The sequence below is a fragment of the Rosa rugosa genome, chromosome 6, assembly GCF_958449725.1.
Source record: "Rosa rugosa chromosome 6, drRosRugo1.1, whole genome shotgun sequence".
Lineage (NCBI taxonomy): Eukaryota > Viridiplantae > Streptophyta > Magnoliopsida > Rosales > Rosaceae > Rosa > Rosa rugosa.
In genome coordinates, this window is record NC_084825.1 from 17,144,994 (window position 1) to 17,288,739 (window position 143,746).

General features: G+C 38.4%; 9 protein-coding genes and 2 long non-coding RNA genes across 19 annotated transcripts; 8 read left to right on the forward strand and 3 right to left on the reverse strand.

Moving 5' to 3' along the window:
- Window positions 1-18,389: 18,389 nt before the first annotated feature.
- On the forward strand, window positions 18,390-18,893 carry LOC133716301 (uncharacterized protein At2g29880-like). The gene is made up of 2 exons (XM_062143007.1): window positions 18,390-18,452; window positions 18,573-18,893. Exons 1-2 carry the CDS (start codon window positions 18,390-18,392, stop codon window positions 18,891-18,893), a joined length of 384 nt encoding a protein of 127 aa, XP_061998991.1.
- Window positions 18,894-27,095: 8,202 nt separating this feature from the next.
- Window positions 27,096-32,027, reverse strand: LOC133717178 (uncharacterized). Of its 3 annotated transcripts, XR_009849453.1 has the most exons (8): window positions 31,593-32,027; window positions 30,990-31,394; window positions 30,285-30,374; window positions 30,134-30,181; window positions 29,667-29,735; window positions 29,355-29,507; window positions 28,637-28,752; window positions 27,096-27,564 (listed from the first exon to the last, which is right to left on the reverse strand). It is a non-coding gene; the product is annotated as an uncharacterized LOC133717178 (long non-coding RNA). The 3 variants fall into 3 exon arrangements; XR_009849452.1 differs by lacking the exons at window positions 30,990-31,394; window positions 31,593-32,027 and having other exon boundaries at window positions 30,285-30,605; XR_009849454.1 differs by lacking the exons at window positions 28,637-28,752; window positions 30,990-31,394; window positions 31,593-32,027 and having other exon boundaries at window positions 30,285-30,605.
- Window positions 32,028-42,482: 10,455 nt separating this feature from the next.
- LOC133716302 (uncharacterized) lies at window positions 42,483-45,673 on the forward strand. The gene is made up of 6 exons (XM_062143008.1): window positions 42,483-43,706; window positions 43,802-44,427; window positions 44,513-44,797; window positions 44,887-44,992; window positions 45,093-45,239; window positions 45,362-45,673. Exons 1-6 carry the CDS (start codon window positions 42,579-42,581, stop codon window positions 45,671-45,673), a joined length of 2,604 nt encoding a protein of 867 aa, XP_061998992.1. The 5' UTR covers window positions 42,483-42,578.
- A 7,602-nt stretch (window positions 45,674-53,275) lies between these two features.
- On the forward strand, window positions 53,276-56,057 carry LOC133718651 (uncharacterized). Its single transcript, XM_062145517.1, has 2 exons — window positions 53,276-53,545; window positions 53,635-56,057. The coding sequence occupies exons 1-2, from the start codon at window positions 53,317-53,319 to the stop codon at window positions 53,850-53,852; spliced, it is 447 nt and encodes a 148-aa protein (XP_062001501.1). The 5' UTR covers window positions 53,276-53,316; the 3' UTR covers window positions 53,853-56,057.
- A 13,920-nt stretch (window positions 56,058-69,977) lies between these two features.
- LOC133714799 (dnaJ protein homolog) lies at window positions 69,978-73,065 on the forward strand. Its single transcript, XM_062141055.1, has 7 exons — window positions 69,978-70,115; window positions 70,195-70,358; window positions 70,485-70,650; window positions 70,739-70,880; window positions 70,980-71,256; window positions 71,410-71,608; window positions 72,534-73,065. Exons 2-7 carry the CDS (start codon window positions 70,209-70,211, stop codon window positions 72,851-72,853), a joined length of 1,254 nt encoding a protein of 417 aa, XP_061997039.1. The 5' UTR covers window positions 69,978-70,115; window positions 70,195-70,208; the 3' UTR covers window positions 72,854-73,065.
- Window positions 73,066-81,082: 8,017 nt separating this feature from the next.
- Window positions 81,083-82,653, forward strand: LOC133717892 (uncharacterized protein At3g28850). The gene has a single exon (XM_062144645.1). It carries the CDS (start codon window positions 81,382-81,384, stop codon window positions 82,453-82,455), a length of 1,074 nt encoding a protein of 357 aa, XP_062000629.1. The 5' UTR covers window positions 81,083-81,381; the 3' UTR covers window positions 82,456-82,653.
- A 1,020-nt stretch (window positions 82,654-83,673) lies between these two features.
- On the forward strand, window positions 83,674-88,228 carry LOC133716303 (U-box domain-containing protein 52-like). The gene is made up of 10 exons (XM_062143009.1): window positions 83,674-83,851; window positions 84,205-84,326; window positions 84,409-84,530; window positions 84,817-85,040; window positions 85,148-85,214; window positions 85,371-85,650; window positions 85,842-85,943; window positions 86,260-86,679; window positions 86,953-87,702; window positions 87,827-88,228. The coding sequence occupies exons 1-10, from the start codon at window positions 83,674-83,676 to the stop codon at window positions 87,908-87,910; spliced, it is 2,349 nt and encodes a 782-aa protein (XP_061998993.1). The 3' UTR covers window positions 87,911-88,228.
- A 2,529-nt stretch (window positions 88,229-90,757) lies between these two features.
- Window positions 90,758-91,813, forward strand: LOC133716304 (uncharacterized). Its single transcript, XM_062143011.1, has one exon. The coding sequence runs from the start codon at window positions 90,758-90,760 to the stop codon at window positions 91,811-91,813; it is 1,056 nt and encodes a 351-aa protein (XP_061998995.1).
- Window positions 91,814-99,562: 7,749 nt separating this feature from the next.
- LOC133713492 (uncharacterized) lies at window positions 99,563-101,717 on the reverse strand. The gene is made up of 2 exons (XR_009848039.1): window positions 101,460-101,717; window positions 99,563-99,746 (listed from the first exon to the last, which is right to left on the reverse strand). It is a non-coding gene; the product is annotated as an uncharacterized LOC133713492 (long non-coding RNA).
- Window positions 101,718-105,579: 3,862 nt separating this feature from the next.
- LOC133718327 (uncharacterized) lies at window positions 105,580-111,224 on the forward strand. Of its 3 annotated transcripts, XR_009850245.1 has the most exons (12): window positions 105,580-105,763; window positions 105,846-105,978; window positions 106,069-106,129; window positions 106,203-106,335; window positions 106,409-106,532; window positions 106,664-106,720; window positions 106,807-106,903; window positions 107,587-107,794; window positions 108,610-108,933; window positions 109,028-109,201; window positions 110,501-110,561; window positions 110,831-111,224. XR_009850245.1 is itself a non-coding variant. In XM_062145150.1 (10 exons), exons 1-10 carry the CDS (start codon window positions 105,687-105,689, stop codon window positions 110,891-110,893), a joined length of 1,014 nt encoding a protein of 337 aa, XP_062001134.1. In that variant the 5' UTR covers window positions 105,585-105,686; the 3' UTR covers window positions 110,894-111,224. The 3 variants fall into 3 exon arrangements, 1 of the variants encoding a protein (XP_062001134.1); XR_009850244.1 differs by having other exon boundaries at window positions 108,610-109,201; XM_062145150.1 differs by lacking the exons at window positions 108,610-108,933; window positions 109,028-109,201 and having other exon boundaries at window positions 105,585-105,763.
- Window positions 111,225-134,158: 22,934 nt separating this feature from the next.
- Window positions 134,159-139,674, reverse strand: LOC133715700 (probable methionine--tRNA ligase). 5 transcript variants are annotated; one of them, XR_009849185.1, is made up of 14 exons: window positions 139,157-139,674; window positions 138,885-139,040; window positions 138,353-138,583; window positions 138,113-138,256; window positions 137,530-137,620; window positions 137,313-137,419; window positions 137,083-137,197; window positions 136,323-136,441; window positions 136,171-136,236; window positions 135,937-136,065; window positions 135,676-135,819; window positions 135,429-135,549; window positions 135,275-135,351; window positions 134,159-134,517 (listed from the first exon to the last, which is right to left on the reverse strand). XR_009849185.1 is itself a non-coding variant. In XM_062142318.1 (13 exons), exons 1-13 carry the CDS (start codon window positions 139,580-139,582, stop codon window positions 134,513-134,515), a joined length of 1,854 nt encoding a protein of 617 aa, XP_061998302.1. In that variant the 5' UTR covers window positions 139,583-139,674; the 3' UTR covers window positions 134,159-134,512. The 5 variants fall into 5 exon arrangements, 4 of the variants coding, with proteins under 4 accessions (XP_061998302.1, XP_061998299.1, XP_061998301.1 ...); XM_062142318.1 differs by lacking the exon at window positions 135,275-135,351; XM_062142315.1 differs by lacking the exon at window positions 134,159-134,517 and having other exon boundaries at window positions 134,949-135,283.
- Between the last annotated feature and the right edge of the window lie 4,072 nt (window positions 139,675-143,746).

Below are 143,746 nucleotides of genomic sequence, written 5' to 3' on the forward strand. Positions count from 1 at the left end.
AATATTCGGAGTTCGTATGATTAAGTTATGAATATTTTAAAATTGGGTTTTTTCTATAAATAGAGAAATTTTCCAAATTCTTTCATTAAGGACGAAACTTTTCCCTTTTTGCTAAATAGTCCCTCCGGTTCTCTCTCTCTCTCGATCGAAAACCCTCAGACCCGGAACTATTCGACTGACCCGACCCGGACCCATCTCCGGCCTCCGGCGTCCTCCGGCCACGACCCGGCCCTCCTTGTGATCGCCGCAAGCCGCCCAGTCGCCTGGTGCCACTTTCTTGCACCGCCGTTGCCCCCAAACCTGGATCGAAGCGACCCCAGGCGAAGTAACCGACCCGACCGGATCTCATCGACGCCGGCGTTGCACGGGCCGATCCTCCCCATTTTCGTGATCTCCTCCTTCCCCTGATCATCCTCATATCCTCCTTGCTTGACGATTTGGAGTGTGGAGTGAAAGATCACGAGTTGAAGATTTCGACGTCCCTGATTCAATCTGGAATCTGATCAGACGCACGAGATTAATCCAACTTCAACGCTTGATCTAGGACGATCTAGGCCGAACCAGGCTTAGCTCCAGGTATGAAAGTCGACCACCCTTTCATTTTGAACCAGTTTGTAGTTGGTCACTTTGCCATCTGAGGTGGTTGACCTGCGTTGACCGCCGCGTTGACCGCCCACTGACCACCGTTTGTGGCGGCGCATCAGACCATATTTCGAGTTTTCATTATCTAGGCGATGATCTATGCATCCATACGAGCGTTTTGATATATAACATGGTCATGTTAGAAAAAGTTGATAAATAGTGGATTTACGTTTTGACGTTACTATTTAACGTTTTTACATTTATCTTCGGGTTACGATCTGTGAAGATCTGACCATCGGTTTTGCTTCAATTTTGGATATGTTGATCGTATGACTGTCCCGGTGACCTTGTAAGGTCACGGGCGAAGATCCGACCGTTGGATCTTCGTATAATTGAGAAATAGTGATTCGGAAGGCGATTCGTGAGAATCTGACCGTCGGATTTTCATATAATTTTGTGGAGATGTTAGTAAAGGCGATTCAGGAAGATCTGACCGTTGGATCTTCGTGATAATTTTGGAGGATGATCCTAAAGGCGATCCGTGAGGATCCGACCGTTGGATCATCATTAAATTCAGATCCGACCGTTGGATCATCGTTTAATTTGAATCTGAGCGTTGGATCGTCGTTTAATTACATATTTGAGTTGTTGGCTAAGTCAAGATCATTATTGGACTAGGTGATTGACGGTTTGAGTTGGTGGACGATTGTAGATCGTATTTTGAGCTGAATTGAAGACGCAGCGGGATTATCGAGGTGAGTAAACCTCACGTGGTTCATATTACGAACCCAATACAATTAATTGCTTTATTTTGTTGCAATCATATGAACTATTGTTGGTGTTACTAGACATTCCTGTGTGAATGTCTGTATATATATTATTACGTGAAATAATATGTATTGTTGGAGTTGTGTTGAGTTATTGTTGAGAAACAATATATTGTGAGAGATATTGAGTTTATTGTTGAGAAACAATATATTGTGAGAGGTGTTGAGTTTTATTGTTGAGGAACAATAAATTGTTGTGATCTGTGGAGATCACTAGGTCACGAGGTGACCATGGCATCTATTAGTGAATCACGCTCTCGTACCGGGCTGGTGGTTATTAATAGTATTAAATCGTAATCACGTCTGTGGCCGGACGAGTGGTTACGTTCAGTTAGAGCTCTAGTCTGTCTGCCAAATGTGGAGTGAACTTATGAGTGAAATTGAGAGTAACTCATAAGTGTCAATATATATATGGTAACCTTATGAGGGAAATTGAGAGTAACTCATAAGGGTCTATATATATATATGAGTCTGTCTACCAAATGTTGGGAAATCTTATGAGCGAATTTGAGAGTAACTCATAAGTGTCTATATATATATATGAGAGTGAGTGATCTTATGAGCTAAATTGAGAGTAACTCATAAGTGTCTATATATATATATGAGAGTGAGAAAGTAACGTGGGTTTGTGGTAGTCTTGAAATCTAATAAATCAACAGTTCTTTCTTGTTTACTCATACTGGCTGTAAAAAGCTTACCGGGTTTTGTGTTGTTGCAACTCCCGGTACACTATTCAAATTGTGTAGCGGGTAATCCTACAGGACAGGAGAACCAGGACGGTGATCGTGCGGTTAGAGCAATTGTTAGAGTTTTACAACAATTGTAAGTTGTGAGGTGTGTTATGCTCATTTGAGCTTTATAATATATTGTGAGAGTGAATTGTAATAATGAACTCGAAGTTTCGAGATTTGGTTTTTTGTAATTGTAATTATTCAGGTTTCGGATTTGAATTTATTATTCAAAATTCGGGGCGTGACAAATTAGTTTTGAAAAGTAAAATATGGGGAATTGTTTGCTTTCTAACGTTTCACATGATCAACTCCTTTTGCATGACTAAGATGAACAATATTAGGGTTGAATCGAATTTGATTGTAATTTCGGTTTTGATCTTTGTTCTTTCATTCCATTTGTGTAATTATGTTTTTGTGTTTTATTTGTTTTCTTAACTTAGTTTATTTTCGAAAACCAAAATCAAAACCCCCCCCCTTTTTCGTAAATATGTATATACTTTGTTTTATTTTTGTAAATATTATACTTAGTGTTTTTATTAATTGTTTAATTGTCCTACATTGACAGGTGTACCCTCAATCCCCGGAATAGAACGATCCATATTTATTTATACTACTAATGACATTTCAGGGTTAAATTATGCGCTTGCTTTAAGCGTATCACTTGTCTCACCTACACATTTAAAGACCAATTAAAGAATAAATAACCAGTAAATATGTCTTGCTGAAAATAAAAAAATAGAAGCAATGAACCAAAAACATTGCACCTGTTCCCCATAGTCATTTCCAGAATCACTATCAGCTTCATCTTCACTGTTTCCCATCCAATCTGGTCGTTCTTCCCTAATGATTCTCCTTTCTTCAGCTAGCTGCATTTCACGCTGAGCCTCTTGCATCCTTGATTTTGCTAAACTCCAATCTTTCAAGCAAATCAACGCCTCTATTGTATTTGGACTCAAGCTAGCCCTTCTCTCAGATACAATTCTACCTCATGCACTAAAACATGACTCCGAAACTATAGTAGAAGCTGAAATTGTTAGCAAATTTCTAGCCATGAGAGAAACTACCGGACATAATGGTTCATTTGATTTCCACCAAGCCAAGACACTAAGGGCGCGTTTGTTACATAGGATTGTCATTGCCCACCTTAATTTCTATAAGTGTCCAGGACTCCTCTAGCCTGGCTTATGCTATTCTAGTACTTAGACTCATGTTTGGTGATGACAGGACTATCATTGAAGAAAACCTCTCCGACTCCATCGAAACCCTTCCCCAGGATCGCAATCATCCCAGATTTGGTCTGAATCTGAGCTTCATCTTCGTCTTCGTCTGTGCTTCCAGCCCATAATCTGAGACCCATCGATTATGGACACAGTTCTTGAACACAACCTCAATGATCAGGTCCGTCAGATCAACCTGCCTCAAAACCAAGGTGGTCAGAGATACCAGAGCCTTCAAATTAAATAGCATATGGATCACCGAATAATAGAGCTTAAGCTCTTTTAGCTTGGCCTCTTCAGCATTAGTAGGGACGCAAAACGGCACCGTCGCCTGAAAGATGTCGAGATCGAGCTCCTCGACTCCTTTCTTGACCGATTTCCGAACCCACTTCTCAAGAAGAAACTCAACATCGGACGGATCGAAACATAACTGGAGGGTTTTGATCTTTCCCTCTTTGTGGTGGGATTCAATGGCATGATCCACGGCAGCGCTGTAAGCCAACCGGTGGGGTTGGGTGGCTGCGAATTCTCTCCCGAAGTCGAGATTTCGGCATTTTCGCCATGTTCCCCTAAACTCCTTGGCCACCATCCCTATCTGCAAGCACTGCCGTGGGTCTTGGCCGGCGTTGAGCCGTTGAGGATTTGAATTCGACGCCTGGAAATGTAGAGGCAATAGAGGGAGGAGGAAGAAGAGGCCTCTGGTTTTGGGGGTTAAGGTCTGGTGAGGAAAGTGAGAGAGAGAGAGAAAGAGAAAGAGAGAGAGAGAGAGCGGGGTCGTGAGAATGATGAATAGTGGAGTAGAAGGAGGCTTGCACAATCCCATGGTTTTTGGTGGGTTTGTGGTAGAAGGTGTTGGAGCTGCTGTTGGGGCTGTGGAGTCTCATCAAAAATAGTCCTCCTTGCTGCCAAACATGGGATAACTGGGATTAGACTAGATAAGGATGTCCAATCCCATCCAATCTCATGTAACAAACACCACCTAAATTGATTATCATCATCAACTTCAATAGTTGGTAAATCATAATACATTTGTAAATCATTAGAAGTCGCAGAGGAAGTATATGAAGATGATACATTTGCCCTTTTCAAACTTTGCATGGAGAAACTACCAACAATAGACAATGCTATAGAACCAGGAGATAAACTCGAGGTTGAAGTTAAATTTTTAGATTGCCTAGGTGCTACATCAGACAAAATATTATTCTTATATGTTTCATAAAGAGCTTGCAATTCAGTTCTTCACTCTAACAATTTTCTATCAACATCAAGTTGATCAATACCCATGCATTTTATCCATTCTCTAATAGCAAATAACTTAAATCTAGGATCCATAATTGTAGCAAAGTAAAAAGCTTTGGGAAATGTACCCCAATACTTATCAAATTTCTCCTTCATTGCAGCCAATGCATCCTTAAAGACAACAAAATCAGAATATGCCACAAATGCAAAATGGATATCTATCAAGCAATTAATAACACGACATGATATAGGGTAATAGACACCCGAAAATATCTTAGTTGAGGATGCAAAAATCCCTAAAAAACCATTAACTAGTTAAGCAATTTCCGAATCTTGTTCCGATGGAACATCTAAATTGCAAGACCATGATTCATTCACTTTTAGAGCATACCTATTCAAAAGCCCTTTATACCTTATAGCTATTCTAAAAGTTCATAAGTGGAATTCCACCTATGAAGCACATCATTGTCAATATTTTTTTTGGCAATTGCAAATCATTACAACAACACACCCACAATTCATGTCTCTTATTAGAAGAATTCATGCTTCGAACAACATTGATTATTTTATTAATAGATAGACCTAAAATATGTAAACCATCTTGTACAATCAAATTCAAAATATGAGCACAACAACGTACATGAAACAACCTTTTAGGCGCTGCCTCAAGCATAAGATAAGTGGGAAGAAAAAATGCCATCACATCATTATTCGTAGCATTGTCTAAAGAGATGGAAAATATTTTCTTATGAATGCGTCAAGACAACAATTCTTCAAATATATGATTTGCAAGTGACTCTCCAGTGTGAGGGTACTCAATCATCTTAAAGCATATTATTCTTTTATTTAAAGACTAATCTTTATCAATAAAATGTGTAGTAAGTGACATGTAACCCATTTTTTGACGCGATGACCACACATCCGAAGTCAAACATATTTTTCCTTCAAACTTTTCAAAAAGACTCAAAAACTCATTTTTTTCTTTAATAAATTTCTTCATCACATCTCTTTTACATGTTGAGGCTGAAATTCCTACATATTGAGGACAAAATCATCGACGAATCATTACTCTGAAATCATGTTTTCCAACAAAAGTAAAAGACAGTTCAGCTCTAATAACATAATCAACAAGTTCTCTACGTGCAACATTCTTATCGTAAGCAAAAGTTCACTTGATGGGTTATTCGCACAAAACCAACAATCATGCATAACAATATTGAAATCGCAACTTTCACTTTGAAAACCTAAAACCTAAAACATGCTTCGTAGTATTCAAAAACTACATATCTAAAATCAACACTTCATCCAATCATGAAATCGCAAATCATATTCATTAAAATCAAAATCAAATCCAAAATTAGTTTTACAAAGAAACCAAAACCGAAAACAAAATAAGGTGTTCATGGTTACACTTTTGAATCCTTCAAGAACGCAAGAAGCTTCAAAAGTGGTGGAATGGATGAGGATCACAGCAAGGATGCTTGAATGGAGATGAAGATGCTTCATGGTCTTGAACTTTGAAGAATGATGAATTGTCGAAATATTGAGAGGATCAGAAGGGGACGAGTTTGTGTGTTTATGATTCTGAATTTTGTGGTGTGTCAAATGTCTTCACAAACCTCCCTATATATAGTGCACGGCTACTCCAAGTATCAAGATTGAAATCTACTTCCATGACATCATTCAACCAATCAAAATATTCCTTGAGAAGTAGAGAACAATCTTGAATCTTCTTTATAATCTTCATTGCTGAATTCTTCATATATCTTCCCTCAATTTGGTCTTCATTCAACTCGTATGCAATCAGGAAACCTAAATCATTCTTTATTTTCTTTTCCATAATTCACACGAAGTAGATTATCTCCTAAACTCTCTTTTTTTGATGCATTGCCAAAATCTTCTTTAATATTCCATTTATTTCTCACAGCAAAAAAAACCAATATTTATGGGACACAAACTCCTTTTGACATCAAGATCATTCTAGAAACTCACATGCTTCAATTTTTGGGCCAGACTTCTTCAATTGGACATTTCGAAGCCCATCTTCATTTGTGACGCAAACTTTGACATTCTAGAACAATCTTGAGTTATCTTGAAGCCACAGCATCTCCTAGCCTTCCCAGGTATCCTAGTATCATCAGGACTCCTAATGCAAACAAGTTTCCTAGTCCAATTAGGATTCTTCATTTTCGAGATGTTCTGAAACCTTCCTGAGCTCTCCTAGTATAACAGGGACTCCTAATCATGTTAGGCTTCCTTTTCCTGGCAGGAATGAGTTTCCTTGTGTAATACCCCGAAAAATCCAAATTAATTTCCGTGGATTTTTAGAAATGATTTCACGATAGTAGGAGCGAGTACGAAGCTTGGAGAAGTTGTGGAATTAGTTCGAACGATTTTATTTTCGAAAACGAACGTTTTTAGGGGGTCAACAAAGTTGACTTTTTATACGTTCAAAATTTGGGAAAACTTCCTTCATGAAAGTTGTAGAGCTCGTCGATACGAGTTCGTGGACATGTGGAACGCAATATTCGGAGTTCGTATGAATAAGTTATGAATTTTTGAAAATTGGGAATTTTCTATAAATAGGAAATTTTCTGATTTTTATTTTCATTTAAGGACGAAAAAAAGTTCTTTTTGCGGAAAAGCCCCCGGTTTCCTCCGTTCTCTCTCTTCCTTCGACCTTCAGAACCCTCGGGTTCCGACCGACCCGACCCGGCCAAACGGTGGTCCTCCGGCATCCTCTGGCCACGGACCCGGCCTTCCCCGAGCTCGCCGTCGCACGCCCAGCCGCTCCCTGCCACCGTCTTGCCCCGCCGCTGCCCCCAGATGGAGATCGAAGCCCCCCCCCGAAGCTAGAACCCGACCCGACCGGAAAACCACTTTTCCGGCGTTGCACGGGCCGATCCTCCCCATTTTCGTGATCTCCTCCTCCCCCTGATTATCCCCATGTAAGCCTTTCATCACGATTTTGTGTATAGAACGCTAGATCATGGTTTGACTTTTTCGACGTCCCTGATTTAATCTGAATCTGATCAGACGCACGAGATTAATCCAACTTCAACGCTTGATCTAGGACGATCTAGGCCAAACCAGACTTAGCTCCAGGTATGGAAGTCGATCACCCTTTCATTTTGAACCAGTTTGTAGTTGGTCACTTTGCCATCTGAGGTGGTTGACCGGCGTTGACCGCCGCGTTGACCGCCCACTGACCACCGCTTGTGGCGGCGCATCAGACCATATTTCGAGTTTTCATTATCTAGGCGATGATCTATGCATCCATACGAGCGTTTTGATATATAACATGGTCATGTTAGAAAAAGTTGATAAATAGTGGATTTACGTTTTGACGTTACTATTTAACGTTTTTACGTTTATCTTCGGTTTACGATCTGTGAAGATCTGACCATCGGTTTTGCTTCAATTTTGGATATGTTGATCGTATGACTGTCCCGGTGACCTTGTGAGGTCACGGGCGAAGATCCGACCGTTGGATCTTCGTATAATTGAGAAATAGTGATTCGGAAGGCGATTCGTGAGAATCTGACCGTCGGATTTTCATATAATTTTGTGGAGATGTTAGTAAAGGCGATTCAGGAAGATCTGACCGTTGGATCTTCGTGATAATTTTGGAGGATGATCCTAAAGGCGATCCGTGAGGATCCGACCGTTGGATCATCATTAAATTCAGATCCGACCGTTGGATCATCGTTTAATTTGAATCTGAGCGTTGGATCGTCGTTTAATTACATATTTGAGTTGTTGGCTAAGTCAAGATCATTATTGGACTAGGTGATTGACGGTTTGAGTTGGTGGACGATTGTGGATCGTATTTTGAGCTGAATTGAAGACGCAGCGGGATTATCGAGGTGAGTAAACCTCACGTGGTTCATATTACGAACCCAATACAATTAATTGCTTTATTTTGTTGCAATCATATGAACTATTGTTGGTGTTACTAGACATTCCTGTGTGAATGTCTGTATATATATTATTACGTGAAATAATATGTATTGTTGGAGTTGTGTTGAGTTATTGTTGAGAAACAATATATTGTGAGAGATATTGAGTTTATTGTTGAGAAACAATATATTGTGAGAGGTGTTGAGTTTTATTGTTGAGGAACAATAAATTGTTGTGATCTGTGGAGATCACTAGGTCACGAGGTGACCATGGCATCTATTAGTGAATCACGCTCTCGTACCGGGCTGGTGGTTATTAATAGTATTAAATCGTAATCACGTCTGTGGCCGGACGAGTGGTTACGTTCAGTTAGAGCTCTAGTCTGTCTGCCAAATGTGGAGTGACCTTATGAGTGAAATTGAGAGTAACTCATAAGTGTCAATATATATATGGTAACCTTATGAGGGAAATTGAGAGTAACTCATAAGGGTCTATATATATATATATGAGTCTGTCTACCAAATGTTGGGAAATCTTATGAGCGAATTTGAGAGTAACTCATAAGTGTCTATATATATATATGAGAGTGAGTGATCTTATGAGCTAAATTGAGAGTAACTCATAAGTGTCTACATATATATATGAGAGTGAGTGATCTTATGAGCTAAATTGAGAGTAACTCATAAGTGTCTATATATATATATGAGAGTGAGAAAGTAACGTGGGTTTGTGGTAGTCTTGAAATCTAATAAATCAACAGTTCTTTCTTGTTTACTCATACTGGCTGTAAAAAGCTTACCGGGTTTTGTGTTGTTGCAACTCCCGGTACACTATTCAAATTGTGTAGCGGGTAATCCTACAGGACAGGAGAACCAGGACGGTGATCGTGCGGTTAGAGCAATTGTTAGAGTTTTACAACAATTGTAAGTTGTGAGGTGTGTTATGCTCATTTGAGCTTTATAATATATTGTGAGAGTGAATTGTAATAATGAACTCGAAGTTTCGAGATTTGTTTTTTTTGTAATTGTAATTATTCAGGTTTCGGATTTGAATTTATCATTCAAAATCCGGGGCGTGACAGTTTGGTATCAGAGCGTAAGGTGCATATTTGGTGATGTGTCAATACCTTCCGAGTGATGGCCCGTCTGCAGCGGATCCCCATCGTGTGCTCTTCGGTATTGGCTAAGTCATTGGGTATGCGTGAGTGTTGGGAGTTGTTTAGGCCGCTAGGTCGTTTAGGGAACGTGAATACCTTCCCTATAGTATTGACTTGGTTAATATGAATTTGTATTTGACTTATACTGTGTTTTAAGTGTTATACATGTCTTAGCCAAGCATACTATACTCCTTAGGTGATGGAGATTCGAAGGGGTTGTACTTAGAACCTTACAGTTGTCTTGTAGGTTCGTATTGGAATAAGTTCAGTGGCCGCGAGTTACAATCCTTGAGGAATAGGAACCTCTTGATTCAACTCTGTTAAGTCAACGAGGATTGTTTTATGGAAATGAGGTTCTTTTGATTGTTGAAGTGTTTGGTTGAAGGCATGATGTGGATCTATGCACGTACCTAGTGTGGATACGAGTATTGATTGATAGAAGTTTACCTTCTTAAGTTAGACGTACATATGTTTTTGGATGAGATGTACATGTCAAATAATAGATATCTTGTTTTGTAATGAGATGTCCTTGTGGAGTTTGTTAGTAGGGTTGAGGTTAGGGAAGAAATTATTGTGGTTACTTCTTCCTTGTGCTTGTAAGTTGTTAAGCAGGGTTTAAGGTGCGAGACAAGAATTTTATTTTGTGCTCGATGGTTAGAGATGAGAGACCATTGTTTTGGGTTGTCGTTGAGTACTATAATTCCTTCAGAATCAAGATTGTTGGTAGAATTGGAATTAGTAGTAGTTTTGGTGATTCGGAATTTGAATTGAGTTCGCGAGATGTGTCTTATATACGTGGTTGATGTTGCTTGCATCATTTTGGAACGATACGTTACGATTCACAAGGAAAACTGGATCTGAAATTTATTCATTTGAACACCATGGGTTGATGACCTGACCGTGACTTGTGAATATAGTTTTGTTCAAGTGAATGAAATTGAATTTTGAGGCCTATGTATGGTGCAAGAAGAAGCATGGAGGACATGTTAGAGTCAGGCAAGGGTTTGCCTTTGGTGATTGATTTTAGGTGATATAGTTAAACGCAATTTCAGATATTGATTTTAGTGACTTTGTTAGGTATCCATAGTGGTTCAAGTGAATTACTATGTGATATGGAGTTTGATTCGATTTCTGAATCGCTAAATGTTAGGGATTGAATTGTGGTGAGTTTTTGTTGAAGCAATTGATAGATCGAATTATCGAGATTCTATAAGAGTTGTAAGAGTAACTCTAAAAACGTGGGTTTTCCTAGCTAACTCAGGATGTGTTTAGCTTTATAAATCCCTAATCCTATCGATGAAATTGTTGTGTTTGGTTTGACTCAGAGGATACTAGCTAGACCTCGATGCGACTTAATTGATTGTTGGATTCTTTTTGAGTGATTGTTTTTATTGCATCATTATGAAAGATGTGTGCAGTAGAGTTGTTTATGGTTTTGAAAATAGTATTGGGTGACCAAGGTTCGATCCTTGGTGTTGTTGTTGGTTAAACAAACAGGAAAGAAAACATGCACACCATCTTATTGAGTTTATATTACAAAAAAAAAAAAAAGAAAAAAAAAAAAAGAAGAAAAAGGAAAACGAGGACTATGCTGTACTAAGCCTAGTCAGCAGCTCCGGATGGGTTGAGGCTGAGCTCAAGAGAAACTGGAGATCCACGGTTGTAACCGCCTGAGCCACCGAAATAGTAATCATGTGCACTACCTTCCTCGGAAGTAGTCTTCAGGTTACCAAAGACGTCCTCGCCGTGCACGGGGAACAGAGGAAGAGTTTGAACCTCCTGGTGATCTCCTCCTCGTTGTTGCAGGGATGTTTGTCCTCCTGTTGTGCCAAAAGAGTTGTACTAGTATTAGTGTTGAAGTGTGAGGAAGAATATGAAACAGAATTTAAATCAAGAAATCCTTCATTACCAGTAGAATAGGTGGAACCAAAGTTGAGATCAATGGATCTACCATCATCAGTAGAACTAGTGGACCCAAAATTGATGTCAATGGATCCACCAGCTGGCCCAAAATTGATGTCGATGGATCCACCAGCACCAGTAGAACCAGTGGACCCAAAATTGAGATCAATGGATCTACCAGTACCAAGAGAACTAGTTCTCATGGGCACTGGAGCAGCCTGATTACACCTATTCATCTGCTTCTCTCGAGCCCTGACGTTCTGGAACCAAAAGTAAATGTTCTTACCCTCAACATGCCCATACTGGTTCAGCTGGAGACAGATCTCGTGAATCTGCTCTGTAGTTGGGCACTTAAATCCCTTGACATAGTAAAGATCCTTGAGGATTCTTATTTGTTCTGGAGTAGGAATCCACCTGGTACGGCTTCGCCAGAAATCCATGTTGGCACTACTTCCAGCTGCTTGGGTGTTTCCTCCCTCCTCTGTTGGTTGCTGTTGTTGTGGTTCCATTTGTTGCGGGGTTTGGAGCTCCATTAGTTGCAGAGTTCGTGGCTCTTGGGTCATGGGGTGAGAGGATGTGGAAATCGAGGAATACATGGTTTAGTGTTTGAGGGAGATTTTGTTAGAAGGATTGGAGTTGTTGAACTGGTGATTGGAGATCTGAGATTCTCAGAGGAAAGATGAGATCGAATCTTCAAATGGAAGAAAAGATCTGAGAAAGAAGGATTGAAGATTTGGAGGAAAATATTGAAGATCTGAAAGTTCAGAGGAAAGATGGGATTGAATCAACTAGATGGGAGAGAAGATCAGAAGAGAAGGATTGAAATTGATGAAGAAAGGATTTGAGAAGAGAAAGGCTGAAGAGTTGAGAGAGAAAGACTTGAGCTCGGAAGAAAAATTTCTTTTCTTTTGGAGTGAACAGTTTTTCTCCAGAATGCACCTATTTATAGAACAAGGTGAGCAGATCTCCACCGTTGGATGAACGATCTCAGAATTTGAATCCACGCGTTGGATTAAAGTCGCCCCGAAACCCGGAAAAGCTGTTGGCGCGTGTTGAGCGTGTAAGGGGACAGGCCGAACCTCGAGACGCTGTGGCAGACAGCTTTAGCCGAAAGTGATTTGCTTTCCGTAAATCACGGAAGAGACGTGTCGTGGCACGTGGAGTGTACCGACAGTTTGTTGTTATTCTATCGCTTATGATAGAATAAATAAAAGAAGTTGCATGGATAGTAACGAGAGCAGCTGGTGCTCTAGTGGTTGAAGAGCAAGGCTCATGTACAAGAGGTCAGAGGTTCGAACCTTGCCTCTCGTTTATTTTTATTATGTTCGCTTATGACATAATAAGTAAAACATTTGTACACATTATATTAAGCACAGCTTGTGCTCCAGTGGTTGGTGGGCAAAGCCCTTGTGCAGCAGGTTAAGGTTTCGAACCTTGCCTCCCCCGTTATTTTATTTATGTCGCTTATGACATAATAAATATAACACGTGAGCATATATTAATGAAGGCAGCTCTTGCTTCAGTGGTTGAGAGCAAAACCTTCGTGTTTGAGGTCGGGAGTTCGAACCTTACCTCTTACAAATATTTTTGGATCTCGTATATGCTTGATATACGGACGTATATACGGTATGTACGGTATACATATGTATATACGGTCTGTATGGTATGTATACTTATATCCAGTTGTACAGTATGCATACGTATATACGGTCTGTACGGTATGCATACGAATATACAGTTGTACGGTATGCATACGTATATACGATCTGTACGGTATGCATACGTATATATGGTATGTACAATTTCATACCGTAGCCGAGCTGGAAGTTGGTGGGCCGATTGGTAGGCCCAAATAGTAAGCCCAAATAGTAAGCCCAAATGGTAGGCCCAAATGGTAAGCCCAATTGTTCGGCCCGAATAGTAGGCCCAAATGTTAAACCCAAAGTGGTTTGGGCCGGTTCGAAATGTGGATGGTCCGATTTCTTCAGGCCCAATTGGCCAGCCCTAATGCTTAGCCCAAGGATTGAACAAGCCCAAGTCATCGTCACTGGGTGACATATTTTATTGGCGTGCTTTTGGGGATGATTTGTTTTGAGTGATGCATCTCTATTGTTGTGAAGAAAGGTGCATGCTTGAGTTTTACTATAGAGATTTACCGTGATGCTAATTGAGTAGCGAAACACTTTGTGGGAGTGTTTACTGTGCTTGTATGCCAGTACAGAGTGATGATCTATGTGAAGATCTATGTGAAGATCTATGTGAGGATCTATGAGATGATCCATGTGACGATTTTGTGTATGTGATGTGGAGTGTTGTTGAGCAGTTGTTTTGTGAATTTACATTGTGATGAAAGGATTTAGTGGCCCTAGGAATGTATTTTTATACAAAGGATTGTGGCTTTGTAGATTACTACAGATTTGGAAAAGATGGAGATTCTATGATTAGGTCAACCTTAATCGAGAGGAATTGACTTACGCTCAAATTTCGGGACGAAATTTCTTTAAGGAGGGTAGATTGTAATACCCCGAAAAATCCAAATTAATTTCCGTGGATTTTTAGAAATGATTTCACGATAGTAGGAGCGAGTACGAAGCTTGGAGAAGTTGTGGAATTAGTTCGAACGATTTTATTTTCGAAAACGAACGTTTTTAGGGGGTCAACAAAGTTGACTTTTTATACGTTCAAAATTTGGGAAAACTTCCTTCATGAAAGTTGTAGAGCTCGTCGATACGAGTTCGTGGACATGTGGAACGCAATATTCGGAGTTCGTATGAATAAGTTATGAATTTTTGAAAATTGGGAATTTTCTATAAATAGGAAATTTTCTGATTTTTATTTTCATTTAAGGACGAAAAAAAGTTCTTTTTGCGGAAAAGCCCCCGGTTTCCTCCGTTCTCTCTCTTCCTTCGACCTTCAGAACCCTCGGGTTCCGACCGACCCGACCCGGCCAAACGGTGGTCCTCCGGCATCCTCTGGCCACGGACCCGGCCTTCCCCGAGCTCGCCGTCGCACGCCCAGCCGCTCCCTGCCACCGTCTTGCCCCGCCGCTGCCCCCAGATGGAGATCGAAGCCCCCCCCCGAAGCTAGAACCCGACCCGACCGGAAAACCACTTTTCCGGCGTTGCACGGGCCGATCCTCCCCATTTTCGTGATCTCCTCCTCCCCCTGATTATCCCCATGTAAGCCTTTCATCACGATTTTGTGTATAGAACGCTAGATCATGGTTTGACTTTTTCGACGTCCCTGATTTAATCTGAATCTGATCAGACGCACGAGATTAATCCAACTTCAACGCTTGATCTAGGACGATCTAGGCCAAACCAGACTTAGCTCCAGGTATGGAAGTCGATCACCCTTTCATTTTGAACCAGTTTGTAGTTGGTCACTTTGCCATCTGAGGTGGTTGACCGGCGTTGACCGCCGCGTTGACCGCCCACTGACCACCGCTTGTGGCGGCGCATCAGACCATATTTCGAGTTTTCATTATCTAGGCGATGATCTATGCATCCATACGAGCGTTTTGATATATAACATGGTCATGTTAGAAAAAGTTGATAAATAGTGGATTTACGTTTTGACGTTACTATTTAACGTTTTTACGTTTATCTTCGGTTTACGATCTGTGAAGATCTGACCATCGGTTTTGCTTCAATTTTGGATATGTTGATCGTATGACTGTCCCGGTGACCTTGTGAGGTCACGGGCGAAGATCCGACCGTTGGATCTTCGTATAATTGAGAAATAGTGATTCGGAAGGCGATTCGTGAGAATCTGACCGTCGGATTTTCATATAATTTTGTGGAGATGTTAGTAAAGGCGATTCAGGAAGATCTGACCGTTGGATCTTCGTGATAATTTTGGAGGATGATCCTAAAGGCGATCCGTGAGGATCCGACCGTTGGATCATCATTAAATTCAGATCCGACCGTTGGATCATCGTTTAATTTGAATCTGAGCGTTGGATCGTCGTTTAATTACATATTTGAGTTGTTGGCTAAGTCAAGATCATTATTGGACTAGGTGATTGACGGTTTGAGTTGGTGGACGATTGTGGATCGTATTTTGAGCTGAATTGAAGACGCAGCGGGATTATCGAGGTGAGTAAACCTCACGTGGTTCATATTACGAACCCAATACAATTAATTGCTTTATTTTGTTGCAATCATATGAACTATTGTTGGTGTTACTAGACATTCCTGTGTGAATGTCTGTATATATATTATTACGTGAAATAATATGTATTGTTGGAGTTGTGTTGAGTTATTGTTGAGAAACAATATATTGTGAGAGATATTGAGTTTATTGTTGAGAAACAATATATTGTGAGAGGTGTTGAGTTTTATTGTTGAGGAACAATAAATTGTTGTGATCTGTGGAGATCACTAGGTCACGAGGTGACCATGGCATCTATTAGTGAATCACGCTCTCGTACCGGGCTGGTGGTTATTAATAGTATTAAATCGTAATCACGTCTGTGGCCGGACGAGTGGTTACGTTCAGTTAGAGCTCTAGTCTGTCTGCCAAATGTGGAGTGACCTTATGAGTGAAATTGAGAGTAACTCATAAGTGTCAATATATATATGGTAACCTTATGAGGGAAATTGAGAGTAACTCATAAGGGTCTATATATATATATATGAGTCTGTCTACCAAATGTTGGGAAATCTTATGAGCGAATTTGAGAGTAACTCATAAGTGTCTATATATATATATGAGAGTGAGTGATCTTATGAGCTAAATTGAGAGTAACTCATAAGTGTCTACATATATATATGAGAGTGAGTGATCTTATGAGCTAAATTGAGAGTAACTCATAAGTGTCTATATATATATATGAGAGTGAGAAAGTAACGTGGGTTTGTGGTAGTCTTGAAATCTAATAAATCAACAGTTCTTTCTTGTTTACTCATACTGGCTGTAAAAAGCTTACCGGGTTTTGTGTTGTTGCAACTCCCGGTACACTATTCAAATTGTGTAGCGGGTAATCCTACAGGACAGGAGAACCAGGACGGTGATCGTGCGGTTAGAGCAATTGTTAGAGTTTTACAACAATTGTAAGTTGTGAGGTGTGTTATGCTCATTTGAGCTTTATAATATATTGTGAGAGTGAATTGTAATAATGAACTCGAAGTTTCGAGATTTGTTTTTTTTGTAATTGTAATTATTCAGGTTTCGGATTTGAATTTATCATTCAAAATCCGGGGCGTGACACCTTGTCTAACTAGGATTCTGTCATTTCTCATTTCTGCATTTCATTTCCACGAGCTCACTCCTAATTGACTCAGGATTCCTTCTCCTAGTCGAATTGGGAAAACTTCATTTCTTGTCATTTCTGCACATATAACTCATTGCCTTCCATTTCTAGACTTAAAAGTACCTAAAAACAAAAACTAAGTCAGAAATGATAATATTAAGGAAATAACTAAGTAAAATGTAGAGAGAATAACATTAAAAACATAGCAAATATTGCTCTCATCATTGGTTTTCCAGAATAAAATGAAACTCTTTTATATGTGTGTGTGATGTTGCTACTGTAATTGTCATTCAAACTTTGTTACGAATATTCAATTTATAATTTAGTTACTATTTGTTTGAGGTAAAACTGGAACCAGTTTAGATTTCATGGTGGAAACTTTCGATAATGTTGGCGATGAATTTTATAGAGTCACCACCAAATAATGTTTATGTTTTAATACCCTTGTTGTACTTTGTATTTGATTTGAGAAATCATGTAAGGTCTGATATCAAGATCTCATACTTTAACGTGGATTAATATCCACTTATCCTTAGTTGAGTCTTGCTATTTTAATTTGTTTCTCCGGTTATGTTTTAACACTCTTCTTTTGGATAAAAATTGTTTGAAAAAATTAGCAGCTGTTTCTGCACATATTTGCATGATTTTTCATTTTTCCCTGCGTTTAAGTAATTTTTTATTTTGTTGTGATTCATGTGATGAAAGATTGCTTGCACAATGAGTCAATTGTATGTGGAACACGTGACTAAATTACTGGAAATTATGGCTTGTGAGTGGAACTATAAGATAAACAAAAAGAGTATGCAATCCATCATCTAGGAATTATGCACTGAATGTATAACTGATTATGATTACAACACCCTAAATCATGAATACCATCGACAGTAATCGCTGTACAAAACTTTCCTAGATTTGTCAAGGTGGTGGTGTTGTGGCTCCTCTTGTGTACTAGCTTTTTCCTTGAACTTCTTCTTCAAATCTTCTTTATTTTATTCTTTTGTTGGGTCAGAAAGCAAGGAGAGTCTGAACATAAGACATTGGTGCATGTTTATATTGATATACATACATGATAGTTGTACGTCCTGATTACAAAAGAGGTGTCATTTGGGGTTTAATATTTTTCTTGTTTGTTTGTGGAGCCATGTACCTTGGTCTTGTGATTTTTTTTCCGGTACGGTCTATTCTTGCCTTAGGTTTATATTATTATGAAGACTCATTTTCTCATGGCTTCTAGTATTTCAAAGTTGTACTTACACTATTTTGAATTATAATGTTTTGATTGATAAAAGTTGCATGTATGATTACTTTTAAACAATCGTATAGCTGGGAGATTCACAAAAGAATGGTAAAAGAAAGGATTACAAAACTTGGAAAGCAGAAGAGAGCAATATTTTGCTTCAACTCATGCTTGAAGGCGCCAAACTTGGATTGCGTGATATTAATGGTGTGATAAGCAAACAAACAGTAGAGGCGAAGCTACTTCCTAAACTTAAGGAAAAACTTGGTTATGAAATAATTTTTAGTCATTATCAAAGCAAAATGAAATGGTTTAAGAAACAATACACCAATTACTCTTAGCTTATGCGTCATAGTTCTGGATTTGGGTGGGACCCGATCACAAAGAGATTCACTGTTGATGATGAAGTATGAGCAGATTATTTGAAGGTGAGCTTATTGCCTTCTCATTTTATTCTAATTTTGGATTTATAATTATTTTGAATGGTTATCATCATATTGACAATTGTGTAATTTTTTTTATACTAGTCACATCCAATGCATGTGCATTTTCGAACAGAAACTTTTCCAGACTATGAGGACTTGAAAATTGCAGTTGGAAATGGAACTGCAACTGAAATGGGCTCAATCAGTCTAGGTGATGATCCAAATGTCATAACATATGCAACGGAAGAAAACGGACATTGGGAAATTGATGGATTTGTTTTTAATCGAACTACTAACATGTTTGTACAAGTTGAAAATGAGTCATCACACCAAGAAAACTCACAATCTCTTTCACAACAACTCTCCCAAGGTACCAATGCAGATGCTCCACCAAACAGCAGGACTCAAGGGAAAACGGAGTAAAACTAACTATGAAAATAATAGCGGCTCAAATGGGGCAACTGGTTAGGCTGAGGTTCTAGAAAACTTATCAAGTGGCATTGGTAAAATTGTCACAAGCTTTGATAAAATTTGTGGCTTTATGGAGAAGAGAAAATCAAGAGAGAGTGACCTTTTAGATGCTATGAAGGAAACCCCAGGATTAACTGATGAGACTTGTTTTATGGCTCTTGATTTGCTTAATATTAAAGCAAAGCAAAATTTCTTCTTGAAAATGACTCATGAACAGCGACATAATTGGATTACCTATAAACAAATGCAACAGGTGTGCATGAATCTCCACTAGCGACACCTAATAAGCAATAGGTTACGTTCTGTTATTAATTTTAAGTTATGGAGTTTGATTTTATTTTGTTTGAATTGAAGCTTGTTTTAAATGATTTTAAACTTATGTGTTGTGGATTACAACTTGATTTTTTGTTTGAATATTTATGATTTTTGATTTCATTTGAATGAATGTTAATATGAATAGTGACTTTAAAAAAAAAATATATGTATATGTGCTTTCTTTGTTAAGAATGTCTGAAATTGACATGTATGGAGCTGATGAAGAGGAAGAACAATTTATGAGGCTGTTAATATATTATTAACGGCAATATAAGCAGTGGTTTATGTGTTATACGACTTGTGTTCAGCATATGTGGTGAACGTATTAGACATTCACTGACTCGTCGACCAGTGACATCAAGTGGATATATATATATATATATATATATATATATATATATATATATATATATATATATGCACAAAATATTGGACAGATACCCTCAAATCTTTATAGAAGTATATAGAATGTATGCTGACGTGTTTCAAAAATTATGTAGCATTCTAAAAGTGAAAACACTTTTATGGGATACATGACACCTTTGTGTTGAAGAAATGCTTGTAACGTTTTCATTAGTTGTTGGCCAAAACAATCGATACAGTGAACCTCGATTGACTGATATTTGAGCGATCTCGTTTCACTGTAAGCAGAATTTTCAACAAAGTCATGAAGGCCTTGAATACAATAGCACCAAATTTTATGGCTAAACCTAAGTCCATACCACCTAACATAAGAGAAAATATAAGGTTATATCCTTACTTTAAGGTAAAAATGCACTTTTATTGATGATTATTTATTTCATTGTACAATAATGAAGATATTATTTCATTTTTTATTTTCAGCTATTATATATCTTTTTTCATTATTTCATGATTGCATCGGAGCTATAGATGGCACGCATATTTCAGCAACGGTAGTTGGACGTGAGGTAAGCAGATATCGAATTCGCCATGGGAAGATATCACAAAATGTATTAGCAGCTTCCAGCTTTGATTTATAGTTCATATATGTGATTAGTGGATGGGAGGGTTCCGCTCATGATTCAAAAGTGTTGAATGATGCGATTTCTAGATGAAATGGACTCAAAGTGCCACCAAGTATAGTTTTAAGTGCATAAATTTTTTTTAGAATATTTATTACAATTTATGTCATATAACATATATATAACATACTAATTGCATATGTTTTTTTTATTATTAGGTAAATATTACTTAGGGGACTGTGGATTTCCAAATCGATGCCGGTTTTTAGCTCCATGTCGAGGTACTCGATATTATCTCAAAGATTTTGCTGATGAAGGAAACCATCTTGTCAATGCAATTGAGTTATTCAATTTTCGCCATGCTACCTTGAGGAATGTAATTGAGAGAATATTTAAAATATTTAAGTCGCGTTTCACAATCTTTAAATCAACACCACCATTTCCATGTAAGACACAAGCAGAGCTAGTTTTGGCTTGTGCAGGACTGCACAATTTTCTTAGATAGGAATGTCATTCAGATGAATTTCCTCCTGAACCAGAAGAAGATCCGATAGACAATCACGAAGATAATTTTGAATGGAATGATTTTCAAACCCAAGATCAGCAAAGAGAGAATGCTAATGAATGGAGAATGAGTATTGCTACTCATATATAGACAGATGCCCAACCAAAAGCCAACAATGAAAACAATGACAATGAAGAAAGTGAAAATGAAGGAGAAGAATAAATCATATCATTGTTTCAGAGACATCTGCTTCTTTAGCATGAAACTTCATCAATGTTTTTTTTTTTTTTTTTCTTTCTCTTTTTTGGATACCTTTTGGTTTGGTTGATTATATTTGGAGATTTTTCCTTTATTTTCTTATATGTTTGTTTCATGACATTATTTGAGCTTCTTTGACTTCTACGCTAATGAACATTAGTTAACATCGCTATCGCATCGTATTTTATTCTCTGAGTAATAAACTAGTTTGGTTTTTTTTTTTTAAGTATTGTGAAATCTATGGAAGTCATTCATATGAAGTCTGAAGATTTTTATAAATCAGTAAAAAGTCTGTGGTAAAAATCAATGATTTTAAGAAATCAATAGAAGTCTGAACTTTTTAAAGAGTCCATGGATTTTTGAAAAAGTCTGTCATTTAAAAAAAGTCAACACAAATCCAAATACAATACACCCCCTTTTGATAGTTTTTATTTATTTTCTTCTTCTATTCAAGGAAAATAAGAATGTAATTTCTTTCGGGCGCATTGGTGGATGACGCGAAATACGAAGAAGGGACTACTGGGTGGAGCATGAATAAGGTAGGCGCATTTGCGCTTATGAGGAAAGGTTTTTGATTCCAATGATAGTATTTATTGTATCTATGAATTTTTGTATGACTATATTGTGTTAAATAGGTGGGTGATATTGCTAGAGGGGCCAACGGTGATGTTGGAGGTGTTGATGGTCTGATGGATGATGAGGAGAGAGGAGAAAGTGGGAGAATAGATTGAGAAGAAGAGTAAAATTTCAAGATCTCTGACAGCGCTTCATGTGTAGTAGCAGCAATAGTCTCACGAAAAGGGAAAGAATTTTCGTTAAAAATAACATGTCTTGACAAATAGACTTTACCAGTAGACAATTCTCTAGACATCTATATCCATGATAATTGAGAGAGCAACCTATAAACACATTGATTTGACCGAAGGGCTAACTTATGATCACTATATGGACATAAGCAAGGAAAACAGGCACAAGCAAATGTGTGTAGATAATCATAAGCAGGTACACGTTGAAATAATTTTTCATATGGAGAGGAAAGATTTAAAACACGAGTGGCCAACCTATTTATGAGATAAAGAGCAGTGTTTAAAGTCTCAAGCCAATATTGAGAAGGCATGGATGCATGAGCAAGTAAGGTGAGTCCAATATCAAGAAGATGATGATGTTTTCTTTCTGCATGCCTTTTTTTTTTTACGATGGTGTACCATTAGATTCGATAGTTGATGCATTTAGAAAGTAAAAACTGTTTAAAGTTTGCATTAACATATTCACCCCCATCGTCGGTTTAAATTGATTTAATGGTGCAATTGAATTGATTTTGAATATAGGCTTAGAAATTAACAAAAATGGAATAGACTTCATGCAATTTCATTGGAAAGATCCATGAGAATATCTAGAAAAGTCATCCACAAACAAAGCATAATATTTGAATCCTAGAATTGATAGTTTTGAAGAGGACCACACTTCAGAATGAACTATTTCGAAAGGAAAATGAGAAACAGACTCAGACAAAGAAAAGAATAATTTTGTAGACTTGCCCAACGGACGTGATGAACAGAAAGACATATAACTTGATCCTACCAGAGGTAAAACCTCTTTATTTAAAAGTTACTTCAAAATAGGCTGAGACGGATGACCAAGCCTTGAGTGCCACACTTGAGCATTGACTCGAATACCTAGAAAAGTAAGAGGATGTCCACGAGAAAAATGAATAGGATAGAGACCATTGCTACATTTTTCCTATAAATTTTTTCCTATAAAAGCATCTTCCCCGTCACGAGATCCGTCACACAAAAATGATCCAGATAAATCAGTAAAAAACAATTATTATCTTTAGTAAATCGATGAGCAGAAAGAAGATTAGATGAGGCATCTGGGCAATAAAGAATATCATGTAGTTTAAATGAAGAAGAGGTGGAGGAGAAAGTAGAGGAATCAAAGTGTTTAATGTTCAAACCTGACCCATCAACCACTCCACCAACACTGTCAGAACCATTGTATGCATGAGGAGTTCCCAGGTTGTCAACATCTGATGTGATATGAGAATTTGCACCAGTGTCTAGTAGCCAGGTGCTATTATCAAAATGAAAGGTGAGCTTAAGCAGCCATGGTAGAAAGACGCTTAGTAGGTACACGTCCTTGAAACACCAAATTCATGCGGTTGTAGCAATCTAAGGTAGAATGATCTGCCTTACCACATATCTGACAAGAAGGCCGATTCATTGGAAAGAAGCCAGGAGGACTAGAGAAGAGCACAACATTAGAAGGGCCTAGACCAAGGATTGAGGGAGTGCGAGAACCACTTTGTCCACCAGAAAAGGAGGAATATGCATTACGACCACGGCTAGACATTCCACGTCCACTTCCAGAGAAAGAACCACCACGACCACGGCTACCACCAATACGAGATTGAGAGGCATGAAGGGCTGTAACCACTAGTGTCAACTCTAATAACATTTTGATTTTGTAACTTACGTTCGACACTTAACAAAAGGGCCTAAAGTGCATCAAAAGTGATAGGAGTGTCTCTAGCTTGAGCAGAACTGATAGCAGTCTCATAAACAAAACCAACATTATTCATGACAATAGAAACCGAATCAGTTTCAGAAACGGGATTACCGGTAAGAGCAAGATTATCAGCAATACCATTGATTTTGTCCAAGAAGTTTGAGAGAGAGATCACCATGCATAGTGCGGAGAAGTTCACTTCTGAGTTGGAGAGTACGGTTTTGGCATGGAGAGGCATAACATTTCCCAAGGGAATGCCATGTTCCTACTAAAGAAGTAGAGCGAGACACTGTAGCGAGAACTGAGGGTATGAGTGATCCATTGATCCAACTCAGGACCATCTAGTCTTGGAGAATCCAAGCTTCATACTCTGGTTTGACCATATCAGTGATCTTCCTGTCTTTTTCCTTGAGGAAACACGGAGGACATTTGTTCGTTCCATCAACGAACCCCATCAGGTTGCGACCACGCAACATATGAGTGATTTGAGCAAGCCAAAGAGAGTAGTTGGTGCGATCCAACTTGATTGAGAGCAAGCTGGTGACAGTCACAATAACATTTCAATTGGAAGAGGAAGAGGCCATGATAGTAATAGAATGGGATTGAAGCAGGAGAAATGCATCACACACACCAATACAAGGTTGTTAAGGACCAACTTGTAGTGTTACATAGTTTCTTATCAAAAGATGAATAAAAGATGGCTACAAATCATACCAATACTTCCATCACTATGTTATCCTCTCCTTTGAGTGAATCAAGATACTGGAAATTCTGATCTACCTTATTTATGACTGCCAAGCACCAATGATCTTCTTTGTGGATAGAGGTGAATATCTGAGAAAAATCAATTTAGGCATGAATGTAACTCCAGCTAAAATGTATCTATAAGAGACTCCAAAATGAAATACTTTGTCATAATCGATGAGGCTATATCCCAGATTATGTTTACTAGTCAATGTTCAAACAGAGTTATAACCCTTCCCCCATTGATTAATTGCAATATAAAGTTCACAAGAAGATATGGTAAAATGTTTATGCATAGAGCCATTGGAGAGAGAACCATTTGTGGTATATAAATAGGCTACTGAATTGAGTGATAAATTAGATTACATGATGAAAAAGAAGGAAAAAAAAAAGGGGGGGGTGGAGTGTCCCAAACCTTGTTGAAGAAAAACGTGGAAAAGAAATATCATTTCAAAAACTTAGTCGGATCTCTTTTCTCTCTCTCTTTCAGCAACTGAAAGTAGACGTTTATGACCTAGAGAAAAGAAGTGTACATGGATCAATTAATAACACCAGCTATTAAAGTACCTATCCACAAGAACAAAATGTACTGAAGAAAGACACAACTTTGTCGTTATTAATAATAATAATCCATAGTAATTTGATAGATTGTTATCTAAAATCACCTTATCATCCAACCATTGGCGTGGTTTAAGGCACTACAAATCTTTACCAGTGATTTCTACGTTTAAGTACTTATCAGTTACCAGGACCTCGCTGCATGGAGGAATCCAGAGAATATTCGAGTTTCAAATACACTAACATAGGCATTACTACGTATTCATCCACTGAAGAAAAATACTTTCTCAACCGCATTATGTTCCTCCTCATTAAGAAGACTTGGGTCCCCGCTTCCACCATCACTAGAGTAAACGGAAAACCCTGTCCCATAGGAAGGAACTCATTCTTGGTGAAAAGTAGAAGACCTTAGCCTAAGCATCTTCATCATCATGAATACTCAAGGTTAGTATCTTATTTTGATATTTTTGACATTCAAGATAGCATATACTGGTATCTAAATGTTCTGTGATTGATCCTTGTGTTCTTAGTTTTACATCTAACATAAGCTAGCTACAAAAACAATGAATATGGACAGCTAAATAATATAGAAAGCTATAGTTGACTAACGTAAATTAAAGATGAACATTAGGTGGTTTATCAACTAATGATGTTTCAAACAACGAACTATTCCCATGAAAACACAAAATACACAAATACAATACTGCCTTGTGGCAATTAACGCAAGGAATTTGATTTTACATTGTGTTTGATGTCATCCTCGCTTTTTATTACCATAGTTAGGTCAGACTCCTTGTTTTGCCAAATAAATGCCTTGTTAATTGAAGTAAAATGTCTAACTGTAACGTTTTTAGAAGGGTGACACTAACAATTACAGAAAATAAATCGATAAATTGTCTATGTTATACTTGTTAGCTTGAGTCCAATAGTTCACGGCATTTGCATCCTTTTCTGTTTCACTTTCTTTCACTTCATTTGCACCCTTTTCTGTTTCATCATTTTCCACTTCCAGTTTTCTGAAGTTCTCACTCAATGTTTGCACTTCCACTTCCAAACTTTTGTTTTTCGCATCATTTCCTTTCTTCTTCTTTACAGGCAGCCTAGATGAGAAACATGAGAAATTAGATCAAAGTGTTATGGTTACAGCGTACAACTACTTGAACGCCAAAAAAAAAGAGGTAAAAGTTCAGTGATGCAATGGCAGTTGAAAACGCTCACATCATATCAAAAGAAATTCAAATAAACCCTTTCATTTGTTCATTTCTTACATTCTCAGTATCATCATTACAAAAAATAAGAACAAAAGAGATCAGGGAGAAAAACTTGGATCTTGAAAAGAAAAGAAAAATCAGAAAGACTTAGATATCTGAGAGAGTCAGTCTAACAACCAGAGGCTCCAGCTTCTTTTCCTTCTAAAGTAAAAGGAAAGAAAACTATCTGAATTAGTCTCAATCTATAGCAAAACAATCACTGCCTAAACTTCCATATCATTTTCAATCCATATCATTCATTTTGGAAGGAGCGTCTATACAGATAAGGAAACATAAGGGGAAAACAAAAGTAAAAAAAAGAAATGGAAACTGCATGCTTCTTTAAGCTGATTCATTACTTGCAAGAATTTAAAACTAACAGACACCCAAAACCAACAATTCTAAAGTTTTCCTCCAAGTCTTCAAATTGACCTCTTGAAGCCTTCAGCTCGAGATTTGTACAATTCAACAAATCAAACTCTAATTAATCGATGCCTTTGAAACAACCAAAAATTAACTTCAAACAAGTCTGCATTCATTCATCCATTCATTCAAGTAGAACACTAAAACCACTACTAGAATTATGGCCCAGAAATCGGCCAAAAACCGATGAGAAACAAAAACCCGACCGATGTCTTTGTGGGTGATGAGAAAGATCCGGAAAATGCAGACATCGGTTTTTAGCCGATGTCTAGTATTCGTGTAGACATCGGTTCCTAATTATAAATCGATGTAAATAGGTTTAAATGATAACAAACTTACATGTTTTACTATTGTTAAATCCACATTTTATTGTATTTAATGCTTAAAGAAATATAGATTACACAACACAAGTTTGCGTTTTAACATCGTTATTGATTTAAGAACCGATGACTGATACTGTTACAGACATCGGTTCCCATTTTGGAACTGATGTCTGGTACTCAGTAACATATCGTTTTCGACAAAAAATCGATGTTTGTATATTTTAGTAACATCGATTTCCATTTTGGAATTGATGTCTGGTACTCAGTAACATATCGTTTTCGACAAAAAATCGATGTCTGTATATTTCAGTAACATCGATTTTCATTTTGGAACTGATGTATCTGTATTACTAGACATCAGTTTTTATGGTTAAAACTGATTTCAACTTTATATCTAGACATCACATTCTATAAAGAGGATGATGTCCACAAAATATGTAGCTGCTGTTATAAATTGCAATTTCAATAGTTGACAAGAGTGATTTGAATATTGGAGTATTATATCTAAAATCATCATCCTTAACAGTTTACAAAATGGGCAAAATAAAACCCCAATTCACCTACTACAAGGCTAGCCTAGCAATTAGTATTCATGTTTGTTCATAATTGCTACAAAAAAATTAATTAAAAGCTAGCCTAACTCAAAATCAAGAAACTGGTCAGAACCTACAGCAGAGTCTGTAAGTAGTCGACTACTTCAATGCGGACCTCGTCAAGTTGTTGTTGGGTATACCATTTTCGATCCTTTACCGCCCACTACAAATATATATAACAATGTAAGTCATGACAGCACCACACAAAGCAGCAGAAGAAATTGACCGACTCGTTAACTGAAGTTTTAAAATCTAGAATTCCAATCCTTAGCAGCAGCAACATAAACTTGATTGCAGAAAGTGAGACAAACATAGTAATAGCAATCTTCAATTATATAACAAAGCAGCAGCTAGCTAGAAGCTAAAACTTGAACAAGATAAACAAAAGCATAAATGTATCTAGATAAATTTCCAAAAGGCCAAGTGTACAATATCCAAAATGAATTACGTATGTGTCTTCTAGGTTGATGAAAGAATGGTTAATACTAGCAATGGTCCCCGCGCTTTTCCGCGGGATTTGTTGCTTCTACATATATCACACATTAATCAAAATGGTGCATCAAACAGTAATACAGTAATGCTTCTACATATATCACACATTAATCAATATCTGTGCTTCCAAGCAACTTGAAAAACACAAAAAAAAAAAAAAGACAATCCTTTGTTGAGTCCGTAGCATAAAGGTGCTCCTTACATATTTTCAAACAAACAGTAAAACCTTAAGAACATATATTAGCTATGTTCATGATCATACGTCTCAAATACAATGAGAAAAAAGTAATTATTAGTTAGTCTCAAGTACCACTAGTAAATGAGCCCGCGCTTTGCTGCGGGGTTTTTTTTATGACTAATCGGAAAGTGGTGATTTGTTTTGAAGTATTCTTCCAAAAACGAACATGTAATTATCTCATATGAAATATGAAGAGGAAGACAAAATTACAGGCATAGTAATTATAAGAAGAAAGGATGTCCAGATCAGGAACCAAATCAAAATAAAACTATAACAATAGAAAATCAAAAGATGACATGTAGAATGCAGGATTCGAGTTTTTCTTTTTGTCTTTTGAGATATCTCAACTGTCTTTCAATACGCTCCTGATCAAGCAGAGTTTTAGTTATTGCTCTGTTTGTTCCATTGGTACCAAATGATTAGAGGAATCAAGCCCAATTGCATACATCTAATTCAAGCATAACATTTATTTTTCAAAGAAAAGATCCAAATTTACCAACCATACCTCAAAAGAGTAAACTGAGTAGTAGCAAGTTTGAGATTTTGAGCAGGAAATGTGCAGTAAAGTGTCAAAAGAGGCTGGCTTTCCCAACTTCTTGAATATAAGCAACCCCTAAGCAGCTATTACAGAAAAAACCACAGATCAGACTTTCAAAGCTTAAAGACAGACAGAAAGATAACTACTAACAACAACAATAATCAATGAAGGCGTTTTCTTCATTGAAAGATTAAATTTTATAAGACTTTCAAGCAGGGTACTATAGTTTGAATTACAAACTAAATACAATTGATAAACTGCAAAGTTACCATCATCGATAAAATCCATGCGATAAAATTTAAATGTGTCCTTTATGGAATCAAGCTCAAAAAGAATTCAAATGTTCTATGTTTTTGGTAATAAAATTAGCACTGAATATGTAATAGCCATAGAAATTAAAGCGACTATATGAGAGCACATGCATTTACAAAGCATTTACAAATCACAATCTCAACAGAGGCCAAGTTTATCAGTATTCAAAGCATTGTCCTATGCATCCGAGAACAGAAGCCAATATCCATCAGGTGTGTGTGCATGTGGTGAGATACCAAATTGGCTGTGAAATTTAATCCCTTTTTCCCCCCAAATTGGCTGTATTTACATTTTTCAAAAGACAGATATTCTAACCAAAGATGTTATTTATATACAAATTAAAAAGTGGTTAGTTCTTGTGAAAATATCTTACATTTCAAGATTGAACCAATCATTCCATATGAGTTCTTCAAATGTGTAGTCTGTTGCTTCAGATGTGTACTACTTATGGATTTCGAGAAGATGTATAGCACCAAGGTCGAGCTTGTAACATACTGCAAGTTACTACTAATAAAGAGAAGTCCACCTGCAAACAGAGCAACGATAACTTCAAATCAACCATTAACTAAGAGTTTAGTTATTTAGTCATTAATACTGTAAGACGTACATTCAAGTACCAGGCCTTAAACTTGATTATGCTCAGTAAAAAATGTAAACTAAAGGCAAGACTCAGTAAAAATCTTACCCAATCATGGACTTGTTCCTCTCCATGAGTTTAGTTTGTGTCTGCATTTCTTACTCCCTTTTGGTAGCCCTAGATTTCCAGATCCGTAGACCACCACAAAACGAAAACAAAACCATAACTTTCCTAGATATTACAGCTTCAACTATATTTGCAGTTCATTATCATGAGTACAAACACACGGCAGAATATATAGATAAAGCAAATATCAATATTGATTTCTATAATTACCACCTATCTTCTAGAGTGAGTGTTAAATCAGTAATACACAACCTCTTTACAAAGCAAAATCAAGCAGTTTAACAATCTCTTTAAATCAGATAATGCATGACCAAAAATAATAATAATAATAAAATATAAACAAACCAAATACAATCAGTTCTCATCAAAAAAAAAAAAAAAAAAAAAAAAAACCAAATACAATTAGTAAGCTGTACAGTTGTAATGCATAGCCTCAAAAATTTGTTTACCTGGATCAATAACAGTTAAGGAATCTGACTGCAAACTGTTCCCCAAATCTGCAAAATAAAATGACAACAGATAAAAAATTTGATATTACATTAGCTGTACATATTGTAAAGGGAATACAGGAATATTGTAACAGTACTTTATACTTCATACCTGAATAACAATACAAAACCAAGATAATATTGAGCAGCAGACAAAGGAACAGCAGCAGAAAAATGTTGGCAAAAGTTTTTTGCATATAATCTGCAAGAACGAAACAATTTTGAATTATTGAATGTAAAGAAAACAAAATATATACAGACAACCAAAATTGTTGGATGTACATTGCAGAAAAGAAATTAAAGAAACAATTTTTTCACAGAAAACATGGAACTATCTGAACAAATTGTTAATTAGATCAAACTTCTTTAGATATTATTCTTGTTTCATTTCCACTTCATCATTAAACAGTAAAATTACTTCATCATTAAACTCTAAAATGCAATAAAATGTATGTAAGGCTGTAAGCGGTTCCATTAGCAAACTGAGACTATTATGTGTAGCAAACTGAAACAATAATGTGGCATCCCAACCCATCAATCAACTTGATCTTAGAGAAAGCCAGGGCCGGCCCTGTGAGTGAGGCTCAAGGCGGAAAAAAATTCGAGGCCCCAAAATGTGCTTCAATAAATTTGCAAGGTTAACACAAAAATTCTTCAAGCTATCTCTAATTGCAGACATATAGAAAGCCTCAGAGCCCAGGCATATAGCAAATTTTCAACAGATATTGAATGAAACAGAGAAAAAAGAAACACAAATAGAGAAGTAAAGCACCAAAATTTTTTCAAAACTGAAAAGAAAAATCTTCAAAGATATTACCTTTTTGACTTTTTCATCTGACCATCTCATAGTTTCCTGCTTCTTCTCCTTTTGGGTTCCCTTTCGACTTTTCTTCTTCAGCCACAGTTGGAAACATTTTGGGAGGTCCAATCACAATTGGATTTTTATCTTATAGCCCCAGACTCAACTTTTTGGGATCAACACTGCTAGCTCTCCGTTCCCAGTCTAGCTGAAGTTTGAGAGCTCCAAGTACTTCAATACAATTGAAACGGAGAAATAACCCAGCTATGGAAACTTGAATCACTTCAAAAGAAGCGAGTTGCATTCAAGCAAAGAAACCAGCTTCCATTGCTTGTAAGATTGAAGCAATATTGAACCTTGAATTGAGAACTGGGATTTGTATGGGCTCGGACACATCGATGTGGTACATCTTGATGGCAACGACTGTATATCAGAGAAACAGTCAGGAGCCACATGTAATTAGAAAAAGTGGGAATCTTGAGCATGATGGGTTCCAAAAGCAAAGACTTTCAAATCTAGAAACCAGAGAAACCTCATTTGCATCAAAACACCATAAAGACTAAAGATTTACAAGTCCCACTAAGCAAATCTATAAGCTGGATCTCAAAAAGAGGAAAGCACCTGTTGATAACAAGAACACCCAAGAAGAAACTGGCAATGCAAAACAGAGAAAACCCATCTGGTGGCGATTCCATTGCCGACCTTGTGAGGTCTGCTCAGACCCATTTCATTCACAAAGGCTTCAGCTTTAAGGAACCTTCTTCTCTTTGCTTAACCTTTTGCCAGTGAGGTGGGGTTGAGGAGCGATATGAAGGAGACAGAAGCGAACCCATTAGAGAATAGGATAATCAATAGAAAAAAGAAAAAGAAAACCACTTCCAATCAGCTCAATACAGAACATTTGAGTACCTGGACTTTGGATCTTCCAAAATGGGTAGCGAAAAATTGAAGATGGCTAGCTCAGATCTGTAAATTTTGAGATCTCGCCGCACTCGATGTTGACCTCTTCGAGCTTGCAGGGGTACAAGGAGAAGTAGCCGTCGGTGAAGGGAGAGAGAGAGATTGATTGTGTGATGCCCCGGAAATTAGTATTTTCCGAGGATTTTCCGGAATTTAGATTGTGGTTATTGGACGGTTTCGTGGCTCGTGGATGGAGCGGAAGTGTTTCGGGCGAATAATTATTCGAAAAGTATGACTTTAGGGGGGTTGCTAAGGTTGACTTTTGATACGTTGGGATTCTCCGAAAACTTCCTTCACGAAAGTTGTAGAACGCGTCGATACGAGTTCGTGGATATGTGGAACGCGGAAATCGGAGTTAGTATGAGAAAGTTATGGCCATTGGAAGGAATTTCCATTTTGGTATAAATAGAAGTTTCCCGAAGGAGAAACTTACTATTTTCATAAGTTTCCTTTTCCGGAAAAACCATTTCCTTTCTCTCTCTTTTCTCTCGGCTGCTACCTTCAGAATCGAAGATATCCGGCTGACCCGACCCGGACCCGGTCGATCCGACCCGACTTTTCCGGCGAGCTCCGGCCATCTCCGGCGACGAGACTTTCCAGATCAGTTCGCCTCCTCCGTGCGCTCCTCCCTGTGGTGTTCTCTAGCGCCGATTCTCGGTGGTGACGGCGATAGAAGGCGGTGCAGATTGGAGTTTTCGGACCCGACCGGAAATCCCTATTCCGACGTCGGCAAGGCTTCGAGTTTTCTTGGTTGAGCTCAGAGCAGCCTCGCCGATCGATCCTTGGTGTTTGTTTGGATCGATTCACGTGAAACTTCGATCAACTCAGTTGGGATTACTGTTCACGGCTTGTGAGGTAGTTTTCGATCCCTTAAGCTTGTTTTCTGACTTCGAGCTAGTTATGAGAATCCACAAGCATGCTTAGATGAAGCTTTTTGATGTTGGGAGTTTTGTGAAATAATGAGTTTTGGCCGGTGGCGGTGCTCCACCGTCTGTGGTGGCGTTCTGGCGGTGTTCCGGCCACTTAAGGAACTGTTTGTGGTATTATATATGTTCTACTCGTTGATACGAGCGTTTCGATATATAATATGCAAATTTTGGAGTTCGTATGGAATTGTTATGATTTTTGCAGTTTCATACCGATCGATTTATTCGATCCGTGAGGATTTGAGCGTCCGGTCGACATGTGGTTTGGTCACATCGATCATGGACGTATTCCGGAGACTTTGGGAGGTCTCGGATGTGGTTTTGCCTCGATTGGCACCACTTTGGGGATTTTAGTTCAAAACAGAGGTTTCGGACTTAAATCGTTTGTGAATCGTTACTGATTTGAGGTCATTGGTGATTAGGTGCTTCTAAAGGTGAATTGGACGAGTTGTTGGTGATAGTTTTGGTTCGGTTCTGTATAGAAGACGCAGCGGGAGTTTCGAGGTGAGTAATCTCACAAGGTTCATTTTGGAACGGAACACCTTATCGTTTTGTGAGTTATTGATTTAACTGCAAATTATATGTTTTGGTGGTTTGTGGATTTATGAAAACAATAGGCATGAATGATGCGTTTTATTGTTTTGGGTTGTGGCTTTTGGAAAACAAATGACTTGGGATTGTTGATTCGATTTGTTTTGAAAAGCGTTGAGATTTGTGTATGGAAACAATATGCATGAAATGATGCTTTTTATTGTTTTGTGGCTTTTCAGAAAACAATGATTATGGAAATGTCGATTTCGATTGTTTTGAAAAGCGTGAGATTTGTGTAATGTTTTTGAGTCCTGTGTGACTGTTTTAATGATTTGCTCCAAGGGACTGTGCGGCCCGAGGAACGAAGGTCTATGACCTTGGGCAGAATATCAGGTAATCACGTCTTTGGCCGGACGAGTGGTTACGTTCAGTCAGAGCTCTAGTCTGTCTGCCATCTAGGTAATTCATGGGGTAACGGGAATTGGTTATTGATAACTCATGACATTACGTGTTTTTAGGGAATAAAGTGTGAGTTGCTTCCTTATTAACGGTTTTTAAGGGGACAAGGTGTAAGTTGTTTTCCTTATTAACGACTTGGTACGAATTGGTACGTTTTGGTTCGTTATGGTACGATTGATAGAAATCAAGGTGTGAGTTGCTTTCTATGTTATTTTGATAGAATTCAAGTGTGAGTTGTTTTCTATGGTACGTTATGGTACGATTGATAGAAATCAAGGTGTGAGTTGCTTTCTATGTTATTTTGATAGAATTCAAGTGTGAGTTGTTTTGAGAATAATGTTTAAACTGAGATTGTTTGTTTTAATGTAATCTCCTGAACTAAATTTCTATGCAGGGATTACTATGATTTTATCGATTGTTTTAATGTAATCTCCTGAACTAAGTTATATGCAGGGATTATTGCTTTTTGAATCGATTGTTTTAATGTAATCTCCTGAACTAAGTTATATGCAGGGATTACTGCTTTTTGGATTGTTGTTTTGATGTGATCTCCTGAACTAAGTCTCAATGCAGGGATTATTGATTTTACTTAATTTGATTTTTTTAAGTGTGGTTGTGGTTGTGATTTGGTGTGAGTTGTTTCGAGTTACTCATACGGGCTTGCAAAAGCTTACCGGGTTTGTTGTGTGACAACCCGGTGCACCATTCCAACGGTGTAGGGGTTAATCCTGCAGGGTAGGATAATCGGGGCTGAAGCCGAGGTAGCTTGTTGGCAACAGAACAGGTAGGAAGCAAAATTGATTGGCCTTGCCAATGTTATGACTTCCGCTATGTAGTATACTCTGAGGAGCTTTTGCGTTTTATCTTGTTGTGGACAATTTAATTCGTAAGCTTATGTAATATATGACTCTGTGGGCGGGTCAATATTGACATAGTGGGTTCAGGGCATCAATATGTATGTTGTATAAAGGGAAAAAGTTTTCCAGGTATTTGATATTGATGGCTGAACGTTCACGCATGTATAATTATGGGGTTATATATCGATTTTTAATTGTGTTAAAAATCAGGGGCGTGACAGATTGTGCTTACAATCGAGCTTGAGAGAGTTGAAGGGAATGGAGGTGCCCAAGATGGCTAGCTCAGAGGCGGAGGAGGAAGACGAGGAGGTCGGGTGAAAATGAGTTAGGGTATGGGAATGACTAAAAGTCAATGCAAGTCGTGTGAGAAAAATAACTAAGTGTGGGGGGAATGAAATTTTAAGTCCTGCGTTTCTCAAATTTTTCAACTTAGTCCCTCCGCGTTTTTGTAAATTTTTCGTACGAAACTTTTCTCATTGGTTTCTTTGGTGACTGATGTCCATAATAACAATAGAAATCGGTTTCTTCACAAACTGATGTTAACATGATTTTTAACATCAAGTGCAATCCTGACCGATTTAATAGTGGTGATGTCTAATGACATTATTCTAGTAGTGAACAGTAAAACCTGTATTTACAATAGAACACATAATGCAAAGATCACCAATTCAGTAATTCAACATTACCAAGAGTTCAAACAGAAGCTATAGAACTCAAATTCAAACTTTTCTATAAAAAAAAAACCAAAACAAAAATAATCAAGGATCAAGCATTATCACCCATTTCCGATTTGGATATCACAGTTATTGAATTCATTATCACCATCAATCCAAGAATTTGAAAATGATATGTCCTAAACTCCTAATTTAGGATTGAAACCAGACACCAATTTATATTTAAATACATTAAAACCTATTTTAAATTCAGTTTACTCCCCTGAACTTTAGGCCTAAAATCAGATTGGTCACTCTTTCTGAAAATCGATTACGATGGTCCCTATACTCTCAAATGACATCACCCGAATCCAAAATTTGAATTTGGCTTGAAACATGACGTCAGCTGTTGAGTTGGAGCCGACATGGGGGCCCACTTTTCAGTTTTTTCAACCCACAAGAAGGGCAAAACGGACATTTTCACAATAAAATGATTTTTTATAAAAAAGAAAAAGAAAAAAAAAAGATGTCTTCGTTTTCTTATGAACCTCCAATTCCCTTTCCTCCTCTTCCTCCTTCTTCTTCCGAACCCATCAAAAACCAACCATCGTCAAAGAAGTCTTATCAATTCCCATAACTGTATCACTCAATTTCCACATCTAAAGACAACATTGATATCATATTACAAAGAAAAGCAAATGTCACAGAGTGATCACCTGCCTAGTAGCATTACAAACCCATAATCACAATCCATATAAGCTCAAATGCACATCTTCAAACACAAATTGAAGTTCGAAACCCATAATCACAATTCACAACATCTTCCACTATACCCCAACCAGCAATTCGAGGATCATATGCTGCTTTCACAAAATTCTCACAAATTTGAGGCAGCGATAATCCACTAGAGAATCGGCTCTTTAACTGATCAGCTATCTGGGAAACCAAAAATCACAGCTCTTTCAAATTCAACACCGAACACTGTAAATACACACAATCAAAAGCAAAATGTGAGAATGGATCAAAACCTCGCCGCGCAATGTCATGGTCAAGACACTTCCTTTCTTGACCCGCTTCCAAGGATAAGCAATGAGCATCCGAAGCTTGACGACGAAGCTCTTCCAGAGGCTCACCTCCTGAAACTGAAACTCGCTGCTCGGATAGTTCTTGTCCTTCGTAGCTTTGCAATTTCGGCATCAATTTTAGCCTCAGGGGCCGAAACGCTGCCATTTTCGGTCTATTCGTCTGGTTTGGTCGTAGAAGATGAGTCGTCGAAGGCGTGGACGGAGAGGCGGCGACGGAGAAAGAGATGAGGAGGAGAGTGAGAGAAGACAGAGGAATTGCTTAAGGGGTTCTTGGAAGACAGAGGTGTCGGTGAAGGGGGCGGCGGACATGGAGGTGTCGGGGGAGACGACGTCGTTGCTGTCGGAAGAATTGATGGGTCTGGGTCTTTTCCGGTCCGACTCAAAGCTAGTGAGGAAGTTGTTGATGACCTGACCCGAGCGGGTGCTCTGGAGCTGGATCTGGGATTGGCTGCAGGTGTGGATGCCCAGAGGTCGCTTGGAAGCTCTATTTGCTTCCATGGTCGCTTCACAGAGAGAGAGAGAGAGAAGATTGGGGGGAGAGAGAGAGAGAATATAGAGAAAATTTTTTTAAAAAAGAGAGAAAAAATTAGAAAAATTAGAAATGTCCATTTTGCCCTTATTGTGGGCCCCCATGTCGGCTCCAACTCAGCAGCTGACGTCATGTTTTGAGCCAAATTCAAATTTTGGACTCGAGTGATGTCATTTGAGAGTATAGGGACCATCGTAATCGATTTTCAGAAAGAGGGACCAATCTGATTTTAGGCCTAAAGTTCAGGGGAGTAAACTGAATTTAATCCTTAAAATAGACTGTATAACTGATAATCAAGTTGTATCAAACAAATGGAAGGTTCATAAATATGTCTTCATTTCGTCAAAACTATCTATATATGTGATAAAATGAATGAATAGACAAGAGAGCATCTCTAATAGTAATATAAATCAAAACAAAAGCACTAATCAATTCAATTCATAATTGCAATTGAAAACTAAATGATTCGAATCAAAAATTGAATCAATGAATTGAAAAATTGAAAAGTAAACACTTACCAACAGTGTTTGAGAGAAAGATTCGAATGATTCTTCGATGGAAACAACAAACAGGTAAGTATGAATAGTTGTTTGTATATACTGCAATCCTCTAGTAAATTATTAACAAATAAAGCACCCTAATTCTAATGCCTTATCCTAATGATGAAAATCTTGAGGAGGCTTTATTTCCTAGCAATTTAGCATGGGAGGTACACTCCACATATACTATCAATATTTCACATATAATCAGTTCATCCAAGTCTCAGAGAAAGAGTTACAGTAACTCGAATGCCTACAAGATTATAATTATGATACACTACGCTACTAAATATGTTCACTTGACAAGCACTAGAGATCCCCAAAAGAGTACTCTTCTTATATGGACGAATTCAATACCAGAACACTAGATTCAAGGAAGGGACATAATACAAATAGTTAAGAAAGATCTATTGATTACTAGAATATGCATGATGCACGCTCTCATACACCTATGTGAAGGATGTAAACTCTAAGGGCTAAGGGAAGTCTCTCGCCCATTTTCCCTGCTTGCTACACTTATAGCAAGTCCAAATTCGCAATCTCTTGTAGTCTCGCCCAATGTCATTTCTGTCCAAACTTAAAGGCATCCCCACATAGAAGGTGGGTAGCTGCCACAATGTGCACCACTTGAAGAAACTGCAAGAACTTCCCCAAATCAAGCAGTTAATTCATCTTTTAACCAATTCCACCCTAATTGAGAAACACACAATACACATACATGACAAACACAATGACTTGGTGGCTTAATCAGTTTGATCTTCAAAAAGTTTGAAACATTATCTGGATAGGATCTCAAAATAGTGAGCAAAAACTGTTTCTTTTGTCACATTTGGGTCTAGTTAGTAAACATGAAGCAATTAGTTGAAAGACTAAAACTTTAAGTCTGTTTTCGATTTGTGATTCAGCTTAAAGGACTAAACTAGAAGTCAGAGTCCAGCAATTCATCTCTAGTATATGTAATTAAGCAGATTATACAGTACATATACATTACAGATTACACAGTAAATATACTTAATATAATTTAAGCACAACATCTTTATAGCCTAAACAACATCACCATTGTTTCCAAGCAAAAAAGAAAGATAGGTTTACAATTCCAATTGGGTGTGAAATGTGTTAGGAAAGTAATCTTGAATATCTTCTGTATTAGGAATATATGATATGTAGATATCTATTACGATTGTACTATTATGATTATAGGGATTAGATGTTAGTTGCCTTGTGAATAAGGTCTGTATCTTGTATATGTATCCGGCAGTGTATCAATGAATAATTATTCCAGCCAATCTTCTTTCTTTCATGGTATCAGAGCAGGAGTAAAATCCTGACTCTCTCCCTTGCCGCTGTGCCTTACCTTCTTGTGCAGCAAGCTTCATTCTTCAATCTCCTAAATCATGGGAGAATGATCAAATCCCCCAAAAGTCAATATCTCAAATCCCTTCTTCATTCATCATTCAGATCATCCCGGTTTGATCTTGGTCTCCAAACCGCTCACTGGTGATAATTACTCCACATGGCTGAAAGCCATGACCATAGCCCTAAACGCCAAGAACAAGCTTGGCTTTGTCAACGGTGTCATCAAACCGCCCTCGGCAGAAAAGTATCCTGATGATTATGCGACTTAGTCTCAATGCAATGATATGATCCATTCTTGGATTATCAATTCTATAACCCTGGAAATCTCTGATAGTGTAATCTATTACATTACTACTCGTGAAGTTTGGGAAGACCTTCGTGAGCGTTTCTCTCAAAGCACTGCCCCTCGCATCTTTGAAATCCAGCAAGAGATTGCTTACCATCGACAAGATCAACTTTCTATTTCAGCCTACTACACCAAATTGAAGAGTTAGCTGGGATGAATTGGCTTCATATACTAATGTGTCCTCATGTACCTGTGGTGCACAACAAGACCGGCAAAAATTGATGCAGTTCCTGATGGGGATAAATGAATCTTACAGTGCTACTCGTGGACAAATACTCTTGATGAATCATCTTCCTTCTGTCCGTCAAGCTTATTCTTCTGTTTGTCAGGAAGAAAAACAAAGGCTTCTCAATACTACACATGGTTCCACGGACTCTAATACAAGTGCAGCCATGGCAGTCAGGAATAACCGGTTCAACCAAGCCTGATCAACCAAATTTGAACGTTCACAAGAAGGACGACACAATGATTAAGATCAGCGTCGTTCTGGTTCCTACAAAGGCCGTTCAAGTTGTTCCTACTATGGTGATATGAGACATTTCGTTGAGACATGCTACAAACTAATTGGGTACCCACCTGGACATCTAAAAGAGAGATCAAACAAGGGTAAACATGATGGGAACCACAACCGTACCCTTGCTGCCAATCAAGTCTCTGATTCCTTGACTAAAGATGACATCAAATTTGTGGCTCCTGGTATTTCGGAGGAACGACTACAACAGCTCATATCTATCTTGAGTGTCAAAAATGGAGGCACCAATACTCAAGTCAATGTAGCCTTGACCAAACCAACGACTCCACCAGGTTTGTTTAGAATCTCCTCTAACCGCTGGATCATTGACAGCGGTGCAACAGACCATATTACTTTATCTACAAAATTATTTTTGCATGGAGATAAGAATTGTTCACTACCTCCTGTATTGTTGCCTAGTGGGGAGAGAGCTAATATCATTGCAAGAGGGTCGTTGCCTTTGAACTCTGCCTTTTATTTGCATAATATATTATGTGTGCCTACATTCAAGGTTGATTTGATGTCCGTTAGTCGGCTAATGAGAGGCTTAAATTGTTCAGTGACTTTTTTCCCTTATTGGTGTATCTTGCAGGATCTGGCTACGAGGAGGATGATTGGTTTGGGTAAGCAGCATAATGGCTTATACTACTTGGTGGCTTTAGCGATGAAGAAAACATTGACCAACCCTCTTTCAGTCACAACCAACCAATCGGCCTGCAACCTCACCACCTCATCTACCGACCTCTGGCATAATCGTTTAGGACATGTTTCCCTTTCTCATTTAAATTTTATTGCCAAGAACTTTCTGATTATTTCTGTTCATTCTAATAATGCTTGCCCTATATGTCCTTTGTGTTGGAAAATATGGACTTCACATTATCTCATAGCATTAAGTAAATGAGAACTGATTTAGTTTAAGATAAATAACGTACAGGAAATTGTTAGGTCCATAATTATCTAGTAACTATTCCCCTAATCTTGCACTTTTGCTTAACCTTTGTGTTTATGTTTTTTTTATTATGTTTTTCTTATCATGCTAGGAAACAATGGTGAAGCATGGAAATGCACTAAAAAGTCAACCTTAGCATGTTTTCCTACTCCGGCTAGGAGAAAGCAAGCTAGACAAGGAAGGAGAGGTAGCAGGCTGACCAAACGAACTCCAAATGAGTTGAAACTTTCCAGATCCATTCTAGACATCCTAAGGATTATTTCTTATGAAGATTTAAAGAGCTATTTCTGAGTGGAAGGCCGTCAAAAGATCGATCCAAGTTTCTGCACTAAAAGATGAAAACTGCAAAACCGGATCTGTATGGATTCCGGCAGCATTTCCGGCCAAACCACGATGAATTAAGCTCTGAAATTTTACCAGGATGATCTAAACATATGGATGAACATTTGTATGAATAAATCGAAGGCCAATTCCGAAGTCTCGGTGGAGATTCAATTGAAGGAAGAAAGGAGAAGAAAGTGCGCAAACGGACAAAAAAAATGGGTCAACGGAGGTCAATGCTGAATTTCCAACCATTTCCAGCCAAGGACATGTGTGGAGGGCATGGAATAGCTGTTGACTAGGGTTAGAGAGCTTAGGTTGGAAGACTTTAGGTGTAGGTTATTTTAAAATTCAAAATTTGAAAGATGACAAGTGGTCCTCCTCTTACATCTTACACATTTGTCTCTCATTGACCCTTCTACCCTTACTTTTTCTTCTCCACCAAAATATCTATGGGCTTTGTAGGTCATTTCTATGTGGAGTTAAAGATTAGATCCACATTTTGTGCTTACACATTTGTCAATCACATCTAGCCCTTCATTTCCTTTGATCTCCACCCTCCATTCATCACTTTTGGCCTATAAAAACACCATCCCCTCATTTGGACGTTTTTAATCTATTCCTTCATCATTTCATCTTCTTCCTCTCTTCATTTCCTCTCCACTCTTCTTAGTTCTTCATCTTTTAGGTAGTTTAGGTAGTTTTGTTTAGCCTTTGTGTAGAGAGAGAGGTATAACATCTTTGGTTGATAATCAAAACCGGAGATTCTATACCTTTTGATCAATCACACTTGTGGATATATTCATAAAGCCTTGTTCTTCATCTTCTCTTTGTGTTTGTAGATTTGTATAGTGTTTTGGGTTTGAGGAAACCGAAAATACTTGTGAATTTTATGCACTTCCATAACTCGTAAGTAGTTGTTGTTTGAATTTTAGATTTTGCTTGCCTACAAATTACATGAATATATGATGCTGGATAAAGGTTGGGTGCGTCTTCACAGGTAAAAACTATTGTACTTGGCTGATATAGAATCTGAAAACTTCGATTATAGAACAACAATATTTTCTTCTTTTCTTTTCTGTTATGTTTGATCATAGAGCTGATCCCGAGTACGAGAAAGGGGCATGGAATTTTGTGAAAACGGTCACAAGGAACCTGGGAAACCCTGAAATGATCTTATGTCCTTGCATAGATTGTCGCAATGTAGATCATCAGCATGACAGTATTGTTGTTGAACATTTGGTTACAAGGGGAGTGGAGGCCAAGTACAAACAAAGAAAAGATTGGTATGAGCATGGGGAAGTGGTCAATGATGAGATATATGAGTTATTTAGAGCTGCCCAATTTTTGGATCAAGACTATATCAAGCCTACTGAGTTTGTTAATGAAGATTGTGTTGAGCCCACGGAAGACATACATGATGATGATTTCATAGCAAAACTAGGAGAAGCAGAAACTCCTTTGTACCCAAATTGTTCAAATTAACTACAACAAGTTATCAGCCATTGTAGCTTTATATCGACTTAAAACTCAGAGTGGGTGGTCTGATAAGAGTTTTAATGAGCTTCTTGAGACATTACCAGACATGCTCCCAAAGGACAATGTACTTCAGAAGTCGATGTACTCGGTGAAAAAGTTTCTAAAGACATTTGAGATGGGCTATGAAAAAATTCATGCTTGTGAGAATGATTGCTGTCTATTTAGAAAAGAGTACAAGGACTTGGACAATTGTCCCAAATATGGTGCCTCAAGATGGAAAAAAAACAAGCGGACCAATGAGATTAAAAGAGGTGTTCCGGTTAAAGTTTTAAGATACTTTCCTATCATTCCAAGACTCAAAAGGATGTTCATCAGGTCTGAGAAAATGGCTGAAGATTTAAGGTGGCATTTCGATAATAAAAGTAATGATGGGAAAATGCGTCACCCTGTTGATTCGGTGACATGGGACTTGGTTAATGATAAATGGGAATCATTTGCAGCTGATCCACGCAATCTTAGACTTGGGCTTTCTACTGATGGTTTCATTCCCTTCTCCATGTTAAGCTCCAAATATAGTTGTTGGCCGGTGATGTTGGTTACATATAACTTGCCTCCTGCATTATGCATGAAGAAAGAGAATATTATGCTAACACTATTGATTCCGGGTCCAAAGCAACCTGGAAACGACATAGACATTTATTTACAACCACTTATAGAAGACTTGGAACACTTGTGGCACAATGGAGTGGTGACTTATGATGCTTTTAGTAGAACAACATTCAATCTCAAAGCAATTTTGCTATGGACTATAAGTGATTTTCCAGCGTATGGAAACCTTGCCGGATGTTGCACAAAGGGGAAAATGGCATGTCCACTTTGTGGAAAGAATACACATCATAGATGGTTAACTCATAGTAGAAAATTTGCATACATGGGCCATAGGAAATTTCTGTCACCTGCACATTCATATCGGGGAAAAAAGACCTGGTTTGACAACAATGTGGAACATGGAAGGAAGCCAAGAATCTTGACAGGTCGGAATATTTCAGTTGCTCTTAGAAATTTTCCAAATGATTTTGGAAAAGGTAGTAACAAAAAAAGAAAAAGGAATGACAATGCTGATCCATATTCTGATGGTGAAGACAATGATGATGTAAATGATGACTATGGTGATCAGGATGTGCTATCAAGGTGGAAGAAAATGTCAATCTTTTTTAATTTACCATATTGGGAGGTTAGTGTTTATGTCTTAAATGCATTCTTTTTTTTCTGAATTAATTGCAGAGTGTCAAATGATAATTACTAACAATAAACTTCATGCTTTTGTAGGAACTTCCATTTCGTCATAACTTAGACGTAATGCATGTAGAGAAAAATGTCTGTGAAAGCATAATAGGCACAATGTTGCATTGTGGTAAGTCAAAAGATGGACTTAATGCTCGCAAGGATTTACAAGATATGCAAATTCGGAAGGATCTATATCCTCAACCTCGTGGAAGCAGAACATACCTTCCTCCAACTCCATGGACATTCTCAAGGTCAGAAAAAAAGAGATTCTGCAAGAGATTGTATGACTTCAAGGGACCTGATGGTTATTGCTCAAACATTAGGAAGTGTGTATGTTTGGAGGAATGCAAAGTTATTGGCCTCAAGTCCCATGATTATCATGTTCTAATGCAACAGCTGCTTCCGGTTGCTTTAAGAGGATTGCTTTCGAAATGGCCTAGAAAAGCAATACTTCGGTTATGTGCTTTCTTCAACAAGCTATGTCAGCGTGTTATAGATAGAGAAAAAATAGCAATCTTGGAGGAAGAGATCATTGAAACTTTGTGCATGCTCGAAAGGTTCTTTCCACCTTCTTTTTTTGATATTATGGTGCACTTAATGGTTCATCTTGGAAGAGAAGCCCGACTATGTGGTCCTGTTCATTTTCGTTGGATGTATCCCTTTGAGAGGTACGAAATATTTTCTTTAAAAAAAAAATTGAATAGTTTGTAGTTGATGCATTACCAACATTACTGTTGTATTGTTTATTTTCAGATATATGAAAACACTAAAAGACTACTTCCGGAACCCTGCAAGACCAGAGGGGTGTATTGCTGAATCATATCTTGCAGAAGAGTGCATGAGGTTTTGTAGTGAGTTTCTGAAAAAAACAATACACGTGGAGGAAAAACAAGTTCGCAATGACTATTTTGGCAATGAAGTGATTCTCGAAGGTCGTCCAATTTCCGGAGCCACATCGATCGCATTAAGTGATAGAGAGAAGAAAATTGCACATCTTGCTGTGTTAATGAATACAGCTGTGGTGGATCCATATTTAGAGTAAGTAAAATTACATTTTATATTATTCCAGTGTTTCAATATGTGTAGATATCAATTGGAAGTAATGATTTAGTTTTCTGTCCTACTAGCATACACTTGGAGGAGTTACAAGAGTCAAACGAACGCCTTAGAAATGATGCAACCTTACTTTGGAATAGACATACTGAAAAATTTGCAGAATGGATAAAAAAGAAGGTTAGGTGAACTGTTCCCTGCCTTATTTTTATTAATTTTCATTTTCTTAGTAGCTCTACTTAATTAAAATAATTCATATAACTTTTTACACTGTAAACAGATTCCTGTTGATTCAAATAACCACTCGGAGACATTGAAATGGATTGCATATGGTCCACGGAGTAGTGCGTTGTCTTTTACTGGGTATATTGTCAATGGGCAGCGGTTTCACACAAAAAATATTGACAGAGAAACGCAACTAGCATGTGTAGGGCAAATGCAAAAGATACTGCACAAGTGCCTGATTTGGTTACTTACTATGGAACGTTGACAGATATAATATTACTAGACTATCACGTATTCTATGTTCCGGTCTTTAGGTGTCAATAGGCAAATAAAGGTAATGGTGTTAAGGTTGAAGATGGATTTACCCTTGTGAACCTTCACCAAAGTCAAGTATCATTTGCGAGAGATCCATACATCCTAGCATCTCAAGCAAAACAAGTCTTTTATTCAAGAGAAGATGATTCATCTAATTGGTATGTTGTATTGAAGGCACCACCAAGAGGTTACCATGAGCTAGAGGTCGACGATGAAAATGCAGATGTAGCCTCAATGCCACCAGAAATTGACATGGATATTGACGAGTCTAGTGATGAAATTAGATATGTCAGGGAGGATTGTGAAGGCATATTTGTGTAAAGGCATAGTAGTGACGAAGTTAGTCATGATTTGGGTTATTTTTTGGTCCAAGAGTGATTAATTAGCTTGCATTTTGGCTGAATTTAGTAGTGACAAAGTTAGTAACATGTATCATGAATTTGCTGTGCTTTTATTATAGAACTTACTATGCTTGTCTCTTCAATATATTTTATGCCTAATTTTAAGTTAATGACTATATACTTACTGCTATTTTTTCTTTGTTTTGAACAGGTGAATAACAATGGCTGGTGATGCAAAGATGAGAAGTTCTCACAAAAGGAAACATGCTCGGGAAGCCACACAAGCATCAAGGGTTTCTCATGTAGGGGATAAGAATATACAAGTTAGTCCAGAACTATGTCAAGATACATTAAACCCATGTGATGAGAGTCCTAAACCCATGTGATGAGAGTCCAGAACCTAACATCCAACACCACTCACCTTCCACAAAAGAAGTGGTACAAGAAGATGCACCACCGTCACAAGATTCAGCTACAGACCCGAGAGGACTTAAGAAAATTAGGGGTCCAACGAAAATGAAAGATATTGCTGTGGAGCCTGGAAGTCGAATTCATGTTGAATTTACTGATAAAGGTGAACCATGTGGTGAGGGCTCAGTTAGTTTGTCTTCTTATTTAGGCCCACTAGTACGAGAACAAGTACCTGTAACACTCCATGATTGGAGGAAGCTTGGTGATGACATAAAAGTAGTTTTGTGGAAATCAATTCAGGTATTATGTGTTCCATTACTCTAGCCTCACTCTGACATACAAGTTATTCATACTAGCATTTTATAATTTTGTTATATTGCTGCATTACTTTGCTAATGCTTTCTTAAATATTAGGTAGCTGATCTCTATTATAAATGACAAGTTTGGCTATTTCATACAAATTACCTCTAGCTTTCTTTGTTTCTTTTATTAAAATGTCTTCTAGCTAATTGTATATAATCTTCAGGCAAGATTTGACTTGGAGGAGGAATGGCAGAAGGCTATCGTATTTAAATCGATGGGATGTATATGGAGGGCCTCAAAGTCAAGGTTAGTGAGCCAAATACAGGAGGCCAAAAACAAAGGAGAAAGACTTCGACTCCAACCTAAGAACATTCAAAGTAGAAGTTTGAGTATTGATGAGACAATTTTATTGAATTGTATTTGAAATTCATGTATGAAGTTTGAGTATTGATGAGACGATTGACATTTATTTTTGTATCATCTTCACGCTTTATATGAAATTTTGTATTAGCTAGCGATAAAATTAATGTCTAGACAATGACAACGTTTCTTAAATGCTATGAAACAAGATATGTAAATGTGTTATGAATTTTCATTTGATAGCACTAGATAAGTGCTACAGAAAACTGAACAATAGCTTTTACTATCACCAGAAGAGGTCAATTTATAGCACTTGAGAAATGCTGTGGAAACCAAGACAATAGCATTTGTTAAATGCTATGATAGGTCAAACTACAGCGCTTAGAAAATGCTATTATTAACTCGACTGTAGCATTTTTCAAACGCTACTAGAGGTCAAGCAATAGCGCTTCAAAAACGCTATCAATATAAGACCTATTATAGCATTTCCAGAAACGCTATGACTGACCTTGTACCTATTATAGCTCGGGCAGACATAGCGTTTACTAAAACGCTATTGAATCCTACCATAACATTTTTCGAATGCTATAGATGAAAATCTATGGTGTAGTGCTACCTCTTGAGTGCAACCAACCACAAAGTTTAATGTTTGGTTGAATATCCAGCTACCAGAGCTTATTAATTAGTTCAATTTGGAGAGGTAGATTTTCTTTTGTTATATATCAATGACTACTGACTATAACTTTTTCCATCAATGCAACTCCATTGAAGTAATCATGACCGCCTTTAACTTTTTATTTCGATATGATTAACTTTTTTTCAAACCTTCTTTTCCATTAACTTCCTTTTGATATTGGCTCCAGCATATATACTAAGTAATTACACTAGGGAATGAAAATCCGATTAAATATTACACAAACACATTTAAATAAGCTCTGCCATGAAAATAAAACAAACAAACTAAAATAAATTAAAATCCGAAATAGCCAATCTAAATAGCATTAGCGAATGAAAATCTAATTAAATGCTCTTGTACCCCACCTTGAAACACATCAACAGAATACAACAAACACTCCTCTTGTACTCCTTCAACCTTTCCTCTGCCGAACAAATAACGAGAACAAAAATTAAACTGAAGCAAAACACAAAACAAGACAAGGTGCCACAAATCCACATGTAGCATTCTGCTACCAAACCAAAAAAGCCACAAGTCCACTTATGACTTCTGCCACCAAACCAAAAAAACACAAAGCACCCAACACAGAGCATTTAGGTAGAAAACCTACCAACAAAGCTTACCATAAGACAAAAAAAGACAAAATTGTATACAAAACAAGTTGAACCAGTAGCCAAAGAAGAACCATAGGCAAAAAAACAACAAGATCAAGACCAAAAATTCGAGCACATAACCAAAGCCAAAACCAACAACAAGATCAGGATTTCACCCTTGATGGGAGCTTACCATAGCCAAGAGTTCATCCTTGATAGCTTGCAGACATTCAATTCACAAAATAAATTACTACAAGTCAGCCCAATAAAGTCCTACTAAGGAAGAGTCCCCAAATTTCATTAATTTTTAAAGACTTGTTATGAAGTTGAAAAGTTTGTTCACTTCCCTAGCCTTTTGAGAAAATGCTACAAAGTTTTGTTTTCATAGTACTGTACTTGTCACGCCCCGGATTTTGAATAATAAATTCAAATCCGAAACCTGAATAATTACAATTACAAAAAACCAAATCTCGAAACTTCGAGTTCATTATTACAATTCACTCTCACAATATATTATAAAGCTCAAATGAGCATAACACACCTCACAACTTACAATTGTTGTAAAACTCTAACAATTGCTCTAACCGCACGATCACCGTCCTGGTTCTCCTGTCCTGTAGGATTACCCGCTACACAATTTGAATAGTGTACCGGGAGTTGCAACAACACAAAACCCGGTAAGCTTTTTACAGCCAGTATGAGTAAACAAGAAAGAACTGTTGATTTATTAGATTTCAAGACTACCACAAACCCACGTTACTTTCTCACTCTCATATATATATATAGCCACTTATGAGTTACTCTCAATTTAGCTCATAAGATCACTCACTCTCATATATATATATAGACACTTATGAGTTACTCTCAATTTAGCTCATAAGATCACTCACTCTCATATATATATATAGACACTTATGAGTTACTCTCAAATTCGCTCATAAGATTTCCCAACATTTGGTAGACAGACTCATATATATATATAGACCCTTATGAGTTACTCTCAATTTCCCTCATAAGGTTACCATATATATATTGACACTTATGAGTTACTCTCAATTTCACTCATAAGGTCACTCCACATTTGGCAGACAGACTAGAGCTCTAACTGAACGTAACCACTCGTCCGGCCACAGACGTGATTACGATTTAATACTATTAATAACCACCAGCCCGGTACGAGAGCGTGATTCACTAATAGATGCCATGGTCACCTCGTGACCTAGTGATCTCCACAGATCACAACAATTTATTGTTCCTCAACAATAAAACTCAACACCTCTCACAATATATTGTTTCTCAACAATAAACTCAATATCTCTCACAATATATTGTTTCTCAACAATAACTCAACACAACTCCAACAATACATATTATTTCACGTAATAATATATATACAGACATTCACACAGGAATGTCTAGTAACACCAACAATAGTTCATATGATTGCAACAAAATAAAGCAATTAATTGTATTGGGTTCGTAATATGAACCACGTGAGGATTACTCACCTCGATAATCCCGCTGCGTCTTCAATTCAGCTCAAAATACGATCCACAATCGTCCACCAACTCAAACCGTCAATCACCTAGTCCAATAATGATCTTGACTTAGCCAACAACTCAAATATGTAATTAAACGACGATCCAACGCTCAGATTCAAATTAAACGATGATCCAACGGTCGGATCTGAATTTAATGATGATCCAACGGTCGGATCCTCACGGATCGCCTTTAGGATCATCCTCCAAAATTATCACGAAGATCCAACGGTCAGATCTTCCTGAATCGCCTTTACTAACATCTCCACAAAATTATATGAAAATCCGACGGTCAGATTCTCACGAATCGCCTTCCGAATCACTATTTCTCAATTATACGAAGATCCAACGGTCGGATCTTCGCCCGTGACCTCACAAGGTCACCGGGACAGTCATACGATCAACATATCCAAAATTGAAGCAAAACCGATGGTCAGATCTTCACAGATCGTAAACCGAAGATAAACGTAAAAACGTTAAATAGTAACGTCAAAACGTAAATCCACTATTTATCAACTTTTTCTAACATGACCATGTTATATATCAAAACGCTCGTATGGATGCATAGATCATCGCCTAGATAATGAAAACTCGAAATATGGTCTGATGCGCCGCCACAAGCGGTGGTCAGTGGGCGGTCAACGCGGCGGTCAACGACGGTCAACCACCTCAGATGGCAAAGTGACCAACTACAAACTGGTTCAAAATGAAAGGGTGATCGACTTCCATACCTGGAGCTAAGTCTGGTTTGGCCTAGATCGTCCTAGATCAAGCGTTGAAGTTGGATTAATCTCGTGCGTCTGATCAGATTCAGATTAAATCAGGGACGTCGAAAAAGTCAAACCATGATCTAGCGTTCTATACACAAAATCGTGATGAAAGGCTTACATGGGGATGATCAGCATGAGGAGGAGATCACGAAAATGGGGACGATCGGCCCATGCAACGCCGGAAAAGTCGTTTTCCGGTCGGGTCGGGTTCACATGGCTGGGGCGTCTTCGATCTCCATCTGGGGGCAGCGGCGGGGCAAGACGGTGGCAGGGAGCGGCTGGGCGTGCGACGGCGAGCTCGGGGAAGGCCGGGTCCGTGGCCAGAGGAGGCCGGAGGAGGGCCGTTCGGCCGGGTCGGGTCGAGCGGTTCGGCCGCGTGGGAGAGGAGAGAGGACGGAGGGTTTCGGGGGACTATTCCGCAAAATCTCCATTTTTTTGTCCTTAATGAATAAATCAGAAATTTTTCCTATTTATAGAAAATTCCCAATTTTCAAATATTCATAACTTAATCATACGAACTCCGAATAATGCGTTCCACATGTCCACGAACTCGTATCGACGAGCTCTACAACTTTCATGAAGGAAGTTTTCCCAAATTTTGAACGAATAAAAAGTCAACTTTGTTGACCCCCTAAAAACGTTCGTTTTCGAAAATAAAATCGTTCGAACTAATTCCACAACTTCTCCAAGCTTCGTACTCGCTCCTACTATCGTGAAATCATTTCTAAAAATCCACGGAAATTAATTTGGATTTTTCGGGGTATTACAATCTACCCTCCTTAAAGAAATTTCGTCCCGAAATTTGAGCGTAAGTCAATTCCTCTCGATTAAGGTTGACCTAATCATAGAATCTCCATCTTTTCCAAATCTGTAGTAATCTACAAAGCCACAATCCTTTGTATAAAAATACATTCCTAGGGCCACTAAATCCTTTCATCACAATGTAAATTCACAAAACAACTGCTCAACATCACTCCACATCAATTACACAAAATCATCACGTGGATCATCTCATAGATCCTTACATAGATCTTCACATAGATCATCACATAGATCTTCACATAGATCATCACTCTGTACTGGCATACAAGCACAGTAAACACTCCCACAAAGTGTTTCGCTACTCAATTAGCATCACGGTAAATCTCTATAGTAAAACTCAAGCATGCACCATTCTTCACAACAATAGAGATGCATCACTCAAAACAAATCATCCCAAAAAGCACGCCAATAAATTATGTCACCCAATGATGATGACTTGGGCTTGCTCAATCCTTGGGCTAAGCACTAGGGCTGGCCAATTGGGCCTGAAGAAATCGGACCATCCACATTTCGAACCGGCCCAAACCAATTTGGGTTTAACATTTGGGCCTACTATTCGGGCCGAACAATTGGGCTTACCATTTGGGCCTACCATTCGGGCCGAACAAAAGCATTTTGAATAGGCCCAACCAATTTGGGCTTACTATTCGGCCCACAAAGTTTAGCTCGGCTACGGTATGAAATTGTACATACCGTAGGTATACCGTATATACGTATGCATACCGTACAGACCGTATATACGTATATATACCGTACATACCGTATATACGTCCGTATATCAAGCATATACGAGATCCAAAAATATTTGTAGGAGGTAAGGTTCGAACTCCCGACCTCGAACACGAAAGTTTTGCTCTCAACCACTGAAGCAAGAGCTGCCTTCATTAATATATGCTCACGTGTTATATTTATTATGTCATAAGCGACATAAATAAAATAACGGGGGAGGCAAGGTTCGAAACCTCAACCTGCCGCACGAAACCTTTGTCCCCCAACCACTGGAGCACAAGCTGTGCTTAATATAATGTGTACAAATGTTATACTTATTATGTCATAAGCGAACATAATAAAAATAAACGAGAGGCAAGGTTCGAACCTCTGACCTCTTGTACATGAGCCTTGCTCTTCAACCACTAGAGCACCAGCTGCTCTCGTTACTATCCATGCAACTTCTTTTATTTATTCTATCATAAGCGATAGAATAACAACAAACTGTCGGTACACTCCACGTGCCACGACACGTCTCTTCCGTGATTTACGGAAAGCAAATCACTTTCGGCTAAAGCTGTCTGCCACAGCGTCTCGAGGTTCGGCCTGTCCCCTTACACGCTCAACACGCGCCAACAGCTTTTCCGGGTTTCGGGGCGACTTTAATCCAACGCGTGGATTCAAATTCTGAGATCGTTCATCCAACGGTGGAGATCTGCTCACCTTGTTCTATAAATAGGTGCATTCTGGAGAAAAACTGTTCACTCCAAAAGAAAAGAAATTTTTCTTCCGAGCTCAAGTCTTTCTCTCTCAACTCTTCAGCCTTTCTCTTCTCAAATCCTTTCTTCATCAATTTCAATCCTTCTCTTCTGATCTTCTCTCCCATCTAGTTGATTCAATCCCATCTTTCCTCTGAACTTTCAGATCTTCAATCTTTTCCTCCAAATCTTCAATCCTTCTTTCTCAGATCTTTTCTTCCATTTGAAGATTCGATCTCATCTTTCCTCTGAGAATCTCAGATCTCCAATCACCAGTTCAACAACTCCAATCCTTCTAACAAAATCTCCCTCAAACACTAAACCATGTATTCCTCGATTTCCACATCCTCTCACCCCATGACCCAAGAGCCACGAACTCTGCAACTAATGGAGCTCCAAACCCCGCAACAAATGGAACCACAACAACAGCAACCAACAGAGGAGGGAGGAAACACCCAAGCAGCTGGAAGTAGTGCCAACATGGATTTCTGGCGAAGCCGTACCAGGTGGATTCCTACTCCAGAACAAATAAGAATCCTCAAGGATCTTTACTACGTCAAGGGATTTAAGTGCCCAACTACAGAGCAGATTCACGAGATCTGTCTCCAGCTGAACCAGTATGGGTATGTTGAGGGTAAGAACATTTACTTTTGGTTCCAGAACGTCAGGGCTCGAGAGAAGCAGATGAATAGGTGTAATCAGGCTGCTCCAGTGCCCATGAGAACTAGTTCTCTTGGTACTGGTAGATCCATTGATCTCAATTTTGGGTCCACTGGTTCTACTGGTGCTGGTGGATCCATCGACATCAATTTTGGGCCAGCTGGTGGATCCATTGACATCAATTTTGGGTCCACTAGTTCTACTGATGATGGTAGATCTATTGATCTCAACTTTGGTTCCACCTATTCTACTGGTAATGAAGGATTTCTTGATTTAAATTTTGTTTCATATTCTTCCTCACACTTCAACACTAATACCAGTCCAACTCTTTTGGCACAACAGGAGGACAAACATCCCTGCAACAACGAGGAGGAGATCACCAGGAGGTTCAAACTCTTCCTCTGTTCCCCGTGCACGGCGAGGACGTCTTTGGTAACCTGAAGACTACTTCCGAGGAAGGTAGTGCACATGATTACTATTTCGGTGGCTCAGGCGGTTACAACCGTGGATCTCCAGTTTCTCTTGAGCTCAGCCTCAACCCATCCGGAGCTACTGATTAGGCTTAGTATAGCGTAGTTCCAATTTCCTTTTTGTAATAATAAATCAATAAGATGGTGTGCATGTTGTTTCTTCTTTTTGTTTAACCAACAACAACACCAAGGATCGAACCTTGGTCACCCAATACTATTTTCAAAACCATAAACAACTCTACTGCACACATCTTTCATAATGATGCAATAAAAACAATCACTCAAAAAGAATCCAACAATCAATTAAGTTGCACAGAGGTCTAGCTAGCATCCTCTGAGTCAAACCAAACACAAACAATTTCGTCGCTAGAATTCAGGGATTAATAAAGCTAAACACTTCCCATTCAGAAACACCTATAGAGCACCAAACTTAACACCTCTTACGCTCGTGATCTTTAGAACTAGAACACTAACATATCCTTCACTGGGCAGGAAAGTACATGTCTCAAAAGAATGCTACAAATTCGCTCCAAGTCATTATCGATAATTCATATCCTTAGTACCAAATCTAATCATGGTCATGTTTCACCTTAAAGAAGGAACATAGCCACATTCTTCTTCTTTCTCAATACAGTACCATCATGGAAAAATACTAGCTCTAATGAATCTCTACTCAAGTAAACTCTCACCTTGAACTTTCAACTCCTTAAGTTCAGTTTCATCCAATAAGGCGACATTAATATAGGTATCTAACCTGGTATCACCTCGATAACAAACTCCACCACCCTCCTTATAGATAACCTAAGTATCTCCAAATTACCTCACTACACTCAAAAATTTATATCAATCTCTTCCCAAACCACAGAGTCAAGAATCCTGTTCAATGGCTAACACCTTAACCAAGGTGAGTTCTATCAAATGGTTACATCACACAACTACCACTAAAGCACTACAAGCACTGCCATAAAAACTGTTATAAAATAAACACTACTGGCACCACCACAAGGCTGCCATATGCACAAGTCTGCTATAGACATCAGGGAAAAAACCCATACTTTTACTCATAACTTTTCCTTCTAAAAGTTCATCACGTAGTGTATATAAAATCACCACACAACCTTCTTAGTCTACACTAAGAATTCAATCTCACACAAGGTCAGCATAATTGCCTCAGAGTCACTTTAATCACGTATCACATGTCAATTACCAAAACTCCACTAAGACGTCTCTTTATAAAACAAGATATCTAATCCTTGATACGTACACCTCATCTAAACATCTGTACGTCCAACTTAAGAAGACAAAATTTATAACAATTCATACTCGTATCCACACTAGGTACGTGCATAGGTCCACACCATGTCCTCAACCAAACACTTCAACAATCAAAAGAACCTCATTTCCATAAAACAATCCTCGTTGACTTAACAGAGTTGAATCAAGAGGTTCCTATTCCTCAAGGATTGTAACTCGCGGCCACTGAACTTATTCCAATACGAACCTACAAGACAACTGTAAGGTTCTAAGTACAACCCCTTCGAATCTCCATCACCTAAGGAGTATAGTATGCTTGGCTAATACATGTATAACACTTAAAACACAGTATAAGTCAAATACAAATTCATATTAACCAAGTCAATACTATAGGGAAGGTATTCACGTTCCTAAAACGACCTAGCGGCCTAAACAACTCCCAACACTCACGCATACCCAATGACTTAGCCAATACCAAAGAGCACACGATGGGGATCCGCTGCAGACGGGCCATCACTCGGAAGGTATTGACACATCACCAAATATGCACCTTACGCTCTGATACCAAACTGTCACGCCCCGGATTTTGAATAATAAATTCAAATCCGAAACCTGAATAATTACAATTACAAAAAACCAAATCTCGAAACTTCGAGTTCATTATTACAATTCACTCTCACAATATATTATAAAGCTCAAATGAGCATAACACACCTCACAACTTACAATTGTTGTAAAACTCTAACAATTGCTCTAACCGCACGATCACCGTCCTGGTTCTCCTGTCCTGTAGGATTACCCGCTACACAATTTGAATAGTGTACCGGGAGTTGCAACAACACAAAACCCGGTAAGCTTTTTACAGCCAGTATGAGTAAACAAGAAAGAACTGTTGATTTATTAGATTTCAAGACTACCACAAACCCACGTTACTTTCTCACTCTCATATATATATATAGCCACTTATGAGTTACTCTCAATTTAGCTCATAAGATCACTCACTCTCATATATATATATAGACACTTATGAGTTACTCTCAATTTAGCTCATAAGATCACTCACTCTCATATATATATATAGACACTTATGAGTTACTCTCAAATTCGCTCATAAGATTTCCCAACATTTGGTAGACAGACTCATATATATATATAGACCCTTATGAGTTACTCTCAATTTCCCTCATAAGGTTACCATATATATATTGACACTTATGAGTTACTCTCAATTTCACTCATAAGGTCACTCCACATTTGGCAGACAGACTAGAGCTCTAACTGAACGTAACCACTCGTCCGGCCACAGACGTGATTACGATTTAATACTATTAATAACCACCAGCCCGGTACGAGAGCGTGATTCACTAATAGATGCCATGGTCACCTCGTGACCTAGTGATCTCCACAGATCACAACAATTTATTGTTCCTCAACAATAAAACTCAACACCTCTCACAATATATTGTTTCTCAACAATAAACTCAATATCTCTCACAATATATTGTTTCTCAACAATAACTCAACACAACTCCAACAATACATATTATTTCACGTAATAATATATATACAGACATTCACACAGGAATGTCTAGTAACACCAACAATAGTTCATATGATTGCAACAAAATAAAGCAATTAATTGTATTGGGTTCGTAATATGAACCACGTGAGGATTACTCACCTCGATAATCCCGCTGCGTCTTCAATTCAGCTCAAAATACGATCCACAATCGTCCACCAACTCAAACCGTCAATCACCTAGTCCAATAATGATCTTGACTTAGCCAACAACTCAAATATGTAATTAAACGACGATCCAACGCTCAGATTCAAATTAAACGATGATCCAACGGTCGGATCTGAATTTAATGATGATCCAACGGTCGGATCCTCACGGATCGCCTTTAGGATCATCCTCCAAAATTATCACGAAGATCCAACGGTCAGATCTTCCTGAATCGCCTTTACTAACATCTCCACAAAATTATATGAAAATCCGACGGTCAGATTCTCACGAATCGCCTTCCGAATCACTATTTCTCAATTATACGAAGATCCAACGGTCGGATCTTCGCCCGTGACCTCACAAGGTCACCGGGACAGTCATACGATCAACATATCCAAAATTGAAGCAAAACCGATGGTCAGATCTTCACAGATCGTAAACCGAAGATAAACGTAAAAACGTTAAATAGTAACGTCAAAACGTAAATCCACTATTTATCAACTTTTTCTAACATGACCATGTTATATATCAAAACGCTCGTATGGATGCATAGATCATCGCCTAGATAATGAAAACTCGAAATATGGTCTGATGCGCCGCCACAAGCGGTGGTCAGTGGGCGGTCAACGCGGCGGTCAACGACGGTCAACCACCTCAGATGGCAAAGTGACCAACTACAAACTGGTTCAAAATGAAAGGGTGATCGACTTCCATACCTGGAGCTAAGTCTGGTTTGGCCTAGATCGTCCTAGATCAAGCGTTGAAGTTGGATTAATCTCGTGCGTCTGATCAGATTCAGATTAAATCAGGGACGTCGAAAAAGTCAAACCATGATCTAGCGTTCTATACACAAAATCGTGATGAAAGGCTTACATGGGGATGATCAGCATGAGGAGGAGATCACGAAAATGGGGACGATCGGCCCATGCAACGCCGGAAAAGTCGTTTTCCGGTCGGGTCGGGTTCACATGGCTGGGGCGTCTTCGATCTCCATCTGGGGGCAGCGGCGGGGCAAGACGGTGGCAGGGAGCGGCTGGGCGTGCGACGGCGAGCTCGGGGAAGGCCGGGTCCGTGGCCAGAGGAGGCCGGAGGAGGGCCGTTCGGCCGGGTCGGGTCGAGCGGTTCGGCCGCGTGGGAGAGGAGAGAGGACGGAGGGTTTCGGGGGACTATTCCGCAAAATCTCCATTTTTTTGTCCTTAATGAATAAATCAGAAATTTTTCCTATTTATAGAAAATTCCCAATTTTCAAATATTCATAACTTAATCATACGAACTCCGAATAATGCGTTCCACATGTCCACGAACTCGTATCGACGAGCTCTACAACTTTCATGAAGGAAGTTTTCCCAAATTTTGAACGAATAAAAAGTCAACTTTGTTGACCCCCTAAAAACGTTCGTTTTCGAAAATAAAATCGTTCGAACTAATTCCACAACTTCTCCAAGCTTCGTACTCGCTCCTACTATCGTGAAATCATTTCTAAAAATCCACGGAAATTAATTTGGATTTTTCGGGGTATTACAGTACTGTACTATGCTACAAAGACTGATGACAACGTGCAGACACACGCTTCATTCTAATCAAGAAAATTTGCACAGGCACAAGAATATAGCTCACCTTTTCAAACCAAGGTTTGAGATCACTTTCTTTACAGTTTGGACTTTGGAATAAGATCCAAAAGTCAGTCGCTATTATATTTGACTTAGAAGATGGTAGTATGAGCAACATTGGCTATTCTCAATTGTTTTGGATCCTCGTCCCCCTTAAATTGGTGAAGGTCAACAAGGGGATTTACAGTGTGACGATCATATAGCTTGCAGTTGCAGTCCCCAAGAACTTCCCAAACTTCGTCGTCCAATGACACATTTTCAACAGGGAGGTCATCTACATTCTCTATGCCATTATAGTTAGAAGGACAGGCATCGATGAAATAATACCGCAACAATTGTGTGACTGTCAAACAACTTGAACTTCACACAATGTGAACTAGTCAGTGCAATGTCTCGAACAAATGTCCGCCATCCATGCTTGAAATGTATCGAGTGTTTGCCATAGTAAGTCACTTTAATTTTCCAATACAATTCAGGGTGGATTTCCAGCTTAAATGTATAATAGGCCGGTATGCCTTCCGCTCTCAACCGGTCACGAAATGGACCCCAAGTCAAAATCAACATGCATGAGTACGGAGATGTTACTACAATGCTACTAATAGTATGTTCATATCCAATTACCCTTCATGTAGAAGTGTAATAGAAAAAATCAGTGCACTCTTCAACATGTTCCAAAACACACTACTATATGTTGCATATGGCTAGTATTATATGAATGAGTTTTTATTGAAATTTTTTAAACATATTGTAATACCCTAGAAATTAGTTTTTAATTTTCATGTAATTTATGGAAATTATTATGTTGGTTGCTGTGCGATTAATTGTTTCGTAGGTGAATTGAAAGTGTTCGGACGAATAATTACTCAAAACGTTTTATTTTCGAGGGGTTAAGAGTTGACTTTTTATTTGTTAGTTTTCTCTGAAAACTTCCTTCAAGAAAGTCGTAGAGCATGTCGATACGAGTTCATAGACATGCAGCCCGCAAAAACTGGAGATCGTATGAAGAAGTTATAGTCAACGGAAGTTATTTTTATTTTTGGAAATTTTAGTATAAATAGGATTATTTTTTGGAGAAAAATTTCATAATTTCCTTTTTAGGAAATTTCCAGAAAATTTATCTCTCTCCCAAACCCTCGACCTGGCCGAGAAATGCTTGACCCGACCCGGACCCATTTTGCTATTTTGGAGTCTTCCAGCAGTGAAACCGCCCAAACCGGTGCGTCTCGACCTTGCTGTCTTTCCCCAGCCACTGGCTTGCTTTAATTAGCAACGTAAGCAGCAAAAAATGTAGCGGCGACTGACCTATTTGGTCCTCTCTCCTTCGGCCACTACAGCGCTTGAAACCACATGGGGTTTGAAGCTCTCTTTCTCCTGGTTTGATTCATGAAAACCTTGAAGATCGATTTGAAGTGTGGAGCAAGAAATCAAACTTTGAAGTTTAACGGCTGAGATCTTTCAAGCTTGATCTAAGTTGAATCGGCCTTAGTGCCAGTTATGAAAGTTGTTCCTCGTGTTATGATCTACAAGTCTACAAGTTGGGCGGAATTGATCCTCCAGATTTGGATGTTGGATGGGCAGCGCGTGAGCTCACGTGCAGCCGCTTGTGGCAGCGCGTCCGGCCACCTCTGGAGTGGTTTTTTGCTTCGTTATCTTGTGTTCATTGAGACGAATGTGTAGGTATGTTCAATTTTGTGTTTGCTCGATTTTCTGTCCATTTTTGTGTAGGACGAGTTCGGTTATTTCTTGTTTTGGTTCGTACAATTTTCTATCCGTGAGGATCCAACCGTTGGATCGTCATTTTGTTTGGGCGATTTGATCCTAGAAGTGTTTCGGAGACCTTGTGTTGTCTTCGTTGAAGTTTCGTCTCGATTGACGTATCCTTCTGATAAGTTCACGTGTTTCGAACTTAAAACGATTGGGTCTTTGTGTTGTATTGAGTGTGACTTTTATGTAATTAGGTGATTGACGAGGTTGTTTGAGCGGAGTTTGATGGTTATGTGCTTATCTCAAGTTGTGTGTGAAGACGCAGAGAGATTTAGAGGTGAGTAAATTTCACATTATTTTGGGTGATAAATTAGTTGTGTGATAGTTTTGGTAGAATTAATTGTTAGCTATAAAATTATATCTGTTGCAAATAAATATTAGTTTTGAAATATATGAACTTGATTGTCAACGGTTCATGGATAAGTTAAAATGAAGTTTTGTTACAAAATGATTTTCCAGTAGTGTAATTGGTGAAATTATAGTTGGTACTAGTGACATCTTTGAGTGGATGACTACATGTGTGTGTGTGTGTGTGTGTGTATCTTGGTGGAATTGTGTGATTTGTTCACTATTATTGTGCAATGTGATTTGACGAAAATAAATGAATTTGGAAAGAAAAGATGGTATTGTCAGTTTTGAGTTTTGAGTGAAGTACGTACGATTTTGGTGATGGTTTTGAGATGTGAAAATAATATTTTGAAAATGATTTTGATATTGTTTTGAGATTGTTGGACATGAGGAAACAATATTTTGAAGCGATAAGTTATATTGGGGTATTGCGTTTGATGAAATACCTCCATATTTGTTGGTTTGATATATAGTGATCTGTGTGATGATTGTGGTGCAAGGATGTGGGTTGTTGTTGAGATTGTTGATGTGGTGATTAGTGTTATCAATAGATGAAAGTGTATTGATTTTTAGTTTATTTCTGGTATTGAATTGCTTGATGTTATTTATAATCTTGTAATTTCCTGAACTAAATTATATGCAGGGATTAAACAGGTGTCATGTCATAATCTCTTTGCATAGCAGCTTGTATACCCTCATTTGACTAATTCTTATCAACCATGAAAGAATCAATGTACCCTTTAGCAATAAATGGAGCATTGCCATGATAGTTCTTTCCGGTCAACTCACTACATTTGTGCTCCATGTTTATGTTCTTTATGTAGAATGTAGGTGAAACTTTGCCCTTAACAGATGCCCAAATCCTAAATGGACAACCTTCATTTGTTGCGCACACTACCTCCACCCTTTTCCTATCATTGGTTTTAAATGTGAGCAGCTTTTTTGTCTTTACTGAGAACACTCTAATAGCATCCTTGAACACATCTGAATTTGGAAATGACATGTCAAGCTCAAATTGGGGATTTTTCATGTCTTCTTTTTGGAACTCCCTCCACTTGGACCACCTTTTCTTCTTTCTCCTTTGCCCACTTTGAAATCGTTCTTCTTCATCCTCAGTTGTTGCTAAATCAGTTCCACTATCAAACTTCTCAGAATCTTCACCTTCTCCATTCGAAATGTCACCCGCAAATCCCATTTCATTGAACTCGTGACTAGCATTAGGGTCACCATCGACATTGACCTTAAACAGAACTTCATCATCATTATCATCAAGGTCGTAGTCACTATCTACCACATTTTCAAAAGGGAAAATTTCAAGAATAGTACATGAAGTATCGACCATTCTAACCTTTCGTGAATCAACTTTCGAAACTATCAAAACGGTACATCAAGTTTAAATTTCTACCCAATTTAGGTACATGCCGTTACGGGTTCCGTTATGATGCATGCCATTGTCAAATAATTGAAGGGTAAAATAGTATTTTTAAAGTTTCCTTTCTCTCTCTCTCTCTCACCCTCTCAGACACTTTCTGACTCTAGCTCCTCTCTCTCTCTCTGTCTCCTCTTTATCTAAAGACTCAGATGCTCAGTCTCTCACTCTCTCCTAGTCTCCTCGACGGTCGACGACACCAGTACGGCGGGCCAGCGGCACCTCCTAGTCTCCTCGAATCCGGATCCGATCCGGCCCTGTCCTCGAATCTACGGCACCACCATGACGGACGGCGATGGAACGAAGCCCGCAATTTTTGATCTTCAACTGGTTCCTGGGAAAATTCCGGCGCCATTTTGATAAGCATGTGGTGAGAAAATCCTTCTACTCTTCATGCCTTATCTTCTGGTGTGATCAATTTCAAGTTTTGATTGGGTTTTGAACAATTGGTGTTTTTGGGTAGCGTCGGCTGTCGCTGAGTTCGTGGTTTCCGGCCTACGGCGACTTCATCGACGACGACAAGGGGCTAACATATGAGGGGCTGTTGCGGATGTATGACGACGGAGGCGGCGACGTAGTTCTAATGGTCGTCGGAGGAGACCTGGATGGCTAGTCCGATGGTCTCGATTGGGGTTGGGTTTGGGGGAAGGTTAGAGAGTTGGATGAGGGAGGATTGACACGTGTCGAGGAAGTGGGTGGCTTTGCAGGTGAGTTGGATATGAGAAACGGCGGCGGTGGTGGAATGATGGTAGTGGCGGGCGGCGGAGGAGAGGGAGAGGAAGAGAGTAAGGGTGAGGAGGGAGAGGAAGACGAGGGAGGCCATGAAGATGAAGAGGAATTTGGAGGGTTTGGATAGGGAGGAACATGGTTTGGAGAGTGAGGTGAAGCTGGGTTTTATGGGTTTTCGGTGATGGGTGGTCATCGAAGGGAATGGGAATTCAGCTACGGTGGTCGGCTGCAGTCAGTACGAGGGAGAGGGAGAGGGAGAGAGAGATGGGTGCTCAGTTTAGTTTTTTTTTTTTTTTTTATCATCCTTGAAAAGACGGATTTACCCTCAAAAATTTGACAAAAAACACATTAATTAACGGAGCATGTAACGGCATACACCAAAATTAGGTCGAGATTTGAAATTCATGTACCGTTTTGATAGTTTCGAAAGTTGATTCACGAAAGGTTAGAATGGCCGATACTTCATGTACTGTTCTTGAAATTTTCCCTTTTCAAAATCAGGATCATCACTATCAGATGTTTCAAGTTCTTCTTCAATGCCTTCTGCTTTAGCATAACTATTTTTCCCCATAAATCTGGTTTCATATGGTCTGAATTTCTTCTTCATCTTGCATGCTTTTTGCTTCATTCTAGGTCTCTTTCTATTTTTACCGACTACATTATCACTTGCAATTGTCTCACTAGCTTTGATATTCATAAACTGTTTTGTCAAGTGAGTAACCACATCTTTCTTATTATTTGGCCTACCTCCCTTGTTTCTCTTTCCATTTGCCTCACTTGAAACCTTTGCCCCATTTAAAGTCCATGCACAATTGTTGCTTGTCACAGTAGGGTCACCATCAATCACTTCTTCCAGGTCTTCTACCACATTGCCAATATATTTTTGGTGATCAACCTCTTTAGGAACCCCCACCCTCATCCTCTAACTCAGTTTTTTTTTTTTCCTTACACCTCCCTCAACAATGTAAATCTGCAATATCCGATTACTTGGCATAAACTTCAACATATCTAACACATCCTTGTCTTCACATATGGGTAACCAAACCTTCTCCTTGAATACTTCCAGGTTACAGAAACCAATACATAATAGGAGGTTCTCTATAACCCAAGTCTTCAGCATAGATATTCAAATCAGGTCAGGACATCTTATCAGGATCTAATCTATCAACATACACCACCTCACCTCCCTTGTACTGCCTACTACCACTACCCAACCTATAGAACCTGCCTTCATGGTGAATCTCCATTGAGAACCAATCCAAATCTGCAAATAAATAATAAAACTTTTGTTAAGATAACTGGTTTCAAAGATTTTTTTTTTTTTTTTTTTGATGAAAGACTAATGTATATATAACAAAAAGGGGGAGACAAAAGCCATACCCCAGGTACAAAGAATAAAGAGAAGATGGAACAACAACCACTTCCCAACATCAACAAAAAAGTTCAAAACTAAAATGAAAAAAGAAACAGAGAAGAAGGTCAAAACTAGACCAGTATGATTAAAAGAACCGAAATCACGGGCCTTCAAGAGCAGTAGGCAATTGTAACCAAATTTCATCTTTAAGAGGGTATCAGTACATGGATTTAAATTGGCCAAAATAAGCTAACATTCATAAGTGAGAAACCAAGCAAGTCCTAGAGAGTAACTGAAGAGCTGGACAAGGTAAGAAAAACAAGGCTGAACTGGTAGTTTAGATAGAAGCTAACTCATCATTCTCACTTAATTGTGAATTGGAGAACTTCAAAATGTTGTGTTTGCTTCACTGCTTCCAGAGATTAGAGGAACATTAGTCTTTTTATTGTTGAAAGGGATAGCGCATGATTATAGGTGGTGAAAGACTCTGTAAATACCGCCTATATCACATACCGCCAAGCATAAGCAACGACCTCATAGGTGGCCCCACGACATGGCTAGCCCAGCCTATGGCATGCATCCGGTAGACCGACACCCGAGCTACCTCGCCATGGTGGAGGTCGGCCGGTATCTTGCCAGGAGGCCACTCTCCCATGCTCTCCAAAAGGCTTCAAGAGAAGCAAATATGTGTATTATTATCCCACATCGGAAATATAGAATAGGATGAGACTTCCTTTAGCTATAAGAGGAAGTCCTCCCCTTCTTGGAAAGGGATGGGATCCATGATCCCCACACTTGTATATTACAAAAGCTACTTGGCCTCACTCATAGTGAAATCTCTAAGTAGACGTAGCCTTGCTTTAAGGGCAAGGTGAACCACTATACATGCTTGTGTCACTCTCTCTCTCCATCATGATCCATACTTAGTTCCCGTATTCTCACACAGAAACAGACTCCAAGTCAAGTTCATTAAGAAATCAATAAAGAATTTCATAAGAAGATGAAATAGACCTCTTTCTTTAACAGATTCTCAAAGAAACTTCTTCATCCTCTCTCATCTTTCCTCACTTCTCTCCACCTACTCTCGTTTTCTCCCGAGTTAGCCCCATCCCCAAATCCTCTCTTTTTTTCCCTTTTTCTTTCTTCCACCGCCTCCCTTTCTCACTCTTTGTCCTCTTTCTTTGACACTTAAGCCATAAGGCAATAAAATAATAAACAAAGAAATTGCAATAGTTCTCAAGCCATAATCCAAACATTAGACGATTAGGTCATATCCACAACATATATCAAACAAGAAAAAAAAATTATGTAAAGATTACAGATTGGAATAGAATATTACTTTTCGAGAGAAGACAGAGACAAACAAAAGAATAAAGCAAAGACAAGCAATTCTTAGTTTTATGATAGCTAAATTTATAAGCTATTGATTTTCCTTATTCACACTTAAGATTGTCAATTGTAGCAAGGGTAAACAAGGGTCTTTCCCGCAGAGGACTAAGGTTATAACTACTCAAAACAATGTCACAAAAGTGACCACTGTTCCTAGCGAACAGCAATCGAAAATATAATTAAAAACCTAATCTAAACTATTCAGAAAAATATGAAAATTTACAGTAACGTACTAGACACACAGGGCGTCCAGCATACAAAATTTGGTGATTTTTGAAACTGATTTACTATATTAAAAAAATATATAAAGGTAGAGTACAGAAGCTGAAAATAACAAAACTGGTTTGATTTTAGAAAACAATGAGAATAAAGCTAGTTAGGGAAGATACATCCACACCCGACAATCACACACACGATTATTTGTTCAATCTTAATTCAATTAATCTAGATGAAGATGCTCAGGTTGGCTCGGTACGCTTGAACACAACCTATTACCCTTTCTTACTTCGTACGCTAGGCAGGAAGTGCTCTACACCTAGACTATTCCCAAGCAATGCAACCTAAAGGTACGCTTATTAGATTAAACATGCAGAGATCATTAAGGTCTAAAAGAGTTTGAGACATCACTAGGCATCGCAATAAACTTAGCGCCTTGCTAAACCTAGGACTTACTTTACTTGATAGTGAAAACTAACAATTGCTTCTCTAGAAGGTTTGAGGAGTCCAACTATTGACACAAGCATCAAACAATCAAAGCGGTAGAATCCTAACATGCATACTAAGCGTGCACTCAAAGCATACAAGCAAGCATTCATCAATGAAAAAGTAGTAAACAAAAGTCTTATCTTGGATTAAAAGAAAATAACATCAAAAGTCAAATCATCTTGTAGTTCATGTCTAGGGGCTTCAAGCAGCCCCCTAACTAATAAAAACTAGCTAAACATAGAAGAAATAAAACTAACTAAAGAAGGGGAGGAAGAGAGAGCGAGAGAGAGCTGCTGCAGATTGATCTCCTTTTATATGCTTAGAGGTTGCCTTCATCTTTCTTGTTGTGTAGGAAATCCAAAACTTAAAAGAATTAGGGTTCACGTGCTTAGGTGGAGTTTTCCTATTGGCTCTTGAACTTGATGACTTATTCCAACCATTCACATCATGCCATTTGTCCATATTAAGCTGAAATATGAAGCACAAACTCGTCCTCGGGCTTCTCGGTGTGATTTGGGCCTCGAAACATAAATTCCCGTCCAACCTCATATTCACGCGCAGTCTGACCTTTTTGTACTAAATCGGCCATAAATTCTTCTAGAAAAATGATATTGATGAGCTGTAAAAAGATTCGGAAACTAGACATCTAAGGCTTTCCATCAATATAAAGATCATCCTCTGGATCGTTGTGAGATGGTCTCAGTGATCTGTCGAAGTTGACTGATCTGCACAGGCAGATTTGCTGATTTCGCCTTTCAATTTCTCTTTTACTTCTTTTCTCCTTCTTTGCTCCAAGATACCTATAAGACAAATAAACAATGTAAATAACTAGAAAATACACTAAACTAACAAAGAAAGTATAGAGATTAACGTTATTAATATCACATAATTATGCTCCTATCATTTTACTAGTGCAACAACAGTAATCGACCTCATAGAGGTGTTGAAAACCTTGTTTAGAGAGGAACCCCTAACCCCAATCCCAAATTCCATCCTCTTAAAACACTAACCCCAATCCCAATTTCAATCATTTTAAAACCCTAACTCAGGAGGATTCACATATCATTTAATTGAGATGTCATTATCCAGATATATACTTCAAATTCGGCCAAAATCAGTTTGTGTCTAATACGGGCTCCAAAATCTGATTTTTATCCATCTTTTCTTGTTAAAAACGATTCCCAATCCATATCACCTTTGTATAGGATGTTTTGGACTTCTTCTAGATGCTTCTTGAATGTTCTTGGGCTCTCCTAGTCCACTCAGGTATCCTAGTGTCATCAGGACTCCTCATGTCTTCAGGACTCCTAGTCGAACAAGGACTCTTCACATGTAATGTTCTTGAACCTTCTGGAATCTTCTTTGCTTTCCTAGTTCAACTGGAACTCCTTGTGTCATTAGGATTCCTTTTCCTGACAGGAGTAGGTTTCCTAGTCCAACTAGGACTCTGCATTTTTAGCCATGTTTCTTCATTTCTCCGAACATGTTTCCTAGTTGACCCAAGATTCCTACTTTGACTGGGATTCCTAGTCGGACCACGAATTCCTCGTTGGACCATGTGTACTCCATTTCTTCATTCCAGCTCATTTATGCATCTCTTGTGCCTTCTACTTGTCATTTCCAACGTCTCACATCCTTCTCAGGTGCCTTTAAGCTCATTTCCTTGTCATTTATTCCAATGTACCTAGAAAATAGAAACTAAATGAAAAATGATTAAGTAAAGGAAATAACTAAGCAAAATATGGGGAGTTAAATATTAAAACGTCGCATTAATATGCTCCTTTCATTTTTGATAGGATAGCGTTGTATACCTTGATTGCATGATTCAATAGGCTTAGTAATGGTGCGTTCATCTTACTTAAGTAATTAAGGAAAGTAAAATAAGGACAATGATTGCGTTATGACTTGTTCTTTATTGATTTCTCTATGTCTTAGTAATTGGAATTAGGTTGCATATATGTAATTGGTTTGATCATCTATGGTGGGGGATTTCTCATGCCTTTAACGTTTTCTCCATCTAATTTTCTAAACGTTAAATCGTTTTTGTTTTATTTTAATCTTGCGTTTCAAAACCTAAACACCCCCTTGATTTCTTAAATTCTGTTTTTATTTTCTGTACTTTTTGTATTTTCATGGTTTTGTTTTAAGTGTTAGTTTTATTTTAGGTTTTGAGTTTTAGAGTTAGAGTTTGTTTAGGATTCTAATTTGTTTTCTAGTTTGATTTGATTTCCTAGTTCATGTCTAGTTAGTATTTGTGTTCTGTTTGGATTAGGATTCCTAGTCAGTTTCTGTTTTCAATTCCTAGTTTGTAAACTTTGTATTAGTTCAGGATTCTTTTAATATTCATTGTATATATAAATGTGTGTATCTTGTTTTGGTTGAATGCATGTTTACCATCAACCCCTTACTTGAACAATCCCTACTTATTCTATACTAACAATTACATTTGCAGGGTTAAATAACGCTTGTTTTTAGCGTATCACTGCTCTTCTTGATAAGATGTGGAAATTAAACTTAACCCCTAAAATTAAAATTTCTCTTGGATGATGATTAGAATAGACTCAAAACAAGAGATAGACTATCAGGGCACGTTTACTTACTTGGAATGAGAGGGAATGATTACGGGGTAAAACTATTCATACGTTTACTAACACATAAATGAATCGGAATGATTCCGGATAAAAGCATTCCTGTGTTTACTAACACATGAAAGAATCGGAATGGGTGTAGGTCCCATCTCTTTATAAGGAATCGATTCCTGAATACTCAGGAATTTGATTACGAAGGGGAGAGATGGGTTTAGGAATCAACTCCTCCGGAATCAATACCGATTCATTTCTTCTCCCATTCCAGTTGTCTCCGATTCATGATTATTTTCCATTCTAAGTAAGTAAACGTGTCATCAATATATAACCCCAATATTTCTCCTCTATATCCTTCTTCCAATATTCATAATGAAATTATGGATGACCTTTTTATGAACATTGAATGGTCTTAAAGTGCCTAACCTTAGATCGTTCCATAGGAGCTAAGATCATTTTGTGGCATTTTCCAGAGGAGATGAGTGCCAATTGATGTTAAAGCCAAATGGCGTCACCAGCATTCACTGGCGGACCTCGCATAAGGCAAGTGGGGGCTGCCGCCCACACTGCATCATCATATACACACTGATATATATAGAAGCTCTGGACAATTTTATGCATTTGAAAGTGTATTATGCAGCTTTTGCCCCCACAAGTGTCATGATTTTGATGATTTCATGCATGTTTAATCTAATATCATAAAAATTTCTCCTTATTTTCATATGTTTTATGCATAAATTGTTTTTTGGAAATGGGTGGACAAGAATTTCAGTTTTCGTTAGCTATTACGGTTTAAATTCGCCCCCGCATAACTAATTTTCTAGGTCCGTCACTGCCAGCATTAGTATAGATCAGTTTTTAATTTATTATTATTTTTTTTTATAGTGTAGTTCAAATATTTTTTTTTTTTTTTTGGGATAAATAGTGTAGTTCAATTTGGATAGTTGGAAATCTGCATTGCTAGAGACAATGCTACTGAGAAGCTACTGAAATATTTAAATATTTAATAATCAAATCTAGCTAAACACATAAATTCTAAAACTTTTGAGACTTAAAATCCCTCTCAATTCTTTTCACCAACGAACAAGAGAATTCTTAGAGAAGCCACTCAACAGAGCAATTACTGCCAATGCGAGTTTGGCCTTGGCTGCTTTGAATACAAGAAAGTAGAAGGGACAATAAAAATAAAAAATGAAATCTCTATATACACACACATACGACATAGAATATCGTCATAAATAACAAATTACATACCATCAGATAGATTATGTGTATGCCACATGTGCATAGTTATACTTTCCAAATAAAAATGGAATTGTACAGATTCTAGATCCTTCCTTCCCAGTAACATTTATATTTCCTGCCTTTAAAAACCAGGAGCTGACCGAGACCACTCCTCTTTCTCTCGCCGTGTATTCATCTTCTTCTCTTTGCAACAACAAATCTCATCTTGCGCAACATCGGTTAGTTCTCTATCTAAATTCCAATTCTGGGTTTTGGGTTTGTTTTCTTCAGAAATTTTAGTTTAATTTTTTATCAAAGGTGCGTGAGAGAAAATGTTTGGGAGAGCTCCAAAGAAAAGCGACAACACCAAGTACTATGAGATCCTTGGAGTGCCTAAGAACGCGTCGCAGGATGATCTGAAGAAGGCTTACAGAAAAGCAGCCATCAAGAACCATCCTGATAAGGGTGGGGATCCAGAGAAGGTGAGAAATCTCAAATCTCTTGGTTTACATCTGCCAAGGCTACATAGGAATGATGTTGTTGTTGTTGTTGATCGTGAAACATTTATGGGTTTGTGATATGTTGTTCTTGTTTTGAGTAATTTTTAGTTTAAAGAGTTGGCCCAAGCATACGAGGTTCTGAGTGATCCAGAGAAACGGGAAGTGTATGACCAATATGGCGAGGATGCACTCAAGGAAGGAATGGGTGCCGGAGGCGGCGGCCACGACCCATTTGATATATTCCAGTCCTTCTTTGGTGGCAACCCATTTGGCGGTGAGGATTTTTTCACTGTGTGAAAGAGAGCTCTTTGTGTTTGCGTAATCTGGAATTCAGTGTGTGTGTTAATGCTCTATGTGCCCAGGAGGTGGCAGCAGCAGAGGCCGTAGGCAGAGAAGGGGAGAGGATGTGATCCATCCCCTTAAAGTTTCTCTGGAAGATCTATATAATGGGACATCCAAGAAGCTGTCTCTCTCTCGTAACAAAATCTGTGCCAACTGCAAGGGGTTAGTAATTGATAATATAAATTGGATGATCATATCTTTTGTTTTGTTTTGTTTCAGTAGTTTATGTTTCTGATATGTGGAGTTAATGAAATGATGCAGTAAAGGGTCAAAATCAGGGGCATCAATGAAGTGTCCTGGTTGCCAAGGGTCTGGAATGAAAGTCTCTATTAGACATCTTGGACCTTCCATGATCCAGCAAATGCAGCATCCATGCAATGAGTGCAAGGGTACAGGTGAAACCATTAATGACAAGGATCGCTGTCCGCAATGTAAGGGTGAGAAAGTTGTTCAGGAAAAGAAAGTATTGGAAGTCCATGTGGAGAAGGGAATGCAAAATGGACAGAGAATCACATTCCCTGGTGAAGCTGATGAAGCGGTAGGTCAACATCCTCTCTCATATATGTTTGTTATAGTGGAATTTTAAAATGTTCGTTTTATTGTTAACTTCCTAGGGATGATTTAGAACTTCTATATGTCAGTTCTCTATTATATGTTCTTGAATTTATTTATTTATTATTATTTTTTGCAGCCTGACACCATCACAGGAGATATTGTTTTTGTCCTGCAACAAAAGGAACACCCTAAGTTTAAGCGAAAGGGTGATGACCTATTCTACGAACATACACTGTCCCTTATGGAGGCACTCTGTGGCTTCCAATTTATCTTCAGGCATTTAGATGGCAGGCAACTCCTCATCAAATCTCATCCTGGAGAAGTTGTCAAGCCTGGTAAGTTACATCTGTTCTCTTCTCATTTTTGTGACTAGTTTTGTCCTTGTCACCTCAAAAGTGTGTGCGTTTGGTTACTCGGTGGGTTATGAAATATTGTCAAATTCGTCCTAATCTGTAAGATGTGATGTGTAATACTTTTGGTAGGTGTTTCATCAAAATAGGATAGGACATGTTGACCTGGACCAATGCGGAATGGTGGATTGCTTTTGGAGGTTGTTGAGTTCCATCCATTTAGGGAGGTCATTTTTTTCTTCTACGATTAGAGGAATTGCATGCTGGACTCAATATCCGTTTCAATCATCTGAATCGCTCGGATTTTAGACTTCCATTCATTAATTGACTATGTTTGCAAACCTATCAGCCAAATGGGACGTGATTTAGCGATTAGGGGTTAGTGTTGAACAGATCTTCGGAGTCCTCTGTAGTTATGTTACTGATTCTCTACTTGGCTTAAAGTTTGCACTGATAATCTTTTAGCATAGCCATAAAGGCAATGGTTTGGATCAGTAGAAGGGGACACAGGCAATCATTTAGGGAGCCTTTGGTGGAAGATATACAAGTATATGTGAATATAAAAGACCAAAAGTTATGAGCTTTGTTTTCGGGTATAGGGTTTAGAAGACCCAAGTATATGGATTTCACAATGAAAAAAATGGTTTTAAGGGGATATGGTAAAAAAGGAATCAAAGTACATGCTGTCTCTCAAATCTGCCTTTAATTTTGGATGTTTAATGTCTTCTGCTATTTTAATGAGTGTTTTCAATTATTTTGATACTTGAGATCACCCTTGTGAAAGTTATGTTTTTGAGTTTTTCTTTTTCTTTGGTCATTATTTGAAATTTAACAGCTTGGGTTGCTATAGGATTTGAGTGCGATGATAGTTTGGTATTTTCAACTTGGTGGTTTATTTTTGGTGTATCAGATCAATTCAAGGCTATAAATGATGAAGGCATGCCGATGTACCAGAGGCCATTTATGAAGGGTAAACTATATATACATTTCACTGTGGAGTTCCCAGATTCATTGAAGCCAGAACAGTGCAAGGCCTTGGAAGCAGTGCTGCCGAGGAGTTCTGCCCAGCTTACTGACATGGAACTAGATGAGTGTGAGGAGACTACACTGCATGATGTCAACATAGAAGAGGAAATGCGTCGCAAACAAGCACAGCAGTCTCAAGAGGCATACGACGAGGATGAGGATATGCATGGTGGTGCCCAGAGGGTCCAATGCGCTCAACAATGATTTGAGCGACTTCTTATATCCTTTGAGAAAATAAAAGTTATTAGGCGTTGGGAGTCTTTTCTATGTAGTTTGTCTTGGTGTTTATTTCCAGTTTGGGTTTATGATCCCAACAATTGGGGATTTAAAGACTAGCTATTAAGAACATGATCCTTATTCTAGTTCATCTGAACTGAATATATATATATATATATTTCCGCCGATAATTTTGTATCTGTCGACTGTCCAGTTGGTTAGAATAAAGCTTTAAAATGTGTACTCTAGAAACGATAAAAACACAATGAACGTGAATGGTATGGTGGAGAGAAATGTTGGACCAAATCGTATCTGTAATGTCAGCTGCGGATATAATCGTTGCTATGAAGAACGATGACACTAGTCACAGAGCATATTGGTTACGACCCTCTCTAAAACGAAGTGAAAGCTGATCTCTGGGACTGTCCCTGTATTTTCATCGGGGACTTTTAACCAGCTTTAGATGGTAATCGGAAAAGAGCTCAAGTCTGGGAGGGTCGTCGGCTGCCTTATATGCTCATCTCTCTCTGCAAGGAACTGGTAGGGATTCATGTTTTCTTCATGCATATTGATGGGGAATGTTTTTCCCAATTTATCCTCTTGGGAGGCTAAGAGGTATGTTAGGTACTCGGATTTAAATCAAGTGCAGGGTGAGATGAGCAGACGGTATATCTAGTGGCCTCATCCTATGGGACTTTAGAAGTAACATATCCTTGCTCCCAGTTTGCCATTCCTTGAATGCAACTCTAATTTGTTTGATAAAGACAAACCGAAGAATCAAGCTATCAATATAAGCAATACGCATGCACTATCAGTCAATTTTAGGACGAAGTGGCTGTTAGTTCTCGCCAAGGATAAGATCCAAATCTAGGTAGCTGCACCCCAACGATACCTGATTCCTTAATTCCTTCATTCGACCCTGCTACAAATTCAATCTCTTCAGGTCTACGTTGACCGATTTGCTTATCGAAATTGACCATTTTAGTTTTTATGATCTCTGCTATGTCATTATCCCATCCATGATTATCCCATTCCTCAGCCTTTTGCCTTGTTTCTAACTCATATATACACTTTCTTATGTCTGCTTTTTCTGATCTTGGCTCCTCTCAATCTAGTTTCTTTACACCACAATCCATACTTGACATATATTCTCAAACATGAGCATTATAAGTGGATTAGCTTATGTTCTTGTGATACTAATTATACTTCTCTCCCTTGCTTCCTACTTCTGCTCTAAACGCGCACACTTATCCGCAGACACATTTGATCATTCCTCCTCATCTATAGCCGGGGACCAAGCCAGCAGTAGTGAACAAGCAGGAGGAGCTGGACTTGATGAAGCCACTATAACTAGTTACCCAAAGCTTGCTTATTCCAAAGTAAAGCTCCAATATGGAAACTCAACAGCTTGTTGCTGCTCTATTTGTTTGGCTGATTACAAGGAAACCGATATGCTCTTGGTGTTGCCTCATTGCGGTCATCTCTTCCATGTCAAGTGTGTGTATCCATGGCTTCGGCTTCATGCTACATGCCCAATATGCAGGAACTCGCCTTCTCCCCCTTCTCTTTGTATTTCTTGTAGTCAAATAACCCCCTTGCCTAACGCTTCAGGGGTAATTAGCACATAGATATGTAAAACTTATTTGTACAGAATTCTTATACAGAGGATTCTCTGTTTTCATTGATTCCAAGAAACCAAAATTCGTTCAATAAATTAATTAAGTAATGGTATACTACAAATAATTTGAGTACTATCTTTAGAAAGAATAGGCTCAATGTGAATGGAGTAACTGTAACAAGAGGTTTAAATTTGACAACTAGATTTGTTAAACATGTATATGATAACAATTAATAATAAATTAATGGAAAATCAATGCTATTATTTGAAAGAACATGCAGATATAGTGTTCAATCCATAATCTAAAACAGAAAATATAGATCATTCACTCTAGCAGCTAGTCTAGTGAAAATGTTTGTCTAACTCATCAATGAGTTTGTTAATTGGATGACCAAAAAACAAACGCCACCGAGCCAAAGATTCCATGAAGAACACCAAGCATCATTCCTTTATGTAGCATTGATGCTGCAGATTTCACAGGAGGATAAGTCTTAGGGGAGGAACCATTATACCCTAATGGGGATGGAGCTCCTGCTGGAGTTATAACTTGTGCTGCAGGAGGCTGAGACCTATTCGGACTAACCGAAGATGGAGGAACTGCAGCAGGAAGTGGAGAAACTGAAGGGGGCGGTGTTGGAGCACTTGGTGGTTGATTAACGGGGCAGGCGCACTCGTGAACAGAAATGGAAATCTTCTGCCCTAAACTACAGTAGTTTGAGACGTTAGTAATGAAATATAAGACACCTTTTTCCAACAATGTGAAATTTGCTGGACCGTTGTTGAAGATTTTAAAGGGTCTGTAAGCTGTGCAGCTCTCGTAGTCTTGCTTTGTCACTTGCACCACATTCGAAAGCCCCCCTTGAAAGTTAAAAACTGCAACTCCCCACTCAGCAGATTCAGTTTAATCCATCAAAATGTAAAACGATCAATCATTTAATTTGTACATACACTAGCAAGTAAACAATGTACATAAATTCTATCAGATAAAATATACATACCGAGAGTGTCGCCGATCTTGAAGAAATGAGAATTGGACCAGTTGGCGTAGTAATCCGGTTGGGGAGGGATGGACCAACACACTGGGTCTCCCACTCCCACCGAGTAAGCTACACCACTAGGAGTGCAACCATACGAAAGAATCGCCATTATCACCACCCCTAACATCACAATAACTAATGTAACCATTGAAACCCTGGTCATTGTTGAACTAATTAAGATCCAAATATAGAGTGTTGTCTACGGTTATAATAAGATCGATGGGGTTCTAGCTAGCAAATGCAGTGAACTAAGAGGAACTAGGAGACTAACATGTAACGATCTAATTTATAAGAGGTGAAAGTGGATTAGAAAATGGTAGGTTATGCTTTCCATATTCTAACGTTCATATAAATGCCTAGCATATAAAAGCGCTGACTTTTACTTAATTCGATACTGCATGTTGAAATGCTCTAGTGCCCACTAATTTTCCATTTTCGATTGGTTGATGTTTTAGTAGGAGTTTTGACGGTTACATTGCTTTTAAAAGTAGCGTAATTTATGGTCATTGTCTTCACAGTTACACTGCTTTTATTTTATATTTAATCGGCTATAATTGGTAACTTATGGACTCATAAGAATTGCACTATAAATGTTGGAAGTGGAAAACAGCTTCAAATTCAATGCCATAGTTTTTATTTTTTTTATATGTAATTAATGTTTTAATATAAGTTGGCATTCATTTAAGGACTAAATTCATTTAGTCCCTCGAACTTTAGGGCTAAAATCACTTTGATCCCTGACTTTTTTTTTTAATCACGATGGTCCCTGCACTTTCAAATTACATCAACTTAGTCCAAAATTTGACTTTGACTCGAAACATGACGTCATACGCTGATGTGAAACGGACATGAGGCCCCACTTTGCAAATTTTAAACTCCCACAAAGGGTAAAATAGACATTTCCAATTTAATCTAATTTTTTTTATTTTTACCAAAATTTATTCTAATTTCTAATTTTCTTTCTTTTTCTCCCTTCTAACTTTACCTCTCTCTCAGATCTCCCAAGCCTAAAAGCCAAATCGATCCAACACACGCCCTCCTCCACCACGTCCTCCATCGCATCCGAACTCCAACGCCGATACCATCATCTTTCATGATCAAACCATGCACCTGCCTGCCAAATCAGAGATACAAAACACTAGCACAAGCAGAAAGAACCGAAACCAATGTCAGTGAATTCGGATTTTCACCTCTACATGCTCTCATTTTCTTAAACACATCCAACACCACCCTTGGTGAGGCATTTCGTCGAACACCTTGAGTGCATCGTCCATGAGGTTGAGCTTCATGGAAGCGTCCGTGAGAGCGGTGACAGCGGAGACGTCGGAGAAGAACCCGGTTTTCAGGAGATGGGTGTGGACCATTTGGACTTGAGGGGCTGATCGGAGCTTGGCACAGGCTTTGAGAATAGGAGGAAATGTGAATTTGTGAGGGGGGAAAGAAGCAGAGTGGTCTTGGCATAGGGTCTCAGATGCTACAACGCCTCCTATGAATGCCCACCAAGAACCAAGCTTCATATCAAACATCATCTTCTATTTCAAGCAGTCCATAGCCACCACCAACAGAGTTAAAATTGCGAAGAAAGTCTGAGCTTTGATGCAAAAATCACAACCCAAACTAAGTACACATGAACTTAACTCATTCAGTTCAAAAGATCACACCTTTGATTGACCTAGGGCCCGAAGTCAAACCTGGGTTCCGGGTTGCATGTAGGGCTGGTCAAAGTCCGACCCCGGCAGCTGCGGGCCATGTGCCTCCGGGTAAAACTGAGCCTCGGAGCTCGTGGGCAGCGAAGAAGGCAGCTCCTTTAAGTCCTGATTATTCAACCACCACAGGTGGTCGAGTTGGTAAGAGCCTCCAGGTGTGGAACCCCCACACCCGGGTTCGAATCCCGCCGACGCTTATTGGAGTTAAATCCCAATATATTCTTGGTGGCCAGGGGGGAGGAAGCGTTCTGACAAGATCTCCCGAGCACGGATTAGTCTCTGGGCCTAGGAAGCCTTTGAGAACACCGTGTGATTGACAAATCAAAAAAAAAAAAAAAAAAAAGTCCTGATTATTCAACACAACAAAAACGACGCCGTTCTCCTCCGCCTTCCCAATGCCGCATCGCTGCCCTTATCGGCGCCCCAGAGCCCGTCGATTCCCATCCCCGGCATCATCATCATCGTTGTCGGCTTCATCCCCAATTCCACTCTCAAGACCTCCGTTAGGTCTGAGACCTCGAGCAGAGTAAGCCCCGATCTCGTCCGTGATCGCTGAAACCTTCTAGGTGGGGCTGGTCTTTTCTCCAGCGCGGCGGTGGTGTAACTGGCGGCGAAATGGGAGGAGACATAGGATCTTGATTGGAGATTAGGGTTCTGGAGGAGAATTTTGAATTGAGAAGAAGAAGAAATCGGAGTAGGAAGAGGGTTGGAAGAAAGGAAGAAGACAAAAAGGAATAGAATCAGGGAAAGGAAGAAAGAAAAAGAAAAAAAAAATCTGAAGAAGTAGGGGCAGTTTGGACTTTTCGTTCAAATTGAGGGTCAGAGTCTGAAAGGTGGGACCCCATGTCGGTTCCACGTCAGCGTATGACGTCATGTTTCGAGTCAAAGTCAAATTTTGGACTAGTTTGATGTAATTTGGAAGTGCAGGGACCATCGTGATTAAAAAAAAAAGTCAGGGATCAAAGTGATTTTAGCCCTAAAGTTTGAGGGACTAAACTGAATTTAGTCCTTCATTTAATATGAATAGCCGGTGTTTGGCTCCAGTTTTTCTTGAGCTGGTCAACAGTCTCTTTTCTGCACGGGCGTGCCAGCACCGTTCGGGTGCGGTCGTCGGGGGTGTCCCTTGACCTGACTTCTATCAAGCGATTGTAGACGAGGAGAGCACCAACCTCGTCGTGGGATTCTTTATGCCTCGTGGCGAGGACTTTTGCTGAGCTTCTTGAAAATCACAATCGATACTCGATGTTGTAGATCGAGCAGAGCGAGAACCACTGGGAAGTAGAGAGAACTTGCTAAAGCGTGACTTTAGCTTGGCTGGGTTGCTAGGGCGTTACCCTTGCTTGGCTGGTTCTGTAACCGTTGTGGTCGCGGCACTACCGTCGGCTCCCGAGGAGACTAGGACCGAAGCACGTTGACAGAGGGTTTGGTGGCACTGAAAGTCGGCTTCCGAGAAGACTAGGACTAGGAGTGTGATCACCGATAAGAGAAAGAGAAGGAGAGGAGTTGCTCTTAGAGAGGTTTGCTCTAGAGAGAACTTAGATCATCTTAGAGATGTTTTGATGTATGAATTGGTCTTTTGTGGTGTTTTTGGTCGTGGTACTACAATCGGCTCCCAAGGAGACTAGGACCGAAGTACGTTGACAGAGGGTTTGGTGGCACTAATAGTCGGCTCCAAAGGAGACTAGGACTTAGAGTGTGATCACCGATAAGAGAAGGAGAAAGAGAGGAGTTGCTCTTAGAGAGGTTGCTCTAGAGAGAACTTAGATCATCTTAGAGATGTTTTTGATGAATGAATGAATTGGTCGTTGGTCGCGGCACTACCGTCGGTTCCCGAGGAGACTAGGACCGAAGTACGTTGACAGAGGGTTTGGTGGCACTGAAAGTCGGCTTCTGAGAAGACTAGGACTAGGAGTGTGATCACCGGTAAGAGAAAGAGAAGAAGAGGAGTTGCTCTTAGAGAGGTTGCTCTAGAGAGAACTTAGATCATCTTAGAGATGTTTTGATGAATGAATTCGTGAATTGTTCTATGTTGTAGCCTCTATTTATAGGCTACCAAGCAACACTATTTGGCCTTAAAAACAAATCATAATGGGTTAGGTTTGAGCACTTAAACACTTAATGGAATGTTAGGTTTGAATACTTAAACACTTAATGGAATTTGTTAGGTTTAAGTCATTTTCTGCTCCCTTATCCTTCAATTTTTATCTCCATCAAGCACTCGGTTTTTGACCATGACTTCTTCATAAGAAATGTTCCACTATGAGTGTAGATCACCCTGATAAATTTTCAGAGCTTTTCATATAGTGGTTGGGCCGAAAACGCTGCTGGACCTCTTACAGGTCCAGTTTCCAAGCCTTTCTAGACAAGGAAATTCCTTCAATTTTATCTCCATCAAGCACTCCGTTTTTGACCATGACGTCTTCATAAGAAATGTTCCACTATGAGTGTAGATCACCCTGATCAATTTTCAGAGCTTTTCATATAGTGGTTGGGCCGAAAACACTGCTGGACCTCTTACAGGTCCAGTTTCCAAGCCTTTCTAGACAAGGAAATTGGACTGATTGTTTGAAGGCGTTCCACTCACTTGTAGCTCTGGCACTCTTCATAAGAAATGATCCTTGGGCTTTCTAGATTTAATCTGGAAGGTTTCAGCTCATTTGAATTTCGTTTGGTCAGGCGGCCGCTCCTTCTGTTTAGCTCGGTTTCTCCTAGCCGAAGTAGGAAAATGTGCTAAAGTTGACTTTTCATGCTTCCATAGTAGGCTTTATTTAGCCTCTAAATATATATTTCGAACTTGTCGACAATATATAGCTTGAGCCACTGACTTTGGCTCAATTTCTCCAAGACGTGCCTTGTCAGGCAAAAATGCTCATTTTGGGTCCAAACAGCCGGCTAGTACCTTAGGGTTAAGGTTTTGAGCAGTGTTCTAAAAATTCTTTTAGGCGATCCTTAGGTCCCACTTAGATACTAAGTGGTGGTAAGCTGCATCAATTTGTCTAAGGGGCGCTTAGAAGTAAATAAATTCATTTACCACTAAAGTAAGAATGAAGCATACATCAATTTCATAGACCTACACAACTTAAGCTTCTAATCACTTAGACATATAATGGATCGTCAGTCCTTCGAAGTATAAAAAATTGTTAAGAAAAAAAATAATAAAAAAAACCTCTTAGTTCAATTGAAAAACCTCTTAGTTCAATTGGTTTTGCATGAATTTTACCAAAGTTGTGGCACAAAATATGAGATTTAAACGGATTACTATACACCCCTATTTGCTTGAACACTAATGAGATTGGCAAAACATAATCCATTTTCCTAGTTTGAAAAATAACTTCACACAATTCATAACCAATTAGTTGAACAAAAAAAAATCGACGATATTTCTAGTATTGTAAAATAGATTATTTAAAGCACTGGTAGAGAGTCAGGCACCCATCAACCAAACCATAAGTAAATTGACTTGGCTTAATTCATCCCAACTGAGCATTTTTTTTATAATTTTTTTTTTTATATCCACACATTTATGCTATTTGGGCTTACATATTAGGTAGCAAATCATCTAGTCATGATCTTTATCACCCTAGAGAAAACCTTAGTGATGGCAAAACAAAACAAAACTTTTGTTTTCACTATCCCACCAATAAATTGCGTCTTTTTTCATCAATGAAAAGTTCAATATGTATGAAAAATAAAAATAAAAATAAAATGAGAAAAGAAGAAAAAAAGGAAGGGGTTTATGAGAAATACTCGAGTAAAAGATTAGCTGTATACTCCTATAGAGTCAATTATGACCGTTAGCCGCACTGTTACAGTGCATTTTCATCACATTACATCGTGTGCACAACATACCCTTCTATTTGACAAGTGTCCCGTTACAGTCACACTGAACTGCAGTACTCATTACATAGAAGACGTGGCGCAGAACTATAGGTTAAAATCGCATCTTATTCTGGTATGCCCCATATAGAATTATCTTCGTCTGACAACGTTTTGGAATTTTGAAACAGCCACTCAGCTTTGTAGCCGTTGAAGCTGGAAAGCTGTGCCTGTCTTTGCTAATCTATATTCCCAGGTTCAGAATCATCTTTGTTTTAGTGTGCTTCATTTCATAGTTGGCTTCCGATTTGGATTCTGGGTTTGGAAGAGAGAGGGAAAATGAAGGGAATGAAAGGAAAACTTGTGAAGAGGTTGAAATCAATCCCAAGAGTAGTTCTTCAGGTGAAGCCACAAGATCGAGTTCTTCAGGTAAGCGCATCAGATGGGTATGTGGAAAACCTTCCAAACATCTCAGTTGTCAAATTCCACAAGGAAGAAACAGAGCAGGACAAGCTCATCAACTGCAGCAGTGTGAGAGAGCAGCAACAACCTGATATTATTGACGTCGATGAGCTTATGAGAGACCTCCTCACAGATTCTGACGATGACGTCGACGACGACAAAGAAAACATTACCCCAAGAGTGAAGGCAAAGGACCCAGTTGCTTCTAAGGAGTCTAAATTGAAGCAGTACCCAGATTCAGAAGCACCACCGGTACTAGAGTCGGAAATCCGTAAACAAACACCTCTATCGGAGACTGACATCTCGTCTTTCCGGCGACCGGACTTAGATTCCGGTACCCTCTTCGACCCGGACCTACTCGCCGCCTTTCGGCAAGCCGTTATTGAGTACATGAAATTGAGTGAAGCAGAGAGGAAGTCAATAACAGAGATACAAAATATTGAAAACAATGAAACAGAGGCGGAGCCGGACCCTCTATTAGGCTTCGAAGAGAAATGTCCACCTGGGAGCTTGGAGTCGGTAATTCTCTACACAACAACCCTTCGAGGGATACGAAAGACCTTCGACGATTGCAACAGCATCCGATTTCTGTTGGAAAGCTTTCGGGTTGTGTATTTCGAGCGTGATGTGTCGATGCACATGGAATTCAGACAAGAGCTGTGGAAGATTTTGGATTGCAAATCGGTTCCTCCTAAGCTTTTCATCAAGGGGAGATACATTGGGGGAGCAGAGGAGGTTTTGACGCTTCACGAGCAAGGAAAGCTGCGGCCGCTCCTTGCAGGAGTGCCGTTGGATCAATCAGATGGACCGTGTCAAGGTTGCGCTGGAGTTCGGTTTGTGGTTTGTTTCAAATGCCACGGAAGTCACAAGATCATTGCCCAAGAGGGAGAGTCTAATGTGTGCCCGCAGTGTAACGAAAATGGGTTGATCGTATGCCCATATTGTTGCTGAACTTAAAACCAGGTTCTTGTTGTACTAGTTCCTTCTGTGTGTATCTTCACCATTTGATTTTTTTTTCATTTTTGGGTTTCTCGTTGTATTTATATGTTAATATACTATATATTCTTTCAATTCTTTTACGAAGTTTGTGGACTTGTCCCAGATTCACTATGTACGTGACATTTGAAATAAATAAATTGACATTCTTTCTGTTTCAGCAAATGAGATATGTAGTCCATATATATTTTAGAGCATCTCCAATTGTTCCATAAATTATGGACTCTTTAAGTTTATATTAAGTTAGACCAAAGTTCAAAACTAGTAATCCTCTAGCTGATCTTAAATCCGAGGAGGGAGAAAGTGACTTGAAAACTCATAGATGAGGGCTTAGTGTTTTATAGGTAGAACTGTGGGCTGACTCATAACCTACTGGGCATTATTGGAGTTCAGTTTCTAGAGAGCTACAATCCTAACATAACAAATTAGTCCTTTTAGTTAAAATTTAAAGCATAAGTGATCAAAGATGCTGTGACAGAATGTATGCATTTAATTGTTGGTTACATGTGATGGGTGTGGAAGAGGAGTTGTTGAATGTGGATACGTTAGTGTGAGAAACAAATTATGTCCAGTTGTTTTTTTTTTTTTTTTTCCCTCAACATATATAAAATTGTTTGGAAGTTTGTTTTTGAAAATGTAGGCAAAGTATTCATCCTTTTCATACTTATCAGTTGACGATATAGATGCTTGCTCTTATTAATAGTATAGACAGGTAAGTACTCTCCTGTTATGCATAACTAATCAACAAACTCTTCCTAGAAGCATATTGATCGATGAATACACACACTTCTAGAGAATATAACATTCTGATAGAGAAAATAAGCAAACTGAGAAAGACAAATTTAGGGCTTAGGTGGTGGAAGTTGGAAATTTTGCTGGTTTTAGGAGAGTAAGTACGTAAGAAGCACAGTTTTAATTTGTTCATAGATATTACCAGTTAGTTGTTTGTAGGGTCATAGAAGCCTATATCCAAATAAGAGCATCCTCTGCATATTGAGGAGCTAGGTTCTTCATCAATTGTTGCTTTGTTTTTGAATTCTAAGAAAAGAATAGTATTCTAAGCATCTGCTAGGAGCACTACTTTTTTTTTTTTGGCCGAGTGTTTTTCAATTCAGTCAGTGTTCGAGAGAGACAGAGACAGAGAGAGACAGAGAGAGAGACAGACAGACAGTGATGGCAAGATCATGTGCCACAAGTGATGAAAAGAGAGAAGAAGTGGTGGCGGTGGCAATAGACAAGGACAAGGGAAGTCAATACGCTCTCAAATGGACTGTCGAGCATCTTCTTGTCAAGGGCCAAAGTCTCACCCTTGTGCATGTTAAACAATCAACACCAGGCCTTCCCAATCAAAGTACGTGAATATCTCCTCCCCTTCTGATGTACAGATGATGATGTTGGTATTAATATTCAAAATTCAGTTCTATCAGGCACATGTTGATAATTGTCCATCATTTCTGGTAGCAAGATGAGATTCAATCACCAAAGTACAAATAACTCAACGTAGTAGTAAATATCCCAACAATCCATGTGTATATAGGCATATTTGATCAATGTTGTATACCTAACAAATGCATAGTCCTATGATAGAAATATGCACCTAGTCAGTGAATATGTATAACTATGATTTTGTCCCCTTGCTAGATGTTAATTTTGTTTAGTCTTCTAAATCCTCCATTTCCTCCTGCTTTTCACTTTTTGGTGCAGCTGAGAAATCGGTTTCTGGCTCTGAATTAAAGGAGGAAGGTATAAAATTGTGCAAAAGCCAATCTGATGCTGAATATAGCGAGTTGTTTCTTCCACTTCGTACTTTTTGTAAGAAAAAGCTTGTGAGTAAGGAATATAATTAAATTGTATGTAGTTTCTAGCACAGCAAACTCTCTTCTCTAACTAAATTTATACTTACAACAGGTAAGATACAACGAAGTAATAGTTAAAGGTACTGATGTAGCAAAAGCACTCGTCAATTTTATATCGACACATTCAATTGAGGTTTTGGTACTTGCGGCACCTTCAAAAAGTGGCTTTTTCAGGTGATTATATATATGTGTGTGTGTGTATATATCTATTTGACTGAGGTTTCTCATCTATATGTGATTTGGCCCCTGCATTCTCTAAATTTGCCTAACAATGCAACACAGAGCAGTATCATCACCATACTTTACCCTTTGTGTTTATTAGAATTAGTCTATTTGGTTAATCGCAACTAGATGACTCAAATTTTTTACAAGCAGGATTAGAAATGTATCTGACTTTTAAGAACTTGGGACAAAACTCAATTATAATGCATGGCTACTGATTACACTTCTCCTTTGTCAAATGCAAAAGAGCCTTCAACAAAACTACAGACATTCCAAGCAGAGTGTCGAAAGGGGCACCGGATTTCTGCACTGTGTATGTCATTGGCAAGGGAAAGATCAGTCATGTGCAAACAGCAACCACTAAATTACCCCCAGAAGCTCGTAATAAGCAAATACATAACCAACTCAGCAATGTTTCGGACTCAAGTGTTTCTCAATTCATGAGTAACCAGCAACCCAGAGGTTATATCACTTTTGTAATTCTACCATCATGCATGTTGTTAAGATGTAATTTTGTTTATTTTTTATTTATACTTTCTCACTAGTTCATGTTCTTTTGATTAATACAGCATCAGAGAGGACAAGAACAAAGTACCGGCACCGTAGCGCTCGGATAGATCATGATACAGGAATCAAGTAAGCTCTGTGATTATGTAAGAGAGAAGATGTGTGTGTGTGTGTGTGTGTGTGTGTGTGCTCGCACGTGCATGCGTGTGTAGTAATGCTAATTTTATAGTAGTCTTCGAAGAATTAATGAAGACTGACCACACAGCAATGCAATTTTTGTTTCAGGACACCATTCACCAGAGGACAAGCTTCATCAAACAGATTATATGAGATCTCACCAGACAGCGATGTATCATTCACAAGTAGTGGAGGAAGACCAAGCATTGATCACATGTTTCCTTCTATATGCGGCAGTGTGGAATCAGGAATGCACTCTCAACAATCATTCAACTCAGACGACAGAAGAACCCAGTTCAAGCAATCCTACTCAAGAACCCAGTTCATTGATATGAACTCCTCATTATCCTCAACTGAGAGTGGAAAATCATGGTCATCCCGAAATATGGTAAGACACTTTTATAAGAAGAACACAACCTCTGGTTGAGTCACAAGCCAATTTAAATGCTGCAATATTGTTCAATAAGTAGAGGAAAAATGTTTTAGTTATGACTTTTGAGTGATCACTGCAATGAATTGTATGCATGAATGTAGAAATATTTCAGAGTCCTAATGTGCAGTTTTCCTTGCCAACTATAGGAAGAAGTAGAAGATGAGATGATGAGACTCAAGCTAGAGCTCAAGCAGACAATGGAGGTGTACAATACGGCCTGTAAGGAAACCCTAACATCAAAACAGAAGGTATTGATGTGAACCTCTCTCTTCTCCCTTGCACACAACAAACACAAACGTACACACATTGTATATGTAAGGACACCCTCACATCAAAACAGTAAGGCATTGATGTGAACCTCTCTCTTCTGCCTTGCACACGCACACACACACTCTCTCTCTCTCTCTCACACACACACGTATACACACTAGGACACTACATATGTAGCACCAGTAGCAATAAAAAAGCCAGTTGTGTGTCATTTTAATGACATAGATTTCATAGGTTTTGGAGCAACTATTAATTCAAGTGTAAATTCTAATGACATTCTATATATACCTAAAGCAACTTGACCGATGGAAATGGGAAGAAGAACGAAGATTGGAAAGGGCACACCTAGGTCAGGAGTTTGCATTGGCACTTGTACAGAAAGAGGAAGCAAAATGTAGGGCAGCAATGGACGCAGAAAGAGCAGCTAAAAGGATTGCTGAATTGGAAGCAGAACAAAGGAGGAATTCAGAAATAAAGGGTCTGAAAGAAGCTGAAAAGAGGACGAACTCACTAGGAGGAAGGAGTTTTGATCCGCGGTACAGGAAATACACAATTGAAGAGATTAAAGCAGCAACTAACAGTTTTTCAAAAGCTCTCAAGATTGGAGAAGGTGGCTATGGGCCTGTTTATGTGGGTGAGCTGGACCACACACAAGTGGCAATAAAAGCTCTACGTCCAGATGCAGCTCAAGGACGTTCACAGTTCCAACAAGAGGTTAGTCACTTTTGAAACTCTGACTACCTATCTTTAAAATATTTTCAGATATTAGCAGAAAATAAAGATGACGGATGGAAAATACTTGAATCAGATCATGAGTGATTTGATTCAAGACTGAACTTGCACAGTGTTGGCAAAACAGGGAACATGTCATCTTAAAACAAAAGCAACCTGATCAAGTATTACAATACATTAAAGGAAGAAAATGAGAAATATTAATGTCAAAAACTACGAGCAGGTATTATTGACTGATTGTTCTTGACTATGCAGATTGAAGTTTTGAGCTGCATAAGACATCCAAACATGGTTCTCCTGCTTGGAGCCTGCCCAGAGTATGGTTGTCTGATTTATGAGTACATGGGTAATGGGAGCTTAGAAGACCGTCTGTTTCGACGAGGTAACACCCCAGTTATTCCATGGCAGCTAAGGTTCCGAATCGCTGCAGAAATTGCCACAGGGCTTTTGTTCCTTCACCAGGCCAAGCCAGAACCCTTTGTACACCGTGACTTAAAGCCAGGAAACATTTTGCTAGACTATAACTATGTCAGCAAGATCAGTGATGTAGGTCTGGCCAGGCTTGTCCCTCCATCAGTAGCTGACTCATTCACTCAGTATCACATGACATCAGCAGCTGGGACATTCTGTTATATCGACCCAGAATATCAACAAACTGGCTTGCTTGGAACAAAATCTGATATCTACTCACTTGGGGTCATGCTTCTACAAATAATAACAGCCAAACCAGCAATGGGTTTGACTCATCTTGTTGAGCACGCGATTGAGATAGGGACCTTCGCTGAGATGCTTGACCCCGCTGTTCCTGACTGGCCTGTGGAGGAAGCCTTGAAGTTTGCCAAGTTAGCATTACAATGTGCCGAAATGAGGCGAAAAGACAGACCCGATCTTGGCAAGGTAGTGCTACCTGAGCTTAACAGATTGAGAGAACTCGGCGAAAAGGGTGGCATGCTTAATGGTGGTGGAGCATTCTTACTACAAAAGTGCTCAGTTTCCACAAAGCAAGTGAGTTCCATAATACACTTGAAGTAACTGCTAGATGATTCTCTCAATCGGCGTTAAACATCATATTATAATCTCATGTTATATATATCTTTCTTCAAATAGTAACTTCGATTTTTTATGTTAGGAAGTGATGAATGACCCCCAATCTGGATATGCCAGTTCAGTGAGCAATTCGAGCACATCATCTTATGGAGGAAGAATATTATAGTCGGATTCTTGACGTTTTCTTCGGTAGAAATTTAAAAGCACACACACTGTAGTGTTATATTCACATAGCACTTGGAAAGCTATCGATAATAAATGTGATAAGTCAGCTGAAGAATCCCGGTTGTTGGTGATTCCACAATAGGTGACACTTTTCAAGTTATGACGAAGTTTGCTATAAACAGTTATAAACATGTACAATTGGATGAAGTAGTGGGAGTTCATTCTTGTTACCTGAACCTACCGGAAAAATTAATCTCTCTTAACTTTGAAACTGTGATTTAATCTCTCTTGACTTTGAAAAGTTATTATCAGACACTATGGCCACGTGTTAGGAGTAGCTCATCTAATCACCTCTAAGAGCATCTCCAATGGCTTCGTTTTTTGGCTTTGGTCAAATTTGATATAACAACATTTTGACTAATTTTAGCTCCAATGGAGGTGTCAAATTTGAATATTACTTTAATATATAAAATTCTATTTATGTTGTTTTTCCTTTGTTTTTTTTTTTTTTAATCTTGTAAATCAAAGATCATACAATGAATGGTTCCATTAAGAGATGCAATTGAGATTACATCAATTTGAGGTATGGGAATACATAGTAGGAAACATAAACAGCTTGAAAACATAAACATATAGTACTTCACTGGAAACCAACAAACTGATACAAACTAAAAAAAACTAGAAGGCTATCTGCATAAGAGTATCTGCTTGGTTTGAGAGCTCTGTAATCCTCTAAAAAAAATTTCAATTTGTTTTTATTTTCTGTCAGAACTATAGACATAATAAGCTGCAGCAGCAAGTAGTATGAGTACAAATGAACCCAGGGATGCACCTGCAAATTACTCTTGAGTAAATATCCACATTGCATATGAGATATTAAACAAACTAAAGAACCTGTTAGAAAACTCACCACAGGCTCCTGTAAAAGGATAATAGAAATATCAGACCACATTTGTCAAATTAAGTATTTGAGTAGTGAGCTATTGCTAGTTTGCTACGACATAACTAATGGTGCAACATTGCAAGGACTATAGATGAAGGCTTTCAGAAAAGTATGGTTGTTGACTTGAAGAATATCAATAAGTTCAATAAATTATTGTGGAAATTACCTGTGAAGAAGTCATGATCTGTTGGACATTTTCTGAGGAGGGCTTTCTAAGAAGCCATGCTATATCTAAAATAACTTCAGAAAATGCTCTGTATCTGAGTGAAGATGCTTCACAAGAGGTCAACAGAGAACCACTGGAAGAAACGTCTGATGATCCTCGCACAAAAAGAGATTCTTCTAATCTTTTTTTAATTTTGACCATTTCAGCACAAATCTCTTTGTTCCCAATGAGTACAGCTAAAAAGTTTGATAACCCAGATTCATTTTCAACCTGCAATATAGTTATATTCAATGATAAATTACCAAAAAAAAAAGATCTGGACAAACTACTAACACTTACATGAATACAACAATACTTATGTAACCACAAAACATAGGGCTAGCCATGGTACGGTTGCCGGAGTTTTTGACGTCAGCCGAATACCGACCGAAACTCTTCGGTTTCGCCAAATGTGTTGCCGTAGCCTTGCCGGAGCTTTCAGTTACCGGAGCTTGCGGTTACCGCTTTCAACAGTCGGTTTTGGCCTGTATTTGAAAATTCCGATCGTCGGAATTTAGAGGACTGCAGAGATAAAATCGGGCGAAGGAGATGAGGATTGCAGTATGAGGAGGAAGAAGAAACAGAAAGAAGGAAGAGTACAGAGGTGGAAGAATAGAGAAAAGAAGAAAAATGATGAGAAAATGGAGGAAGAAGAACAAGAATATGAGAAGAACAAAAGTCAGAAATGAAGAGAGAGAGAGAGAGAGAGAGAGAGAGAGAGAGAGAGAGAGAGAGAGAGAGAGAGAGAGAGAGTGCAGAGAGTGCAGAGAGAGAGAAAACAGAGGAGGAAGAGACTGAGAAAGAACGAAGAAAGAGAAATGTCTCGAAGTAGAAGACAAGAAAGAGTTTTTAATTTTCGTGATTTCTGATTCAAGTATATTTGTTTAGTTATGCGCAACTAATAACAAGCAAGCTTGTGGCCTAGTGGTAAGTGGCTGGAGTTTGTAGCAAGAATGGCAAGGGTTCGATCCTTGGCAGACGCAAGAGGGGAGTGGAATTAAATCCAGAAACATCTATCTCGGCTAGTTCGGTATCACCGAACCTCTGCGATTGGCTGTACCACTACCGAGTCGAAAAAGTTCCGAGACCGCCGGTTCGGCCGGTTTTCGGTCGGTTCCGACAGGGATGGTAATTACTTAAATTGTATATCAGTTTGACAAAACAAAAAGTTACTCCTTACTATAGCAACTAATTGAAGTCCTATTTAAACAGAATGGACTAGAGTAAACAAATAGTAAACAAATACAAAGCTATTGATACAAACTACCATTAAATTCACGAGATTCAAATTTGACAGAGGAGAGGGATATGTCTAATCCACGTGGAAAAGACATACTGGTTGGAGAAGGGTTTGGAATGTCAAAAATAAACGTTGGGCTTTCACATGGCAATTGACCATCTCTCCAATCACCTCCGCCTTCATTCCACCACTGACTTCGCCACCATTGGCCCAACCTCTTGCTTCTTCTTCATACCAACCTGAGGAGCTGTCACCATTTCAAGCGGAAGAACTTCACCAATCATTCAAGTTGCTGCATGCCAAGGTCTACCACTCTGTTAACACAATGAACCAGAACCAAACCTCATTTCAAAATCACATTTCCTCTCAAATTGCCGCCTTGCAGAGCATGATGATTCAAGCCCTCATCCAACGACAACCACCACAATCACAAGCCCAGGTAAACCCCTTTGCCTCAAGGATGGCAAGAACGGGTCTTTTGCCGCTCCACGCCATCACTAACACCTCAGTAAGTGAGATGAAGAGATTTACGGGGACAATCAATGGTAGCATGATTAAGGTATTCGTGGATTGCAGGTCAGCCATGAACTTCTTGAACCTAGATGTTGCATCTCGATTGGGACTCAAAACGGGCGAAGCTCCACCGCTCCGTTTCACCACCGCCACTAGCGAATTGGTCTCCACTTCGCAGCAAGCCTTCGATGTTCTGGTCACAATCCAAGGCTATCTCTTCAAATCTTCCTTCCTGCTGCTACTAGTTCCTGGCTGCGATTTGCTTCTCGGTACACCATGGCTGGATTCACTTGGTTTTGTAGGGTGGCTTTTTTTGGAGAAACTGATGGTATTCATGGCTAATGGTTGTCGTCAAGTTCTTCAAGGTATCACAAAGAAACATAGAGCAGTGGACCACAACTCCTTCATGGCTCTAATGACCCAAGAGCACTTGGACCCAAACTCAAATCACTTGGGCCCTCATGTGCCTCCTGCTACGACCCATGGTCATGAAGTGCAACAATTGATCACAAACTACGGGGATTTGTTTGTCACTCCGACGGGCCTTCCACAGGTCAGGCCCATTGACCACCGCATTTCTCTTCGGCCCACCGGTCATGAAGTCAATGTTTGCCCATACCGTTACTCACACTCCCAGAAGGCAAAATTGGAAAGCCAAGTGAAAGAGATGCTTTCTAATGGGCTCATATGTCCTAGCCATAGCCCATTCTTTTCCCCAGTTCTCTTAGTGATAAAGAAAAAAGGGCGTTGGCGGTTTTGCATCGATTATCGAGAGCTCAATACCATCACCAGCAAAGACCGTTTTTCCATTCCAGTCATTGATGAGCTCCTTAATAAACTCCATGGCGCCAAGTTCTTCTCAAAGTTGGACCTACGTGTGGGTTATCACCAAATCCGTATGTGTGAGGATGACATTCACAAAACTGCCTTTCATACCCATGGCGGTCACTACGAATTCATGGTAATGCCCTTTCTAATATATGCATCGTCTACATGTGTTTAAGCCATATTTACGTAAATTCATACTAGTTTTATGATATCCTAGTTTACAGCTCAAATTTTTCATCTCACAGGGTTGATTTGGAGGAAGTATTCAAAGTGTTACAACAAGAGCAATTGAAAGTCAGGTTGATTAAGTGTTCTTTTGCCTAATATATGTCCACTATTTGGGCCATGTCATTTCAAGTGCTGGTGTAGCTGTACGTGGACCCAAACAAGGTTTAATGCCTCAAAGATTGGCCCAAACCATAAACAGTAAAAGGGCTTCGTGACTTTTTGGGTCTCGCTAGCTATTATAGATGGTTTGTCCATCAGTTTGGGCTTATAGCCCAACCCTTCACATCTATGCTCAAGCACGACAACTTCTGCTAGACTCCTGAGGCTAAAGATGCCTTCATCCAGCTCAAGCTCGTTGTCAATATTGTCCCAGTACTTGCCATGCCAGATTTCTCCAAACCTTTCATGGTAGAAACAGATGCTAGCGGCCTCAGCATCTGCGTTGTTCTGTCATAAGAAAAACATCCAGTTGCTAATCTTAGCAAAGCCCTCTCACCCAGAAATCAAGTTCTCTTTGTCTATGACAAAGAGATGCTTGCTATCCTATATGCAGTAGATAAATGGAGACCTTACCTCTTTGGCAGCCAATTCACAATCCTCACGAACCATCAGACTCAGAAACATCTGCTCGATCAACGAATTTCCACTCCTTCACAACAAAAATGGCTCTCTAAACTCTTGGGACATGATTACCGGATCGAGTACAGAGCTGACCATCTTAACACGGTTCCTGATGTGTAATCCCGTCGTCATGAACTCTGCATTGTACAAGCAATCTCGACACCAATAGTTGAACCACATCCATCAAGCTTTCTCAAAGGACCCAGAAGCCCAAACCATTATCAATACCCTTAATCAAGACCAAAAGACAAGGGCAAGTTGTTCGTACCTCAGACTTCTGAATAGAATGTCAAAGTACCCCAGAAATTTCATTGCTCACTCGAGGCTGGCTACTCCAGATACCTCCGTACATTTGTTCACTTATCCCACAATTTTGCGTGGCCTAGATTTCGTCGAGATGTCAAGGTTTTCATCTTTGCTTGTGATCAATGTCAGCGATAGAACTATGAAGCAATCAGCCCACCTGGACTCCTCCAACCTTTCCCAATTCTGGAAGAGATCTTTTGTGATATCTCCATGGACTTTGTGGATGGGCTTCCTCCCTCACAAGGCATGAATACATCCTCGTTTTGGTTAATCGTCTCTACAAGTACGGCCATTTCATCCCAACCACACATCCCTATACGGTGGTTCAAATCGCAGAAATTTTTCTCAAAGAGGTGTTTCGGCTCCAAGACATGCCGAAGTCTATTGTCTCCGATCATGATCTGATCTTCCTCAGTCACTTTTGGGAGGCCTTCTTCAAACTCCAAGTACCAAACTCTGCAAGAGCTCCGCCTATCATCCGCAGTAGGACAGACAGACCTAAGTGGTGAACTGGTCCCTATAACACTACATTAGATGATTCATCGCCGATAAACCGTCCTCCTGCCAAGGCTTGATTCACTAGGTAGAGTGGTGGTACAACACCTCCTACCACTCCACCATCCAAATGACCCTCTTTCAGGCCCTATACAGCACTCCTCCACCTTCCATCAATCGATACCTTCCCAACACGACGACGGTACATGCAATGGATACAACGCTACGCAATCGAGATGAGCTCCTCCAATCTATCGCCACCACATGAACATGGCCCAGAATCGCCTAAAATAGCATGCTAACAAACAACGCACTGAGCATGAGTTTGCAATAGGAGACTAGGTTTTCCCTCAAGCTGCATCCCTACCAAAAACGCTCGCTAATCAAGAGACCCTCGCACAAGCTAGCACCCTGGTTCTATGAACCATTCAAGGTTGTAATACATACCTCGAAAATTCGTTATTAATTCCTAAATACTTCGGGAATTATTAAAGTGTTCATTGGTATGATTTCGTGGATCGTGAATGGAGCGGAACTGTTTCGAACGATTAATTATTCGAAAAGTATGGTTTTAGGGGGGGGTGTGAAGGTTGACTTTTTATACGTTAGGATTATGTGGAAATTTCCTTCACAAAAGTTGTAGAGCGCGTCGATACAAGTTCGTGGATATATGGAACGCGAAAATCGGAGTTCGTATGAAGAAGTTATCGCATTCGGAAAAAGTTTCCATTTTTGTATAAAGGATGAATTTTTGGGAAAATTGCAAAACAGCCCAGATTTCCCAAAAAGGAAACCCGAGCTCTCTTCTCTGTCCTCCGATAAGAAATCGCCGATTTCCTTCCACTGGCCATATCTCCATCCACAGACCACCAATCCACGCCAGACCACGTCCAACGTGCTCGCCTCAACCTTGCGCAGCTGCCAGTGGCAGCCTTACGCCGCGGCACGGCCTGTAGCGGCGACGGGAAGCTCGACCCGATTTGGGTCCAAAATCGAGTCAACGCCGACATCTCGAGTTTCCGTCTACCAATCTTCGAGATTCTTGGCTTGTTGAACTCTCCTTGAGCTTGTCACGCCCCGAATTTTGAATAAATAAATTCAAATCCGAAACGCGATAACTTAACAAGCACAAGAAAACTCTCATAAAAATTTTCATTTAAATTAAGCAACTAAACGACTGAGCTCACAATGTAAATACCGACTCGTTCTTTAGAGTCACATATTACATTACAGATAGTTTACAAATTAAACTGAATGACAATTCAATAAGTAAACACACCCACCACAACTCACTACACAGCGGAAGACTTAAAACTAAGAGTACCCTTCGACGTCCACGCTACCGGACATACACCTTAGCTTCGACGACGATTGATCGATATTCTAACCTGCACAATAAACCCTACACCATAGAATAGTGCACCGGGTTGAAACAACAAATCCGGTAAGCTTTTGCAAGCTCGTGTGAGTAAACTCAATTAAAATGACTCACGTCACTCATGCTCATAATTTCTCAACTCGTGAGATAAATTAAAGCAACAACATTTAACTCCACAAAACACAACCAAACATACAATCACACTAGGTAAAAATTAGTAATCCCTGCATCGAGAATTAGTTCAGGAGATCACCTAAAATCACACAATTCAAATCATAGCAACTCCTGCATATAGTTTAGTTCAGGAGATTACAATTAAATCAAACAATAGAATTCATAGAAATCTAAATCTCACGTAAACACAAAAGAAAGAACATCAACAACATTCCTCGAAAATTACGTACTCATAATGCAGTAACACAGTTACCACCATGACCGCACGCATACAGCAGATTACGTACTCATGATGCCGTAACCCAGTTACCACCATGACCGCACGCATACCACATACTACGTACTCATGATGCCGTGACCCAGTTACCACCATGACCGCACGCATGCAAACAGACTAGAGCTCCAACTGAATCGTAATCTGTCACCTCAGCCGAGGTTCAGCCTTACGATATATTTGCACCCAGGTTACCACTGTAACCTACAGACTTCAGACCCTTCGGCCCTCGGAACAAGACATTTAAGCAAATCCCACATGACTCACAAATGTCACACCATAACTCCAAATCACTCTTTTACACAATAATCAACACATCATGATAATTGTACGCTCGTAAGAGAAATGCTCGAAATAACAATTCAATCAACTCTCAATCATTACTTCACCAATGTCACACCATCCAATATATATATTTCATGTAAATATATATATACATAGTCATCCACTCAGGGATGCCTACTAATACCAACTATAGTTCATACGTATTAAAACCAAGAAATTCATTTTATACTTAAATTCATTTTCTTACCTGTGAGCCATAGCCCTATGAACCGTAGTCGATCGAGTTCATATTATTTCAAACAAATCTTTATTTTCGAAAACGATTTACAATTATCAATCAATTCCGACAATTAAATAACTCGGTTCGTAAATGAACCACGTGAGATTTACTCACCTCTAAATCCTGCTGCGTCTTCTCTAACATCCAAGATAAATTACCGGACGTACTGTCAATCACCTAAAGCAAGTACAACGTTGATTCAGCACATGAATCAACAAAAACCATTTAATTCCGAAACTCCCGAAACACACTAAAAATCCAAAAGTGACGCCAATCGAGGCGAAACTTTATCCAAGACCACCCGAGGTCTCCGGAATACTTATACGATCAACACATCAAAACTACAAGTCGATTGGGCAGCTGGATCCTCACGGATCGAAAACGGAAACGAATCAAAAACCCTTAAACGCTAAAACTCATAACTTAATCATGCGATCTCCAAAAATTATGCATTGTACATTGACATGATCGTATCAACATGTAGAACATAAAAATGGGCAGAAACTGCCCTTGAGGTCCCTGGAGGTGGGGGAAAAAGGCCGCCGGAGTTAGAGGCAGAGCCGCCGCCGACCACCGCCAATGGCGTCGGGGCCAGGCTGCTCCTCTTCGTTTCATCGAGTTGAACAACTTTCCTAACTAGCATGTAAGCTGGAAATGACGGGAAGGGATCGAAATTACCTAGAACCAGTCGAGGTGGCTGAAAAATTTCCAGAAACCGGCGAAGCTCCGACGAGCGTGAAACCGATCACTCCAGGTGCGATCCTTCCTGGAGCATTCTCATGAGGTTGAGGCGAGTTCAGAGAGCCAAGAATCTCGAAGATTGGTGGTCGGAAACTCGAGATATCGGGTTCTTGGATCGAGTCCGCCGTGCACCGCCGCGTAGACGCCGAGAGGGGATGAGATGTTACCACAAGGAGGTAGAGGAGGAAGAGGTGACTCCAGCGCCGGTGGTAGCTCGTCCAAAGGTGGCAGGACGGCGGAGATATCGCCAATCGAAGGTGAGAGACGATTTCCGGCGTCGGGAGGAGAGAGAGAGTCCAAGTTTCCCAAAATGGAAAGTTGGAATTTCTGAAATAATTTCCGGAAAAATCCCATATATATCAAAATGGAAACTTTTTCCGACGGCCATAACTTCTTCATACGAACTCCGATTTTCGCGTTCCACATGTCCACGAACTCGTATCGACGCGTTCTACAATTTCAGTCAAGGAAGTTTTCACAGAATCCTAACATATAAAAAGTCAACCCTTGAATCGAAGCATTCCGCTCCATCCTCGAACCACGAAATAGCTTAAACGAACACTTTATTAATTCCCGGAAACCATTAGAAATTAATAACGAATTTCTGAGGTCTTACAGAGCTGCTAAACAAGCTTTACGAAGGATCGGGCCGAGTAGTGGACGTTTTTACGTTCGTCGGAGATGTCACCGGTTTCTGCAAATTTTCCGACCAAACTGAAGCTTGCGAGGTAATTTCAGACCTCTTCCCGTTATTTTCTGACCTCGAGCTAGTTATGAAAGTTGTTCACCATGTTGAGAAGAAGAGATACATATAGGTTTCACCACCATTCACGGTGGTTTGCGGTGGCTCTGCCGCCGTCTGTGGCGGTGGTTTCCGGCCACCTCTAAGGCAGTTTCTGCTCCTCATTGTGATCTACTCGTCGATACGAGCATTTTGATATATAGTTTGTAATTTTTAGAAATTGTATGAGAAACTTATGAATTTTCCAAGTATTAGGGTTTTCGGTCGATCGGTTTTCTATCCGTGAGGATTCGGCCGTCTGATCGACTTGTAGTTTTGATATGTTGATTGTAGAAGAATTCCGGAGACCTCGGGTGGTCTCGGATGAAGTTTCGCCTCAATCGGCATTACTTTTGGAATTTTAGGGCAAATGGGAGTTCGAAATATAATCGTTTTCGATTCGTGTACTAATTTAAGATCGTATTGTACTTAGTTGATTGACAGATTTGTTTTGGGCGGACGGTTGTGATTGTGATTTTGAGCTGTTAAGAAGACGCAGCTGGATTTGAGGTGAGTAAATCTCACGTGGTTCATTTACGAACTGAGTTATTTAATTGTCGGAATTGATTGATAATTGTAAATCATTTTTGAAAATAAAGATTTGTTTGAAATAATATGAACTCGATCGACTACGACTCATAGGGCTACGGCTCACAGGTAAAAAAATAAATTTAAGTATAAAATGAATTTCTTGGTTTTAATACGTATGAATTATAGTTGGTATTAGTGATCATTCCTGCGTGAATAACTACGTATATATATATATATATTTCGTGGAATATATATATCTGGATGGTGTGGCATTGTGATATGTAGACTGTTGGTGATTTCATTCACATTATTGAATTGAACATTTACTTATGCCGGAGGTATATTTGATGATTAATATTGTTGGAACAGTGATTTGGGGTTATGGTGTGACCATTGTGAGTGTGGGATTTCCTTAAATGTTTTGTTCTGAGGGCCGAATGGTCTGAAGTCTGTGTAGGTTACAGTAGTAACCTGGGTGCAAAGATATAGTAAGGCTGACCCTCGCCATAGGTGACAGGTTACGATTCAGTTAGAGCTCTAGTCTGTCTGCCAATGTACTTCTTGGGGAATAACTTTGAGTTATTGTGTGCCCTTGGGTATAATATACTTCTTGGGGAATAACTTTGAGTTATTGTGTGCCCTTGAGTACAATATACTTCTTGGGGGATAATTTTGAGTTATCGTGTGCCCATGGGTATATTTGTTTTAAAAGAGAGTGTCGGTGTCCTTTCTTTTGTCATTCATGTGGGACTTGATTTCGAATGAATTATGGAGGTGATTTTAAATGTAATCTCCTAAACTAAGTTATTTGCAGGGATTACTGTCTTTTGAATTGTTTGTTTTAATGTAATCTCCTGAACTAAACTATATGCAGGAGTTGCTATGATTTGAATTGTGTGATTTTAGGTTATCTCCTGAACTAATTCTCTATGCAGGGATTACTAATTTTTACCGAGTGTGATTGTATGTTTGGTTGTGTTTCGTGGAGTTAAATGTTGTTGCTTTAATTTATCTCACGAGTTGAGAAATTATAGGCATGCTGACGTGAGTCATTTTAATTGAGTTTACTCACACGAGCTTGCAAAAGCTTATCGGGTTTTTTGTTTCAACCCGGTGCACTATTCCATGGTGTAGCGGTTATTCCTGCAGGTCAGGACCACCAGGGTTGAGATCGAGGCGATGAGTGCAGCAGTGTTAGGTTCAGAACCTATTTTTGTTTGTGTACTGCTGTTTTGATACGCTCCTAGCGAGCGTTTACATTTGTATATCCGTTTTCTAGAGTTTTTTAAACACTTGCATGTTGATGTAATATTCGACTTAAGTGGTCGATTCTTTATTGACGTGTTGTTGTTGCTCAGATTTAATTGAAAAAGTTTCCATGTATTTCGGGCATTTGGTTAAGTTTTCGCATCTCGGATTTGAATTTCTTTATTCGAAATTCGGGGCGTGACAAAGGTAATTGACCGGATCGGCAAGGTAGTGTACAAATTAGATCTACAAGCATCTTCAAAGATTCACCCGGTCTTTCATGTATCTCTACTCAAACTGCGCATTGGTGATTCATCCCCTAGCTCTCAGACTCTTCCTCGGTTTGACAATAGAGGCGAGATCATCTGGTCACCTGACAAGGTTCCAAACATGGCTGTTGTGCTGAAGAAAGGTCAAATTGTGACTTAGTGGCTTTTGCAATGGACGGGCATGCTTAAGGCCGAAGACTGTCACATCCCAATTTTTTTTTTTTTTTTTGAGATGCGACTCATACTCTAATCATGGAAATAAATTTCCAAAATTGAAATATGAATAATTGGAAAAAAAACGACACTCGACAAGTTTCCGAAATTGAAACATAACCTTTATTACAAGAGGGGTTTACACGAACAGTTACAACAAAAGATCAACTATATTCTAAGTTCTTGTCTAGGAACCCAAGCATGATTAACAATAACACACATGTATATCACATTATTAAAAACACCCTTGCAGTAAAATAACTTCAAACTTATTTATTCGTAATCTGCAAAATGATAAAAGGGGGTGAGCATACATTGCCCAGTAGGAGAATAAAACCTCTTTGAAGATCATAGTTAGAATAGCAATAATGAATGGATGTAACTACTATCTATTCCCGATAATCCACATTGGAAAATAAACTGAGCCTACATGTCCCATACCATGTATTTTACCACGAAAGTGACTCAGAGTATTTAACGATGTGAACTAACCCCCACCCAAAATCAATCCCCCTAACCCTCTTTTGCTAGTCATCTTGTCTATTCCTCTTTCGCCAGTCCCGAATTACCCTTTCAATATCCTATACTAAGTGCACATTAACAAGTGGGCATACCTGGGATCTGGTACCTGCTGAGGTTATAGACTCAACTACGCAAAAGATAAACCAGTAACATACTTATTCCAATAGCATACTCACATTACCATCACCACCCTTATACTTCATGTCTTACTGATGCATCAAATACTTTGAATATATAAGTGTATTCACTATTCAGCCATACCAAAACAAGCAGAAACAGAAAACATATATGCATACAATCATGTAAACAACCATCCAATGCAAACATAGAGGCTCCCCAAGTTTTTCCCCTACCTCGATCGATTTTCACGTTAAGTATTAGGATGAAAACAAGTTCCTATTTGAAAGAATAAAATTCATTAGTTCCACACACAGAGAATTATAGCAAAAATCAGCTAAAATACTTTGAAAAATCTGAGCAGTGAGTTATTTTGACCAAAACAAGTTTTTACTTGACAAACTGAAATACTGCAGTTTTCTGACCCAGGCACCTTAACGTTAACAACTGTACAAATTTGTGTAAAATCTGTTTTCATGGTCTTCTAACGATTTGTAGCTGACATCCTAAAGAAACTTTCGGAATTTGAATCATCTGAAAAAAGTTTTTCTAGAATTAGTTGTGGATTTTTAAAGTTCAGCTATAGTCCCACGTTTTTCTGTAAAAACTGCTACTGTGTGCTAACCTCTTTTGTTTTAATGTACTTTCTAAAACTCCAAATTGTGTAAAAACTTCCAGTACTGAAAATAAACATTCTAAAGTGTCAAAGAAAAGAAACCACACTTTCAACAAGGCTTTAAAGGATGAGTGAAGGCTCTGTACAATTAACTCTGAAACTGCATATGTTTCCTACTTGATTCTTGACTCTTCTCATGTCAGATTCTATTAATCTATGTCTTCCAAAAACTCTAATTGCTAAAGGAAACAACAAACCAGATGCAATGTGATTTCAAATTCTACTTTGGATAAATTCAAAGACCAAATATATAAACTATTTTCCAGAAAAGTAGTGAAATCAAAATAGAAGATGAGAGTAACAACAATTTATTCCTAACTGAACTTCATATCTATTGCAAGTTCTTCCATCAACATGAATCCCCAGGTCTTATAATAGCCTATGGATATTTAAAGCAGAGACATAACCCAATTTCCAAATTACATTAACCACCAGAACCAACAAGAACTTATCAAATCAGAAAAAGAATCACACCTGACTTTTTACTCCTCCACTTCTAGGATATCAAAACTCTCTCTCTCTCTCTCTCCCCCTTGTTTATCTACATATCTAGTAACTCAAGGAACTATATGGAAAACATAGATGGTTCTGCCTATTTATAGTGTCTGGAAAGGAGGTGAAAACGTAGAAAGCAAGATAGGTCTAACAAAAGCAAAATTGGATATTCTAATTGAAATCTTACCCATATAGGTACTAGGCTTGCCACCTCCAGATTTCTAGAGTTCCAGCTCCTGATTCTAGGGTTCCAGCTCTACCTTCATAGCTTTGGGGAATCACCAATTTTGAAACTTGATTTCTAAGGCTGTTGACACCTCCTACTTGCCTAAGGCAGCGGCTATGACCTTTGTACTTTCCAAAGGCGGTGGCTAGTGTATCAGATGGAGGAGAATCTGAAGGTGAGGAAGGCGATGAAGAGACGGGACAAAGCTTTGAGTTTAGAACGTTGTTTGATCTAGTTTGGTCGTGGAGTTTCTTTCTATAAGCTGTTAAGCCACTTGGGTTTGAGTTTTGGGCCAACTATTTTGGGCTACACTCTATTTACGTAAACCCATAAACAAGTAAAATCATCTCTACATTAAATATATATAAAAACAATATTTAAACAAATAGTTTAGCACAATAATTAAAATTTACACTTATTTTTCGAAAAATGTTAAAAATTTTAAGTCGTCACAAAGACGCCACTTGGGAGAAGGCCCAATCCATTGTGGCTTGTTTTCCTCAATTTGGCAGCCGAGGTTAGTCTGCTTCTTGAGGGGGCGGGACTTGTTAAGAGTAGCCCATCTAATTACCCCTAATCTCTTTTGTACTAGCCCATTAGGCCCAGATGCTATTATTTTGGAAGGATGATCCTGTACCATTGTTGTCGTCTTCTTCTTTTGTCTAGATGAAATGCCATCTATATCATGTAAACAATCTGCCTAGAGTTGGCTATGAAAAATGATGATTAAACTTTGAATTCTTGCTTTCCTTTCTTCTTTAGTTTAGCTCCTAACACCATATTTAGTAGAGTAGACAAGATTGGATTAGGATTTCAAACAGGATTAGACTAATCATTGGACTAGACTAGATTGGATAGGAGATACTAATTCCAAACCAATCTTAGCATCTTGCGTTTGATGAGTAACTGACTAAGATTGAATAAGGCAAAAGAAATAGCTATTATGAATCCTTTTTTTTTTTTTTTGATCGGAATCCCTTTTTTCTTTGTTATTATGTATGTATTTTCTTTTCTTTGTCCAAGCACTGCGATTTTTGATATGCACTCATAATATAACATTTACATAGATAATATATGTGATAAATAAAAAAACATATACATAGATACAAATTCAACATATGATAGAATACATCAATATATATACATAGCCCTTCTAGTGTGGGATTCCTTTTTTTTTGACTATTTTAAGGGATAGCTTGTTAGACCCACTTTTCGATCACATATCCACATCTTCACCGTTCAGTTTTTAGGTCTATATGAGTAGATCACCTATGCAAATTTTCAGTCAAATTGATAATCATTATGGCATTCAAAACTGCGATTTAAAATTATAAACATGAACGGTTCATGTTGGACAGATTCGGTTCGTCCATTGATTTAAACTAGTTCGATACCTCAATGATCATCAATTTGGCTGAAAATTTGCATATTTGATCTATACATTAGGACAAAAAATTGAACGGTCGAGATGGTGAAATGCGATTGAAAAGTGAGTCCCATAAGGGATCCCTTAAAATAGCCAAAAAAAAGGGATCCCTTAGTGGAAGGGCCTTCTATATATGTATAGGGCCCTTCTAGTGAGGGATCCTTTTTTTTTTTTTTTTTGGGTATACATTTTAGGAGATCCCTTATTAGACCCACTTTTTGATCACATATTCACATCTCAACCGTTCATTTTTTAGATCACCTCTGCAAACTTTCAGCCAAATTTATAATCATTAAGGAATTCATAACTGCAATTTACAATTACAAACATGAACTTCAGGTTGGACAGATTCAGTTTGTCCTGTTGATTTAATCTCGTTCGATACCTTAACGATCATCAATTTGGATGAAAATTTGCATAACTGATTTATACATTAGGACTAAAAACTGAATGTTCGAGATGCTGAAAAGTAGGTCCCACAAGAGATCCTTAAAATGGCCAAAAAAGGGTTCCCGTAGTGGAAGGGTCCTATATAGATATATAGATACACACACACACACACATTATTCTGAATCCCTTTTTTCTTTGTTATTATGTATTTTCTTTTCTTTTTCCGCACTCTATGATTAGATCACTTATGCAAATTTTTAGCCAAATTGGTGAACTGTTAAGGTATCGAACTAGATTAAATCAATGGACAAACCAAATCTGTCAATCATGAACTGTTCATGTTTATAATTATAAATCACAGTTTTGAATGCCTTAACAATTATCAGTTTTGCAGAATTGATCTAATCGTATAGACCTAACAACTGAATGATGGAGATGTTAATAAGTGATAGAAAAGTTGGGTCAAATAATCAAACTAAAAAAAGGGATCCCTTACTGGAAGGGCCCTACACACATATTTTAGAAAAATCAAATAAAATGACATGATCCGTAGAGAAACATAGTAAGACCTATGATATATGATCTATTACTTAGCCGAAAAAACAAATGGTAATCTCCAAATTTCATAAGAGCTATTAGCAACAACATATTTCTTACAAATACCATGATCTATTGGTACAACTAGGGGCGGCCCTCAATATATTCAAGTAGTGCGGCCGCACGAGGCCTCCAAGTTTGAAAGAGACACACATAGATATCGGCGATCTGAATGTTTGATCCAGATTCGTTGCTTAGTTTTTGTTCATTCTCGGTCTTTCATTTGTGATCGATTCGAATTGGAATCAATCGGTTTCAATCTTCGCTTGCTTTTGTGTACTGGATTGCTAATTTGTACTCGGTTTGCGATTTTGATTGTTAACTATGTTGATTGGTAAGAGCAGTAGACTGTTAGCACTAGTTTTCTTTGGCTTCTGCTAAGTTGGGATGTTGTGGACCAGATTTGTGGTCGGTGTAGGGCTTCTTTACTCACACTGTAAGAACAAATGCATTAAAACCAAAGTAGGACAACGCCCACCAGTGGCTACCAGACCAGAATAAAGTGTTTCATGTATGTAAAAAAATAAAAAATAAATAAAAGTAAAAAAAAAAAAAAAAAAAACTGCTTACGGGTCTTAACGGGTTCCAACGGATAACCCGCAAACCCGCCGGGTTTAGCCCGCGAAACCCGTTAAGCTAACGGGTTCTTACCGGGTCGGCCAGTTAAGAACCCGCATGTTGCCAGGCCTAGATATCGCTAATATATTTATTTGCAAAAGTATCTTGAAGTGCTTATGTAATGCGCATGGTAAAGGACTCCACGCCTTTTCTTCCTTATTCCTGGTTTGTATCTCCATTTCCTTTTTTTTTTTTTCCTTTCTTTCTTTCTTTAAGTAGGTTGGTTACTCCGCGATCACGCCTTGTCTGCTACAAACAAAGTAAAAAACTCCTCCAAAATTTTTATTCCTACTTTTCTCTAAATTTCAGAAGATATTTCATATTCTTCCATCGTGATCATATATAAGAGGTCAGGAGTTCGAACCCCATCAAGGGTGGGAATGGGGTGCGGTTTTTTAAAAAAAAAAAAAAAAAAAAAAAAAAAGAGAAGAGGTTTTATTAGTCAAAATAAAAAATTTGGACAGATTTAACCCAGAAAGATTAAATTTTTTTTAGAATAAACTAAATCACAAGAATAAATATAGCAATTACAAAATGGATTTTCATTACAAAAATTAAAAAAAAAATTATCCAACAACCCCTACTTTTCTCTCCGCAATAACTGTTTTATTATTATTTTTTTTTAAGTTTCTTAAAAAAGAGAAAAAAGTATAACACATGCAGGAGCATGTATGAAGAAGGCTAGTCATTATTATTTGGGGAGTGAAATTCACACTCCATGTTTCCTTTTTTGTATCTTAACATCACATTTTTATAATCCAGAATACAAAAAGACAAAATTTATGATACTAAAGAAAACATGGAGTGTAGATTGTAAAATGAAGAGTGAATTTCATTGAGCCCCGAAGAAGCCCCCTTTGTGTAGGATGACTCTTTGGGAACATGAAAAAGTTGGGGAAGGGTTTTGCGTGCGTCCGGAGTCTTCCCTATATAGTGTCAAGGTGACATGGTTACTTGGAGCTTCACTCTAGAGTTGCATTATGTTAAATTGCTTTAAAGTCTTTACTTCGGATTTTTTTTATGACTCAGTTCTGTTGTAACCCGGTTGTTCGGGGGAGTCATTTTATCATGTGATCTTCATTTTTAACTGCATATCCGAAACAGAGACGGAAGGACAAATAGAAAGGGGAGTGTAAATAACAAAGATTTGATATCAAATGAGTAATCGCCTCCTCCTGGTTGGCATCACCATTCGCTCTAATCGCTGCTTCATCCCACACCACTTCACTTGCAGGTATCTCCTCTCCTCTCCTCTCCTCTCACAGTCTCACGCCTATAAATCAGTTATAGCTGCTTATGCCTTTCTTGCTTTGCAGGACCTGCTTTTGTAGTGGTACCTTGAGAAATCAGACTAACATGGAATCCGATGAGGTTGTGGTGGTGGCTCACCCTCACCTTTTGGATACCAAAATTGCTGCTATTCGGAATGCGGGTCCCCCCAAACTCCAGGTTTATTCCCTTCCATCATCCATCATCCCTGACCATGTATGTATGTGATTCTCTCTGGTTTGTTAGAAATGTATTCCATGTGCCCCTCAGGTTATAGCAGATTTTGATGCCACACTCACAAAGTACAGAGTGAATGGTTCTCGGGGACAAAGTAAGTTTCTTCTCTCTTGTTTGCTCTACAATTCTGTTTGCCGCAGGTTTTAGTTCATTGATAACAAGCGTAGGCAGTCATGGCCTTTTGCAACAGGAGAATCCTGAATATAATAACAAAAGGCGGGAGCTATTCGAATACTATCATCCATTAGAGTTCTCGCCAACTATTCCAATTGAACAAAAAACTAAGCTTATGGAAGAATGGTAACCCCCAACCTCTATTTTCGAGTGATTTGATTGTAATGCAATCACATAACTAGTGATTACATTGACACAGGTGGGGAAAGACTCATTCTCTTTTGATTGAGGGAGGCCTTACCTATGATGGGATAAGGCAATCCGTTGCTGATTCCACAATTGCCTTTAGGGAGGGTGTTGTTGAATTATTTGAGTTTTTAGAGGTAACTTCCATTTTACATGTAATTGTGTGACTATATGCCCCTTGTGTATGTAATTAGGTTATGTTGGCCATCTCTTTTTCCTCTCTCTCTCTCAATGGTTTTACCATAAACTGATTATTTCTTACTTGCAGAAAAGAGACATTCCTGTTCTTATATTTTCTGCAGGACTTGCAGATATCATAGAGGAGGTTAGTTAAGTTTTGTTGTCAATTTTCTCTTGTATTGTCTCAAGTATCGTTTGCATGCTTATGTGTATCTGTTCTCATCATTCTAGGTCCTGAGGCAGAAAGTTCACAGATTGTTTAAAAATGTGAAGATCGTCTCCAATAGGATGATATTTGATGATAACGGCCACCTTGTATCGTTTAAAGGTGTCCAATACTGATGAATCTTTCTCAGGCTAAACATAATTTCCTACTATGGGTTATGGAAACATAAGTCTTTGTATGCCAGAAGCTAGTTGGTAAATAATAATAATAATAAATAAATAAATAAATAATTTGTGTGCTTTTGACCTTAAAAGTTCTTTTCTTTTTTTTTTGTTGGTATTTTCCATTAATGGAAAGGCTGACTAAAAGGTAAACATCCCCTTCCTGGAAAACACTCCCCACCCATGCCTGGTCTGACCCAGGACTTGAAACTTATCCCTCCATTTGTAAGGAAGCTTATGCTACTAGCTCTGAGGCCATTGGAAATTGGTACCAAATTATAATCTCTACTTTACTTTTGTCTTTCATCTGTTTTAAACACCCTTTTTTTTTTTTTTTTTTTTTTTTCCAACTTCCAACATGAAATGCTATTATATACAACACTGTTTTATGAAGTAAAGTTTTTGTTCAGGTGAGTTCTTTCGCTATGAAATGAAAAGCTGGGTACTTCATAAATTTATGGTGCCTATTCGCACTGGCAATTTCTCATTTCTTTATTTGCTATTCTTTTTTTCTTTTCTTTTTTTTTTTTCATTTGGTGCAAACTATTTCTCTGTGTGAATTCATTCATGATGACGAGGCGTTGTATTTGCATATTCTTATTTTGGTTTAATGTAATTTTACAGGGAAGACGATTCATAGTCTAAATAAAAATGAGCACGCTCTTGATATGGCTGCTCCACTTCATGAGCAATTAGGTGACTTAGATGGGCCAACTTATGAGAATGCGTCAGTCAAGACAAGAAGAAATGTCATTCTTCTGGGCGATCATATTGGTGACCTGGGAATGTCTGATGGTTTGAACTATGAGAATAGAATTTCCGTGGGATTTCTGTAAGTAAAACTTATTCCATACTTAATAATATGTCATAGAATTTTTAACTGTAAGAGTAATTTCTATTTTCTTTATTCCAATTTATTTTTCATAAAAAATTTTCAGTAGCACAAGTAGAATGCAAAATGCATATCTGGATGGTAGTGTCTTATTTATTTTTTTGGTAGTTTATTTCTTGTATACCTACATCTGCAAAGAATTACTCAAATTCTTGGTAGTCAGTTCCTTGTCACTCGTAATTGGTAGCTTAAGGAATGCACGCTACATCATTATTGTCTATATCTATATGTAAAATTGACAAACTTTGGTGTTTCTAGTCCCTGTCATAGCCACTGTTTTCCAGGAGTGCATTACTGCTCTATGTTCTGCTTCTGTTCTTCATCAAAGATGCTTCATTCCAAAACATTTTGTTGTTCTGATTCCATATGTTTATACTGGAACCAGCTTTCTGTCTTTGTTTGTTGGTATATTTATTGTTGTAAACTCTTACCATAGTCATTTTACATGTCTATCTTTAAAAATGGGGATACATAGATTTTTGGATTTTTTCTTTATTTTTTCTTATAAACAAGCAAATAGAATAAATATATAATTAACAATAAAAATTGTCCTACTTTTACCAGAGCAGAGACATAATATGACGGTTAACTGTATACCCTGAATTTAACATGGGGAGGAAGTCAAGCTGATAATATATGATAGCACTAGTTAAGATTTAGAAGCAGTAAAATTTCCATGAGGTCTCAATGTCTCATTGCCATAAATAAGATTTTATTTGAAGTTAACTATATGATATCTTGTCTTTTTACATCAGGTTGTGGCACACACATAAGGTAAGTTTTACAGAGATTATATTTGATGTGGTCTGGGTGATGAACTTAACTACAAGTGCATGGAAGGTACTTTGTCACTTAGTCTTGGAAATGGGATTTAAAGCTTAGTCTGGCTGTCAAAAATCACTACATGCAGCAGGCTTGGACAGATTTTCCCTGGATGAACAACAGTATCGACTATCAAAGGTGAAGAGCATGGTTGTGGTGCTCTCCAAGGATTCTATAATGATCTGTAATTGCTCATGGAAGCAAGAAAGGCTGAGCAGCTAGGGCCTAATATCATCTGGAATAATTTTTTTCTCCAAGTTAGTTCCTCTTCTGGAACCAATATCATTTGTGGTGACATGTTGGTTGGGATAGGGCTATAGTCTAATGCCTAAGTCAATAGCTTGTGGTTAGGTTTGTTATATGGTAATTTGGAGCACTGGGCAGGCATTTCTTAAGTAAATCAGATTCTCCGTTGGTGGTGGTTGCAAGCTGGTGTTGAAATTTGTGGTGTGAATGAGAGAACCAGGCAAGATGGGGGTATTACTGTGGGAGGTAGTCTTGAATCTGAAGATTTGCTTATGGGTGGTAAGTTGTAATCAAAGAACTACTAGTGTGCAACTGAACATTACTGTCATGATTTGACAGTGCGATTGAGAGTAGTTAGTGTTGCTAGGAGGAGCATCTGGAAAGTGAAATTACTTGTCAAAATGGGCTTAATTTTATTTTTCAGGAGCTTCTGTGGAAGGCTAATGGCGTAATAATCTTAAAAGTATAACATAGTTGTAGTTAATAGCATCATTTGTATAAAGTTAGCATCAATACTGGACCATATTTTACAACATCTGTGGTTGGGACTTTTCTTTTCTTCATTTGAGGATTGTGTAACAATGTCTCTGACAGTTCTGTAGATTCAATAGTTTTAATGCGTCAAAAAGGTGGAATCGGTGCATACCTGTGAAGTGTGATTGTATGCACACCCTTCCATTGAGCTTCCTATTGACTAATTTGATACTCTATTTCCATATCCCTTTGTTAGTTCACTTCTTGATACCAACCATCCCTTTGTTATTCATCAGAGCTATACAGCCAAGTTAATTGAAGTCATAAGCAGGACCTGGCTGAAGTCATAGCTAAGTTGACATTCTTGGGACAGGTTGGCCCCATGATATTTATCTGCCTCTCGTGTAGTATTTTGTTTGTGGGGACTTAGAACCACCCCCTAACTCACCAGAAAAAGAAAATAGGAAATGTTCAAATAATAAGTAGAAATGATTTCTTCTCTCCTACAGGTTAGATTACCACGAAGAGGAGATTGAGTATGTTACCAATCTGCATAGTGATATATAAGATGCTTAAGTGGAGTTGGATTCATTTGTAATTGGTGGGCAAAGAAATGAGTTGATATGATATCATAGCGTACAACACCCAAAAGGTTGGCATGGGTTGGGATGACCAAGTACCCCATCGTTGACATTTCCAGTTATGGGATATTTTCATTTTTCAGTTGTCTAAAGTATAGCCAAAATGGGTAACTATTGAGATCCTCAAAACGAAACAGCCAAAATAGGTTCATATTGCAACAATTATTTCTTTGATGTTTTACTTCTGACTGGATAGCTACATCACTTTTATATCATTAATCTCTTTTACATATTAAGCCGCGTAATTTAAGCTTTCCTCTATTTTTGACAGTGCTAGATTTGTATAAACTTCTTTGCCTGCAATGATGTTTTTATTTTCATTCTTTAGTAGTGAGAAAGAGGATTCTGTACTGAATAGCTGCGAAATTTATATTTAATTCTGTTAAACATGCCAGACATATAGGAATGGTGGTGGTTCGTCGTAGATTGATTTGGCTACTTAACCTTGTTACTGCTGTTTCAGGAATGACAATGTTGAGAATTCTATTGATAGCTACCGCGAAGCCTTTGACGTCGTTTACCTGGTGAGTTCAGTTCTCTGAGATGTCTATTTGCTTTGACTATTTTGCATTGTCTAAGGAGTTACTGTGCTCATATGTGGGTAGATCTACTGCACCAGATATTATAACTTTTAAAATGGATACTAGATGAATGAATCAATTTGGCGCTATAAGCTGGGAATTCTAATTTATGCCATTCAGCATTTGGGTTTTGAAAGATCCATTATATGTGGTTGTAGTTGACAGGATTTCTTGCTTATACTCTTTTTAACATACCGCATGGTTTCCTGCAGAATGATGCACCCATGTGGGGAGTAGTAAAGCTTGTTTCACAACTATGTCCTGGAGGTGATTGAAATGATTGATTGCCCCAACTATTAATATATAGTCTCTGCTTCTTTCATAGCACGGTTTTGGTGAAATTTTGTTTTGATAGGCAAACAATTTTACAATAGGCGGCTCTTCATCCTTTGTTATCAATTTAGTTATTAACTTATTATTGATACTACTCATTCATTAATTTTACCCACAAGTATGTTTTTAGTCTTGAACCCCTTAATGTTGTAAGCTCTGCTTATAAGTAACAACTTCGGTCAGTCCTTTTGCGCAGACAGATTTATCCTTAAACTCCATGCGTCTTAAGCTGAAAGATATTCCTAATGAAATAACATGCTTTATTTCATGACTCGTGTTGAAGTGGTAGTGTGACATTTTAAAGTATGTATAACAATTCAAGTTTTCCTTCAACCTCTTGATTTTTGAATTATTTGGCAAGCAACGATTTTTGATAATCGAGCCAGTAGGGCGAATATATATTCATTAAAAGCCAGAATAGGTCATTACATACCCTTCTGCTGCCATTTAGACAGACAAGAAGATAGTGGTAGTACTCACAATGGTATATAGAAAATAGACCCACTCATTGTACAATCAATACGTAGACATAGCGGGATTCCCCTTTAGTACTACGCCGGAGGCGCTAGAGAGATCTGGCCCTCCCAACCTACTCTTAACCAATAAATCTAGTTGCCTAGAGACCTCAATTGGTGTACAACTAGATCCACTGAGAATTAAGTCGACAAGACCAGACCAAATGCAAAAACTAGATGCACAAAGGTGCCTAGACTGTCCCTGAAAAAGGAACATTATTGTAATTTAGACAAAACTAAATAATATAGTGTTGGCCAAGGCCAAAACCCTAGCCCAAATTCGAAGCCTAGCTGCTCCAAAAGAAAGCCCAAACTCCAGGTCTAGCAGGTTGCTGCAGCAAGCCCAAACCTATCTCCAAACGTGCAGTGGTCGTGTAGCACCTCTGCCGCATCCAACTGCGCCGACCCACGTCCTCGGTCCCACACCTGCCTACGTCTTCGCGCAATCCTACAGCCACCAAGTCGACGCCGGATCAGCCAAAAAACCTTGCAACCGCATAGCCCCCGGGAACCTTACCGCCGCTCAGTCCATTCCACCCACGCCGCCGTCGCTAGATCTGCAGAACCCACGCCGCCACTCAAGCCATCCGTGCACAACCCAACCACCACGCATAGAGCCTACATCTGATGCTCACCAACCAGACAACCATCTGTCCCTTGAGCCGATGCCACTCTCTAGAACAAACCGAGCAAAGTAGCTATCAATACCCGTTTGGCAGTGACTCATCAGCGGCAAGGCAAGCCCATACTGATTCCGAACGCCACTGGACTAGCAGACTTTTCAAAACCCTAGACCAAGAGACGTCGGGTTTTTTGGAGCTCCGTGATGTTATGAATAAAAGTTCCAGTTTGGCAAGCAACAGTTTAAGAGCAATCATCATTATCATCTGAGCTAGTTGGTGTATTAAGTAAATAGTGCAATCCAATTGGGAAGGATCCTTCTGAACATATATCAGTTCGATGCTTTGCTATACTACATCGAATTTTGCCATGTAGAGTTTTCTATGTTGGTAATAGATAATCTCAAGAGCGAAACAAGTACATCTCACAAATCAATTTATTTACAGTGCCAGCGAATTCGAAGAGTTATTTAATTTTGGACTAAATTCTGCTTACTACCCTGTACTTTCAAGGGTTCATCAGTACAATCCCTGCACTTCTAATTTAATCAGAAAAGTCCTTACACTCTCCAATTTCATCAAATCGATCCAATCCGTCACCACTCTGTCAATTTTCGGGGAAAATTTCCAAATTGCCCATCTGCATTCACAACACTGACGCGTCGACGGGCTGCCTAGCGATGGGTAGTTTGGGAATTTTTCCTGTGAGAAGGTCCTACGTCATCATTTTAACAGTGAAAATTGACGGAATAGTGATGGATTGGATCGATTTGATGAAATTAGAAAGGGCAAGGACTTTTCTGATTAAATTAGAAGTGCAGGGACAGAACTGATGAACCCTTGAAAGTATAAGGTAGTAAGCAGAATTTAATCCTTTAATTTTATTGGCGGAAAGTTAATGATGTAATAAAAATAAATAAATCGTTGAGTTATTTTATGGGCCAATGATAAAAGAGGTCATTTTGAAGTGTCTTATTATAATTCAGGATACACAAATGTCCCCATGATAATTAAAGTCACATCCTCACAACATACCACTAGAGTTGAATTTAATTACAAAAAATGCCACGGCAGTTTCTTAGCAGTAAACTAACACGAGTTAACTGTTTATCTTCTTCACCTTACAGTTTGAGAATTTCAAAACTCAAAGCCACCGTTCAAAACCTACTCCGGCATTCAGACGATTCTGAATTCTCTTCACCTCCAGCGCACACATTCTCCGACGCATAGTGAAGCAACGCCGCCTCCAACAAAAGTACTTCAGCGAAAAAGCCCCAAATTCTAGGGTTTTTAAAAATTCTAGGCCTTCAATCATCTATCTCTAGCCGGTAATCTTTCAGCCTCGATTCGCAGAACCTTCTCTTACTTAATTGTGATACATTGAGATAGTGTTTAGTTTTGAAATTCTAAGTAGCATTTGAGATAATTATTTCTGCGTTTGATTATGAAACTAAACACTTCGATTTCAATTTTTGGTTTGAATGAAGATGTAAAGATTTTTAAGTGGAGATGATACATGGCTGTGTTTCAATTTTAGTTTGATACAGTAACATGACCAGTGACATAGGCTACTGTGTGGCTGTGATTTGATTTTGGTAGGACTCTGTTTTGATTATGGTTTGATACAGTAATATGCACTGTGTCATAGACTATTTTGTGGCTGTGATTTGATTTTGGTGTGGCTGTGTTTTGATTTTAGTTTGATACAGAGGCATGGACAGGAACATAGGCATTTATATGGAGATAATGAATGTGTGTGAAGTTGTTTAGGTTGTTTACTGTTTAGTTTGTATGCTTTACTAAAATGAAAGTGCCGCTAGTTCAAATATATACTTAATAGGATCATATAATGAAACTGGCCAGTAAGGTCACTGGCTAGGTCACTAGACAAGTCACTGGCCAAAGAAGTCACTGTAAAGGCCAAGTCCTTGGGCAGATGTGTGTTAACCTCATGTCACTTACTACATAACTAATTATGTCACTAACCATGTGTTAGGTCCATAATTACCTAGTAATTATTCCCCAATTCTTGCACTTTTGCTTAACCTTTGTGTTTATCTATATATATTTATTATGTTTTCCTTATCATGCTAAGAAATGATGGAGAAGCTTGGAAATGCACTAAAAAGTCAATCTTAGAACCTTTTCCTACTCTGACTAGGAGAAAATGAGCTAGGCAAGGAAGGAAGGGCAGCAACCTGATCAAACGAACTCCAAATGAGTTGAAACTTTTCAGATCCATTATAGACATCCTAAGAATCATTTCGTATGAAGAGTACAAGAGCAATTTTGGAGTGGAAGGCCTTCAAAAGACGGTCCAAGTTTCTGACTAAAAGACAAAAACTGCAAAACCGGACCTATAAGAATTCCGGCAGCATTTCCGGCCAAATCACGATGAATTAAGCTATGAAATTTTAGCAGGATGATCTATACTCATGGAGGAACATTTTATATAGGAAGTCGAAGGCCAATTCAGAATTCTCGGTCGAGATTCAATTGAAGGATGAAAGGAGAAGAAAGTGTGCAAACGGACAAAAAAATTGGTCGACAGAGGTCAACGCCGGATTCCGACCATTTTCGGCCTAGTTGGCTGGCAAGGACATGTGTGGAGGGCATGGAAGATCTGTTGACTAGGGCTAGAGACTTTAGGTGGGAAGACTTTAGGTGTATGTTATTTTGAAATTCCAAATTTGAAAGATGACAAGTGGTCACCCTCTTATATCTTACACATTTGTCTCCCATTTATTGCCTTGTTCCCTTGCACAATGACCCTTCTACCTTTACTTTATCTCCTTCATCAAAATATCTATGGGCTTTCTAAGTCATTTTTATGTGGAGTTAAAGACTAGATCCACATTTTGTGCTTACACATTTGTCTATCATATCTAGCCCTTCATTTCCTTTGATCTCCACCCTCCATTCATCACTTTTGGCCTATAAAAACATCCTCCCCTCATTTGGATGTTTTTCATCTTCTCTTCTCACTCTCTCACACATTTCTCTTAGTTTCTTAACTTCAGTTCATAGTTTCTTAGTTTTGTGTAGAGATAAGTGTATAGCTTCTTGGGTTCTTGGTTTTTCCTTACCAAAACCGAAGTATCTATACACTTTTGATCAATCACAACTCTAGTTTCATATATTCAAGCCTTGTTCATCCAAGTTCTAAGAGATTTTGTGGAATTGTATGGTGTTTTTGGTTCCTTTCTCTTATTAGAAATCAAAAATACCATACTAGGAAGCATTTCTCACTTTGTTTTGCATCTTGGAGGGTTGAAATTGTTCTTAGAGGTACGGTTTGGTTCTTTTTGAACCAAACCCATGTGTATTCCTTCCTTTCTCTACTCTTTTCACTCTTTACTTGATACTTTACAAGTTTATGGCTTTAATTTATGTAACTATGGGTTGTGAGTAGAATAAATTTGGGGCTAGGGCTTAGACCTAGCCAAACTCATGTATAAAAAAAAATGTGATATGTTAGCCAAATAGCCATCCTCAAGTATAAGGGCCAAGTTATAGTGTAGAGATTATGAGTAGGGGATATCGTACCCAAGGGATTGGAAAACCCACTCTAGCTAAGGAAAACCTAAAGGATGCTAGATGAATATGCAAATGTACAAATTACAAACAAGGGCTCACAAGTGAACCAAAGTTCATGGTGATTATATGCAAGAAGGAGTAGTGTTTTGATTTTAGTTTTGGAGATGATTTGATTCGGAAATAGCTAAATGAATACTTGAAATGTAAACTAGCCTAAGCTAAATTAGATGTAATAACATAGATGAGAGTTAGGACTTAAGGTTTTCACCTGTAGCCTTTCTTGCAAACAATGATGCTTCTATAATGAATGATGCCATTTTAATTAGCCAATTTCTCTCCTTGCATCCCTCTCGGGTATGACAAGGGACATGCTCCTTTGATGATATCAAGCAACCCCTCTCGGGTGTAGTACTTAACTACTTAAGTCATGCATTTCAACCGGTTAGGTATCTAATGCATTTACCTAAGTGCATAAAGCTTAGAGATGAGGAAATTATGCAAACCAACCAAGCTTATCTCTAAGTGATTGTAGTTCACAACCCTAACATGCACATATAATATGCTATCCTGCTTCAAACAACCAAGGTTAATCAAGCCTTAATTATTTCTCATGTCATGCCAAATATTCATACCCAAATTGATTAAATTTAAACATAAACATTCAACTCTTGAACTAGCATGTTAAGGTGCTAAAGAAAAGTGCATCAAACATAATATTTACATCAAAGTCATACAAGATTGGCTAGGGCTTTCAACCCTAGCCCCAATAAACTAACTACTCACTCATAATCAAATACATAAGCTCCAACATGTTTATGAACATCAAACTAAAAAGTAGGGATAGAGAAGTGACTAGTGATGATCAAATTGAGGATGGTGTAGATGAACTCATGGAGGTTTTGTCATGGTTATGATGATTCCTCAAGTGATGCTAGACTCCTCTCATTCTTCTTCAAAGATTGATGATGGAATATGAGAAGTAGAAATGATCAAGTTGTGAAATGGTGGAATGGTGAAGCTTTATGTATATGAAATAGAATGGGTAGATGGAAAAGATGATGACTTTGGTGGTGGTGGTGGTAATAGATGTTATGGATTGATGGTGGTGGTGATGGAGGTTTTGTGGAGGAGATGATAGTGGATTGTAGAGAAAATAGAGAGAAAAAGATATAATGGAGTGGTATATGGGTGATGCCTTAAGAGTTTGATGAAGGGATGCTTATATAGAGAAGAGAGATATGAGTAAAATGATGAATGGAAACAAAATGAGCAGCTCAAGCATTGTAAGAAGCATGGAGGTGAAGTATGAGAATGGTAATAGATCCTAAAAACAAGGAGAAAGGGTATGGAAGAGATGGAGTAAAAAGAGGGAAGTAATGATGAGCTATTAGAGTGTAGAGTAGAAAAAGATGACTTAGAAGAAGAGAGGAGCAGCTAGCTCTCTTTATTGTGCATGAGAATCATGAATTTGAAGAGTGTTGGGGTGGTTTTGGGTTACCAAAGTCAATGACAAAGATGGAGAGAACCCTATGCACCATGCTTATTATCCAAATGATAATATGATGGATTAATCTTGTCATAATCTTGTAGGATTCTTCTAGAACTCTCCTTGAGAATTGTAGCAACATAACCCTTCCAAAAATGCACAACAAGTCCGTCCAAAATGAATTCTCGGCTAAGTTACCCTTATTCGATCAACTAGGATTCATTTTCTGCTTCCGAAACTTCATTCAATTGAATCTTCACCGAGACTTCGAAATTGGCCTTCGACTTCTGCATACCAAATGTTCTTTGATAAGTTTAGATCATGATGGTAAAATTTTAGAGCTTAGTTCACCGTATTTTGGCCGGAAATACTGCTGGAATCTGTACAGGTCCGGTGTTGCCTTTTTCGTCTTTTAGTCAGAAATTTGGACCAATCTTTTGAAGGCCTTCCACTCCGAACTAACTCTTGAAATCTTCATAAGAAATTATCCTTAGGATGTCTATAATGGATCCAGAAAGTTTTAACTCATTTGGAGTTCGTTTGATCAGGCTGCCGACCCTCCTTCCTTGTCTAGCTCGCTTTCTCCTAGCCGGAGTAAGAAAATGTGCTAGGGTTGACTTTTTAATTCATTTCCATGCTTCTCCATCATTTCCTAGCATAATAAGGAAAACATAATAAATATATATAAGTAAACACAAAGGTTAAGTAAAAATACAAGATTAGGGTAATAATGGAATTGGATTAGTCTACATTAAATTGGACTTTAGAACAAGTAATTTCCATGTTTTAGGGCACAAATATGTATATAAATTATGATCCAACATGATGCCATGTTTTTGATGAATATGCATGTTTTGAATCTTTTAGCTACTTTACTTTAATGTTTTCTTACATGTGTTTTTGGATTTGTCACCTAGAAGCATGTTGTAGGAATTAATGAAATCAGCAACTTAAGCTTGATAATTTTTTGTAACCGAGAAGCATGTGTAGCTAATAGGCTGGTGGTCTAGCTTATTCTTATGGGAAGAACTAGATTGCTTGAGTTTCTTACCTTAAAATTAATGATTGGTGCCATGAGTTTAAGAGTTGAGAGGCTTTAGGCTTTACGGTATCAAAACCCTTTTATGTTTTAGCAATGTAAATGGGACTAAGGTTGTGTAATCTAACTTTGCTTTAGCGACATGGTTAGGTTGCATGATTAGTTGGTATCTCGGTTTCTCTAGCGAAAACCGAGGGGGAATTTATCAAAGCATGTTGTTATTAGAAAATAGGTTACATATAATGCATGAGGGAAGCTATGTGCAAAAGCATATGCTCCTATTTATCTCATTGATCAAAGTCTCTATTTTATTTTATTTTTATTAGCTTAGTTTATTTTTATGCAACTTAGTTTACTTTATAAAAATTAAAATCAACCAAGCCGCTCACTACGACAATTGTTAATACCATCCTCATGACTTTAGCTTCCAAAGAGCTAGGGGTGTGAACTTGTAAAAACGTAGACTTACATGTGTTTTCTAGGTTTTATTTTCGCGGTAATCTAGCTAGGGTGGAGTTACTCAATCCCTTGGGTACGATACTCTCACTTTCCCGTTATTAAAACTTGACCTCCTATACTTGGGAGTAGGGCACATCATACACAATTTTGTACATATTTTTTTCTACTCAATGATGTCACCAACACCATGTCATTGACATGGCCTGTGACTTCACTGGTCAGATCACTAGCTAGCCAAGTCACTGGTCATGTAACTTGCAAACTCAATGCTAACCTTCTTATTTTAACAATTTTGAACAGAATTTAAACATCAGAAATGGCAAGAGCAGAAAGAAAAGAAAGGGAACCAAGCGATGATGTCGAAGACTACAGAGAGGTGGAATCAGAAGATGATCGAACGATGTAGAGAAAGAAGCATTTGGAGAAGATTTTGAAACAAAAAAGAAAAAAACAAGAAGAAGTAGAAGATTTACCATCTCCAAAGAAGGGCTCTAAGAAGCATTCAAAAGAAAAAAGCAAAAAATAGAAAGTAAAACATGTAGAAGATTCTGACGAGGAAGTAGAAGTAGAAGAAAAAGTTGAAACTGTGCCAAAGAAGAAGAGACATGTTAAACCAGGGCATGTGCAGTATAGGTGCACAGTAATAAGGTTTTTGAAGACGATTCAAGATAACAAGAAGAATCTGAGTCCAAGAACATTAGCTTTGCTCAGACAGGCACCATTTGGAAATATTGTTGGTGCATTCCATGGTGACTATGTAGAGGAGAAGTTAGCCAAGAAATCTGATGATTTCAATACCATCCTCCTGCAGGCTTACAACCATGAAAATGACCTCTTCTTCTTTGGAAAGAAGAAATTCAGGATCTTGACAAGAGACATTTCAAGGATCCTAGGACAGCCAACACAAGGAGAGTTGGTTCCAAAGACTTCTGAGGGTGCATATCAATCCGACTTTGTCCAGCAGTTTTTTTCAAAGACAGCAAGGATTAACAAGAAAGCTATGGAGAAAGTTGTGGAAGATGCCCTGAATGATAAGCCAACAACAGAGGAAGAGATCGAGAAGAAGGACAAAAATGTGGCAAGGTTGTTGAATTTGTCAATCAAGTTTTTGTTCCCAAACGCAGGGGGAACAATTTCATGGGACTACGTCAAGGCTTGTGAAAATTCAGATAAAATTGGATCCTATGACTGGGCCAAGGAAGTTGAAAACTTCTTTAAAAAGTCTATGAAGACTCTGAAAAAGAAGTAGTCAAACAGCTCACATACTAAGATGGGTGGCTGCGTTGTAATTATACTGGTAAGTCACTATCAGACTGAAATGTCACTGGCCAAGTCAAACTGCGTGTCACTGGCAGACTCAAATTTCAAATTACTTGTCACTGGCTAAGTTGTTATCACTGTTGTAAATGATAATGGCTATTCATGCAATAGGTATTGCTTGATGTGTGCGATCACTATTGATTGGCGATTGAGAGACTCGTAATTGTATGAGTGATTGGTGTAGCTATTAAGTTTTACCTTTTGTACACAAGATGTAGCCCTATATAAACCTCATAGTGAGATGAACAGAAATACATCCCATTCTCTGCGTTATTTCTCTCATTTCTCTCTTCTCTCAAACTCTCTCACTTTATGTTTTATAACACCTTATCAGCACAAACTTCAGAACAAAACCAATTCCATTTAATTATCATATGCTCTATTTAATTATCATATTACATTTTGAGCATATGACTTAATTTTGGAGATTGATTTCAATTTATCTCATAGAATTGCTTTCGATAATGATTTGTTTCCGAAGTTGGTTATGATTTATAATATTATTTGACAAATTATTTATTTCCGAGGTGATTTCCGGAATCATACTATTTAATTATATTTCTATTCGTCGATTTGAGATTTCTAAAGGATTTTTGAAATGGGATTTCGATGGAGTTATATTTCTTATTTATTTATCGACTTTCGGTTTTGGCATTGGGAATGCCTTGATGATGATTTTGGAATTGGTTTTGTTTCGATCTATGGAGATTATGTTTTATTATTATTTCTCGCCTATTTATTTTCAACTTGAGATTATCTTGGCGTGTGGGACACGTCGTTGGAAATTCGTTTGCGAGAGATGGGGAAGCCTTATGTATTTATGGATTTACTGGATTTTCGGATATGTTTTCTTGTGTCATACCTTGGGGTGATTATTATCATGCTAGCATTGAGTCCGCCTTTGTGGCGACGTGATGGGATAACGGAAGCCCGTCCGCCTTTATGGCGCTGGTTACTGTCTTTGTGACAGTAATGCTGAAGCCCAGTATCCTAATTGCCACACATAGTGGCGTAAGGGTATATACGGGAGTATGGGAGTACTTTAGCCTGGGAGGTTCACTTGTATGGCTATCATCTTCCCCTACTTATTATATTATTTTTTTGACTAGCGGGGCTAGTCCGATTTTCCTTAACCAGCGGGGCTGGCTTGTCTTTACGAGGTTCTCGATTTTCAAAGATAAATGTTTTACCTTTGTTGCATGCATCGAGTTTTTAAAGGAATAAATGTGGAAAAGTATAAAATCCCTTTTATTTACAATTAATTATTTTTGTCCACTCACGCTAACATTTTTATCTACTTTCCCCTGGGCCCTTCGGTTTCTAATGCCTAGTCTGCAGTGTAGCTGTTCGGCTTTAGGAGTTGAGGCTTAGCACCACCGTTGCCATCTATCCTTTGTAGGTTATCTGCTAACCTACTTTGTTTATTGTTGTTCTTTTGGTTTTAGACTGCTCTGATAACCATGAGATTGTTGTATTAATATTGTAACCTACGACATGGTTGTAAATTTGAGTTACTTGGATAATTTTATTACTCTAAATTATGGAGTTGTTCAGTTTTGGGAGCAGGGTGGCTCCAGGGGTTTTGAGTGTGATTGTTAGAAGTGTTACTTTTGATTAATAGGTTTTTGGGTTGTCCACTTTTATGGGAGGTTCTGCCGAAATTTTCAGTAGGATCTTCTCAATGAGTGGGCCCCGCAGGGCCACCTCAGTTTCTAGGGTGAGATCTCGGGGTGGGTCCTGACACAAGGCTCATTTAGTGACGCAAGAATTTTCTCAACGCCTTGTGTTTGATTACGATGAGACGTGTTCTCCCGTAATGGACGTAATAATGTTCCGCTACCTTATCAGTTTGGTAGTTTTCGAAAAAAAAAAAAAAACTGAATATGTAGCTTATGAATGTGGTCACAGCTTATCTCTATAGGGATCATAATACAGAGATATACATGAAAGTTCTTGAAGGACTTATGATACCCGATGCAAATAGTTCTAGACCATGGAACATGCTCTTCATTCGTTAGAGACGTTCACTTTATGGATTGAAAAAATCTACACGGAGTTGGTATAACCGTCTAAGTGAATATTTGATCGGAATGGGATATGTGAATAATAAACTATGCCTATGCGTGTTTATTAAGGAAAAAAGTTCCTAGTTGGAATTGTGGCGGTCTATGTCAATGACATGAATTTGATTGATACTCCTGAAGAGATCAAGGAAACCGCAAAGCACCTGAAGTTGGAATTTGAGATGAAGGGCCTTGGGAGAACAAATTATTGTCTCAACCTTGAGCCTGAGCACAGTGCAGATGAAATTTTGCTCCATCAACTAAATTACATCCAGAAGATGTTAAGATGCTTTAATGAGGATAAAAGCAAGCACACCCATGGTCGTCCGAAGTCTAGAGAGAACAGTATCGTCCTGCAGATGATAATGAAGAGATATTGGTGCCAGAAGTCTCATATTTAAGTGCAATAGATGCATTATTGTACTTGGCTCAATGCCCTAGACAGGACATCTCATTCGATGTGAACTTGTTAGTTAGATATAGCTCTGCGCCAACACGCCGCCACTGGAATGGCATAAAAGACATTTTTCGCTACCTTAGAGGTAAGGCATATATGGGCTTATTCTATCCCTATGCATCAAGGAATGGATCAAACCCCCTTGATCCTCAGAATGATGCTCACCTTGTTAGGTATGCTGATACAGACTATCTATCAAACCCACACAAGGCACGTTCCCAAACTGGTTATGTCTTTACCATTGAGAATACTGCAATTTCTTGGAGGTCTACGAAATAGACCCTTGTTGCTACCTCTTCAAATCATGTTGAGATTCTAGCCCTTTACAAAGCAGTAGGTGAATATATATGGTTGAGAGTCATCACAAAAGCATGTTCGAAGCATATGTGGACTGCATTCCACCATTGATGAACCGACCATTATCTACGATGATAATGCTACTTACATCGAGCAGATAAAGATGAGTTTCATCAAAAGAGACAACACGAAACAGATTGCACTGAAGTTCTCCTTTAATCAGCAACAACAGGAGCATCAGAAGATTGAAGTTAAGCAGATTTGATCTGAAGACAATCATACAGACCTCTTCACCAAGTCACTACTAAAGTCTACATTCCAGAAGCATGTCCAAGGTATTGGTCTACGTAAACTATCTGAATTACCTAACATGTAATAGGTATTGCTTGATGTGTGCTATTCTTGCAATAGGTATTGCTTGATGTGTGCGATCACTATCGATTGGCGATTGACATACTTCTAATTAGCGATTGACAGACTCATAATTGTATGAGTGATTGGTGTAGCTATTAAGTTTTACCTTTTGTACATAAGATGTAGCCCTATATAAACCTCATAGTGATATGAATAGAAATACATCTCATTCTCTGCGTCATTTCTCTCCTCTCAAACTCTCTCACTTTATGTTTTACAACAATCAATAATTTTTTTTTTCCTTTTTTCTTTTTTGTGCAAGCAATATTAGTTTTGTCAAAAGACTGGAAAAATGAAGCCAATAGCTGGAAGGGAGAAGGAAGAGCATCAAATTAGAAAGTGGGACATCTAGAGGCTGATACAGAATTGGACAAGCTTCAACAGCTTGCAAAAACTGAATGTATGTTATTCTCTATCAAAATAGTTGTCACTGGCCATGTCCTCTCTTGGTTATAAGTCATTGACCAAGTCACTAACTGAGTCACTGTCACACTACATGTCAATGGCCAAGTCACACTTCATGTCATTGGCCCATATAACTGTTGTAAATATGTCACTGGTCATGTCACATAGCATGTCACTGACATATGGAATATCTTTCTTTCAGAAAATTTTGAAAAGCTGAAGGAGGATGGAGAGGAAACAGAATCTAAGGAAGAGAATACTGGTTCTGATGAAGAGATCATGACGAGAGGAACAAGGTAATGATGATCAGACTTCTGAAGAGGAAGAGATAACCTAGAAGCTGACGTGGCTGAACAGGGAGCAACTGAGATGACAAAAACAAGCTCCAACAAACAAGAAAAAGACAAGTGGGAGAAACAGCTTCAAAAAAAGGAGGAGGAGATAAGAAGTCTGACTGTGGAGAAAGACAATTTGGAGAAAAGACTAATGGAAAAGGAGGATAAGCTAAGGGAATTGACGGAGGAAAAGGTGAATCTAGAGGAACAAAATGCTACCTTTGTGACGAAAAATTTCTGCCTCACATCATCAGTGAAGGAGTTAGAGGTAAAAGTGAAGAACTTAGAGGAAATGTTAATCCCAAAGACTCACACCTCATCAGCAGCTCAACAGAACAGGTCCCCGCCACCTAACTCAACGGAAGAGCAAAATAATCAAATGCAGCTCAATCCAAGGCTGCTGAGAACACAACAAAAGAAGATCAATCGACAGTTGAGGAACGTCAGTCCCAAATGCTCTTCCCAGTGGAAGACTCTTCATCCGGGGCAGCACAATCGCCACCTCACTGCACAGTGGCCCAGGAAACTCAATCGACACCTCCCTTACACATGGCTCACTTTTTCAGAGTCCCACAATCTCCACACTCACAGCCGATGAAACGGAAAAAGAACCTGCTATGTTTCATATAGTCAACACTTCTATGGCTACGAGTCTCGTCCACTTTGTTCATTAAGCCAAGAGGTAGGGCAAAAGACGCCAGAGGAGAACAAAAAGGCCGAGTTAACGATGCTGGTTACAGAGCAAGAGACAGGTAAATCTGCATCATCAATGTGTCTCTACTCATATGTTGTGAGATTAAAGACCAAGAAAAGAATATAGAAAAAATATGACATTTATTGGTGGAGGGATGTGAAAGCCAAAAGAGAGATGCAAGCAAAGGAGACGGCAGAGAGATTGAAAGCTGCTGAAAAGAAAGAAAAAGAAAAGAAGAAAGCAAAGGAGAAGGCTGAAAAATTGCAACCCGCTAAACATAAAAAACAAGACTAGTAGAAAGCACAAGAGATTGTGGACGACATACCAGAGGAGACTATGGAACTGATAAGAAAGATGCAGGCTGAGGACCAAATTGATCAAGCAAGCGGCAATGAAGAGCGGGAAAAACAACAGATCCTTGTTGAGGTCGTAGACTGGGAGAAGAGTAAAGTGTACAACCATATGGACCAGGAGACCAAGAGGAGAGTGCAGAGATACTGGAACAATGCAGAATCAGGGTAATATTCCAATTAACTCAAAATTCAGTTTAAAATTTATTGTCACTGGCTAAGTCATTGGTCATGTAACTGGCAAAGTCACTGGCCAAGGAGCTGGCCAAGTGAAATCACTGGCCAAGTCACTGGCTATGTCACTGTTAAGTAACCGCATATCACAATCCATGTCACTAACACTATTCATTCTATGCAGAGTATACTTCTGGGAAGGTAGGCCGTATGGATCAGAGGTAGCCAGACAGGATTTGAAAGACATGATCATGGATAAACCGATAACAAGAAATTGGATAGATTGTTATGGGATTTTGTTAACTGATCAACTGTTGGAGAACGAATCACAGAGTTTGGATGTGCCATCTTTTATGCATCCCTGATGCTGGGTAAGTAGTGGAACAATTATCAATCTACATTCAAAGCAAATCATTTGTAATTGATATTAGCTTGTCTCTTTTTTTTTTTTCTTTTCAAAAACAGTATTCGACAGAAAATTTGACGGCCTATTTCGTACATCTGTACCTCTGCGAACCACTGTTCCAGAAGTTGAGAAGATCCAACTATATATTCTTCCCGATTTCACATGAAGCATGATTTCATCATACACAGCTCATTTTTGACAAGACTAAAGAAATGGTACCACGTTGATTCAAAGAAGCCAAAAAAACCATTAACTTGAAATTGCTTTCAAGATATCAAAAAAATGATATGGAACTCTTCCGTCTTACTAATTTATATATTTAATTTAAAGATAAAGCATATTGTTTGATTGTGTTGCGATATTGAAAATGCAGATTGAAATGGTAAAGCTTTGGATGAGCACAGTCAAACACCAAGCAAAAGACATATTGGAACAAGGATGTCGAATGATATTTGATCTAGAGAACAACTCAGAAGAACAATTAACAATGGTCGAAGCTCCACTGACTGAAATTGAGATTGAGAGCATAAAATGGATCAGGGATAACTATACTGGAAGCATCCCAATGGAAGATATCAAAGATTGCTCTAAACGAGAAGTAAATTCGTAAGTATAGAGCTGTTTAAAATGTCGATTTATCATTATAAAGTTCAAATTCATTGACTTCAATTTTTCATATGAACAGATTGGATTGCTGGCTTTTTGTGATGTACACCATGGAGAAAATTTCCAAAAAGGAGAGTGTTCCGAAGAAACTCACAAAGAATGATATTTTGAAATTTAGAGCTCATGTAGTCAAGTCATTTGCAGAAAGTAGGCACAACTGGAACTCAATTCATATCAGGTTGGACAGATTTAGTTTGTCCATTGGTTTAAGCGAGTTAGATATCTTAAATATCATCAATTTGGCTGAAATTTTGCAGAGATGATCTATACATTAGTACCTAAAAACTGAACGGTCGAGATGTGAATATGAAACAGAAAAATGACCCGAAACTCTAACATCGCACTTTGATTTCAAAGCAAGGCCTCGCTCTGGATAAATATTATATATCAAGTCCTATCTAGCTAGAGCGAGGCCTCGCTCTGAAATTAAAGTGAGTTTTTAGAGTTTATGGTCACTTGTCGGTCACATATCTACATCTCGACCGTTCAGTTTTTAGGTAATAATGTATAGATCATCTATGCAAAATTTCAGCCAAATTGATGGTCGTTACTGCATTGATAACTGGCTTAAAGTTAGTATGGTTCAGGTTGAACAGATTCAGTTCGTTCATTGGTTTAAGTGAGTTACTATCCAATTATTACTTATATTGATGAACCTGCAAGATAGAAGAAGGGAAAAGTCAAAAATAGCGAGAGGGCTGCAGACATATTTTAGGTACAATGGGAGTCCAAGACCCAAAAGAAAGGGAAAAAAAAACTAAGATAACACTTGTAGGACGAGCAGCTCCAATGATATCATCAAGCAGAGTAGTAGAAATAAATGTAGGCATAGACAGTGATTTGTGAAGGCCAATATCTTAATAGGCATCAATTTTTTTGTTTTTTAGAGAAGTTATTAGAAAATGCACACTTCCCGTTAACATTTTAACATTTTGTTACCAAGTCCTAGTCGGCATCGGAAAAGAGAAAAAAAAAAAAAAAAAAAAAGTTTTGGAAAAGAAGTTATCTCTGTGGTTTTGATTAGTAATGGAAATGTAGGTTATGTCAAAATCGACATAATATGCAGACAGATTGGTAGAAATGATTAGGGCAGTACTTCCCAAATGCACTATTAATTCCAATGTGCTTTTATTTTTCGAGAAAGTTGAGTGGGGAAATGGAAGGGATATGATGGATTGGTTTGCTAATGAGAGATTGAGTCTATGTGTTTGTGTAGTGCATATTTAGTTTGTGTCCTTTGCTAATGACAAGTTTTTGAAGATGGTGATCCTTGTTGTGATGTTGCAATCACAATACTATGTTATTATTATTATATTTTTTTTTCTTACCGGATTTTTCTTCGAATACTTGTCGTCATAGGCATTGTTGTATCTTTGAATTTTGTAGTCTTTAGGAGGAATATGAAAGGTTATTGGTAGATAACGCCGGCATTAGGTATATTGGCTTTCCAATTGGTTCTTTTTTGTGAAAAATGTTTTGGCATTGATGTGAAATCGAAACTATGAATTTTTTTTCTTCAAGGGTTCTTTTAATTTTTGGTTTTTTTTTTTTTTCAGTAGAAACGGGAGGGCACAGAAGAATCTGAGTAAGCAAAGCTTAAAGAGTTTTCTGTTTGTCACTGAAAAATTGTGGGAAAAGAAATCTTTTGTTGAATATGGACATTGTATTGAAGTAGAACTTAGTTTTGGTTTTCGCTTCCTTCAAAGTTAGGCCTTCTATTTGGGTTTGATTCTTTGTTTTGTGGTTGTGGAATGTGAGGGAAACGATAAATCTGAATTCTCAAATCTTTTTTTTTCTATTCTTTTTGGTGGTTGCTGATAAGAAATTGGGAAGATCAAAGAGAAGAATTAAGAAAACAAATTTTTGAATTTTTGTCTTATTTTGATTTTGTAGAAAATAGGGTGATCCAGATTTGGAACAGGTGAACCTCAAGGATTATACTTTTTAGGACTTGGCCCAGCCTATATCTGTTTGCTATTGACGTGGATATGTGAGCAAATAAAAGATTAAGAGAATTTGATACTAAATAAACCCACTTTTGTTATTGTTTTATCCAGTTCTTTTAATGGTGTTCCCTGTGATTGATCGATGAAGTGAATGCAATGGCGCAACCTGAGCACAAAATCAATTAGGTAAAACCAACTTTAGGGGCCAAACTTTATTGGTTTTTTCCTGGTAAAACCTTGAGATCATTTATAAGTCATTATAAATAGCTAAGCCGAGTCCTGCATATTGTTAGCGCTATAAGCCTGCTTTGGTTTCTGTCTTTCCTGCTTTTTTTTTCTTTTTCTTTTTCTTCTTTTCCCTATATTGCTCAGAAATGTAATATAGTATATATAATTTGTATTGATTTTGGATTTTGTTTTAAGAACATAGGAGGTGGAACTGCGGAGGAACACTAGCTTGAAAAGGAATTTCAAATTGTTTTCTAGAACAACACTAACTTGCTCTGAATTCATTAAACTTAAAGAGGTTATCAGTTGGTAAATGAATTAATGTGGAGGACAGGGTTATGCTTTGTACAACTCATCATTTTTGCAATTAGTATAGACAATTGATGCTTACAGAATCAGGCCATTTGAGCTTAGGAACGTCTTTTGAAATTTGAGTGCAACCTAGATATGCCAACCTGTGTTCCTTAACTAAAAGGTTTCTTAGGACCTTCAGAATAATGTCCGTGCTGTGGAAATATGTTCATAGTGATATTTGTTCCGTACAAATAAAGAATTTTATCCGAAATATGTATGTATTTACATGAATATGAAGACCAAAAAACAAAACCAATCTCACTTGTATGATATGGAATGCCAAAGTACTACCCAAGTTACAAGTTCTTTATTGAATTATTGCTTATGCTCGGTCAATACCCATTGATTTGTAGGAGAAGACCTAATGTCTTTTTTTTTTTTTTTTTTTTTTTTGCAATGGTGTATTATTATTTATGTGTAAAGGAATGTTAAATTTTTTTTAAAGTTCAGGTTTATTTTCATGCAACTCATTTTTAAAGCGCCTCTTGGATAATCTTTCGTTTTTTTCATGCAAGAGACATGGAACAGTGCCTCATTCTTATGGTCTTGTTTGTTCAGGGAGGCGAGTTTATCTTGGAATTATCCTCCCTCTTGTAACGTATTACTTGTGAGAGGTATAACGTTTTTTTGCTGCTAGGAAGCATAGTGTATTGGGATTATGTGCTACGTTAGGTTTTGTGGATGAAGGGAATAGAAGGGTCTTTGATGATGCATGTATGAGGAGGTGGAGCACTTATCATTCCTCTTTTGGCTTCTTTATGGGAATCTACTTTTTGGGAATTTAGGGAATATTCTTTATCTACAATTGTGTTGACTGGTTAGGTTCTATTTTTGTGTGTAGGGCCTTTGGTTACGTTCTGTTTGTGTTTGCTGTACTTAGCTGAAGCAAAGTAGCTATTCCAAGGTTTTTGTGTTCAGTGGAGTCCTTGTTCAAAATTTTCAATATGTCTATTTTTTTAAATTTATTTTTGTTTCCTATTGAAAAAAAAAAAAAAAAAAAGTCTTCATTGCTTTGTTGCCTCAAGTTAGGGAAGAAGAATTCAGTTGGTAGTCCCCATATTTTGCATTTCACTATTAAGTGAGAATAAGCACAAATGCTATTGGTGCCTGTTGGACAAATGAATGCATAATTTTATGAAATTGTAGTCTGCTGGCTTGTTTCGGTGGTATAGGTGGAAACAATAAAAGGACTTTGAGTCTACGACATCATCACACAATTACGTCAATGGGTCCTTCCTTTATTTCAGTAAAGGTGGGATCCATTGAGGTAATTGCGTGATAATGTCAGATTTTAGACTCAAATGGTCATCAATTTGATCTGAATTTCTGGAGGTACTGTCTTTCTCTGTTTCGGCGGATCGGTAGGCTGTTATTTAAAGTTTCTGTTCTGGGTGACTGTTTTTGCTGTTTCTTGTTAGAGGACAACTTGTCCAGGCTGATTGTATCCTTTATTGTGTTTCAAATAGATTTCCCTATTTCAAATCAATCAAAAATCAATAGAAGTCATTGAGCTCACAGATTAGAAAGAGTAAGGTTTAATGCATGCGGCTGATAGAAAGTGGTGTTCTTAAAAGCACTTTACCGAAGCCTCTCCATTTTGCATTCCTAAAGGCCAACTCCTTGAATTTCTCTATGAGTGAATTATGGTTTAATATCTTAGAAAGTTATCCTCGTTGGCTACTGAAACTGAAGAAAATGTTTAGTCCTTGATTTCATGAACTATTTAAACTCACAATGGTCTATGTGGAAGTTATGGTCTTTTAGTTAAGAGTAATTATCAGTACTTCTTTTATAGTCCACTGGCACTGGTACGCTCATGTGTGTAGGTTTGGCATGTGAGTACCATTACTGGTAGCATCCAGATTATACCGTGGATTATATACTTGATTGCAATTGATCCTATCATCATATCAACACATGCTGGTGAATTGTAAAGAAGGAGAAGAGTTTTTATTTTGTATTATTTCCATTGTTTTTCCACTTGCATGTCTAATGCGTTTTGATATTTGATCAATGCACAGTTAAAAGAAAGAGCAGAAAAGCTTGAGAATTGGAAGGTGAAGGAAATGCTTAGGGAAGAGAAGAAAAAACAGAAGAATGAACTGCTGCGACGTCAGAGTTCCTTATGGATTGATGAATCAGAACTGGAAAAGAAGATGCTTGAAGCCATTGTTGATACCAGATCCCTTTGAGTATCTCATTTCCAATTTGGCTGGTTCTTACCGAGTCCAAATGTATTCAGTTTTTTTTCATCATCCACTAATATCCAACCATATACATTTTCCTCAAATAATTGTATACTGCCTAATGTCTGTTCAAGTTTTGGACTATTAATTTCAATAATGGTTCGAAAAGATTATGGTCATGCCGTCGTGATTACCATGTCTGGACTTTTTCTTTTCTTTTTTTTTGTCATAAGAAAAGTCTCTTCAGGCAATCCGACCCAAAGTATCGAACGGAAAAGTGCTCAACACACTAGAGATGCTGCTTCTGCTTCCGGCACACCGTCTAAGTTGGCTTGTCCGTTGTAAATGTTATTGCGCAAAACCTATCAGGGTTCTGCAATACGGTGGCGCTGACGCCCTCAACTCCTAGCACTCAGCCTCCTTTGCGGTGGTGCTGGTTCTCACTCGCTTGTCGAGATCCAAGTGGTCTTATCCCGAGACACTGCTCTCTTGTTTGATTTGTGGATAGTGTGATCTCAGTTGTGGCCTGTTGTGAGTCTTGGTCATATGGTTTGCTCAGTGAAAGAATAGTTGTTCGCCCAGTCATTTGTCATAAAGATTAAAATATCGGTTTTTATGCATCTATCGAAACTAAAAAAAAAAAAAGACATATCTTGTCATAAAGATTAAAATATCGGTTTTTACGCATCTATCGAAGAAAAAAAAAACATATTGAAAATATCAGGTATATTATGGAAAATATATCTTTTTTGAAATAGTCAATTTATTGAATATTAAGATTTGAATGTCAATTTCATCTACATCCAAAAAGAGATTCTAGGTGGTTAAAAAGTCGCTCGTTGGTCTACGAAAGTAAAATAGACCGAGATATATGACTTCGTATTGTAGTGATGAATTTGATAGTTATAGATCTCTTTGGAGTTGCCGACTGTTTTTCTTATAAGGAGATAATAAGGATGAATCCAACTGGATGACTAATCATGTACTTCTCCATATTAATTATATACATAAGCGTCATAGCCATATTGATTGTTGCCTTTATGAGGTCCCACTGCACTCTTCGCCTAAACTAATAGAATCAAAACATAAGGCAACCGAAGAAACATTAGATGGAGTACTGTGATCATCAGTTGCACCTTTAATCCTCCTCCCATAAACAATCTTCTCTTGAGCACCATGACTAGCTGTTCTAGCTCCCTGATCTTCATCTTAGATGACATGATCAAACTTACCTTCACAGGTAAATTAGTTCAATCCTCCACCTATAGAATATTGTCCATATTCATATTTTTCACCTCTTCCACATGTTTCGCTTCCACCATCTTCATCATCATCCTAACTATCTGGAGTAGAGGTGGCAAACGGGCTGGCCCATTTTAAGCGGGCCTAGTCGTGCTTGGGCCGGCCCATTTATTATCGTGCCGGGCTCGTGCCGGTCCATTTACTTAAATATTAAGCCCGGCCCGGCCCATGGCCCGAGCCCATAGCGTGCCGGGTCAATAACGGGCCGTGCTCGTGCCTACCCACTATAAAACACGATTTTAAAATCTTAATTTGAACAAATAAAAATTACTTTTATTTAACTATTTAGAAAATTAAAATAAATTAAGTTCTACAACGTTTTTCTTAATCTTAACTTTTTAAGATTAGATTTCTAATAATTTTTAATAATTTTTTATATTCCACTATAAGAAAGAAAGAAAAAAAAAACTCAAAATATATTGTTTTTAGTATATTATTGTGAGATTAATCTTTATTAATATAATGAAGATTTAGTATCTATTATTCTTTCCTTCATTCTATAGTTGTATTATTATTAATGTCTTTATTAATAAACATATATTTAATATTTAGAAAAAATACTTATGTCAAAACAATGATATAATGTTTTGTTTCATTATTTTGACAATATAAAAGAAAGCATTGATGGAATTGTCATGAGATTTTAAATAAAAATGTCTTATATTCAAATCTCATCATTGTAGTTTTTTAATATTTTTAGAAACAAAATGAAATTTTATGTTTGTAACGGGTCGGCCCACAATATGTCGTGCTCGGGCCGTGCCGGGCCGGGCCAATATTTTTAGGCCCAGCCCGACCCGTTATTCTAACGTGCTCGGGTCGTGCCGGGCCACTAACGGGCTTGGGCCGTGCCGGGCCCGTGCCATGCTCGTGCTTAGTGGCCCGTTTGCCACCTCTAATCTAGAGTTGCTATACCAGCCCATGCATCACCACTATCTGAATTATTTCCTGGGTTTTTAACAACTTCAAATGATTCATATGATTGCACTTCTTTTTTTACACTCGTGCAGATCATTACTCAATAGTCTGTTTTCCTCTTCTGAAACCTTCATCTTTTTCAATTATATGAAGTGAGTGAGTTACTTTTTTCAACATGACTCCATCAAGTTTGTTTTCTTTTGCTTAAATTGATCTATCATGAATTCTCCTCACCTAGATTCGTCTCGGGGAATTTTCTCTCCCTTGTATTCCACTCCTCACTCTGATTTTCCTTGAAGAGAATACTCCTCACCCAGATTTGCTCTGAGGAGATTTCTCCTCACTCATATTCGCCTTGAAGAGATCTCTCCTCACACATATTTGTATTTAGAGAATTACTTCTCACCTAGATTCGCCTTGAGAGGAGTTCTCCTTACCCAAATTCGCTTTGAGGGGATTTCACTTCACCCAAAACAGTCTTTAAAGGTTTCAGTTCGAGGTACTTTTCCCAAACATAACCTCCATATTCCATAATGGCATAATGTGTGTTTCTCTTTGAATAACTGATTTTTTTTTTCCATCAAATTTATAGATATTTTTTTTATTTTATCAGAATATCTTAATCATTTTATATATCGTGGATATTTGACAATATCGGACAAATTTCGCAAAAACAGTGGAAGATGAGATATATCAAAACATATATTGGAAACTCAATCCTGATGAGATTTGCTCAAGTTTCTTCATGCTAAGATGTTTCATATTTCACTTCTTACATTTGTCTCATAATTTTTACTTTCAACAGATTTAAAGAAACAAATAAAAATAATTGTAAAGCATACCCAAAACCAGGGTTATGCATCCTTTTTAGCTTTGAAAAATTCCACAGAAGAATTTTCACCGAAGAGCTGAAAATCAATGCAATCTAAAATAAATCAATTTCTTCAAGCTTGGTTTTAAATAAAAACCTCAAATTTCGCCAAGGTTCAAAAAAAAAAAAACTTTCCTAGATTTATAATTTCTCCCATGGATCAGATATTAGCAACAGTACTTTCTGACTCTATACCAAAAATAGTACTCTGTCTGAATAATATAGTACTCTTAATCTACACACAAAATCATGAAAAAGAAGTCTTCTTTTCCTTGCAACAGAATTAATGCCACTTCTACCTAATTGAGCCACCACGAATAGATTTAACAGTGCAAACGCCAGCTGATGTAGTGAGGGGAATATCTTTGTAGCACCTAACTAGCTCAGTGTTACCGTGCAATTCTACCCTGCAGGGTCTCCCAGACCTGCTCAAGGTTCAACACATCATCAGGCTCACCTTCGAACGCCGGAAATGTAATTCTCTCCCCAACTTGAGCAGATATTGGTGGATCAACCAACTCAACCTGAAAGATGCCCCAATCGGGAATAAAACAGTGTATAAATCGATTCATGCATGGACATCTAAGATTGTCTGAAACTCTGCAAACAGATAAACTTATGCACTGACCGCTTGAGGAAGAATTTGGGTACAGAGAAGTTTTTGCAATAGTCGCTGTAAAGTGTAAAGAGTCGGTTTCTGGCAGGCACATGATTTTCAGTGCTGGCCAATTCTACGGAAGCCATGAGCCCATGGCCATACTATTGTGGCATTGTTATATTACTGTGTGTAATAGGTTTTCTAAGTACATCCTACTAGATGGACAGACAGAAAGTCATTGAAAACAAAGGCCCAAGAACAGAACAAAGAAAGAGAAATTATCGCATGTGGCTTCACAAAACTTCATCCAAGAAAGCACTTGGGGAGGCCAGCAATAAAAAAAATTAACAAAATAAATAAATAAAACCCATTCTTATGATAAAAAAAACTATGGTCAAAGTAATTTAGCATGTCAAAGTTTGAAATATTATGCTGTTATAACTCCTGTTATTAGAAGTACTAGCTTTCTAGACCCAACAATTTCTACATAACTATCAAGATTCAGAGCCAAAATTTAGCAGGTTTGATTAGTTATGTGAAGCCATGGAAACAAATAATGCAGATACTAATTATAAGGTTCAGGCGCTGCTACTGCAGTTTGGTCACTATTTGAAGCAGAGAACCATCGCGTGTGATTTAATACGCCGTATGGTCGCTGGCTTCAGGTTGCAAAGGACGCATACCTTCCGATTCTGTCCCAGACCAACGAACACATAAATTAGATACTAATCCGAGAAAACTCATGGAATTCCACTCTTGTCTGTTACACCAATCGCTTATTAGAAAGTGATCCTCAGTTTCACTGTTATATGATCATACCAAGTAAGGAAATTCAACCTGAAACTTTTGATTTCTTGAGCTGCTCAGCCAACTTCACTGCTTCAGCTTCTTCCCTTTCCTTTCTATCGGCCTGACTTCCAGCAAACTTCTTCCTTAGAGAATCTACTTCATCATTATTCTGTGTGCAAGTGAAAACTTTCAATTGAAAATCCACTGGAGACATCTGAATCTATTTCATCATCATTCTTCCCTAAAATCTATTTCCCAATCAATATGTTAAAGACAGAGCAAAACAGAGACATACCAATTCCTTGAACAACGGCTCTGGTTTCCCAATCTTGTGACCTCTAGGTACAATCTCCCATGGCCGTCTTGCCCTATCAGTATCACCTTTATCATCACAAAGTGATATGTGCGTCTCAGGAGGCAGATTAAGCTGCTTAAATACCTTGAATGCAATTTTTAAAAGAAAAGTATAAAAGATATTAGCATGGATGATTATCGTGTTAACACGTGATCACAAAAGATACTTCGGAGTAACACAAAAATTGCAAACAGAAATAACCTTAACAGAAAACGATGGCATGAAGGGTTCTAATAAGCAAGCAAGAAGATGCACTAGCCCCACTGCAGTTCTCATAACAATGGAGCAGCGAGGTTGGTCTTCCTTGTAAAGCTTCCAGAACCGACTTTCCTGCATTCAATTCAAGTGTACAGACAGTGCGACTTAGCAGCTAACAATTGGAAATAGATGAGCAGGCAGAGAAACAAGTGAATTAGAGATTAAAAACATGCTTACTTGCAGATATGCATTCCCTTCACTAGAAATGCTCATTGCTAGTTTGAGTCCTTGCTTTAGTTTTACCTACAGTGCAATAGAAATGTGAACACAGGTAGGAAGGAGAAGCTTCCAGTCATGCACAACAACACTATCATTCAAATTTCAATCACCTTCTCCATGGCCTCTACATATTGCTCCACATATTTACCCACTTTCTCAGCTATTTTCTCTGTCAAAGGATCAGAGATGGCATCTTGAGCATCTGGAATAATGGAGTCATATCCTTGACCTATAGTTGAAACTTGTCAGTTTGAATGCAGCAGGTATACAATGCTCAACTGGAACCTAGCAAACATACATAAAAAGGTAAAGATGCAATAAATAGAGAGCCCAAGTCATCAAGTATCGTGCATGTATCTCTCTTATCCATACTCCATAAAGGGACTTATACGCTATCTTGCTATATGAATGCTGCATTATCAAGATATTTAGTTATTTGCACCTCAAGAATAAAATATCCCCACTGGAATGTAAGAAATATTCTCATCGTCATCATGAGGCCAAAGCTCTTGACTGGTGGGGGCAGCAAAAGCCTCTGCCCATTTATTCCTTGCTTAGATATAAGGGAGGGAAGAGCTTTGGTTTTTCAAGTTGTCAAAGAGAGTCGGGCCTATTTTTTCTTCCGGTTATAAGACCTGTTGTTCTAGCAGTTGACTGGCTTACAGTCATTTGCTTATGATCCAGGGAAGGGGAGGGTGAGAAGTTAAACTCTGGCAATAAGCTTATGCACAAGGGCTCTATCATTGGAGCTATTACTGCCCACTAAAGCATAAAAGTTCAAAGAACAAGAAAACATAATAGAAAGCTGCGTGAACAAGATAATAACCTTCAAGCTTGTTCAAAGACATCAGCTGAATGGTCAATACTAACCTGAAGGTTTGGCAACAAAACTCAAAACTCGGTTAATGAAGTTGCCCAAATTATTCAGCAATTCACTGTTGAGCTTCGCTTGCAAATCCGCCCATGTAAATAATGTATCCGACACCTGTTTTACCAAATATATAAAAATAAACACACACACACACACACCACATATATATCAAAGGAGTGACAAAGATACAGAGAAAGAAGTCTACTCATAAAAAACATTAAAATATTACCTCGGGCCTATTGGTTAGCAAGTAATATCGCCATACTTCAACAGGAATGTTTGTATCTTTGGCATCGTTTCCAAATACTCCAATCCCTTTACTCTTGGAAAACTTTCCTATAAAAGTGATCCACATTTATAACACCTACTACAAACTGTACTAAGGAAACTTTGAGCTTCCATAAACAAGGTCCTCTGGGAATAGCAATACACTATAGTCAACATACCTGCTTCATAGTTCAAGTATTCAGTAACACTAATTGTCTTCATTAAAGTCCAATTTTCACCAGTTCCAAGAAGCGTGGAAGGAAACATCACCTAAAAGACAAATGCTTACACAGTTGAAATTAACTTTTCTTCAAAGCAAAAGAGAAGAACTTGTATACAGTCGAATTAATTAACAAATATGAGAAAGCCATGTGAAAAAGTGGGGGCATGCTGCCCCTGAAATCCTTGGAAGTGGAGTATAATGGAGGAAGCATAGAGGCATACAGCTAATGGTCCGAGAAGAATATGAATTTGGAGAAATCTAATATCAAAATTTGTCTTTGCATCATCTCCAACAGAGAGTAGAATAGGACTCTGTTATTATTAGAGATTTGAAGAGGAAGACAGACATTTTTGAATATCAGTTCCTCAATAAAAATTTTGAGTGTCAGACAATATAATAGGGAGTTATTACTAGTGATTTCCACTAGTGTATGAATGACTGATGAATGACGGTAATCCCCAAAAGAATTGCCAAATGCCATACTTCTCACAGATCAAATTAAGCTAAGTATATTTATATTTAAATTATAGAAAGCTTACCGTGTGGAATGGCACATTATCTTTGCCCATAAACTGATACAACTCCACATCCTCTGGATTCTTCCACCATTTCTCCCAATCTGAAGTGTAGCATTTAGTAATTGAAACATATCCAATAGGCGCATCAAACCACACATAGAAAACCTACCAATAGCAATGTTTGAACTAAGATGAGAAATTTGGAAATTCATTAAAAAGAATCAGTGGAAGTTGGCAAAACTTAAATTAACATGTATCAACCTTGTCCCTGAAGTTATCATGTGGAACTGGAACCCCCCACTTCAGATCCCTGGTGATACACCGTTGTTTAAGCCCCTCTCTGAGCCACGCATTTGTTGCTTGAATGGCATTCTGGCTCCAAGACCCCTCCACTGACATTTTATTAATATACTCTTCCAACCTATCCTTCAGCAAAGGCAATTCCAGAAACAAATGGTTTGTATCACGAATCCGTGGAGTCGACTTACAGACCTGCTTAAAACAGTTGCCAAAAATGAGAAGCATGATGGTGTAACATTACCACGTTCTGTAAATTCAATGCTACAGCTACCATGTGAAAAGAAGTTGCTCTCACAAATCCTTAATTATTTATCAAATATTTTAGAACAAGGACAAGGACATTTATATACAATCAGGCAGTAAACAGAGAAATTATATTTTCCTTCAAGCGAGCTTACATATATACGCATACGATGCATGGTATGTAGATATTAGACACACATGGCATGTAATATAAGTTTCAAAAAGTAAAGGATACACAAAAACTCCGTACCTTGCACTTTGGATCCTTTAATTCGGTAGGGTTTAAAAGCTTCCCACAGTTCTCACACTGATCTCCTCTTGCAGAAGTATAAGCACAACCTTGCGTTGGGCACGTCCCCTCCACGAGCCTGTCGGCTAAAAACCGTGTGCAAGTATCACAGTAGAGCTGGACAACAGTACGTAATTCAAGTTAACTAATTAAGTCAACAAATCACAATGCTCGATCAGCATGTACAAAAGCAACCAAATAGCAACGAGGAAATCGATAGTGAGTGTTGTTACCTGCTGCATTGTGTTGTCAGAGAGCCAATTATTCTCCAGCAGCCTATTGAAAATGGCTTGGCACACCTCCGTCTGCTCCGGCGTCGAAGTTCGCCCGAATTTGTCAAAACTTATATTGAACCACTCATACACCTGGCGATGAATCGCATGGTACTTATCGCAGATCTCCTTGGGGCTACACTTGTCCTCCATGGCTTTGGTCTCGGTGGCGGTGCCGTACTCATCGGTGCCGCAGATATAGAGGGTGTTGTATCCCCGGAGACGGCAGTAGCGAGCGAAGACGTCGGCGCTGAGAACGCAGCCGATGATGTTGCCGAGATGAGGGACGTTGTTGACGTACGGCAGCGCGCTGGTGATGAGGACGTTGCGTTGGCCGGGGATGGGGAGCTTGAGGAGGCCCTCTTCCTCCTCCTTGAGGTCTCCCATGGCGTGCGTGCGTGCTCTCTCTAGATTTCAGAGGGGGTTTGACGGCGAGAGGTTAGGGGTAGGTTGGGTGGTTTTTTTTTTCTTTTTCCCTCAAGTTTAGAGACTGCACTTTAAAGATACTAGCCTTCCTGCACACGCCAGGAAGGACTCATATGTAATTTCGTTACGGTTCATATTTGACTTGAATCTCTTTAGGATCTTTAAAATATTGTTTGAAAATAGTGTAAATCGCACATGCATGATTTTGTTTTTCTTGAGTTGTTCAAAAGAAAATGTAATTTTCATATACAGAGGAAGTGTGTACAATAATCAAGCCTTCAAAATTGGTGCGGATGAACAAAAAAAAAAAAATTTGCTGCATCGTATAGTTCTTTTACATTTTTCCCTTTTTTTTTTTTAAGGTCAAGACTACATCATTTAGGGTTTAAAAGTTGCTGTGTATATGTCCACAGGCCTTGGTAACAGGGTAGTATACACATAACAAAGAGAAATGGTAGCAACCTCATAATCACTGCAAAAATTCCAAACAGAATGGAAGGAAGACCAACATCAATTATGATATTCAAACACAGTTGCAGTCCTAATTCACTTCTAACTCACAAATTGAAGGGCTTCACCAATTGATTTTGTTCTCAGAAATTGAAGGCCTTCACCAATTTCTCTGCAAGCTCTTAGCAGGTAGCACCATGGAAGCCCAACTTTAGATAACCACAGCTTTTTTCCTTCTTTTCTTCCACGACAGAGTTTTTTACCACTACCCTGTTCAGGAACATAAAAATAAATAAAAAAAATAGAAAAAAAAATGTTAAATTCACCACACAAAGAACAGAAGAAGTACAATTATAGTAAATTGGTACAGAATACAAAGTGAACAACAATCTTATTTGGACTTGGTTCACCTACATAACACATACAAAAAGAACAGCAATCCCATAAGGAAAAGAAAATGTTACCAACTATCCAAAAAAAAAAAAAAAATGTTACCAAGGCCTTCACGGTTATTGGATGAGCATACAACCCTGTTACCAAGGCCTGTGGATATACAGTACTCTGTTCTTTTTGAACCGATTATTGGATGTGTATATAATTGACCTTGGTTATAACATGTACAGAAGAAGTGCTTTCTCATTATCTCTTGTCTTCCTTATTAGAAACCAATTTACTAAAAAGGAAAAAAAAAAAAAACAATCTGATTTGGCCTCCCTAGCTCTCTAAAATTTACTGATTACAAAGATAACTATATTACGCCATATCAGCAATATCAGCAAGCATATAAGAAAAGAAAGCTAACAAAGTATCCCTGCAATCGAAAGCTCACTATCCAAAATCTCTGAAAAGATATTTAAAGTATAAGCTCTAACTATAACTTGCGAAGTTAATGAATTTAAATACTACTCATGGTTTGGATAAACTCATCCCAGGATAAATTCATCAGTTATGGTAACAGAAATAACGATCAAATGGTGGAAATACAAAAATCCCTACAGCTCCCAGAATTTGAAGCTTGAATAAGCCCCTATCACTTTAGTGACTTCACATTCTCATCAAAACTAAAAGTTCTACAAAATTTTTGCAATTAGCATATATCCAGCCAAATCTCTCCCTCTCCATCTTCCCCTAGCAACTATTATGTTACTTGGAAATTGATTAGCATACCTTGCAAGTTGTAGGACACAAATATCAAAGATGAGTACTCACTTAGTCACTGCTGGCCATTGTACTTGTACCCAAACTCATTGTCTTTGCATCAATTCCGGTAACTTATCTAAGAAACCAAATTAAACCAAAGATAGAGGTCAGAGAAGACTCACCTAGATTGAACCCCTTAGATAAATTCCAAATCTTCCATACCTGAAAATAAAAAATATTAAACCTTCAATTCAAGGATTGAAACTTTAATTTGCAATCTGCATAAGCATGCATTACCTTGTATTTCTCAAGTCTTCCTCTTTCTGTTTCGGTCATGAAATTAATCCATCATTTTCTCCCATTCATAGCAAATCAGTTGCATACTAAACCAAAATGTCTTTACAGTTCATTTGCTCTGCTTATGTTCCATTTTATATTTGTTTCTAACTTGATATTATTCAAAGTACCTTACACCACTATTGCAGTAATAATTGTCATTCTCAAAATAAAACCAACCCAAACCCATTCTTAGAAGAAGAAAAAAATTGCAAAATCGATAATACAGATTTCATTTATAGTAAAAAGCAATGTGGAAATGTTCCAAGCAATGATCAGATGAGTGTCAAAACTAAATTTTTCCTTGAACAGAAATTATAGCTTTAAAAGAAAAAATGAATCAAACCAATGGAAATCATAATCGCGATGACATGAAAAGGAAAATTTAATTGTGCAATTGGTAAACACAATTTGATGGAAAAGGAGAAAAAAATGGAGAGGAAAATTTACCTGGAACAAAAGAAATTAATCATCTCTTCAAGATACCAGCAAAATTCAGAATAAAACAACATGAAATAAAAATTGATGATCAAGTAGTTGAAGCCTTAGTTGATCCCCTTTCTAACTAATTCAATACATTGCAAGAAAAGTAATTCAAACTTTCAAAGACATCTTACAGAGAAGCCAATGAAGAGATTTGACTACTTTCTACATGCCAACGAAGCCATACTCCGATCAACTCCCACATCGTCCTCAGTCTCCGTTTCTCTTGAGATCATGCGCGATGGTGGTTATTCTTTCTTCCGTGGATCGAGTGCAACTGCGCTGCGCAATGTTTTTTTTTTTTTTTTTTGGTGAAGCCTTTAACACTAACACTAAAAGAAGGCCTGGCTTTATAGAAGTAGAGATAACCAAAAAAACTTTCATGATATACCAAACTTTTGCACTTTAAAGACAAGTGATGGCCACTCTTCGGTGTTGGGTAATCATTAAGTGTCTGAGGTACGTGTCATTGTGTCATTCCATGCAGTTACTTGACCTTAGTGTTTTCTCAGGTATTATATATGCCTCGTGGACGTCGACCTCGTACTTCTAGGAATCCTTCACCTACTGAGGGGAATGATGATATATGGCCGTGTACCTTGGGGTTTGTTAGGTACTATTGAAGTATTGAGCGTGGATTTGCAGCAGCGTTTCCAAACCCGAGTACAAATTTCAGCTTTTCTAGTGCTTCGAATGAATGTGCGCACAGCAGGGGATTGGATTACTAGGATGGAGAGAGAGTATTTGAGTCTATGGGTTGTCCTGCTGCCAGGAGAGTCTCATTAGCCGTTGATTTCTTGGATGGTGATGCATATCTGTGGTGGTACACCGTCAGGTCCAAGGTTTTTGACCCGAGCACGATGATTTGGGATCGAGTTCTTTAATCAATACTATAATCGGGCCACTCAGGACCGTCTGCAAAGTGAGTTTATGAAGTTGGAGCAGGACGATTGCATATCAGGAGCGTTTTATCACTTTATCTCGTCATGCACCTGAATTAATAGCGACAGAGAGAAGAGGTCACTTTGTAAAATCGTCAAGAGAGTTTTATTTATCTGTCATGGCCTCCTCCCAAGCTCCTAGTGTGTCTAGTTTTTCAGGCCGGTCAATATATAAGACAGAAGAGGTGCTCCTTGAAATTTTTCAACTACCTCTTCACCTCGTCTTCTATGTACAGTAGTATCCTGCTTTACCTTTACGATGACAAAATGGTTGTTCCCTTTGACAATCAAAGGTTCAGTTTTGCAAGCACTAGAGCAAATTAGTTTATCTGATTATACTATCAAAGGACATGGCAGCATTAAGAAAGTCACGTTTTTAGTCCTTTTTGGATGGTACCATGGCAAATGAATGCCCCGTCCAGCCAGTGGCAATGATTACTGTCTCACATTGACGCCTCCTTAGCGTTGCAGACAAGCATGAATTGAACAACAATATCAGAGCAAATTAGCAATCGCACAAACTATTATGACACACAAAATGGTGTGGTAGTAATTTATAAGAAAATAAGTATGAATATCACCTCCCTAAAACTTTTTTCTGAGTTCTCTCAAACAAAGGATATAGCAACTCTAAAAGTAAAACATGCAGCCTCGATCAGCCACATTATTCTACCCGAGTGTCTCAACCATTTTAATTACTTCAAAAACTTACTGCTGAAGATTTTCTCTAATATTGTCCTTTGCCAAATATCAGAGTTTGCTGCCCCATACAGCT

Excerpts from the sequence above, each read along its gene's own strand:
- LOC133716301 (XM_062143007.1), top strand. The coding sequence starts at position 18,390 with ATGCGTCATAGTTCTGGATTTGGGTGGGACCCGATCACAAAGAGATTC. Across the intron at positions 18,453-18,572 it reads GATTCACTGTTGATGATGAA|TCACATCCAATGCATGTGCA; the intron begins GTATGAGCAGAT and ends TTTTTATACTAG.
- LOC133716302 (XM_062143008.1), top strand. The coding sequence starts at position 42,579 with ATGCTCCCAAAGGACAATGTACTTCAGAAGTCGATGTACTCGGTGAAA. Across the intron at positions 44,798-44,886 it reads GTGGTGGATCCATATTTAGA|CATACACTTGGAGGAGTTAC; the intron begins GTAAGTAAAATT and ends CTGTCCTACTAG. Across the intron at positions 44,993-45,092 it reads CAGAATGGATAAAAAAGAAG|ATTCCTGTTGATTCAAATAA; the intron begins GTTAGGTGAACT and ends CACTGTAAACAG.
- LOC133718651 (XM_062145517.1), top strand. The coding sequence starts at position 53,317 with ATGAATAGGTGTAATCAGGCTGCTCCAGTGCCCATGAGAACTAGTTCT. Across the intron at positions 53,546-53,634 it reads TGGTTCCACCTATTCTACTG|GAGGACAAACATCCCTGCAA; the intron begins GTAATGAAGGAT and ends TTGGCACAACAG.
- LOC133714799 (XM_062141055.1), top strand. The coding sequence starts at position 70,209 with ATGTTTGGGAGAGCTCCAAAGAAAAGCGACAACACCAAGTACTATGAG. Across the intron at positions 70,881-70,979 it reads ATCTGTGCCAACTGCAAGGG|TAAAGGGTCAAAATCAGGGG; the intron begins GTTAGTAATTGA and ends GAAATGATGCAG. Across the intron at positions 71,257-71,409 it reads CTGGTGAAGCTGATGAAGCG|CCTGACACCATCACAGGAGA; the intron begins GTAGGTCAACAT and ends TATTTTTTGCAG.
- LOC133717892 (XM_062144645.1), top strand. The coding sequence starts at position 81,382 with ATGAAGGGAATGAAAGGAAAACTTGTGAAGAGGTTGAAATCAATCCCA.
- LOC133716303 (XM_062143009.1), top strand. The coding sequence starts at position 83,674 with ATGGCAAGATCATGTGCCACAAGTGATGAAAAGAGAGAAGAAGTGGTG. Across the intron at positions 84,327-84,408 it reads CTTTTTGTAAGAAAAAGCTT|GTAAGATACAACGAAGTAAT; the intron begins GTGAGTAAGGAA and ends TACTTACAACAG. Across the intron at positions 86,680-86,952 it reads GTTCACAGTTCCAACAAGAG|ATTGAAGTTTTGAGCTGCAT; the intron begins GTTAGTCACTTT and ends TTGACTATGCAG.
- LOC133716304 (XM_062143011.1), top strand. The coding sequence starts at position 90,758 with ATGGCAAGAACGGGTCTTTTGCCGCTCCACGCCATCACTAACACCTCA.
- LOC133718327 (XM_062145150.1), top strand. The coding sequence starts at position 105,687 with ATGAGTAATCGCCTCCTCCTGGTTGGCATCACCATTCGCTCTAATCGC. Across the intron at positions 106,904-107,586 it reads CCACCTTGTATCGTTTAAAG|GGAAGACGATTCATAGTCTA; the intron begins GTGTCCAATACT and ends GTAATTTTACAG. Across the intron at positions 110,562-110,830 it reads CCTTTGACGTCGTTTACCTG|AATGATGCACCCATGTGGGG; the intron begins GTGAGTTCAGTT and ends GGTTTCCTGCAG.
- LOC133715700 (XM_062142315.1), bottom strand. The coding sequence starts at position 139,582 with ATGGGAGACCTCAAGGAGGAGGAAGAGGGCCTCCTCAAGCTCCCCATC. Across the intron at positions 137,420-137,529 it reads ATACTTGAACTATGAAGCAG|GAAAGTTTTCCAAGAGTAAA; the intron begins GTATGTTGACTA and ends TCACTTTTATAG. Across the intron at positions 136,066-136,170 it reads AAGGGAATGCATATCTGCAA|GAAAGTCGGTTCTGGAAGCT; the intron begins GTAAGCATGTTT and ends AATTGAATGCAG.